Consider the following 144179-nt stretch of genomic DNA (forward strand, 5'->3'; position numbering starts at 1 on the left):
ATAAGGTTATCTAAAATATTCTTGAGGTTTTAATATTCTTCTTGGCATTACGTACTCACTGGGACAGAGCCTGCTTCTCAGCTTAGTGTTCTTACGAGCACTTCCACAGTTATTAACTGAGAACTTTTTTTGTCAAAGTTTTTTTTTCTGTCTTTATTAACGAGATTTTTAGCCCTGGGCTAGTTCATCTCGCTGTCAAAGTTGCCATATTCGCAAACGTATATCGCGTGGCAAGTACGATGATACTTTATGCCCAGGGAAGTCAAGGAAATTTCCATTACGAAAACATCCTGGACCGATCGGGATTCGATTTGAACCCAGACACCTTCAGCATGGCTTTGCTTTGTAGCCACGGTCTCTAACCATTTGTCATTTTGTCATTCATTTACATTTATCTAGTTAACATCTTAGCAGATAACACTGAATCAACAATTTCCACAATACTCGGTGCGTGGCTGCATCTCTCCATCCTCGGTTGTGCACCACGCTCGCCAAATCGATACGCACTTGATCCACCCACATAGCTCACTGCGCTTCACGCCTTCTTGTACCAACCGGATCCGAAGCGAACACCATCTTTGCAGGGCCGCTGTCCGGCATTCTTGCAACATGCCCTGCCCATCCAGCTTTGGCCACCTACTGCCCAGTAAACACACCATCGTATATGATGGTATATAAGAGTACAAAGGTGGAGGCGATATACGTACAACTTGCATGCAGCCTTATGGCGCATGTACGTATATCGCCTCCACTTCTGTACTCTTATGCACTATCATATACGAGTTTGTGTTCACTGGGTGGGTTCGCCGTAGAGTTTGGCGAGTTTGTGCTTCGCCGCCACACACCGTTTTCCTGCACACCGCCAAAGATCGTCCTAAGTACCCGACGTTCTAAGACCCCAAGTGCTTGCAAGTCATCCTCGAGTATCGTCCACGTTTTATGCCCGTAGAAGACAGAGCGTTTTGTACATGGTACATTTGGTGCGGGTGTGAATCTTTTTTGACCGCAGCTTCTTGTGGAGGCCATAGTAGACCGGACTTCCACTGATGATGCGCCTCTGTATTTCACGGCTAACGTTATTGTCAGCCGTCAGCAAGGGTCCAAGGTAGACGAACTCGTCGACTACCTCGAATGTATTCCTGTCTATCGTTACACCAGGTGCGTCCCACTCGGGCTCAGATTGGGTACCACTTCTAGTACTGCATTTGGTCCCTCGGTAGTGCAAAAGGTACCCAAGTTTGACAGATCGCAGTACACTTTGAACGGCATTCTAGATTACCTTATGAGCCATTAAATTTTGGGCAACTGCAAGGGACATGGGGGTCTTTAATTTGTCTTTGGTTACACTGCTACCTAGACGAGCACTGTCGCGCTCGGCCCCACCAGCTAGCATGTACTTTGTCTTGGTCGCATTCACTACCAGTCCAACTTTCGTTGTCGCACGTTTCAGGCGGGTGTACAGATCTGCCACCTTTTCAAATGTTCGACCGACAATGTCCATATCATCCGCGAAGCAAACAAATTGACTGGATCCCGTAATGTTCGCCTGAAACCTTGCACACCTTCCATCGTCGCTCTTATCAGTCTAGTGAGCTCTCCGGGAAAGCTGTTCTCGTCCATGATTTTCCACAGATCTACGCGGTCGATACTATTGTATGCCGCCTTGAAATCGATGAAAAGGTGATGCGTTGGGACCTGGTATTCACGACATTTTTGAAGGATTTGCCGTAAAGTAAAGATCTGGTCCGTTGTCGATCGGCTGTCAACGAAGCCGGCTCGATAACATCCCACGAACTCGTATACCACAGGTGACATATGACGGAAGATAATCTTGGATAATACTTTGTTGATCACATTTATAATGGTGATCGCTCAAAAGTTCTCACAATCTAACTTGTCACCTTTCTTGTAGATGGGGCACATTACCCTTTCCTTCCACTCCTTTGGCAGCTGTTCTGTTTCCCAGATTGTGCCTATCAGACGTTGCAGACAAATGGCCCGGGCCCATCTTTATGAGTTCAGCTCCGATACCATTCTTTCCAGCAGCTTTATTGTTCTTGAGCTGGTGAATGGCATCCTTAACCTCCCTCAAAGTGGGAGCTGGTTGGATTCCATCGCCCGCAGTACTGACGAACATACCCTACGTTGTCCTGTATTTCATTGCCTATGCTCTCAGCGACTTTCAGGTGTTCGTCGATGTACTGCTTCCACCTTCCGATCACCTCACGCTCGTCCGTCAAAATCAGGCTATCGACATGATGGAGACACCATCTTCTATGGTGACAGAGGGCTCGATTGGCTTGTCAGATAGATCGGGCCCGAGACATCCTGTCTACTGCAAATCGCTGCAGTTGATATAGGGCATGTCCATTGCCTGGTCAAAATGCTTCTATCCTTATCTCTGTACAACGGTTTCGTTCCGCAAGCTGAGAGGCGGGATGCGTTGAGCTTCTGATAGAACTTTCGTGTTTCTAGAGACCGGCACAGCTGTTCCATCTCCTCGCACTCCGTCTCCTCCTCCTCTTGCATTGTTGATGGTTGCTTTCACTGTTCTCCAGCAGTCCTGAAGAGGGGCTTCATTCAGCTCATCTCCTTCCGGTAATGCAGCCTAGAGGTGCTGCGCGTATGCCGCTGCGACATCCGGTTGCTTGAGCCGCTCTAGGTCATACCGGGGCGGCCGTCGGTACCGTACGTTGTTAACGACGGAGAGTTTTGGGCGCAGTACCATACCATACCATATCACACCGTTTTAAAATTTCAATTGTTTTCTCATTTTTGCACCTTCTAAAATACTTTTAAATTTATTTTTGTTCTTGTCTATAATTTCTCCCATAATCTGGTAAACAAAAAAAAACTGAAAACGTACAAAGCATTTTATTAATTTGAATTGTGTCTCATCTGCCATGGTTTAAAATTAACCATGTTATTTCAAACTACAGTGCCACAATTTAAGTGGATTGAACATTCTTACTGTTTATGATTCGAGGCTTTGAATAGTGAGTTAAAATCATGTGTCATATTGTAATATCATATATCTTTACGAGATGTTGTTTGAATTTCTTCCGTACTTGCCATTTCGCGTACATTTCCTTTGACTTGTAAATCGCCCCAGGAGGCAAATCCACCCACTTTGGGAACCGCTGATTTGGAGCATAAATTACAGGGTAATTGAAGTAAAAAGTTCAACGTAAACCAAGATTTTAGGAAACCATGTTTAAAAATTAAAGTGATGTTATTTTGAGCTAGGAGGTCTTGAGGCATATTAATGAGGTGAATAACGTAATAATATGATGTCAAATCAGATACCTTAAGATTGTGTTTTGAATGGGTTACAATTATTTATAGATATATTTTCATATATGCAATGCAGTGCCCGTTCGATTTTAGCAACATGATAAAAATGTTTATGTTGCCTTAATCATTGTTTCCCATACTTGGCTTTCGCGACCCCCCAGATCTGTTAGCGCCTCGCTTTGTATGCACTACAAAAAACGACGTAACGAGACGCTAGGGCAAGTTTGCCCCCTAGGGGGGCGATTTTCAGGTCCAAGGGGGCAAAAATTTGTACAAACTGAATTTGAGGGGCGAAAAAATTCGAAAAGGGGCGAATTGAAAAAAAAAAAAAAAAAACGCTAAGAGGAGATACTCATGATTTAATGAATGTTTATACCTGTTTTAATACATCTCAAGCATTTTGATATATTCGAGTTATTATCTCTTTTATTTAGACTTTTAACCAGTGGCTGGTTCGTCTCAAAATTATACGATTATTCGATTGTAAACCATGTCACCTCTATGTGTGTGTTAATACCTCTAAAGATGCTCGTTTTAAGTTGTGATAGACAAAATTTCATAATTCAACATTGATTTTTCATAAGGGCCTATCGGCATTCATAGTTTTCTCTTCATTGTTGCTCTCTTTGCATTATTGCAGAAAACCGATTCGCGAATTATTATCGGAAGAGATGATCGATGAAGAGAAATCGTTTATTTTATTTATTTATTTTTATTTATTTATACTTCATTCATGTAACGCAAGATTTACAATCTTTTTAAATGTTACAATTTGTAGATATTGAGTAGGAAGTGCTATTTCTTATTCATGTAATAGTTCTATTGATTTTACTATTAATTAATTGCTGTGTGCTCGTTTAGTGCGCTCAATTCAACTCCAAGAGTAGGTTCCGTTTAAAGCTCGAAAAATTAACGGATAATTTTAGATTCAATGGTAGGTAATTCCAATTAATTATACCTCTTACAAACAGCGAGTGACTATAATAACTGGTATGATGTAAAGGAACAAGAAGACTTCTTGTTCTGGTGTTTCTACATGGATTCAACTTTGATGATAAATAACCAGGATTACCAGATGTGAGTATTTTGTTAATATGACAGCACGATCTATATTTGAGAAACTGACCAAAAGGACAGCTAATTAAAGATGTTTGAAGATGGGTGACACTACCAAATCTTGGTATGTTAAAAACAAATCGAATGCAGGAATTGAGTGCAACACGAAGCTTATTTAAGCTGTTCGTGACAATAAAGCCCTCATGAAGAAACAGTGTCGAATTGTCAAAAACAAAATGTTTATGTTATGCATTCCGTCAATTCGTGTGAACCTTAAAATATAGAATTGATTTTTGGGTTTTTTTTTGAATTATTTGCAGCCATAGATAGCATTGAAAGTATTTTAGAAGTTTAAAATGTATGAAAACTTAAGGTTATTTTTTAAATTTATGTCAACATCGAAAATAAAGTGTTATGCCTTTTTGTAGACGCTTCTTATAAATCATTTGCAAATATCTCTTTTGATAGCATCCATTTTTTAAAGGATCTGTTTTACACTACCTAATCATTGTGCTGTTTTGGTTACACGAATTTCAATCAGTTTTTAAAGTACAACTAATTTAAAAAAAAAGAAATAGGAACATTCGACAGACAAAAATTAGGTTCTTGCGATAAAACTACTAAATTTCAAAGGCATAAATAACCCCTTTTAAAAAAGACCTGCAATTATGACTAAGCGACATCGAATGGGAAGCATCTGATGTGAGAATAATTGACTTGTAATGAGTACGAGAACAAACAGTAATTTTAATATAATGTTGCAGTGTTTTGAATATTGTTTCTTCAAAATTATGGATTTAGTAGAATTCTTTTTTAATTTACAAATTGCATAGGACCATTTTCAGAATAGTCAAACATGTATTACCCATTATTAAAACACAAACAAACATTAAAGCACACTTATTATCGACTTACCGATCGTATTCAAAAGTCTGGATTATATCATATTTCCTGTTCAATCTATCGGTGTTTAAACAGTAGGCTGACCATACGTACCGCATTTTACGAGGTTTTTACCACCTTCACGAGCTGTCCCGTCGTTTCATTGAAAATACTCAAATTGTCCCTTATTTTCGGAACTGAGGATATTCCCCACAAAAAAGCATTGTATAACAGCAGTAAAGTAAAAAAAATCAAATTATTTTCACAAGTTTTTATCATATTCGTCTATTATTCTAGTGGTTAACAGATGCTGATTCAGAGTCAAACTTGATTTGTAATCAACAAATGACTTGACTAAAAAATGAAATATTTTAATGAAAATTGTAAATATTCTGAAATCTAACCTAAATTTCAGGCTAATTTCTTAAATTTGAAAAAAAAAAAAACATTTTTTTAGATAAGTCCAGCAATCCAATCTATTCTCAATCTCCAACCAAATTTTCCTCTTCCTACGAACATGACGATTTTTTGGATTTAGTTCTCAGCAGGCTTGATAATCCTCCTCAACATCATCAGAGTTCGGTGACATACTCTAGAGCAGCGTGCTGCCTTTGCCTCTTTGCGAGGGAGCGAAAAAATGCTAAGCAGAGAGGCAACGAAAAATGAGCGAGGAAGATGAAGCACAAAACACAACAGAGTGAAATTCCATCAAAAAAGGGTGCTCTCCCAACTCCCCGAGGACTGTTTGTTCGGGCAGCAGCCTCAAGAGTTCTTTTGAAGTGTGAGTTAAGGTGAGCGTCGCAACAAGAAAGAGAGAGAGTTCCTAAAAAAATCCTCGCGTTTTCTTGCACTCTCACTCGAATCGCTTGAGGATTTGTGTTGAATATTTTGAGTTCAGTTTTTTCTCCTCAGAAAAACGGCAAAATCGCCTCCTCTTTGCCTCGCAGAGGAGTTTCTATCAAGCCTGGTTCTCAGTTTGGATTACTAAGATCTCGGTGATATTACGGTCCAATCTTGGGACTCTCAAAATTTATGAAGATTTATGACACCCTATTGGATATGGGAGCATCCATTATTACGCAACGTTAAAATTGAAATTTGTGACCCCATCCCAAACTTTTGTATGAGCCGTAACGCTTGATGGTTAGTATCCACTTCGTAAGTACTGTGCAAAAGGATAGGACAAGTAATGGCCAAGAAATACTTCAGCTGTCCAAATTACTTGAGCTGTATCCAGTTGACAAGTAGAGCTGATTTCGTAACATTGGTAACGCCTGCCGTACAAATCAAATGGAGCTGTCACCATTCCGTACGGAAAAATGTGCCGCTCAATTATTCCGCAAGTAAAAGTGACACTTCGCTCATTCTGGATCAGCTGTCAAAATTACTTTGGTAATTAGCAACAAATTGTACTTGACCGCTCTACTTAGGATGTGGATACCAAGCTTGAGCTGACTCCCTCCTCCCCCAAGAGCGTTACGTAATTTGTGCCTATCTATATAAATAAAAATGAAAGGGTGTTTGTATGTCACGAGTTGGCTCGAGAACTGGTCATTGGATTTGCGCGATACTTTTACTGTTGAGTTTATCCAGGACTCCAACGTGATTGTGCGTAGAAAAATATTATGAAAATCTACGAAAAGGTCGTAAAAACGGGAGAAAACTTATCTATCATTTTGTATGGAAGATCGAATATCATTTTTTATATTCGGGATTCTACATATCAAGGTTGTATTCTTGGTATTTTGGTAGCATTTATGAAATTCTGATAATATCTCTGGATTTTTTCCAAGATTAATCATTATGAAGCGGTGGTTGAAATCTCGAAAAATTTAAAGATAGATTGTGGAATTTCGATAGAAATTTCAAGATTTCAGTTAGATTCCTGGATTTCTTGAAAGAAAAGAAGCTTGAATTTTTAGGATTTCAAATCCCAGGACTCCTATAGATGACTTTGCGATTACTCTTACAAATTTCGAAGACTCCTACAGATATTCGAAAGGTTCATGCAAAAATTGCAAAGGTTTCGTTTCGATTTTCAAACGTTTCACCAGAATTCAAAGATTTAGGAAGACTGTCATCGAAATTTGTGTGCATAATTTGTTACGAATTGCGAAGGTTAAAAACGAAGTTGTCTGAACCAGCCTGGATGATCTTTTCATTTTAATTTGAAGTTCAAAAATGAATTGTAATCCACATTTTGAAATCTAATTTAAAATTTTCAAAATAGTTCCAAAGCTCAATAATCTCAACACCCTCAAAACATCTACTTTAACTCATGATTGATCATCATAACGAAAACATTAGACTGACACCAAATAAACAAGTTTTCGTAAGTTCCAAAAAGCTTAAAATTGTTACAAATTTTCTTAAAACTTTCAAAAGAACGCTATTTATAAGTTTTAAAAATTGTCCCGATTTTGTTATATTTTTTGTCCCGTTTTTATCCTTTTACCTTATGGTCAGCCTATCAAACAGACTAAACTAAGTGCTTTTTCATGGTTTCAAAAAAATGTACGCCAGGTATTCGAAATACAGTGGGATTCCGTTTTTGGCATGCTCCATTTTTGGCACCCCCCGATTTTGACAACAAAGTGGATCCGTTTTTGGCAACATTTTTAAAAACCATTAGAGTTTTGAAATTTTTGTAAATGTTATTGTGTCTGTTGCTTTGATCATTTGAATTGCGAGTCAACTGTAAACCTACTGCATTGCAGAACTCCATTCTCGTCGATTTTCCCCCAAATCCTTGCCCAAATCCCACTAACTACTAACAGCTCTCGTACGCGCCTATTAACATCGGGATGATCATGAGTTTCATGAGGCAATTAATCTCCACCAGCATCTCAATTAGAAAACAACCTCTTTTCTTAAGCATTCATGCTGAGTGACCAGCCCACTTAAGTCTGCCAGTGGGGAAACACTGAATGAAACCACTTTCCTTTAGATTTGTTTGTTAAAACACCGCAGTAAAAGAAACAAATGAAGCAAAATATTTTTTCGGGAATTTCATAAAGTAAATTGTATTATTTTAGTGTCAAAATATAATCCATGAAAAGTGTGCATATTTTACTATATCGTATTTTATATTTTAAGAATTCTACTGTCCCGTTTGATACCGCCACCATGAAAAAAAAATGCGGACGCAGTACAAACTACACTTTTTTTTTCTCAAAAATATAATTGAAGCGTGCAATAAATACGATAGAGAGTGTACAAATTTCTAGACTGTGGTATAAGTGTGTATAATATATTTTCTACGTTCCATATTCATTGGAGATTCTGTAAGACGCTAGGTTTGTCGATTAAAGACGATTGAGCATTCTTAAAAAAAAAATCAAGGATACGGGTCTGATAAAATAATTATTAGGTTTAAGGAGCTTTCAATTTTCAACGGATTCTTGAGAATGTCTGCATATTATTGTGAGAATGTATAATTAGTTATTGAGGTTTATGTACAAAATATAGTGATTCCACAGACAAACAGACGTAACAGCTAGAACAATTAACAATTTAAAACATAGTCACGTCAACATTTACGCCCAATGCTAAAAATACTTTATTTGGCCAACCGTGAACTAGGTGGCAGTAGTGAGCAAATGTCAAACTCTAACAAAAGTGATGTGAGCGCCACGAGTGGCCCATCGGCCAGCTACCATATATTAGAATTGGGCGATATTCTGCTGTACGTTGAAAATAATTAGGGTGTTGCGTCTGTTTGTCTGTGGTGATTCTTAATAAACTCTTAGGATCTCTAGGGCATCATGTGAATTCATAGCGGGTAATGTGAGTTTCTAGTGGTATTTTGAGTATTTGTGAAGAGATATTGGGGATATTGAAAAGGTTCACAGAGGAATTTGGGAAGCGCTGGCAGATTTTCATTGGAGATCTAGGAATTTTTCAGCAATATCGCCGCAAAATCCTAAGATTTCAATACCTAGCGAAATCCTAAGCGAGATACTAAGAATTGAAATAGCAAAATGCTTCCAGAGCCCTTGCGTGTTCCTACAGATTCTTTATCAGGCTTTTGAAGTTATAGCAGAATCCTGTAAATTTTCGTTAATTTCATAAGGTATGTTATCAATCTCAAGTAAAACTCTTTTCAAACAAAACTAATAAGATGCTTGTTTGTGTATTCTACAAAATTATGAGCCGCATTTATGGATTATGAGATGTAGTTGTTTATGTTTGCCCTTTTGACTGCAGTCAATAATTCGTAATGAGATGTTTTGCTTCAGAAACAAAAATTGAAGGATCACTGCTTAACTTACCAAATTTTGTCAAATTTTACGCTAGAGCCTTAAAGTCAAACTAATTTTTAATGTGCTTCAAATTAAAGAACTCATGCAGTTTTATAACACCCAGCGCCTTTGTTTTGTAAATACGTCTTTATTATTTGAGATTTCTTACGTGCCATACAATTTATTTTTAATTTTCATACAAAAAATCTTACCATGGGGGGAGGGGGGGTTGAAAAACCCCGAAAATTGTCTTACGTAATTAATGGACCGCCCCTAGGCGATATACGCAAGATTTCGACATCTTCGTTCCAAAAACTACCGTGGTACAAAATAGCATCAATATCCTGGAAGTTTGATTCTCAAAACTCGTTTTTAACTGTATTTTGCTTTCTAATGTTTTTGGAGGATAACCTGCTCGAGATGTCCGGCGATGATGATTTTTCTTATGAGAATTCGCTTAAATAATCCGTTATGGCAGAAATTTTTGTCGAAATATCAGGCTCAACTTCCAAGGTATTTCAGCATTTTCTAGTTGTCTTCAGATGAATGGTAGAACTTAAACCTGGTGTGAAACAATGTAACAAAATCAATCAGAGTGTTTATTCCAGCAATAAATTCTCTCTTTGATGTTCATTCAATTTTTTTTACAGATTTGTAGCAACATTTTTCAAAAAAAAAAAAAACTTTTCGATATACTTTATAGAATTTTAGTATAATCAAATTCCTCAAGTAACATTAAAGGTTGGCTTCAAACTTTTGCAAATCTCTTGGAAATCAGTCAATTAAAATTGTGGGACTTGTTCATACTTTCAAAGCGAATTCCTCCTGGAAGACGTTCATTCCTTCTTTGTCTACTTTTTATTAGCAAATTGGTTCCGGACAATGTTCCCGGATTTACCTAAAAAAAGTTACTTAATCTTTCAAAAGTTCAGTTTTTCCTCGCCATTCCTCCAAAAATCATTGATTCTATCAAATCTAATACAAAGACATTTCGCTAAAAGTTCTATTAGACATTTCTTTGAATAGTTTTTCAAAAGAAAAAATATTACATTTTTTTCCGCGAAGTTCATTACAAGTCCTTAAAAAGTATTTCCAAAAAACATCTAAAATTGCATAAAAAACCTTTTTTTTTTCAAGGAATTTCGCTTTAAATCCCCGGTTTGTTTAAAAATTGGAAAGAAAATTGTTTTTGAAACGCCTCTTGCCATAGAATCATCGGAGGGAATTTGCTGAAAACCTCCAGGAGAAATTTCGCTTCCAAAATTAGCATAGGGGTAAAGTAATCTGTAGAAAAAAATGTAGCAAAATAACTGGGAGGAAGGAAAAGATTTATTAGGATATTCATTGATACATATATTGGTCTTCTTTAAAAAACTTCTTAGAAACAATGTTATCAATTATTAGCAGAATCCATATTCTTGGTTTGAATTTTGTGCAATACGAGGGCGGAATTTTTAGAGGCTTTCTGGCAGAATTCTAGAAAATCATAAGTCAAAGAAAGATAAATTTTAAGGATATTTTCCAAAGAAGATTCTGATGGGCCTTCTTAAGAAATTTTTAAGAAAATCTGAATATTTCAGCATTAGGTTTGAAATATATTTATCTAATATTTTTAAAACAAATATCTCAGCTATCGATTGCAGTTAAAAGATTGCATGACGATTCATGTTGAATCGATCAATAATTTTGCATATAATTCAAAGTCTATTTTCGGTTTTGTGGTAACTTTTTGATAATGGGTGTGTACACAAGAAAATCGCCAACCAAACTGCTGTTCAGCATCATTTCAGTTAGAATTTGATTGGAGAATGTTAATGGAGAACGTGGGTTCCAATTTGTTTATAAAATAACAGAATTTGTAAAAAAATCACCTGCAAAAGTGTTTCAAGTTCAAATATGCATAACAAACACTTATAGGTTTGTATAAATGGGTATAAACTAATATTTCTAAAAATATATGAAATGATTCACGTTTCGACATTGAATTCAACATAAATCAAAAATTTTTGAAATATAAATATTTCGAACAAAACCGAGTGAGGCTGTCGCATACCTTCAGGCGTATAACATTATATGGGAATTTCTGACTTTGATTACAAAAATGGCCCCAATTTGTGAAAATGATGTTCGATATGAGATTTGAGACCGGATTCATGATCTACTTTAACTGGACTGTCAGGGATATGCAACGAATTATTTAAAATCTTCTCAAAATGTTTGTAAGGATTTCAAAAATGCAAAAATCTCATCGATTTTTAAGGCTAAGTAGCCCGTCATTCGTTTCGGCAAAAATGATGACTTTTCAGCTTGCATACTGCCCATACTCGCATAACAGTCCCATATTATATGGGATTTCATATATAAATGGGACTGTTATGCGAGTATGGGCAGCATATTAAAGTGATAAAACTCAGTCTTGATAGTTTATATTGACTTGAAAAAGTAACACTGTTCGCGCTAACATGCATAGTGTATGCTGATACTTTTTCAGGTGTGTCAGTGCAAAATCAACAGATTTTCTTTGATTCGAACTCGTGAGATGAATTAGCAACAATCATCAACGACGTGTACAAATTTCAATGACGGCCTACTTCGCCTTAATATTAGAATATAAAAACTCAAATGCTATCGCTGAATAGTTCTGACATGAAGTATCATAGTTCTGAAAATAGTTCTGACATGAAGTATCATACTAATACTCTTAACTTTCGCATATTTAACTGAATAACATAAATTATGTTATTTCGATTAGTATGTTGTGGGTCCCTCGCTATCAATGTTACCCGCATTATAAAAGATACACCGTTTAGGGTATTTGGAAATTTATTGAAGAGGTTTTAATTATCCGACTTCAACATTTCGTTGTTTTACCTTCCTTCGCATGGAACATTTTCCATACTCCAAACAGTACTACAGTACTACAAAATAATCGAAACTAAACTTTTCAAAAAAGTTTGTTTGGAATTTCTAAAGGTAGGAAAAATGGGACCTACATCAATATGTTCATCATAGTATCATGAAACTTCGGAGTTCATACAATATATTATCTAAGATTTTAATTACAAATATTTTCAGTAAAAATTCCATCCGTTTTAACACCAATAATATTCTAATAATAAAAGACGAAGGAAAAGAACAAGATTTTTTTGTAGTAAATCCTACAAGTACCACTTAAGCTTTCCTGTGAGAAACATTGTCAACAAGTTTCAGAAATTCTATGGATTATTTCTTGAATAATTAGACAGGAAATAAGTATTTTTTCCGAATTCTTGTGAAGAATTATTCAAAAAAAAAAAAAATACAAACAAACTTCTTCCAACGCGTTCTATGTGTTCTAGAAATCTGATATGCAGCGATTGGTATAGGAATTTGTAAAGCAATCACTAAAAATATTGAAATATTCCTGAAGTAGTTAATAAGATGAAAAATTTTCCTGAAAGAATCCTGAGATTACCATTCGTAAAAAAAATGAAGTTATTTTTTGAACCTGAAAGTTATTTTTAGAACTAGTAAGAATATTTCTTGGAACTTATGAAGAATTTTTTTGAGAAGTTTAATAATGAATTGCAAAATCTTAGTTATTCTGGTGAAAGAAATATTGAAAAAAAGTCCCAAAAGAATCGTGAGTGCGGTTTGAAGAAAAAAATATATCTGGAGAATACTTAGATTATACTCTGGTTAATTTTTTGGAAGAATCTAATGGAAACAGTGATATAATGAAATCCCTGAACAAATTACTCGAGAAATCTTTGAGTAATTTCGCGGAAGAGTTTTGAAAAAAAACGGTTGAACGCTAGGAACTTTATAGGAATTTAAGATTTCTTCAAACATTTCATAGTTAGGCATTTTTAAACAAATAAAAAATATTTTTGAAAGCGTTTTGAAGTAATACGAGATGTTGTTCCGTTATTTTGAAGGAATTTTAAAATAATATTTTGTGAAAAAACACAGATAGATCTGCGGAGAGCTTCTATGAGAAATCATGATTAGTATTTTTACAATTGAATTATTTTTAATTTCTTGTGAGATATTACGATGAAACCTGGAAGAGTCATTTAGTTTTTTTGCAAGAAGTTTGGGTAATTTTTGCTAAGATTTATTCAAACAATCTTGTAGAGGAACTTTAGGACGAACTTCAAAAGCAAAGCTGAAAAAACTGATTGCAAACTTTCTTAGGAATCCGTGGAATTAATCCTTGCTTGATGATCTTAAAGACATTTATGGTGAAACTCCTAGAGCTTTTTATGGTGAAATCCTCAATAATTCCAAAAAATCATAATCAAATTATTAATTAACAACCAGAGGATACTTTAAACGAAATATTGGAATTTATATGTAATAAGTACGTAGAGAACCTTCCAGGAGGAATAATTAAAATAATATGTAATGCATTATCTGGCAGAGTTCTTCAATATATTTTTTAAACAATTCGATAGAGATTGTTCGAGACATTTTCTGGTAAGATCAGAAAGTCGTGGGAATCCCAGGACAAAATCAGTGAAAACTGGTAAAGGAGTTCTTGGAGAAAACACTGAAAATTACAAAAAATAATTCCTGAAGAAAATCCCGTAGGAATTTTCAGAGGAATCTCTTCAAAACACATGTTTGAATTTAAAAATTTCGTGTAAGAATAACAAAGAACATTTCTTGTGATTTTTTGTTAAAATTATTTAAGAAATTTTGACTGGATTACAAAATAAATGAATCTTTTTCGTAGCGAAAATTGAAATTTACAAACATCACTAATGTGCCGTGAAATGAGACAGAATAACAAATAATTAAAATCAATACAAATCTGTTAAAAATATGAAATTTTGCTATGGATGCTATAAATCCGTGGTCACCAAAGTGCGGTCCGCGGGTCGGACGTGATGTCTGTATCTCTTAAATCTGAAAAGTTCCGCAAAATTTTTCTTCGGGAAACTGCTCTACTCCCAAAGTTATGAAGAACATCAAAAAAAACTATTACAAAAACAATCCTCCATCAGGAATAAAAATGGTTGAAAAAAAAAAACAGGGCTGAGGATCACTGCTATAAAACTATGAAACTAAAAAAAACATGAAACTATGAAATTTTCTAGGCCCCCTCCAGAAAAATTTCCTAGCTACGCCAATGTGGATTGATGGAAGAACTTAAGATGTAATGCTTAGAAAAACATACAAAAGAAATCTTTTGCGAAATTTTAGTTATTTGAGTATATCTGCCAACCAATCAGAGAAAGTCCATAGAAATTCTTGGGATATTGTCTAAGAACTAATTTTGATGCATGCATAGATTGATTGTTGGAAGAATTCAAGAAGGCATGAAGCAAAAAAATATCTAAAACAATTTTTTTGGGGAATCCCGAAAGCAGCAATTGCTTAGGAAGATCTGAAAGATTTAATTTTTAGAAAGATTTAACCTAATAGAATTTTAAGATCCAATTTTAAGAAATTTCTGGGTGCGCTCATAGAACAGTATGGGGAAAAGGCTCTGTCTTGTTTGAGACGCAACGCAAAAAAGAAGAAAATGGGACAGAAACTCAGCCTAAAATTATATTATCAAACTATGCCAACACTTTCAAAATAACACTGTTGGGATAACCTTGATATTACCCCATTTCACGTCACAGTACCGGCAAAGCCATAAAATCGAAATTTTATAGTGCCATGAACAGAAGAAATATATCGCACATTGTGCCTTTGCCTGAGTGTCTCAGACGCTATGACTCCGAAAGCTCCTCGTGAATTACCTGAGTGCCCTTCAGTATTTGCATCCATAATCGGATAAGCAGAGCCTACTGCCGTTTTCTAAGTATGCTAATCGTTGTCGCACCTGTCCCGCGTCTCTCGCGCTGCTACACGTGTACCGACCAGAGCCTACTGCACAGCAATTACAACAGCAAACGCTTTGGCTGCCACCGGCCTTGGGTTTCGATTGGGAAATTAGAGTACACGTCGCTACCTTTTAAATCCCGGTAGAAAATCAACAGCCCAGTGCTAACTTCGATGCAACCAACGAAGATCGCCTAAGTAACCGACGAAAAGTTTTGTGTTAGAGGAAATCGGTTTAAATTAATCGCGCAAACAAATGTCGCTAAAAGTGTGAATGAATGCTGAATAGCGCCGGTCGAGTCGTCGAACATCCCACAACAAATCTTCGATCGACGACTCCCCGTCCACTGACTGACTGATGGGTGGTGAGTTTTGATTGCCGTCGCGACGCCGGTCACATCCACTATCCAGACAGGGCCCTAATCATCATTACGCCGCATCGAGCCGACTTTGCGATGATGACGACTTCGACGACGACGCCAACGACGGGTCACAGTTATCGCTCCGCTCCGGCCAGAGTCAAGTCAGTTTGGGTTTAGTCAGTCGTAAGAGAACCGTCGCGCTGCGCACATCGAACGGCACCTGGTCTCCTCAGCAACTGATTAGATATCAATTCTCAATACTGTTTCGTTTTAGTTGTTAATCGTTCGTTCCAAGCTTAGACTTGGAGTGTGTTCGACCCAAAAGGGTTCGGTGAATTCCTGGAGATCTGTGAAGGGTGCTCGGCGTTAGATTTCAAAGTTTTCGCGAGTGGTTTGTCGTGGTGTTTAAGGTGAAACCGCACTCGACATCGCCTGATCGACTACAATTATTTCTGGCAACACCAGATTTATGGCATACTTCGTTCGCGATTCGGTTGTTGTACTGTCATTCTGGCCTTGTTTGTTTTGAACCATCTCCGTCCGCCCAGACATCCTCATCTAGTAGCCATAGCCAAACTGTATGGATGTGTAAATGCTTGGCTGAGGGCATCGAGACGGACAAACCATTGAGGGAGAGCGAGCGCGTGTGAGAGAAAGTAGCGAATAGCATTATTGGAGTAAATCGGAGCGAATTTGACACTCGCTAGGAAACTGGCAGGGGAGAACGCCATACGCACCGAAAGGAATAACGCAAGGATATTTTGTAACCCAAAGGAAAGCAGAAAAAGAGCATAAACGAGTTTCGCTGTGCAGAAACGGAGCTCAAGTGTTATTTAGTGTTTATATAGGTTTAATTCGATTAATCCTAGTGAGACAATAGTTTTCGTTGGATCCGGGAGTAGTTCCAACGATATCCAAGATGAATAAGCTAGACTACGATGTTGATTGCTTAGAAATAAGGTAATTAAACCTCCCAGCATAAGATTATTGATTATAGCAGACTAGCCCCATAATTTTCCTCGGAGTAGTATTTATTTTTTCTCGCCTCCTACGATTGATACCCACCCCGTATTTTTTGCATTCTCATACCACGCGTAAATAGCACTGATTGCTGTGTGTTTCGTGAAACTCATCATCAATCGACGTATCTGCTCTACCCTATAGTGATTGAAGCATTTTCCCAAGTGCAAATTCCCATCCCCATACTACGATTCGCTGGTAGTACACTCGAATGACTCTAGCAGTCGTGTACTTTTTCTTCACTCAAGTGCCATAAAAGCCTTTCCTTTTGCAAAAGATCGTTCGAAAAAAAAATCTACGATTGACGTTTCTGAAAATCTTCTCGCGGGGCACTCTGTCAAACAGAAGAAAGGCAGACTTCGTGGGAGAATCTGCGGAAAATTCTCATCCTTGTCTCGACGAAAAAGAATTCGGAATCATCTTTACTGATCGAGTATTCTTTTTTCTCGCCCATCTTCCACAGTGACGACCTGATAAGCATGGCCGAGGACAATACACTAGGTAAGTTGAATAAAAAGCCCGAACCTAGAGCAATGATCAAAGTGGAAAATTTCCTTCCGACGAAGAAAATTTCCACCCAAAACCACCCACCGCCTGCTTTGACAAAGTTTTCTCCCTTCTTTCTCCCCTCTTTCGCAGGTGACTTCTCACATATCGACGACGAGCTGCAGTTTGTGAAAAATGACGGTAATACATTTTCGTACCTTTTGCTTTTCGTGAAATTTCTTTGTTTCACGTTTTCGTGAGTTTGTGCAACAGTAGTCGGAATACGTGCAGTGAGGATGATAATACAAAAAAAAAACGAAAATAAGAAACAACAAACAACCAGCATGAAAGCGAGAGTACATTGAGATTCGACAGTGACAAACCGTAATAGAGAGCCGGACGAAAATAGTGAGGAACCGTAAGAAGAACGAAAGGAGATAAAGCGCATTATCAGAGCTCGGTACGGGACACACATTCTTCTTGGAAAGTGCAAGTGAAGAAAGCGGAATGTGTCAACCGAACGGAACTAAAAGCAGTAGGCCGCGGAAAAAAAAAGTTGCTGATGAATGGAGTTCTAGTGTGCTTCCCAGAATGCAAACGCCTGCTATGTGACTTTGTGAAGAATGACCAGCAGGGAACCCCTCTCGCCGTGCGTTCTTGAGGGGGTGGTTTTGAACGCGCGCGCGTGTGTAGTTGCCGACTCTGTCGTGTCGTGTATATCTCTATTCGTGTGTTGTTTGCACAAAGTGAAGTAAAAGTGCATGTTCATAAACAGTACACTCTTATTCTCGTATAGTGGCTGCTCTTTTTCTTACAAAAATAGATTGCATTCTCGTTCGTGTGATTACTGTTGCAATTCTCGCTTGTGATGTTATCTGTTGACCGTTGCTGTTGCTGTTGCTGTTGATGCTATTGATAGCGTGACACTACGATTCGGTGTAAACAACCATTTTTGACAGTTGATCTTGAAAAGTAAAGGATAGGAACAATCGTTTTGAACGGTCAGATATTGGCCACCGTGAATCAACCGAAACCGTGAGTAAGAAACCTAAGGATTAGTGACTAGTTGAAGGCCGCACAGAAAAGTAGCGTGTCGTAATTTCGATTGTTGATCACGTTTTGAGAATTGTCTGTTTACGATGCTACTCGTTTGGATAATGAGATGAATAATACTGTAATAAGTATTACACAGTGAGCTCAAGTGTTTACAATCTTAATTCTTGACTAATATAACCGATGATCGAATTATGGAATACAATGTGAATGGAAGTAATAACATATGTTTAAGTAAGCTCCATTCACTTCTAAAAATCAAAATAATGTGTTCAGATGAAACCGTTTGTATTTTATCATATCGATTTTTATCATCTTTTGATAAATGAAAATATATTAGGCAAACATTGTAGAAGTGTTAATGAATAAGTAATGGACATCTAGAGCTACACTACCCGCCATAAGTATGGAATCGCATCATCTAGTATTGCAACACCTCAATTGAATATTGCAGCACCCCCCAAAAAGTTTAGCATCACCCGTAAGCTATTACACTAATGACGCAATATCTTGGAAACCTTACTTTCTAGAAAGCTGCGGTCTTCAGCAAAGTTGTTCAGAAGCCTTACGGCGTTCATCAGCTGACATTTTTAATGCGCCATTTTGCCGCTACGTGGCGCTAGTGTGCATGTAAATTGGTCATATTTTAGACGGCTCTAGCTCATGAACCTGACCACTTAGAATGTTCGTGTCTTCAGCAAAGTTGTTCAGAAGCTTAAAAGCAATCTGAGGCAGCACTGATTGGTTAGCAATTTTGCCGCTACGTGGCGCTAGTGTGCATGTAAATTGGTCATATTTTAGACGGCTCTAGCTCATGAACCTGACAACTTAGAATGTTCGTGTCTTCAGCAAAGTTGTTCAGAAGCTTAAAAGCAATCTGAGGCAGCACTGATTGGTTAGCAATTTTGCCGCTACGTGGCGCTAGTGTGTATGTCATTTGATCATATTCTAGCAGGCTCTAGCTCATGAACCTGACCACTTAGATTGTTCGTGTCTTCAGCAAAGTTGTTCAGAAGCTTAAAAGCAATGTGAGGCAGCACTAACTGGTTAGCAATTTTGCCGCTATGTGGTGCTAGCGTACAGCTGAGAGAGGAGACAGCTCACTGACAGTTGCCATGTTATCTTGCCTTCTTAGACTTCTTTCTTTAATTCTTGGGTTGTGCACAACGGTCTAATGATCTTATCATTCACTCATTGTTGTTCAATGTGAAAAAGGTATGAATAAAAAAATCAATAGCAGTTTGCCAACACTCGACTATATTTAAGTATTCAACTTTTTAAAATGTGCAGTGCACTCTTTTTGCATGAAACATAAAACTATACAAGATACCCACCGTATTTTTTTCATAGTAAGCTAAGTAAAATCCTAAACGCGTCTTATTTCAATGTTGAGTGACGGGTCTATTTAAAGTCTTGCAGATTTACCTATTGGAAAAATTCCAAAGATTCGATTCGTTGTGGTTCCTTTGATCGGCAATTTTGCTTTGTCCAGTAAAACAAATGGAATCAACCTGAGTTCCTAGTTATACATGATCGATGAATTTTCTAAAAATTTCTCACAGAACACAGAAATTCCTAAAGAGGTTCATATTAAAATTCCTCTTGATTTAGAAACTCCTTCGAAATACATAGCATAAATAATTGCCTCAAAGCTCTTCTTGGAATTCATTTTAGTATAATTCAAAGAATGTTTCATACGGAGTTTTCACATATTTTTTCCTAAACATTGTTTTAAAACTCAATGTTTGGAAATGGAATGTGTGTAAAAATATTTCTTACTGTTTGAAAACCAAGAAATTTTCTTTAGTTTAGCGCAGAAGTATTCATAAATTACATCACATGAAGTAGTGAATAAATCTCATAAATTATTCCTATACCTAAGGGATGATTTAATGCTTCAAAATGATTTTGGTGAAATTCCTAGTCAAGTTCCTGAAAATCTCGTGAGCAAATTTTGAAGTTTATCTCGAGACATACTGAAGATAAAAATGGAATGAATTCAACAAGGACTAAAAGAAGATAATTATTGAAGTAATTACTTGAAAAATAAAAATATTCTATTAGAATTTTGAGTGAAGTTTGTGGTCGAGTTCAAGTTCAAGCAAAAATCAATTTTAATTTAGACGCAAAACCCTTTCGGTGTACCCAGTATATTTCTGGAACAATTTATGAAATTTTTGAAAGAAAAGTTTCAACAGGAATCCATAGATTAATTTTTGAAATAGTATTGAGAGAAATTCTCGGAGTAATTCATGAATGAACCTTCACACATGTCTTTTTTTTGTCATAAACTCGGCTGTATGAATCCCGTTTTTTTAATTTTAAGAATGATTTAACTAGCAAGTTGCTAAGAAACGAAACACAGTTTTATGATACTTGAGATCGCTGTGTATAACTCGTTTAATATTTGGCATATTAAATTGAGTTTTTATGGAAGAATTTTCAGAATCACCTCTAGAAAACACCTTTAAATTTTGTTGAGGAATCTCTGGAGAAATTCGAGGTACAGCCAGGAACGATTTATAGAATAATTTCAGGAATAATTGGAGAAACACGTTGGAGAAATATCTGGAGGATTATGAATGATATCTCGAGTGGAATTCCTGTGGGAAATACGAGGAGTCCGATTACTCTAATGATAATATTCTGCTGACAATAAATTTTGTAGAACCTTTTTGAGTTTCCCAACAGATTTGATATACCCTTCGAAAAATTTATGGCAAGAAGTTTTTCAAAAAGCTGATTGTTTGGAATACTCCATAAGTTTTCCAATCTATCATCATGCAACAATTATATAAATATGAGTGCTGGAGACAATCTTTTCAAAATACAAACACATGATAAATTCCCGTAATATTGTTTTTAGCATCGTCCAAAGGGGAGGAGGCATTCCCATTGCCCCCTCTTTTTTTTTTTTTTTTTCTTCTAAGCAATGGGGGGATAATCTGCTCAACAGACGCCGTGTGGGGTTAGGGACCATTTACTACATGCAAGCAGTAAACAGGACTACACCCCCGACCCATTAAACCATTTCCATTGCCGCCAAACCCTTCGTCTCTCCGGGACCACCAAGAAGGCATTGCTTCGAAGAGGGGCTATTGCACATCGCATCCTCCAGGTTAGCTGCGTAGCCATGCAGCAACGAACATCGATGACACGCTTAGGGGGGTCCACCAAGGTACCATGCTGGCGCTTTGCCAGCTTCCCAAGTGGTCCTCACCTCCCGTTGTCCGCTGAAAGCGGGCAGGGTCGACCACTACGCCCGCGCCCAGCTGCACCGCAGGTATCAAGAACTGATACTGCGAGCTTCGCAATTTGACCTACTGAAGGCTCAGGCCCTATCAGCTAGCACCAGCTGGGATTGCTGACGAAGGGGCCTCCACCTGCCCCGAACAACCAGAGGCTCGTATCCACCCAGTAGGCCGGCGCCACGACAGCAGCGCTACCAGGATGTTCTCCCCGCGGCCACTTAATCGCTGTAAGGGTCGATTTCGACCGTAGGGCACCGGTATGACCTACGTGGCCGACTGCGAACCCTTGGACCACCTGTTGTTTAGCGTCTGCACTAGCCACTCCTCGAGTCCACTCGCCACCTCCTTTGCAGTTCCGAGACGATGTGGGTGATAGCCGATGAAACGGCATTCCAGCCAAACTCGTCTTCACACATCCTCTGGACCAAATTGTCCGGAGTCGTGTCCCGACCGCATGTGGCTAACATGCGGTCACGCATTGTGCGGAAACGCGGGCACACGAACAAAACGTGTTCCGCCGTTTCCTCTAAACCTGCACAAACTGGACATTCGGGAGAACCCGCATGACCGAAACGGTGTAGATACTGTCTAAAGCAACCATGGCCCGAAAGGACCTGTGTCAGGTGGAATGTTAGTTCCCCATGGCGCCTATTGACCCAGATATCTAACCTCGGAATCAACCTGTGAGTCCACACTCCCTTGGTGGAACTGTCCCACGCACGCTGCCATTTGACCATGGAGGCCAGTCTGGCAGTCCTGCGTATGCCTCTTGTGCCGCGCATTTCGAAGCACTCTATGTCTTCCATGATAAGGATACCAATAGGCACCATACCGGTGATGACACAAAGTGCATCGTGTGACACGGTACGGTACGCGCTCGCAACCCTCAGGCACATTAGCCTATAAGTACTCTCTAGCTTGCTACGGTAGCTCTTGGTACTTAAGGCCGTGCCCCAAGCCGGGCCACCATACCTCAGTATGGACGAGGCGACACTGGCCAGAAGCTTTCGCTTGCTGGCGTACACCGCAGAGCTATTGGACATCATCCGGGACAGTGCCACAATAGCTGTGGAGGCTCTCTTGCAGGCATAATCGACGTGGCTACCGAAGGTAAGCTTATCGTCGATCATCACCCCCAAGTGTTTGACGGAGCGCTTCGAAGTGATCGTGCAGTCGCCTACACTGATCACCGCTTGCTGCACCGACTTTCGGTTGTTGACAACAACCGCCTCAGTTTTGTGGTGAGCCAATTCCAGTTTCCTGGAGCTCATCCACTCCTCCACAATTGCGATCGAGTGGGCTGCAGTCAATTCCACTTCTTCGATCGATTCACCGTAGACCTCCAGCGTAATATCGTCGGCAGAGCCAACGATGACCACACCCGCCGGGAATTTTAATCTCAACACCTCGTCGTACATGACATTCCATAACACCGGGCCCAGGATGGAACCTTGCGGGACTCCTGAGGTTATGTGAAAGCACTTCCGACCCACCTCTGTGTCATAGACTAATACCCGATTCTGGAAGTAACTTGCGAGAATCTTGTACAGGTACTCGGGTATCCCCAGACGCAGGAGCGCATCGGCAATAGCCGCCCAACTGGCACTATTAAATGCGTTCCTTACATCCAGAGTCACTACTGCGCAGTAGCGAATCCCCCTCCTCTTACGCTGGAGTGCTATCTCAGCGGTTTTCTTAACCGTCAGAATAGCGTCTACGGTGGACTTCCCTTTCCGGAAGCCGAACTGGTTGCTTGAGAGACCATTTACACTCTCAGTGTACCTCAACAGTCTGTTGAGGATGATCTTCTCGAGCACCTTCCCCGCCGTGTCAATCAAGCATATTGGTCTATACGCCGACGGGTCACCAGGTGGTTTCCCCGCCTTTGGCAATAGTACCAGGCTCTGCCTCTTCCACGCATCTGGAAATACTCCCTCGTCCAGGCATATCTGCATAGCAGATCTGAACATACCGGGAGCCTCCAAGATTGCGACTTTGAGGGCCAGGTTTGGAACTCCGTCCGGACCTGGTGCCTTCCCCATGCTTAGGGATTTTGCAATCCCTACAAGTTCCTCATCGGTTACTCTATCCTCATCGCCAGCCCCAATCCCCGGCTGTCCTACAAAAGGAGGCCATGGGCTAGGGTTGTGGCGCGGAAAGAGCCCCTCGATGATCCCCTCCAGCATCTGTGGAGATTGCTCCGTAGGAGCAATTGCACCTCTTGTCTTCGCCATAACGATCCTGTAGGCATCACCCCACGGGTTCACGTTGGCACTCTGACAGAGTCTCTCAAAGCAGGCCTTTTTGCTTGCCCTTATCTCGGACTTCAGCGCGACTTTGGCAGCGGTGAACACCGCCCGTCGTTCTTCACGCTCCTGCTCGGTACGTGCTCGCTGCATCCGCCTCCTGGCCCGTAGGCAGGCACGGCGCAGGTTCGCAATTGCTTGAGTCCACCAGTACGTCGGTGGTCTCCCATTTCTAGGGTGGACTTTCCTAGGCATGGTCGCATCGCACGCACGCGAAAGCACCGCTACCAGTTCGTCCCCGCTTAGGCCGAGTAGGTTACGCTCACGACGGAGCGCCTCCCTAAGTACTTCGTCATTGAAGTACGATGTCTTCCACCTACGAGGGCTTGGCCGTGACCTAGCCGCTTCCTCTACGCGCTGCCTGCTGTTGTTGTAGTCGATACTGTAGCGAACCGCCAGGTGGTCGCTGTGAGTGTAGGCATTGTCTACCCTCCAGTTCGAACTACTCGTTAGGCCAGGACTACAAAAAGTAACGTCGATAATCGACTCCGCTCCGTTTCGGCTGAAGGTACTTTTGGTACCAACATTAGCCAGATCGACATCTAGCACGGCCAGTGCCTCTAGCAGGATTTGACCTCGCTGGTTCGTGATGCATTGCCCCCTCTGGCTATGCCCATGCGTGCATGACATTAAACATCATCATCATTTTTAATGAAAATATGGTAGAACATGGCGAAAACAATTTTTTGATAAATTCAAAACAAGCCGACAAAATCGGGTCAAAAAACTGACAAAATCGGGGTAGACATCGGGGGCAGACAAAATCGGGGGCTGACAATATCGGGTCAGTACTGTATCATTGTTTACTATGTGTTAAAAAAATACAAAATTTGACATTTTTTGTTAAAATAGGCTATATTTAATGCCTTAAGGAATCGTACACAGTTTTAATTTAAAGTTATTTCCAACATTCAGTTCAAGTTTCGGATCCATCATTTCGCTAAAAGCAGAGCCACCCTCATCAATATTGCTAACCAATCAGTGCTGTCTCCGATTGCTTTTAAGCTTCTGACCAATTTTGCTGAAGACACGAACATTCTAAGTGGTCAGGTTCATGAGCCAGAGCCGTCTAAAATATGACCAATTTACATGCACACTAGCGCCACGTAGCGGCAAAATTGCTAACCAATCAGTGCTGTCTCCGATTGCTTTTAAGCTTCTGACCAACTTTGCTGAAGACACGAACATTCTAAGTGGTCAGGTTCATGAGCCAGAGCCGTCTAAAATATGACCAATTTACATGCACACTAGCACCACGTAGCGGCAAAACTGCTAACCAATCAGTGCTGCCTCAGATTGCTCTTAAGCTTCTGAACAACTTTGCTGAAGACACGAACATTCTAAGTGGTCAGGTTCATGAGCCAGAGCCGTCTAAAATATGACCAATTTACATGCACACTAGCGCCACGTAGCGGCAAAATTGCTAACCAATCAGTGCTGCCTCAAATTGCTTTTAAGCTTCTGAACAACTTTGCTGAAAACACGAATATTCTAAGTGGTCAGGTTCATGAGCTAGAGCCGTCTAAAATATGACCAATTTACATGCACACTAGCGCCACGTAGCGGCAAAATTGCTAACCAATCAGTGCTGCCTCAGATTGCTTTTAAGCTTCTGAACAACTTTGCTGAAGACACGAACATTCTAAGTGGTCAGGTTCATGAGCCAGAGCCGTCTAAAATATGACCAATTTACATGCACACTAGCACCACGTAGCGGCAAAACTGCTAACCAATCAGTGCTGCCTCAGATTGCTCTTAAGCTTCTGAACAACTTTGCTGAAGACACGAACATTCTAAGTGGTCAGGTTCATGAGCCAGAGCCGTCTAAAATATGACCAATTTACATGCACACTAGCGCCACGTAGCGGCAAAATTGCTAATAAATCAGTGCTGCCTCAAATTGCTTTTAAGCTTCTGAACAACTTTGCTGAAGACACGAACATTCTAAGTGGTCAGGTTCATGAGCTAGAGCCGTCTAAAATATGACCAATTTACATGCACACTAGCGCCACGTAGCGGCAAAATTGCTAACCAATCAGTGCTGCCTCAGATTGCTTTTAAGCTTCTGAACAACTTTGCTGAAGACACGAACATTCTAATTGGTCAGGTTCATGAGCTAGAGCCGTCTAAAATATGACCAATTTACATGCACACTAGCGCCACGTAGCGGCAAAATGGCGCATTAAAAATGTCAGCTGATGAACGCCGTAAGGCTTCTGAACAACTTTGCTGAAGACCGCAGCTTTCTAGAAAGTAAGGTTTCCAAGATATTGCGTCATTAGTGTAATAGCTTACGGGTGATGCTAAACTTTTTGGGGTGCTGCAATATTCAATTGAGGTGTTGCAATACTAGATGATGCGATTCCATACTTATGGCGGGTAGTGTATGTCGTGTGTTTTAACTTTTTTTTCTCCTTCTTCTTCTTCTTGGCATTAACGTCCTCACTGGGACAGAGATTGCTTCTCAGTTTAGTGTTCTTATGAACACTTCCACAGTAAAGAGCTTTCCTCGCCAAAGTTGCCATTTTTGCATTCGTATATCGTGTGGCATGTTCGATCATACCAAATCATACTCTATGCCCAGGGAAGTCAAGGAAATTTCCATTACGATAAGATCCTGGACCGACCGGGAATCGAACCCAGACACCTTCAGCATGGCTTTGCTTTGTAACATCGATATTTTTTTTCATTATTATTTTGAATTTCATCACATTCGGCTAGTGCTTAGCTCATGAGCCGTGGAGTTTTTTTTTCACTAATGTTTTTGTTTGAATAAGCTTCAAACACTTTGATCGTTTTGCTCATAAACTTTGTTGTTGCACGGGTTCCCAGCAGCCATTGGCATTGTTTATTACCCAACAACCCAATATGGTCAATCATTGTTAAAATAAACGAATTCATGATTTTTTTTCGAACAAATTTTGAACAGCTTTCTTTTTTATTGTCATTCCTACTAATAAAATTATCTCGATATTTAAGGAATTATGTTGATATTCATTGGCTTTGTTACTATGTTAGGAGCCCTATAGATGCTATGCAAGAATCATAGTTCAATATCAGGACCAACTCTTCAAATCATCATGAGGAATATTCCTGACGATTTTTTAATGACTATTATTGGGAAATTCAGCCCGATGCTTACTGGTTCTTCTAGAAGAAATCAATTTAATATGCTAGGATAGCTAGAAGGGCTTAAGGGCATTTGGTCGAAAGACGTTTGGTCGAATGATATTTGGTCAAACGTATATTTACCTAGTCGAAAGGACATTTTTTTCTTTCTTGATGCTACAACTAGATAATTCGAAAATCCAAATTTCGTACTATTCAACATTGACAGATTTAATGTTGGCAGATTTAATTAAGATTTGTGTTTCGACAAATTGAACTATAAAAATCGAAAGTTCGAGTTATCTAGGTGTAACATTAGGGGAACATTTTTTTAATTGACTTTTGTTCGGTTTGTAACGGTTGATCAAAAAATCGATTTTTTATACAGATATATAACTAAAATAGATTTTTTGCACAAGATCTTAAGTATATTTTAGGCAAACATACTTTTATTTTATTCTTCAGCAATCTTAGGGTCATTTGATACTCTGGATGATCATCTAGATTTTCAAAATTTTGTCCGTCACATACTGAAGGCAAATAGTTTGTTCGAGAAATACCAGTACACCAATGCAGATTTATTGCACTCAATCATGTTGTTCTAGAAGATGAAACTTCTAGTAATACACGATTTCTTTTTTTTCAACGACGCAATGTGTATCAACGTCATAATGTCTCTTCGTAAATAAAAAATCGGAAAAATCTCTATTCGACTGAATATATATCAATTAAATTCTTCTCGTCCATTCGATGAAATGTCCATTCGACCAAATGTACTTTCAACTAAATGTCATTCGACCAAATATCATAGATTCGCTTATAAAAGATCTGATGGACAAGGTATTCCTTATCACTACTACTCGATCCAACTGAAACTTTTCAAACAAAAAACAATCATATTCTTATCGTTCTGATTTTATTTTGCTCGGTTTAATTTGTGATGCGTCACAAGGTTATGATCTACCCCTGAACCCTAGTGAAAATAGGAAAATTAAGATATTTGGTTAAATAAAATAACGAGGACTAGTCGTTATTTTAATTTTACGCCTTGTAGTGGCTAGTCTCGGTTTGTTCTGTTGTCCAGAATAAACTTGAATCAATTAAAAACACATTTACTGTTCATGGACAATATCTATACATTTGTCTTGATTTATTGTCGATATGAATAATATTAATAATATTAATATTTTCTCTCTAACAAATCTTGATATTCTTCTGCTATATTTTTTTTGTAATCCACTGGTAGGGTATCCACCATTTTGGTAGGCATATAGCCTTTCCGTGGATTATATACAAGTGAAATTACGAATATAGAAATATGTATAACAAAAGTTATACCAACCAAAAAACGTGCTGTTCAAATACCGCATGGTTGCTCCATAGTGGTAGAACAGACTGCATTTGAACATTGAAGAGATGTTGATTATTATGTTTTTTTTTTAAGAGCGAATGACTAATATGTTTAACCCTTTGGGGCCTGATTTTTTCCAAGAACTATTATACAGTTTTTTGAACGCCTTTCAATAGTTTTAGTGCTCAAAATGCTAAACATAACAAGAAATGATGACAAACATTTTTTTGGGAGGTGCTAGATCTTCCAAACTGCTCTTGAGTTCATAACTTGAAGTCTATGCTTGTAATAACAACCTTGTTCATCATACAAGGTGATGAACTGTAATCTACCGTATATTCTGAACCTTCTGAGTGTTCAGCAAATATTATCAGATCATTTCGAATGTTCTAGATTATCTAACATTTCGGGATGTTCAGTACATAAGATCTACAACGCGATGAGAGTCAGGATTTAGTGGTAATAAATTAATAACCACGAAACGAAGTATTCGACAAAGTTTCCAGTCATATTTAGCGACATCTATTGGGAAGCATCCATAAATTATGTCACGTAAAAATATACTATTTTCAACCCCCCTGCTTTTCACCTTTTGTTTGAGAACAATTTGTGAAAACGTCAGTAGAATCTAAATGCGTAAACGAGTAGAAACACGTTTGTCGACGAATCTTCTTCTTTTTTCTTGGCATATCGTTCCCACTGGGAGGAAGCTGGCTTCTCAGCTTAGTGTTACTTTAGCACTTCCACATTTATTACCTGAGATCTTTCTCAGCTAATGACCTTTTTGCATGGATATATCGTGTGGCAGGCATGCGCCCATACTCTGTGCCCAAGGAAGTCAAGACTCTTTCTTTTACGAAAAGATCCGGTAATCGTCATACAAATCTCGAGCTCTACTTTTTTTTTTGCAATCGTGCAACACGACTATCCGTGTAGAGGCGTCACTACTGTACTGTCACAGACAAACAGACGTAACACTCTTGAGAAGCTCATGGTACATGCGTTTAACGATGAATTTGAATTTCATTTGACCGACGCGATCGTTCCTCAGAGGCACTAGTGTTCGACCGCTTTGACTTTTGATGGTGTACACGTTGCTAAATGATGCGAACAAAACTTACAGGCAATTCGTGTAGTAGTGTGCGTGTTAGGCAAACGTCAACTTAAAATCCATGATGGCAGACAGTGCTGATGAACTGAAGAAAGTATGGGTTTACATGCAAAAAACGGTTGATTCACAGGTTGTACAGAATCTCATGGCCGCGGTTGAGGCCAATGTGCGTGCATTTACGTATGGACTGTAAATAAAATACGAGTAAAATGGTAAAATGAAGTTTAATAGTTATTTCTCAATCCCAGAAGTTTTGATGGCAATCGTATGAAAACTCGAATTTTGCGAATCAATTTTGTGTGTGGCAATTTCATCGTGGCCACCCTATACTCTATGCCCAAGGCAGTCAAGAATATTTTCATTACGAAAAGATCCTGGACCGACCGGGAATCGAACCCGGAACCCTCAGCATGGTCATGATGAATACCCGCGTCTTTACAGCTTCGGCTATGGGGGCCCTATATAACCTGGTAGATTATATAACTGAACTCTATTTAGCGAAAAAAAAAACACTGCCACAAGGGCAGATTTGAAGTTCTGAGCTCCAGGATAGTTTGGAAAAGCTTTTGGGATTCTCAGAGGTCAATAGATTCCATTTGAGTTGAAAATATCATTATTTGCAGCGTTGCCAGATATACAAAAATTTCCGTAGATCTACGGAATTGAGCACTTTCTACGGATCCGTAAGATAATTCTACGGAAAATGTATATTTTCTACAGAAAGCTACGGAAATTCTCATTATTCTATGGTAATTTACGGGTTTTTCCAACGGAAATCTACGGAATTGCAATGCCGGGGATCTCTACCCCCCCCCCCTCTCCCCCCGCTTATCACTTTTCGTCTACGGAATGATTTCCAAAGAAATCTGGCATCGCTGATTATTTCTAGCGCAAGCAACTACTGCTGTAAATTTCGAGAATTGAGCTTCGGGATAGTCTGAACGTCGTAGAACATCCCAGGACATGAAAAGGCATGTAAAGCAGCGTTTTTCTTGACATAATAGGTATGTATTACCAAGTACGAACATCATTTGTATTTACAAAAGGCATTTTAAGCTACTTTTATACTAATTATTCTATTTGTCAGACTTCTGCATGTTCAGCATGTTCTAGGTTGCCAAGTAGGACATTATGGCATACACCTAAAATTTTTCCCTGACAGGGAAGTATATTTGCAAGGACTTTTCCGAAGACAGTAAATTTTATTCATTGGTTCTTTTTTATACAGCCATTTTCCGACTGCGTTCATAAATGACCGTGCCGGCCTCAAAGGGAAAACTTTGATCATTTTTGCGAGAAAAGTTACTGGAACAAAGGTAGACCTGAAGTTCTAAACTCCAGGGTAAATTGGAGGGCCTGGAATATCACCAACGTTCCTTGAAATAGCCAATTGGTCTGTGAGAAGGTTCAGTGAACATGGTAGATTATATAACTTCACTCAGTTTAGAAGTAAATATTACTGGAAAAGTAGTAGACCTGAAGTTCTGAAGTCCTGGGGAAATTTCGAAGGATCTGCAATACCTCAATCGTTCCTTGAAACAGCATATTGATCCATGAAAAGGTTCAGTCAACATAGTAGATTATATAACATCACTCAGTTCAGAAAGAAAAAATACTGGAACAAGGGAAGACCTGTAGTTCTGAACTCCAGGGTAATTTGGAGGGCCTGGAATACTCCAAACGTTCCTTGAAATATGTTTTTGATTCGTGAGAAAGCTCAGTGAACATTAAATAACTTCATCGTTTAGTAAGAAAAATTACTAGAACAATTGTAGATCTGAATTTCTGAACTCCGGGGTAATCTGGGTGGCTCGGAATACCCCAAACGTTCCTTGAAACAGCTAATTGATCCGTGAGAAAATTCAGTGTACATGTTAGATTTTATAACTTCACTCAGTTTAGCGAGATAAATTACTTGAACAAGTGCAGACCTGAAGTTCTGAGCTCCAGGGTAATTTGGAGGGCCTGGAATATCCCAAACGTTCCTTGAAAGAGCTTATTGATCCATGAGATGGTTTTATGAGCATGTTAGATTATATAACTTCACTCAGTTTAGTGAGATAAATTACTGAAACAAATGTAAACCTGAAGTTACGAATACTAGGGTAATTTGGAGGGCCTAGAATACCCCAAACGTTCCTTGAATTAGCCTATTGATCCGTGACAAGGTTCAGTAAACTTGGTAAGTTATATATCTTTACTCAGTTTAGCAAGAAAAAATACTGGAATAAGTATAGACCTGAAGTTCTGAACTCCAGGGTAATTTGGAGCTCCTATAATATCCCAAACGTTCCTTGAAACAGCCGATTGATGCATGAGAAGGTTTAGTGAACAGGAAAGATTTTATAAATTCACTCAGTTTAGCGAGATAAATTTCTGGAATAAGTGTAGCCCTGAAGTTCTGAACTCCAGGGTAATTTGGAGGGCCCGGAATACTTCAAACGTTCTTTATAACATCCTATTGATACGTGTGAAAGTTCAGTGAACATGGTAGATTATATAACTTCACCCAGTTTAGCAAGAAATACTACTGGAATAAATGTAGACATGAAATTCAGATTTCCAGGGTAATTTGGAGGGCCTGGAATACCTCAAACGTTTCTTGTAGTAGCCTTTTGATCCGTGACAAGGTTCAGTAAACATTGTAGATTATATAACTTCACTCAGTTTAGCGAGAATAACTACTATAACAAGTGTAGACCTGAAGTTCTGAACTCCAGGGTAATTTGGAGCACCTATAATATCCCAAACGTTCCTTGAAATAGCTCTTGAGATTCTCAGAGGTTGGTAGATTCTATTTGAATTTGTAATGTTATTGTATTTAACCCAAATAATTGCTGTTACGGTTGTAGATTTCAAAGAGTGTGCTTCAGGACAGTTTGGACGTCCTAGAACATCCCAGGACATAGCAAAGCAAGTGAAATAGTGTTTTCGTTAAAAGAGTAATTCTGTATTATCTAGCCTGAACATCATTTATGTTCACAAACAGCATTTCACGCTTCGTATGTACTTATAGTTCAATTTTCCAAACTTCAGGATGTTCAGGATGTTCTAGGTTGTCAATTAGGTCATAAAGGCATATACTTCATATTTTTCTCTGATAAAAGAGTATGTTTGGGACAACTTTGCCGAAGACAGTATATACATTTGTTCATTGGTTCTTTTTTTACAGCTGTTTTGTACTGCGGTCATATATGACCGCGCCGGCCCCAAAGGGTTAAGGTGAACGTGAATCGAAGCAATATTTTAAAACAGAGAGCAAGTCTCAGAGAGCGTTTTGAGCTAAAAATTTAATCGATTGATAATCATCAGCGAGTAACGAGTGGATCAGCTAACCAGTGGAAATGTTCAGCTCGAACAGTCAACTGGTTCACCAGATTGGCGCTCTTCTAGATTTGATGTGTGGTCTTAGATTCATATTCACTTTAGTCGATCGGCATACACAGAATTTGTATTACGCAAAGGCAAAGGATCCAACGACTGTCTTGTGTTGCCCTCAACAGAATCCCTACTATCTTGTACTTAAGGAGGGACTAACGCAATAAGTATTTTTGGACATAAATGGAACTTTTGATGCCCTTCCAGACAAACTTCATTGTTTTGGGTTTAAATAGTTTAACAAATTTTAACACACGATGTTGTCTGAGTTGTCGGAAAATTCAAGTTGATTTAACTCATGCAAGAGTTTTCAATCACGCAACTAAGCAATCAAAAAAAAACACAATCACATTGCACAAAACAATGATTTCTTGTTAATCTTGAAAAATTATAATAATCATTTGAGACGTTATCAACAATGTTAAGTTTTCACGCCTTCTTGACGGGTTCTACGACTGAATCATTTTTGTTGGCTTGATTGATTGAAAATCTCAAGCATGAGATATTACAGCATGAGATATTACATAATTAGTTATTCAGATAGCACGTGTTATCTATCAAAATATGATATAATTTTGAAATTTGTTTGTTACATTCGACATATTTGACTATTGACATTCCACGGTATTAGTGGAGATTCATCAAGTAATAAATACTGTCGATCAACTTACTGAAATATGTGAAATTGTTCTAAAAAACCGAAGAAATACCAATTTGTTTTATCCCATTGTAATTATAATCACATAACAATCACATTGAGATTATACATGAGCCTAGTAATGTAGTAGCAATGAAATTTATATCGGAATTATTTTCTGACTATTCCTCAATATGCAATTTTAGCTGTATAAAATTTCTGCCTTAAATAAGCACTTTTGGGTTCTTGGTAATTTATAGAAATTTTAGTTTCATCCCATACTGCCATGAAATGCACTCTTGGTATTCCATTTGCTCAATGTCTACCTTTGTCCAATGTTACAAGTATGCAGTTATGGACAGTTTGGCTGGTAACATAAATAATAACAAAATTTCTTCTACATTACCCAAAATTTGAACAAAATATGTTATAATATAAACATATATAAAAGGGACACCTCTTTTGATGCTTTCAATAAGCTGAACTTGGAACTCGTCGAAAATCGACAACATTTTCAGAATTGTGCAGAAAAAATTCGTATTGAACTAAGACTTGTCCCAGCTTGCATTATATACATAGCACGAGCAAAGTGAGCTAATTATCAAATTATTCAACTTGGAGTAAAGTGCCATGATGCTAATAGCTAACAATTTGGAAATTTGGTAGCATGAACTAAGAAAAACAAACTTTATTTTCATGACACCAAAACTTGCGAACTTGTTTAAAATCAGTTCATGAGTTGCACAAAACCGTCTACAAGGGCTACAAGCACAGTTTGGTGATCACTATGTCGAGGATCACCGATTCCCCCTCCAAAATTGAATGGTATAAAAAACTGGAGCTTTGGTGTCGTTATCTAAAGTTGTAGGATGCATAATTTCGAAGTAATTTTGCTGAAGATCACTGTCACTAAAACTATCAGTTTTACAAAGATGATGTTTAAGAAAAAGTATTTAATTTAAAGATTATTATCAGGTGTGAAAAGCATACTGTGGTAATATTTAACCACATAAAAAATTCAAAATGTTATCACTTGAGTATAACTCAATATTTTTAATTGAAATTTTGGGGATTAGCTTCATACCTTCATGAAAAATGGGAAAGTATAGATTCGGAGTTTTGTGGATAAGGTTAAAAATCACATAAACTTCCCTCTAGAACTCATTTATCATTTGGTTAACGAAATGTTTTCATACAAAAAGTGAGCAGACCCGTTATTAGCAATAAGTTACGATGCACCAGGGGATTTTAAAATGTATATTTAACCTAGAATAATGATAAGGCCTCCTGGACATTCTAAAATTTTGGCCGTGATCTGTTCAGGTTCAAACATTTTTTTAAGCGACTGATGTCTACGTTTGCTTAGCTGAATCAACGCAGTGCTTGAAATTGATTTAATGATAAATTCAATATTGAAATGAGTTAATTTCAATTAGAAACAACAATTATTACGTGAAGCTATCAGTAGACGCTTTGCCAAATGTGCAAATATTTGGCTAGTGATAAACGAATGAATTCCGATGGTTTGCAAAATTGGTTGTTTAAATTAGTGCAAGTGAACGGTACCCATGAATATCCGTATGACATTTCTTAAGCTTTGAAGATGTCTCTAGAAGCTCGATTATAATGGATGTTGAAAACAAGTGAAAACAGCACCAGGATCAGAGTAATTAATAATAAGCACAAAAACCATTTCTTTGGCCTATAACGGAGAATCGTGATCAAGTATGAATTTATTAAAAACATCTTGCTTGAATCATTTGTCAATTTGTATCCCGAAATTGATGTTCCCAACTTAAGAGTGTTCAGAAAACCTTAAGATCATCAATATTCATAGCAATACACTTTCCGAGCTATATGAAGCGTTAAGAGTAGGAACGATAATGTTTCACGAGCATTTGATGAGTATTGACTGTAGTAGATTTGGTAGATCATAAGGATTTGAATTCCATGACGATTTAAATGACTTCCAATATCAAATTTCTTGTCAAAATTTGTGGACGTTTCGGCTTAGTGAGTGCTGTAATAGCGAAGCATTCCTTAAAAATGCTCAAACAGCAATTTAAGCAGCAATTTAGATTTAAATTTTGTATGTCAGCCCAGTAGCCTACGGGTTGCTTGAAATTTGAAATTCTACAACTTTAGATACTACTTTCCTATTAATAAAAAAATACATTGGAGACAAAAAAAAAAGCTTAACACTAGTAAAAGCTGCCAGTAAACGGTGTCAATTTTTTGGATGAGATCTCACACTATCAAATTACAAAAAAGTTAAAAATCTTATATCTCATATCTTCCTTACGAAAAAAGTGTTGTGTGAAATTCTCAACATTTTCTATTGTGATTTAAAGGTGACCGTAAGAAGATTTTTATGAACATAAGCTCAAAAGGGAACTGTTTCTCCATCCAGTTTGTTCATTGAAGGTTGAGCAATAAGGTGTTTATACTTGCATCGAAATTGATGATGATAGTGTGGAGTTCCGATTATCAACGGGAAAGGAATTACCCTCCACGCGATGCACACACAACTTAACCTGACAAGTATCGGTTCGGAAGTGAGGCAGAGTACGAATGCATCTAGTGTGCAAGTGACAGCAGCGTGCCAACATTGACACTATGACAGTCTAAAACCGATTGCTGTGATCAAACCTTCTACAACTTCCCAACCCAGTGGATTCTATATCTCACATTCTCCCTCTGCTCCGAAGAAATTGAATTTCTTCAAACTTAATGAAGTCAAATTTTCAAAAACGATAAAAATCAATTACCTTCTATAAAAAAAATCTTTTTACATTTAAATTTTGATCTGTTTATTAATTTAAAGGCCTTTTTTAATTTTCTGCATATAAGTTGATCATTGTGTATTGTGAATCATACAGTTATTTTGAAGATTGTGTAATGTCATTCAAAATCATCCATATTCCATGTTCTTTCGCAATAATCATCTCTTGTTTTAGGATACTTGACACGAGCACATGATTGGAAACTTTCCACCAGTAGGCGCTGTTCATCGAATAGCCTAATTAATTACTCAAGTTTCAAACAAAATAATCTATTGATACGTGCTTTTTTGTCAGTAGACTTTTTTTACGCTTCCAAAGAACAAAATTGAGGAATGAAAACTTTTTTTTCAGTCTTGTATCTCATGGCAAAAAACACACTCAAAGTTTTGGCATTTTTCACAAAAACACAAAAACAATTTTCGAACTTTCCCTTCTTCGCTAAAGGATATTGTGAGCCACACAAAAACAATGCTGACGTGTGGAGTTTTGACAATCACCGGAAAAGGAATCACCCTCCACGCGATGCTCACACAACTTACCAGGACAAGTGTCAGTTCTCAAGTGAGGCAGAGCATGCATGCATCTAGTATGCAAGTGACAGGAGCGTGTTACTAAGGGAGACCAATTTCGCCAACATGACAGTGTACATTGCATTTGAACATATAAAACCGCTTGCTGTGATCAATCCTATTATCACTTCCCAACGCAGTGGATTCTATATCCCACATTCTCCCTCTGCTCCAAAAAAAAAATCCAATTTCTTGAAATAAATAGAAGTTAAATATATAAAATTCTTACAATTTTTTTAAACATATTGTACAGTTCAAGCTTTGATAAATTCATCTACTGAAAGCTCATTTACTTACATGAATTATTGTGTATAGCATGAATCATCCAGCTATCTTGATGATTTTCGAATGCCATTTAAAATTGTCCATATTCCATGTTCTATCGCAACACTTGTCTCATTGGTTTACTTTGAACATAAAATTTGGGATGGTTATATTCGCTGTATATTACAAAATGTCTTCATTCGAACCAAATTCCCGTTTTTTGCGCTATATTTTTATAGCAATATTACAGCCTGACGTGATTTGTTTTATCATACCTTCAACCACGATTTTAGGGACATCTATACATTCATAGTTTGATTAATCGTGTAATGTCAAATGCAAAGGTTACATAGCATTTTGATAACAAGTACCATCCGATTAAGGTATGACTGACCATTTAACCTGTATAGCAATAAAAACCATTCATCATTCTTTATTGGGACTAGCCATTCACACCGCATACTTTTTTTTTTAGTGTAATATTGTGATGTTATAATTTTGCAAAAATTATGTACACGAGACAAATTTCAGAATTACTGTCAATGCACCAGTAGCAGCGCCATCCAACAGTCTGAATACATTATTCAAATTTAAAACAAAATTCTCGAAACATGTTGTCCCGTCATTAGACTTAACATGTTTTTTTTTTAACAAATGTGTTTTTTTAACGCTTGTCAAAAGCTAAATTGAAGGATAAAATTCTTCTGTAAGCTAGTCTCCTTTTGAGGCAACCAACTATCTCAATTTTTGTTCTTTGGGATTTCTCACAAAAACACAAACATATTTCTCGTATTTCCCTTTTCTCTACAAAGTATATTGTTGGGTCATTTACCAAACAACAAACTAGACGTTGTAAACACATGCTCTGACGTTTGCATATAGCAAAACAATATAATCGTTATAGACAGCAAATATTGCCAGTTTTCTTTCCAATAAAAAACGCTTCAATGTTCTGGAATTACATTTGCCCATGAACAATAAAATCTCGCTTCTTTGTAACGTTGGCGCACGCAGGCAAGCGCTACAAGTATCCTATGTGAATACTTGAACAAATCGAAAAAAAAAAATGATAATTCTCGTAATTAGTTTGCGGACATTGCCGAGGCTCCTCTTTCCTCACGGCAAACAACACGCTGTGATCTTCCGATTTGACATTTGCACACAGCAAAACAACAACTCTTGCTATTCGTCAGCGGACATTGCCGGGAGTCCTCTTCCCCAATAGCAAACAAAACGCTCTATCTTTCTGACCTGACATTTGCACATAGCAAAACAACAAGATCCGCGAATTCTAGCTTTTCAGCAGCGGACATTGCCTGGGCTCCTTTTCTCCCACAGCAAACAACACGCTGTAAGCTTCTGATCTGACATTTGCAAATAGCAAAACAACAAGATCGAATAAATATCGCTTTTCGGCAGCGGACATTGTCGAGGCTCTTCTTCCTCCACGACAAACAACTCGCTGTAAGCGTCCGATCTGACATTTACACCAAGCAAAACAACAAGATCGACAGAATTTCGCTTTTCGGCAGCGGACATTGCCGGAGTCTTTTCCTCCCCCACGGCAAACAACACGCTGTAAGCGTCCACACATCAATGCTCTTTCTCGGGTTTTCTCTTCAGTGTAGAATCTTTTTTTTTTGCACGGGCGGGAAACAAATCTGATACGGAGCCAGAAATTTTCACTTAACAAACACCACGCTGCGGGCTGCACTTCTGATTCTCACTTTTTCACTTAAACAACACGGCAGGGTGATTCCTTCCATTGAAAAATGTAAAATAAAAGCCAGGTATCTTTCTACAAATTAGTAGAAAACTGGTAGGATCGCCAATGTGGAGTTTTGACAATCACCGGAAAAGGAATCACCCTCCACGCGATGCTCACACAACTTACCAGGACAAGTGTCAGTTCTCAAGTGAGGCAGAGCATGCATGCATCTAGTATGCAAGTGACAGGAGCGTGTTACTAAGGGAGACCAATTTCGCCAACATGACAGTGTACATTGCATTTGAACATATAAAACCGCTTGCTGTGATCAATCCTATTATCACTTCCCAACGCAGTGGATTCTATATCCCACATGACGCATTTCCGGATCAGTCAATAAACCGCAAGCTTCCATCCAGACATTTACATAGATCAAAAACAGTACAAAAGCAAAAGCTCGCTTTGTGTAATTTTGCAAGTACATCTGCCCGTTACAAAACAACAGAATCCTAATTCTCGCATTGTCGTGTTTCTTTTCCCACGAAAACTATACTCTTGAAGAATTTGATCTGACACTTACACAAAGCCAACAATAAGATCAACTAATTCTTGAATTTCTAGCATCAGACTTTGTCGAGGCTCATATTTCTCACGACAAAAAACACAAAATAAGCTTTCGATATCAGATTTGCACATAACAAACAACGATATTGACGAGTTCTCGCTTTCATCAGTGCGTATTACTGGAACCACTCTTTTATCATGGCAAACAACACGCTTTAATCTGCTGATCTGACATTTGCACTTAGCCCAGTAGCTAAGATCAATGAATTCTAGCTTTTTAGTAGCGGACATTACCGGGACTTCTCTTCTCCCACGGCAAACAACATGTTAGGCTTCTGATCTGACATTTGCGCATAGCAAAACAACAAGATCAACAAAAACTATCTTTTGGCAGCTGACATTGCTGGGGCTCTTCCACCCCACAGCAAACAACACTTACAGCGTTATTCTTCTGATCTGACATTTGCACATTGCAAAACAACAAGATCAATTAGCTCTAGCTTTGCGGCAGCGGACATTGCCGGGGATACTCTTCCCCCACGGTAAACAACACGCTGCAAGGTTCCGATCTGACGTTTGCTCATAGCAAAACAACAAGATCACTCAATCTGCTGCTTTCCTGTTCATTTTTTAACACGCCACCAAAGCCTTTCGGTTTGTCTTTTCTGCAGAACACTTTTATATCAACACTTTTTTCGTACTAGAAAAACAAATCTTTGACGGGGAACTGGAATTCTCTCACTCTGCACTTTTTTACTTTTTCTATTTCAATTGAGCAACGCTGTAGGGTGATTCCTCCCATTAAATATGATAATAAATGTCAGGTGTATTTCCACAGGAAACTGGCAGGCAAGTGACAGAAGCGTGCCAACATTGACGCTATGACAGTCTAAAACCGATTGCTGTGATCAAACCTTGTACAACTTCCCAACCCAGTGGATTCTATATCTCACAGATAGTTCTATCGGTGTTAGAAATATAATTTTAGTGTTTCTACAGAAAATACTATAGAACCCTTCAACGACCTTGTACCACCTCAAATTCTTTATCCAAACAGTTGAGATTTTGATAGAGCTCCACATTTATCATGGCGATTGTATGAACGATATGCAAGATGGAAGATTCGAGCGTTTTTACAATACGCACAACCTCACCACCCCCCACCCCCCTAATCTGAGAGTAATGCAACTATTTGTTTGAAACCACCGAAATTGCTCTAGTATCAAACAAAAGTACGTCCTTAAGTCTAAAGACAATCCAGTCTTTTGGCCCCTATTAGAGATTATTAAAAAAAAATGTACAATTGTGCGTTGTATTGCCGTTAATAAGGTTGTTAAAAAAAACGTTAGGGAACACTCCCATAAAAAGTTACAGCTTGGTTTTCTCCCTCTTAATTTTTTTTGAGGCTTTTCTAAACTTTTTGAAACGCTGGACAAATTTTCAGAATCTGTTAATTTTAGATAAATTTAATGTTTTACGAGCACAATTCAATGTAAAATACATGCAAGCTATAAGATTAACCAGTTAATCATTAGACGAATTCCATCCAGAATGAGTCGAAAAAAATAAAAATCGTGCTCGATAGTCTTCGATTTGGATTAAATTTTGCACATGTTTTTGGTATGGTAAAATAAGTGTTCCATAGAAAAATTGATCATTTTGATTCAAGCATAACTTTTGAAAATGGCCTATAAATTTTTGCATGCAACTTATTTGAAAAATTCTAACTCGGAAACTGTTAATTTAAGAGAAAAATGTTGTATGAAGAAGTTGTAGTGAACCGTTTGAACTATTAGAAAAAAAATATACACTGAGAAAATATTTTATTAATTTTCATGAAAATATCAAAAATAAAACTTAAATTTAAAATTACACAAAATCCCATTTTTAATATTTTTTAAATTTTCACCATAGAATCTTGATAGTAAACAGATGTTTGGGACAAAGTTTCATGATGGAGAAATTTTTAATAAAAAAGTTTTTCTAACAAGGGAAGGTCACGATGGTGTTACACGGGGTTTTCAACCGGACTATTTTTGTTAGATTCTACATGTCGAAATATGAAAAACCCCAAAGCCTTTCGGGTGATGGAACAGTGGTGTAGCCAGGAGGGGCTCTGAAAGGGGCAATTTTGTACGTATATTATATTATTAGGCTAATTGGAAATTTGACAAAAATATTTTTTCAATATCTATTGTGATGGTGGAGAACAGAATTGACATTAATTTATGTTTAAAATGTATTTTCCATGCCATAGGCGCAATCGGGATGGGTTTAGTATTGGTATACTATTCTAATAAAACCAAATTTGTTTTGGTGTCCATATTCCATGATGGTTACGCCAATGGCTTGGAAAATACATTTTAAACATACTTTAATGTCAATTCTGTTCTCTACCATCACAATAGATACTAAAAAAATATTTTTGTCAAATTTCCAATTAGCTCAATAGTATAATATTCGTACAAAATTGCCCCTTTCAGAGCCCTTCCTGGCTACACCACTGGTCCATCACCCGAAAGGCTTTTGGGTTTTTCATATTTCGACATGTAGAATCTAACAAAAATAGTCCGGTTGAAAACCCCGTGTAACACCATCGTGACCTTCCCTTGTAAGAACAACTTTTGGTCGATTTGAAAAATTTTGATTTTTTGCCAAAGTAATACGTTCTGATTATATAGTAAGCATCTTTAAATAATTCTAAGCCATGATGATTATATGAATAATTTATCTAGAAGTAGCCATTTTCGAAATATTTCGAGTTTAATCCAAAAAAATATTATTTAAATATTAAAATAGGCCATTTTCATTAGTTATTTGCGATTCTCCATCAAGGAAAATAAATAAGCGGAAAGTAATATGGTCTTTGCTCTCGAAAACGTTTTATTATTAATGGAGAATTGTGAATAACTTTTGAAAATGACCTATTTTATATTTAAACAATATTTTTTGCATTAAACTTGATATAATTCGAAAATGACTACTTGTAAAGAAATTATTCATTTAATCATTATGGCTTAGAATCATTCAAATATGCTCACTGTATCATCAGAACGTATTTATTGCAATTTCAGAGAAAATTTTCCGTTTTACGGTACAACGGAAAGCTACCGCAGCTGTCACATCACTGATTTGCACTGGTAAATCATCAGTAGGCTTCAATGATACCTTGGATACCGTCTTGATGATTGTTGTTTGTTGGTGTTTTTCATAGCGCTTACTCTTTCAAGCATACTATGATTGAATTGTTTGCTTCAATGATAGAATGATTTCGAAGCCTGCGGTAGAACTCGGCGGCTACCGCAAAACGGAAAATTTTCTTAACAACCGTAATATTTTGACAAAAATTCAAAATTTTGAAAGTCGACCAAAAGTTGCTCTTAAAAATTTTTTTTTCATTAAAAATTTCTCCATTATGAAACTTTGTCCCTAACATCTGTTTACTATCAAGTTTCTATGGTGCAAATTTAAGAAATATTAAAAATGGGGTTTTTGTGTAATTTTAAATTTAAGTTTTATTTTTGATTTTTTTATGAAAATTTATAAAATATTTTTTCAGCCTATACATTTTTCTCATAGTCCCAATGGTTCACTACAACTTCTTCATAGAACATTTTTCTCTAAAATCAACAGTTTCCGAGTTAGAATTTTTCAATTAAGTTGCATGCAAAAATTTATAGGCCATTTTCAAAAGTTACACTTGAGTCAAAATGATCAATTTTTCTATGGAAAACACTTATTTTACCATACCAAAAACATGTGCAAAATTTAATCCAAATCGAAGATGGTCGAGTTCTGTGACTGACCGATTTGACATGGAATTCGTCATTAGTTTTATTACTATTGCATGAAATCAACTGTTCATATTTTTTCATTCAATTTCTTCAAAAGAATATTCTTTTTTCACTGATTATAAGCGTTCAATGTTTTGAAAATGTTGCAATTATACGAAATAAGAGTTATGAAAAGTTGACTGTCATAATTTCTGAGTTTTACCACGCTATTCAAAAATTTTAGACGGCCTTATTCAAGGTATTTAAATAATATCTTTCATCAAGTTTCTAGCTAGCTGTGTTAAATAACTTAATATAACATACATTTCCTTCCTTAGCCGAGTGGTTGGCGTCCGCGGCTACAAAGCAAAGCCATGCTGAAGGTGTCTGCGTTCGATTGTTGGTCGGTCCAGGATCTTTTCGTAATGGAAATCGCCTTGACTTGGCATAGAGTATCATCTTACCTGCCAGACTATTTCTTATTCTTATTCTGGCGGATTTCACGCCAACTCGACAAAGGGATTGGCAGCACCCCTTCAGAATTCAATGAAACTTTCTGGGTGTGAAGACTATGTGAAACTAAGATACTTTACAAACTTTGTTTTTTCAAAATCGATCTAGACTAACATTTAGAAAGGGTCAAAGTTTTATTTACTTTTTTTATAAACCCGTTTAACTCAAAAACGGTAAGACCTACAAAAAAGTGTTGTATGGGGGACTGTCGTGAAATTTCCTGACGTTTTAGAAAAAAAAAATTGAAAAAATAAAAAACATGTTCTACACTGAAAAAAAAAATGATTCAAAACTTTAAAGTCGATTTAAATAAAAACGGCCACTTCAGATTTTGATCATCCTTAAACAAAAAGTTTCGTAATTAAATTTACTAAAAGTTGTCCATACATTGCAAATTGGGCATATTTTAGAGAAAAAAGTTTTTCTAACATTGATTTTTTTGTTTTATTTTTATTTCGCTTTAAATAGTCTAGTATGATCATATTTTCAAGTGATAAATGAGTTTCAATCACAAAATAGATCATATTTGTTTTATTGGGAGTAGTTAAAAGAAATAAAACGGAATTATACAGTTTTTTTTAATTAAATGCAAATTATCTTGCACCAAACCGCTTATGAGAAAATCAACTCCGTCTAACAATTCGATGGGTTTCTTATGGTTGGACAGATATCACAATAATATTTAATTTCTTATTTGGTCAAAACCAATCTTAACAGGGGTCGGGAAAGGGTCAATATTATGCTTATGAAAAAAGTCGTGGTTTGTTTTTATTTTTATTATTGCTATATATCCTAAAACATAGTATCTGCACATGAATATTTACATTATTTTTGGGCTTTACTGAATAAATTGAATATTTTTGGTTCATCCTCTGAATTGGTATACCGTTTGGCTGCAATTTGTGTATCACTAATAGGCATAAAACAATGATATTTTTGGGTACCAGGGACAGTTTTAACCTTATCAAACAATTTCACCAATTCCTCTGACATTTTAACATATTGTTCATTAGATTTATAACAGAAATCTAATGTAATGATACATGTATCAGTTTGTTTCACTGCCCAGTCGAATAGTTCTCGCGGAGTTGCGATTGTGTTTCCAAAGTATTTTGCAAGACTTACTCTTTTTGCCATTCGCTTGAGAATGCCACCAATAGCGTCACAGGGGCCTTTGCCGTGGGATGTGGCAAAAAAGTGCCACTCTGCTTCCAATCCATGTATTTTCTTGAAATTACAAAAGCTGATTTTTTTTTATAATGAGCTGCAGCTCCATCTGACTTAAAAATAACTTTTTGTTTAACAAAATTTATCAATTTTGAAATTAATAGCTGAACTGCTACTGTGTCATGGGTCTGATATTATAATAAAACTAACATTTTCCAATTTATTATCTTTTTTATGGTAAATCTAGAATTGGTGTATCGTTGCTTGGGAATTATTCCAGTGATATCCTTGAGCAGCGTTATAATTTTCAGAAAAGTCGCTAATTACCAGTATTTAACCTTGTTTTAAGGAGTCTTTTTTGTTTCGTAGAAAAGCAGACTGTTATTTGCAAATAAAATCATGAGTTATGAGCTTATCAACTTTTTTTAGGTAGATAACAATGCAAACATATTCATTATTTCTTATTCATCTGGCGTTTAACGCAGGTACGTTTAGTAAGTTTTTTTTTGCACAAAACTTTTTCTAGAAGAGAATTTAATGGGGTATGGATAAGGTTGTTACTTTTCAATGTTTGCAATACGTCGGATTGTTAGACGGAGTTGATTTTCTCATAGGCAGAGGCGAAGTCCATTGATTTCCTGCATTTAAAAAAAAACATAATCACTGTATAATTCCATTTTTTAACTATTCTCAATAAAAAATACAATCTATTTTCTGATTCAAACTCATTTATCACTTAAAAACACAATCATATTAGACGGTTTAAAACAAAATCTTTGAAAAAATAAATTTCAGTTTGGGACTTAAAAAATTTGAAGTTAGAAAAACTTTTTTCCCTAAAATATGCCCAATTTGCAATGTATGGACGACTTTTAGTAAATTTAATTACGAAACTTTTTGCTTAAGGATGATCGAAATCTGAAGTGGCCGTCATTTTTAAATCGACTTTAAAGTTTTGAATATATTTTTTTTTTCAGTGTAGAAAATGTGTTTTTATTTTTTCAATATTTTTTTCTAAAACTTCAGGAAATTTCACGACAGTCCCCCATACAACACTTTTTTATAGGTCTATCCGTTTTCAAGTTATACGGGCTTATAAAAAAAGTAAAAAAAAACTGTCAACCTTTCCAAATGTTAGTCTAGATCGATTTTGAAAAAACAAAGTATGTAAAGTACCTTAGTTTCACATAGTCTTCACTCCCAGAAAGTTTCATTGAATTCTGAAGGGGTACTGCCAATCCCTTTGTCGAGTTGGCGTGAAATCCTTCTTCTATATACACTACCCACCAAAAGTATGGAATCGTTGCAATACCGAGTATTGCCGCACTTTTATGTTTAGCATTACCCAAAATCCTGTGATAATCCTGTTTTTATTTTTAACAAAAACAAAAATTGCTGGGGCTTAAAGACGTATTTTTGATGAGATGACCTCAAAAGTACATTGATCTAGCATCTCAGAACCACCAGATAGTATTCATTATAGTTGATGCTAAACTGCAGTTTTAGATGATGCTGAGAAGCAGGCTCTTTCCCAGTGAGGACGAAATGTCAAGAAGAAGAACATACATTTTTATTATTTTGTTAAGCATTTCAGACTTTTATCGTAGTTTAAGTAAGTATGCTCAAGAAAAGTAAAAACATTTCTTGTCTGAATGGGTCAAAGAAATTTTCTACAGAGAGCCCTATTTTAATCTCTATTTACCAATGCATCGAGATAGGCGATTGTTTTTCTGTTTAACAGTGAACCAACTTTTAAGGTTTAACAGCTTGGAATTCAACTTAAATATTGACCTGAGATTTTAAATGCTCAAATATCACGAAAGATGCTGTCATTTCTATTTTAGCTTTTTGCACTGGTAGAATACTTAAAGGAAGATAATTAGGATCGATGGATTACTATTCGTTCAGGTTTTTTTTTAATGAGGGAAAGCCTGTAGGAGTGAAAAAAATCTCTTCTCCTATAGGCATGAAACCATCAAACCTATCTTTATTCATGCCCTTACCACTAAGTATTAGGGGCCAACTCAATAACGTTATAAACAATGTTTATATTGATTTTCTTTAGCTTCTACATCTTGTCATACTTTCACGACAAGTTAGAAGTTCTAAACTCGGGGCTTGGGATGCATCGAAGGACGGTTCTCTTGTCACTCCATCTTCTCAATGGACTTGTGAAATTGCTCAGATGAGATGGTGATGATCAGCTCAGTGGTATTATTGGAGGCGTCGTGCAGTTCAAAATGGTGGCTTGAGGAAAATTTGAGGAAACGGAATCGCTTTGATATGTGGCTCAAGACATCCGTCAATCACTCAAGTCGCAGGTAATAGTAGTTCACTGTTGAAGACAAAAGTGACATATTTAACTAGATAGGGAAGTTTAGTTTAGTTTAGTTCAGGTTAGTGATTTTGAAATCGTGAATAGGGACACAAGTTGGTCTTTGTGAATCTTTGGACGTACAGATGTTTCATATTAAGCTAATCATATCTTATCACAATTGCCAATATCACAATTATATTTAAGATCTGTGAACCAGATGACTCAATTCAGTTTAAAAAATATATACCTAGAGTAACTAGTCCAACAACCTTCTGCCTACATTTTGATTAGCATGCATCACCACAGCAACAGCAACAGGTGTCCTGTCGTATCGCACCGTATCCGGCACACAACAATGTTTGATTTCATTTTTTTTGTTCTTTTTTTCTCTCTTTCTCTCTTTCTTCTATGCAACTGCAACCGATTTGATTGCAAATCAAACCAAACATCTACCCAACAACAATCTCACCAAATCGACACCTAAAGGAATGCTAGCACTAAGATTAATTCAAGTGGCAGATAGTTTAGACTCACCCAACTTTATCACCGGATCACCAGCAAATTCCTACCCAACGCTAACCAACTCCAGCAGCGATCCTAATCAATGTAATGTCTTTTTTTTATTTTACTCTTTTTATTGTAACAATCTGTGATATGAATGTTGCAATGTGGCTTATGGAAAAGTGACACAACGGCGACTCACCCTAGGGGACTCACTAATTTATTATTAAGACTTTACTCAGCCATGTGAAGCATATTTGTTCCATTAGATTAGCAACCATGAGATTACGTTTAAAGTTGTATCACTTTTCCCGGTCCATCGCAGCACGGATTTTTCTGTATAATTCTAACGCAACTTTTACGAAATCCCCCCCCTAAAAATAGGCTCATTCTTTGTGATCAAAAAGAATAACGACAACGTGAAACAGAGTAGGCCTGCCGTGAATATCAGCCGGACGGGCCCAAGGCCGATTGACTGCCCCTCTGACACGAACCTGAACCGAAAGGTAAGTTTTTATCCCAGTTTGTTAAGATATAATCAAATTTTTGAATGATAGTAGGTATTTTTTTTAATGACATCTTGGTATTCTGTGTTAGGAAACACTAATTTCGTAAAGCTGAATGAAATTTTTTTGTTAATAACACACAGGATATTTTAAATATAACAGGGACATGATCAGAATGCAAATCAGCGTGAGTAATCAGTTGGCTACAAAGGTGATTAGAGCTGATTAAGACCGAATCAATCGTAGAATGGTTTGGAAAGTATATTTACCAAGCTGAGTTTAATCAGAAACGCCCAATGCTTCAAAAAGTTTGGTTTCAAACAACAAAAACAGTTGATGTATACGCCTATTAATGATGTTAGCAACTCCACCACATGGTCCATCCAGTCGATTGCTTCGAATAACAGAAAAGTTTTGATCTCTTCTGAGTTTGTTATTAATTATATTCTTTTTGGAATGACAGGTTTTACTATATTTAAAAAATGTGAAACAGAGCATCATAATCTCTCTTCTCGGCAAAACGAATCTCTCAAATCAAAGCCCACTAGATCCGTTCTGCATGCAAAAAACCAGGGAAGCTGTGACGCATCCAATCGAAAACCAAATTGATAGCCAATTTCAACTTTGATCGCGTCAATTTTGGTCTTGGCCAAACGCACCCCCTGCCAGAACCCGAGATTGCATTCAAATTAATCTAAGTCTCTTAATTAATAGCAGTCCGTTTAACTGGCACTTGGTCTCGCTTCCTCCAATTTTCTGCCCCTACTCTGTGTCTGTTGCTGTTCTCGTCCAGCCAATACGGCGGCGTGAGACTCTTCGTTCGTTCAGTCGAACCAACAACCGTCAACAATCTCGATCAATAAGTTCCGATCTCCGAGTGGAGCGGAGACCCACTGCTCAAGTAGCCGCAAATGAAGAAGGCAAAAACTGAACTCAACCTCAGCATTCGAATGGACGGTACATAAACGGATTGTGCCGAAAGGCAGAGATAGAGATCGCGAGAGAGTCGTGCTGAAATGAAATAAATTCGTCAAGTTCATACAACCTGTTTGCAGCTAGCCACCCTCCCGTGCAAGTGCAACCTGCTGCACACGCGACGCTGAAAGAGGAGAAGGGGAGGGTACATTCTACTGTGGCACTCTTGACCGACTCTCTGACTCAGTTCCATTCAAGCTGGACAGACATGGTCACAAGCCACAATCCTCCGCTGATTGTCCTCAGTGTGTTGAGCCGGCTTTATGCAGCAGCAGCCAGCAGAGAGGAGAGTCAGACTGTCTGATCAGCGTCTATACGCGAGTGATCCCCCCTTGCACCTCTAATCTTTCCACTCACCTGCAACTATGCCATGCACTTTCAAAGTTCAGTGCGCGCCTATTTGCCGATACCGCCGACGACGACGACGACGGCGGCGGCCAACCCAAAAAAAACACTGCACACTTGCGGGGTTCCAACATAAGGCTGAAACACAAAAGGCTGAATATTCATAAGTGGAGATCGCGGGCGTGTGGTTAGTGTCGTCAAGTATTTAAGAAGCCATAGCAATAGCATCGTGTCATGGCGTGTTGGTTCGATTCTGAGCGGACAAGCAAAACAAACGTGTACCATGACATGGTATTCAAATTAAATACCACACTGAGCCCGAATTACTTAAAAGTTACATACACCAAGACTTATTATAACAACTACCGAAAACTTCCACTTGGCTGGTTGGCCGTAAACCACGATTCATAATTATTATTATTATTGTACTTTATCACATTTGCCACATATCTGGAGTTCTGTTTGATCCTTCGACCTTGACACTTGCTTTTGCCGGGGCAAGCGACGAGGGCAGGATCAAACATGTCGCGCGTCGGTCTCGTAAGTGAAAAAGTGGCGTGATCGGTGAGTTCGGTTGAAGAAAGTGAAAAAGTGCCGCGATCAGTTAGTTCTGTTTGATCCTTCGACCTTGACGCTTGCTCCTGGGCAGTGCGTCAAGAAAGCCCAAACAGTTTTTTTTTTTCTTTTTGGGTCGCGCGCTTATTTTTTTTTCCTGAGTGCTTTTTTATAGCCGAGCAAACGAGTGAAGCCGAAAGTGGATTGTGGCTGCTCAGTCAAGGATAACGGATCAATTGGTGAGCTCGTTTCATGCTACTATTTCTAATCTATAAAATATATATGACTGCACATTCAATCGTTACAATGGTGGGATGTAAATATGATTTTTCAACAAACTATGGATGGTTCGTCACTGTGAGTGTCGACACAAACTCTGATTCATGATCTATTTATGTTTAACATTTTTTTTTTCAGAACACCTCTTATATACCTTTATTTTTGTAATTAAAAAAACTTTGAATGGTTCGACACTACAAGTGTAGACTTGCGAAAGGTTCACTTTATTCAACAAACTTTGGATGGTTCGCCACTGTAAGTGTCGGCATAAGAATAAGAGTGTTCTATGATGTCCCAACCAATCGAGTTTTTTGTTTCTTTTCAAATGAGTAAAATATAATAACACATGCTTTCGTCCTGACAGCTGTAGGAATGTTACATTTAGGTATTTGTTCAACAAACTTTGAATGGTTCGTCACCTCAAGTGTCGGCATAATTTTCCTCTACATAGAAATTGTTCATATCAAATGAAAATATTATATTTACGTATAAGCATGTATATATCTCACAAATCATTGTTTATCATGGTCTAATCGCTTATCAAAGTGAATCCTATGACCCAACGATCCTCCCCATTAACAAACATCCCTCCCAGTAACCTTTGTGGAGATGCAGAGGCAAACACGGTCTCCAAAAAGCAAAGGTTACACACTAACATTCCTTCCCCCAATCCCACCTGACTGCAAGGACGTGGCCGGCGCCGTTATTGACCTTGTATAAATAGAGGCACTGAATTATGCACACTGAAGAAGATTATGGCTCATCCCAGCCGAACTTCTAGTTGATTCTTTGTGCATTTTCACTGACTTCGGTCAATCACGGAATAGCAACCATTGATATGTGTAGTCAGTCTAAGCTAAGCTAAGCTAAGCTTTATCACATTTGCCACATATCTGAGTGGCATTCGTGTCTGCAGTAAAATTATGGTTTCATTGAACACTTAACCATCTCGAAATTAAGATCATAAGTTTCATAAGTGAGAACTACGAATTATGAATTATGATTTATAGTAAATTCATAGCAAACATTAAAACGAACTTAAGTCGCTGAATTTGTGATTTTTGTCATGCCAATTATTGTACTTGCATGGAATTATAGGCACACATTTACAATTAAAATGTGTTTTCATTACGTGATTTTTATGGTATTTATTTGAGAAATCCAAACTTTTTTTTTCTAAAGTATTAAGTATTTTTTTCATAGTCCAGCATCGTAATATGCTCTTCAGAAGGGGATGAGATAATAGGCTTAAAAACGGCATACCAATGATTGTCATACAGACGTCTGCCATAACTAAACTATGTAAGGCATAACAGACAGTTTGGCATGATGGACGATAGCCATAATGTACAGGGGATAGGCAAATGATTGAGATAGGCAAAATTTTGCTCAAATTCAGATGCTTATAACTTTAAAAAAAAAAATTATGAAATTTGATACATCTAGAAGCATTCGATGGTAAATTTGGTCTAGTTTCAGGCCATGCATATTGGCCACCGGAGATGTTCCGGATTTTCCAAGGTCATGTCCAAATCACATTTTTTTTGTCGCTTGTAATTTTGTGCGGTGTGTCGTTCTATATATTTTCAGATTTTTCCAGGAAACTAGATCCAATTGAAAATTGAATGCAGGTGGATGCAATAAGATTTTTCGGAAATCCTCCGAGATATTGCCATTTCCGTAAAACTTGTTCCGGAAAATATGATCAGTCACTTTTGTATTTCCAATCATGTTTATGTCAAACTGAACTGTATCCAAGTGGGCATCAAATGTTAAGATGATGGTTCCGGAAAAATATTCAGAACCATTAGATGCTCTGACCACTCTATAGTAGGTTCCTAGTACCCCGGGGGATGTGGCCAATACAAAACATGTGTGCATGGCCATGTGAATTCCTAAAACTAGACCAAATTTGCCATCGAATGCTTCTAAATGCATCCAATTTCATCAATTTTTTCAAAAAGTTACTTACTTACTTATCTGGCTTTACATCAATTATCTTGATAAAGCCTCGCCAACAATATTTCGCCAATTCCATCGGTTCATGGCCGCTTCTCTCCATCCTCGACTGTGACCCACGCTCTCCAGGTCCTGGTGTACCTGGTCCATCCACCAAGCTCGCTGCGCCCCACGCCTTCTTGTTCCGACCGGATTCGTGGCGAACACCATCTTTACAGGGTTGTTGTCCGGCATTCTTGCAACATGCCCTGCCCAGCGTATCCTTCCAGCTTTAGCTACCTTCACGATACTGGGTTCGCCGTAGAGTTGAGCGAGCTCGTGGTTCATCCTTCGCCGCCACACGCCGTTCTCCTGCACGCCGCCGAAGATCGTCCTTAGCACTCGGCGTTCGAAAACCCCAAGAGCTTGCAAGTCCTCCTCGAGCATAGTCCACGCCTCATGCCCATAGAGGACTACCGGTCTTATGAGCGTTTTGTACATCGTGCATTTGGTGCGGGGGTGAATCTTTCTTGACCGCAGTTTCTTCTGGAGCCCATAGTAGGCACGACTTCCGCTGATGATGCCTTCGTATTTCCCGACTAACATTGTTGTCAGCCGTCAACAAGGATCCGAGGTAGACGAACTCGTCCACCACCTCGAAGGTATCCCCGTCTATCGTAACACTGCTTCCTAGGCGGGCCCTGTCGCGCTCAGTTCCGCCAATCAGCATGTACTTTGTTTTCGACGCATTCACCATTAGCCCGACTCTTGTTGCTTCGCGTTTCAGGCGGGTGAACAAATCTGCCACCGTTTCAAATTTTCTCCCAATAATATCCATGTCGTCCGCGAAGCAAACAAATTGTCCGGATCTCGTGAAAATCGTGCCTCGACTGTTAAGTCCGGCTCTCCGCATGACACCTTCAAGCGCAATATTGAACAACAGGCACGAAAGTCCGTCGCCCTGTCGTAGTCCCCGCCGAGACTCGAACGAACTGGAGTGTTCGCCCGAGATCTTCACGCAGTTTTGCACACCGTCCATCGTTGCTCTGATCAATCTTGTGAGCTTCCCGGGAAGACTGTTCTCGTCCATGATTTTTCATAGCTCTACGCGGTCGATACTATCGTATGCCGCCTTGAAATCGATGAACAAATGGTGCGTAGGGACCTGGTACTCACGGCATTTCTGGAGGATTTGCCGCACGGAAAAGATCTGGTCCGTTGTCGAGCGGCCGTCGATGAAACCTGCTTGATAACTTCCCACGAACTCGTTTGCTATAGGTGATATACGACGGAAGAGAATCTGGGATAGCACTTTATAGGCGGCGTTTAGGATGGTGATTGCACGATAATTTTCACACTCCAGTTTGTCGCCCTTTTTGTAGATAGGGCATATAACGCCTTGCTTCCACTCCTCCGGTAGCTGTTCCGTTTCCCAGATTCTGACTATCAGCCGATGCAGACAAGCGGCCAACCTGTCCCGGCCCATCTTGATGAGTTTGGCTCCGATACCATCCTTGCCAGCGGCTTTGTTGTTCTTGAGCTGTTGAATGGCATCCTTAACATCCCCCATCGTGGGAGCTGGTTGATTTCCGCTGTCCGCTGTGCTGACGTAGCCATCGCCTTCGCTGTCCTGACCTTCTGTGCCTGTGTTCTCTGCGCCATTCAGGTGTTCATCGTAGTGCTGCTTCCACCTTTCGATCACCTCGCGTCCGTCCGTCAAGATGCTCCCATCCTTATCCCGGCACATCTCAGCTCGCGGCACGAAGCCTTTGCGGGATGTGTTGAGCTTCTGATAGAACTTCCGCGTTTCTTGAGAACGGTACAGCAACTCCATCTCTTGGCATTCCACCTCTTCCAGGCGGCGCTTTTTGTCCCGGAATAGGCGGGTTTGCTGTTTCCGCTTCAGTCTGTATCGTTCCACGTTTTGCCGCGTACCATGCTGCAGCATTGCAGCCCGCGCTGCATTCTTCTCCTCTAAAACCTCCTGGCACTCCTCGTCGAACCAATCGTTTCTTGAGCTCCGTTCCACATATCCGACAACGCTTTCGGCAGCGTCGTTAATGGCTGCTTTGACTGTCCTCCAGCAGTCCTCAAGAGGGGCCCTATCGAGCTCGCCCTCATCCGGCAACGCTGCCTCAAGATGCTGCGCGTACGCATTGGCGACATCCGGTTGTTTCAGCCGCTCGAGATTGTACCGGGGCGAGCGTCGGTACCGTACATTGTTGATGACGGATAGTTTTGGGCGCAGTTTCACCATCACCAGGTAGTGGTCGGAGTCAATGTTGGCGCCACGATAGGTTCTGACGTCGGTTATGTCGGAGAAGTGCCGTCCATCGATCAAAACGTGGTCGATTTGCGATTCTGTCTGCTGAGGTGATCTCCAGGTGTACCGATACGGGAGGCTGTGCTGGAAATAGGTGCTACGAATGGCCATGTTCTTGGAGGCGGCAAAATCTATCAGTCGTAGGCCGTTCTCGTTCGTCAGCCGGTGGGCGCTGAACTTTCCAATCGTCGGTCTGAACTCCTCCTCCTGGCCAACCTGAGCGTTCAAATCTCCTATGATGATCTTGACGTCGTGGCTTGGGCAGCGGTCGTACTCGCGTTCGAGCTGCGCGTAAAATGCGTCCTTGTCATCATCAGTGCTTCCGGAGTGTGGGCTATGCACGTTGATTATGCTAAAGTTAAAGAATCGGCCTCTGATTCTTAACTTGCACATTCGTTCATTGATCGGCCACCACCCGATCACGCGCCTCTGCATATCACCCATCACTATAAAAGCTGTTCCCAGCTCGCATGTGTTGCCGCAGCTCTGGTAGATGGTATGATTACCTCTAAACGTTCGCACCAATGCTCCTGTCCAGCACACCTCCTGCAGCGCTACGATGTCGAAACCGCGGGTCTTCAGTACATCGGAGAGTATGCAAGTACTTCCAATGAAGTTGAGAGATTTGCAGTTCCACGTACCGAGTTTCCAATCGCTAGTCCATTTTCGTCGCTGTGGTCTTTGCCGATTGTTCCGGTCCGTATTCTCTCGTTGACGTTCCTGTGCTGATGTGTTTTTACGGTTGGCTTGCAAGGCCTGACACCAACCCCCTAGATTTCCGGAGGACCATTCCCCCTAAATGTTCGGAGGGCCATAGTGCGCAGTTTAGCTTAGAGTCCTTCTCTGGCACTCGGACGATGTTCAGCCGCCCCTGACATGGGGAACAGACGCTGTTGTGAGCCGCTCCTAACCATCCTTGTTTCGTTTTTAGTTTAGTTCCAGAAAAATACTAGAAAAATGGGCTTCGTACTAGCAGCCTAACTCAATTAGGCTAGAAAATTTATTTAGTAATCAGCATTCACGTGAGCCCTTGAGTTACCAGCACTAAACAGTCCTTGTTGAGTTAATACTAATGATTGTTGTCATAGCGCCAACCGTTGTCTCGGGACTGACAAACTCCGAGTCTTTAATCATCTGCTAGGTAAAATAGATTTGAGTTCAGAAACTGTTGCCAGTAACAAGGACTTTGTACCGCGAATCCATGAATTACCAGAACATATTACCCAAGCCAGACTATCAAGATAAGACTAGTGTTTAAATAGGTAGATCTTACCTCGTAAAGCACCACGAAAAGATGATCTACCTTGCGTTACAGGTAAACATTGAGCTAACTTGTAATAGTATTATTTACACTCACTATGTTCCTTGATTTTCACGTTCTCCATTTTTCTTCATTAGAATATTTACTCATATTTCAGGGTGAATTGTTTAATTAAATGTGGGCCCCTAGGTGCGCAGTTTTGTGTCTTATAATTCTATTTTCAACTTGTTCATTCTTTTATCCGGTCGGTGTTCAAACAGACTGAACCAAGTGCTTTTTTATGCTTTTAGAAAAACGTATGCCAGTCATTTCAAATACAGTGATCCCTCCATGAGTCGATGTTCCATGACTCGATATCGACTCATGGAACCATACTGGAAACAAAATTTCATGGTTACTATGATGGTCTCTTCAAACAGCTTTCCAAAGGATTGCTGTTCCATGACTCGATATTTCCATGAGTCGATGGTCCCTTCAATATCGACTCATGGAGGTTTCACTGTATCTAAATTTTTGCATTATTTGCTGTAATAATGGAACTTATCTATTTTATCATGTATCAAAAAAGCATCGGAAAAATCAGAATTGATGGAGTCCTTAACGTATCTTCAGAACACCAAAATATCATCTAATTCGGTCTGCCTGAACACCGACCATATTAACTATCATTTCTAATTTCATAGCAAAAAATACTGGAGATTTTTAGACTTTTCAAACATTTAACCTATTTTTCTTTAACACTTCATTGATGCATACTTCACCAGATTATTTTTTAATTTTAGAAATTGACGTAACTAAGCATTGAAAAGCTTTTTAAACATCAGTTTTTAGTCATGGATAATAAAGGATTAAAATGTAGAGATAATCTTTCGCTTGCTTATTTTTTACGGGAGCAGAGTCAAAAATGATTTGTTTCATATTTTTCTTTCATTCCTACCATTAGAGATGACAAGAACAAATAGGAAACCATTCATATTCACATAAAACCAAAACTTTAAGGAAAAATAATTGAACAAACCACTCCAAAGCATATTTCCATATTTTAACAGAATGAATGTTATTCAGCTACTACAGTGACTAGTAGCGTGGAACCCGCAGCTAATCAGCAAGACCAGATCGAGAAATCTTATGGGGTTAGGACTTCCTAGAATATAGAGTATCTCACTTGCTACACAATGATAAAACCATCATTGACAAAGAAAGCATGGGAAAGAGCTCATAACAACTATAAGCTGAGAAACAGGATCTGTACCAGTTCGGACGTAGCATTATTAAGAAGAGGAAGAATCTACAAATGTTTTTTGAAAATTGCTTTGAGTAAAATATCTGTAGATTATGGCAAACTTTCATATTAATTCAATCAATATATCTGTTCAGTTTCATTACGGAATCTGGAAGATGTCCATTATGGCTGACGGCGTCGTTTGAAATTTATTTAATGGCAATTGTTCTTTATGGCAATCGTCGGTGTGGCAAACGTCAGTCTGGCTAACGTGTTTATGCTTAATGGGGTGTCATCCTTCAGAAGGTGCTTATAAGAGGCAAAATACCAAAAAAAAAAAAAAAAAAAAACAATACATACCGTAATCCGGGGGTAAATTTATCACTATTTTATAACTTTTTGTTGTGTTATTCTCCGTTACTCAAATATTGTAGAAAAAATCGGCGAAATCAGTACTCCATTGATCTTTATTAGTTTATGTAATCGAATTTTCATGAAATAATATTTAACGTATCATAAAATAGTTTTAATATCAAAAAAATAAAATGACACATTGCACTATTGTCCAGGAATCAGTTTTATGCGGAAAGATGCATTTTGAGCTTTAGAATGAAATATTAGACAAAAACGGTCTTCTACAAAGTTGTTTGTTTAACCCTCTAATACCCAACCCCGCCTTTACACGGGGTACACTTTGGAAATTTGTGTATTTTTTGTAGCTCGGAAATCAAAATGATTTTATTTTTGGCTTATACCTTGACTCATAACACGCATATAAGAAAAGTTTTATGACCTTTGAAACCTTGTTGTATTTTTAGAAATTGTTTGAAAAATTGCATTCTTATATAACCTACAAAAGCCTGGGGTTCATTTAACGTGTAATATAAAAAATCGTACTTTTTATATTTTTCTACGATCAACCTGTCACAAAAGAAGAGCCTGGTGGTATTAATATAACTTCAAACCTGTTTTTCCGTTAGTTACACGGAAAATAAAATACGCTCCGTAAATAAATAAGAAGTGCCGTTAAAATTTAAATTTTTGTTATTGCCAAAAATCAACAACTAGAAAAGGCTTCAAGAAAAAATGAAAAAAGCTAGGGATGTTCAAAAATAAAAATTATAAAAATCAAAAACCGAAATTTAAAAATTTGCGAATAAAAATAAATAAATGCCCAAAACGTGTTTAGAACGATTTTAAATAACGAAAAATAATACTTAAAAAGAAAATAAACATTTGGGTATTAGAGGGTTAAGTAAGGTCCTTTGTTTGGTGTTATTGAAAATTAGAGTGGACCACATTTTCATAGAAATTGTGTAACTAACTTTCTTATTTGTAGAAATAATATTATACATTCTTCAACAAAGTTGTAGATCATTCAATTTCAAGCAACTTTGCCAAAAACAAAGTTAAATATATAATAATTTAATCGAGCACTATTTCTAATAATTTCGATTCATTCTAGATGGAATTCGTCACCATTTAATAATGCATTCCAGGTAGCAAGTGCAATTTCATGTGCCTCATCTTAATTTGGAGTTACTGAATCTGATGCCGCTCTCAGTAATGCTCCAGCACATCACAGCAACTACAGGTCACCAATGTCGTATAAAATACTGTTTTATAAATGATCACTTGTAGTTTATACTATGATTTATCAAACTTTTTAGTAGTTTAATTCACCAAGCATGCAGAATAGAACTTGTATGTACATATTCTGATTTAAAAAAGACGATTGAATATTGATTAACTTGAAGTGTCCACACAAATTTCTACGTTTATTTTATATCGCAAGATACCACTATAAAACTAAAACAGTTTGAGGATTTGTTACTTTTGAGTATTATAAACATTTATGATATGTACGTTTTTACACATAATGTTCGAATTGTACGGTTAATTAAGCAAATAAATCGCCATACAAGCAAACTTGCATGCAAGTAGACTGACATAGTTGAATAGTACATGATGATTTTGAAAACGGTAATGGATTGAGCAACTTTAAATTAAGTAAATAACGCTATTTTGGTGCTTTTGAGATGAAAAAAAGTTCCCGAAGTATTCTAGTTGAGGTCCTAGAATACTTCGGGACAGAGATATATACGAAAAAATATGTTGAATGAATGCTTATTCTTCAACTGGGATAATTTTAGTGCTGGTAGCAATTCTTTTTAGAGACTAGCTCACTATTTTGATGCAAGTCTCCAAAAAGGCTACTTTTCGTTCATTCTGCTTGCAAAATTTCTTAAGAGGCTTCATAAAAACTTCAGACACAAGTATGTGACTTTTCCACTAGTTTAACAGGAATTGTTTCCTAGATTTCTTGGGTGAATGCTTCAGGATTTGATTCAGTTGTTTTTCTTCTGGGATTCTTTGAGAATATCTTCCAGGGATCCCTCCAACAGTTTCTCTGGGGATTAAATTCTTCCCGAATTTTACCCAGTGATTTTCAAGGGATGGTTAGATGATTTTCTCCGAAATTTGCTCTGGAGAATCTTTAGGCATTCCGTCGCTACTTCCTCCTGTAATTTCCACAGAGATTTCTATGAAATGTTTCCCAGTTGTTACTCTTAGACACCTTTTACTGATTCCTACATGAATTTTTCAAAAATGTCCACAATGGTTTGTATTAGAGTTTTTAAGGAATTTATTTAAGCTTTTTCCTCTACAAGGACTTGTACACCGTTTTTTCCAGTTATTCTTATAAACATTAGCAAAGGGTTTTTTTCATCAATTTATCCACGTTTACTCGCAGGAATTGCTAAAACAGATTCATCCAGAACTTGTTACGAAGTCTTCCTGGAATTTCGCATTAATTGCGGCATGGGAATCCTCATGAAGTTCCTTTAGAAATTTTCCCAGGAATTTCTCCAAAATTTCATGCAAGTAGTACTTCTCAAGTTCTCACAAATATTTCTAGAGTAATTTCTCAAGATAATCTCTATGAATTCTTCAAACATCGATTTAAGGGCTTACACCATAGATTTTTTACAATTTATGGTGGAATGCTAGGAGAAATATTTGAATTTATTTATGAAGGTATCCTTGGAGATAGTCTTGGTTGATATCTTTATATCAAACAATAATTTTGTAGGTAATCCTTGGGGGAAAAATTGATATTTGCTTTCCTTATGTTGTTAAAAAATGAAACTGTATAAGTTCCTGTACTGCCGTTCCATGCATATTTGTCCTGTGGTCCATAAGGTTTATATTGAACATAGGACAAGTAAGCGGTGAAGGCTAATGTAGGTTTTGGAAATCTTTTGAAAATATTTTACAAGAATGTTTTGCGGAGCTCCTAGTAAAATATCTGAGGTAATTTCTATGGTTGTCCTTTGAAAAATTTAAAGTTGATTCCTTAAAAGTATCTAAAACGAGACGAACAATTTTACACCTTTATGGTCAAATTTCTCTTGATAACATGTGACGCTCCAGAAAGAACTCTTCATGTAGTGTTGATGTAACTCATTAGCTGTGGGGAATTGTAGATGGAGAAAAAGAATACTTGAATGCAGCCCAGAATCAATCGTTTAAAAAAAAAACATTTCCACCACAATTGTGGTGCTTCTTCCCGAAAGGGTTTATGAGCTCTTTAGAGTAATATCGAAAAAAACCTTGAAAGAAAATCTGAATTATTTTCTGATGAAATTACTGGAGACGAATTCCATGTCAAATCGGTCAGTCACAGAACTCGACCATCTTCGATTTGCAGTAAATTTTGCACATGTTTTCGTTATGATAGAATAAGTGTTTTCCATAGAAAAATCGATCATTTTGACTCAAGAATAACTTTTGAAAATGGCGTATAATTTTTGCATGCAATTTATTTGAAAAAATCTTCGGAGTTACTGTTGATTTTATTTATAAAAAAAGTATACACTGAACACATTTTTTGTCATGAAAAATTCAAGAATAAAACTAAACAAATCCCCATTTTTAATATTGTTTATTTCTTTACTTTAGAATCTTGATAGGAAACAGATGTTTGGCAGATGAAAGTTTTTCTAAACGCTAAATTTAAAATAGCAGCACACCATTCAAATTCTGGTTAAAAATTATATAAGGGCTAAAACGCTTACATATTTATATAATTTTGTTCTATTAAATATCAGTTGTTCTTAAAAGATATATATGTAGTGATCATTTCCAAAACAAGACCTAATATAAAAACTGTATAATATCGTTGCTTACACAGAAAATGTTAGATTTTTAATACAAATACTGATACTACACGTTGAGCGTGAGTTATTTTGCATCAAAATCTCATGCGTGAGTTTTTCGAAACAGATCTCAAATGAGCTGTTGCTCTCGAAGAACAACTCAATGATTGAGATTAAAATGTGTATCTCCCAACACAGGTATTCAGCCTTTTGCGTTTCAGCCTTCCGCAAGAAATCCACCCTGGCTGCGTTCCGACCCGCTCTGAGTAGACCTAGGCGCGCGATCGATGATCACTGGCAGCAATTGCAGTCTCATTCTGAACCAGCACCTCGGAATAAGTGCATTTCAACGTAATTAATTACCTACTTGACGATCGCTTGGCACAGTGAGTCTGAAGTGAGATAAGCATGAGCGGCTGCTGATCGAGAGGAACGCACGCACTCACGATCGGCGCAAAGAGGGAACAAGGCTGGCACACCACACATGAAGCTTGCGTGCTTCTGCTGCGGGTGAACAGCGGCGGCGCGGAGATACAACAAAGTGATCTTGTAACTCACAGTAACCACCATCCGCCCCCATTGCGTTGCGTTGAACGATCGATCGATCGATAGACCGGTGGCAGAGGCACAAGCGCTGTTGAAGCATGTCATTTGCTCATTTGCGGTGCCGATAAACCGCTTCGTACCGGTCAAAGTAAACAGAATATTGCAAGTGTGAAAGGTCATGCCTGCTGGCTTCGAAGTTACGGGGGTGAATTGGGGACATGTCATGGTGGAATGGAATGGCAGGTGATCGTAGCATTGATTCTCAATGATACGATCAAAAGCCTTTATGTGTGTAATTATTGTCGCACAAGGTTTGCCGTACGTATCCCGTGCGTGGCTCGCGGTGATTTATAGCCGTCTTGGATCTGAAAAGCTTTGACCTAATAAGATTGATGATCTTCAGTCGACCATTGCGCTTCGGTTAGCAATTTGTCAACAAAAAATATAACCCGTTCGTTTCAATGTCAGCAAGTTGAACTAATTTCTTCGGCTCACGTCGTTGACGAATGCGCCACTCCGAAATTCGATGCAAAGTTTGCTCTGATTTCACTTTTCGCTCGATTTGCAACATGCATCGGAACGGAGCAAGCCGTGGAACAAAGCAGGCAGACGATTTTACGCCCACCCGTTAAACCAGCGAAACGTGTTTGCTGCGATCGGTATGGAATTGAGCGGCTTGACAAATTTTGCTCCCCGGCTAATTCTTCGCATAGAAAACGCTTTAATCGATGTCAAGGATCTTCGAGTATTTAGAACAGAAAACATAGGGTAAGTAATTAGGCATCCAGATACATATTTATTGATTTTATTAATATCATTCCAAACATTACATTTTATACCATTTTTCTCACGCATATTCCGCTGTCACTGATTGACTATGCGACTCAAGAACCAAGATCAGAGCAACAATTATACTGATTCTTCACAAATCAGAACGCTACCCAATGCGCTGATAGAGAATTGACAGCACATTAGCATGTAATCGGAAAATGGACAAATCGGACGGCGAAACTGTCAAATTCATTTACCAAGTAGACTGAATATTAAATTTTGTCATTCTCCTTTTGTTCGTTACTGAAGCAGCTCAGGGTTCCAACAATTAAAATAAATAAATTAAAACTCCAGCCATCCAAGCATGCCATCAGTTTAGAACAAGCTCGTTCCAAGCCTTTCCCATGTTAAGAGTAGGTAACCCTCACCTTCCAATCACAATGCACTTGCGTTTAGGTATTCCCGGCGCCACTAAAAGTAACTTTCCAACTCTGCGTGCAAATTCGAACCCACGAACGCTCATCAAAAGTAAAACTCGGCACGTAAAACATCACCCCTCATCCACCCATTACAGCTGCAGCAGCAGCATCACACATCTCCATGCTTGTTGTAGCTCTAGAGATTCTTGAGCCAGTTGTACGGCCCCAATCCCCAGCATAGGGGATTGGCAATAATAAACCGCAGCTCCACGCGTTGCGCACAAGAGTTCAAAGTTTTCCGATAGATGTGCTCTGCGGCGTTCTGTGTTTGCGTGTTCATTAATGCCGCGTTGTTTGGATTGTGGTTCATTTCATCGGCGCGCTCCCAATTGTACTGCATGGGAACAAATAATCACCTAACTCGGCAGTATTTGCCAAACTGTGCGCCGCAGCGCATGCCGAGACACTTGTCAATGCGTCCCATTGAAATTGATTTGGAATATGTTCATGTGGAAGAACTTCAATTCCACTTCCATGTTTTTATTTTCCTTTAACTGAAAGAAAAAAATATTTCATAGAAGATTGGCTTATTTTTTGGTTCCCATACAATTACTTAAAAAAAAAACTTCAAACTCGTTTTTTTGCAGAAGCTGATTTTTGTTTTAATTTCATGGCTTCAAGATACTGTAATGTTGTACCTTTAAAAACGAAGTATACAAAGTTACAACATACCTCATGATTAAACAAGGGCGCCGCGTCACTGTTTAGAACCCCAATCTTCGAAAGTTTGGGAACCTATGACTTATCGAGTTGTAGCAAGCGTCTTCTAGCTGGAGGAGATCTCTCTTGGGAAGACAATCATCATCATCATCGTCGTCGTTGTCGTCGTCATCGTCGAAGCTAGGCGACTGCATCCACCAGCTTGCTACGATGGAGGAGGCGTCGATCGTGTCGTGTTGTGATGTCAGAACAGAGGAACGCAGTCAAGGCTTGCTGAGCTGCTGCTGCTGTGAAAAGGTCGCGCTTTCCCGCACTTCTGTTCTTCCAGCAGCCGGGCGACCGTATTGTTTCGCTCTCTTATCGCTATACAAGGAAGCCATAGGAAATTAGTGGTAATTTTCTCCCGATGACTAATTGTCTCGCGCGTACGTTGTCTTGGTAGCTGATAATTTCTTTCAAACTAATGCGATGCATTCTACGAACTGGACTTTTTGCATTTCTGCGTCATAACTTCAACTCCACTGCGGTTTACATCTTCTTCTTATTGGCATTAACGTCCTCGCTGAGACAGGGTGTTCAATGAGCACCACCACAGTTATTAACTTAGAGCTTGCCATTTATTGCGTTCGTATATCGTGTGGCAGGTACGATGATACTCTATGCCCAGGGAAGTCAAGGAAATTTTCATTACGAAAAGATCCTGGGCCGACCGGGAATCAAACCCAGACACATTCAGCATGGCTTTGCTTTGTAGCCGCGGACTCTACTCGCACTCGGCTTAAAAAGGTCCCTTTCTGATTACATAATGATAATGAAGATCACACGTAAAGTACACCCCACTTCAAGTAATGTAAACATGAAGTCATATAAATTTTAATAAAAATTGTGTAATTCTGTTTTATATGTAACATAATCTGGCATATAACTGAAGTTTCAATAGTGATTTGCACAGGATTTCTACAGGAGTCTCCGTGGTTATTTTCGTTGCCTTACACATGTCTATAAACAAGTCTCTATACAGGTCTCCACAGGTTTCCATAGAGGTTTACAATGGAATCTCCCCAGGAATCTCCTCTATAAGGCCCTGCAGAGGTTTTTTCACCACAAGCATAGGAAGTGTTCAAAAAAGTCTTCATGTGATTTTTCATAGAATTCTTCACTAAATTGTTTACAGAAGTCATCATAAATTCTCCACAGAGATCTCCACAAAAGTCTTCATAAAAATCTCAACCGAAATTTCAACCAAAGTCTTCAGAAAAAAACACTAAAATCTCCACAATGCTCTCCAAATCAATAGAAGTCTTTACAGAATTCTCTTAAAAAGATTTCATAGGGGTGTTCCGTAAATGACGTTGCATTTTTTCACTAATTTTTTACACCCCCCCCCCCCCCCCCCTCGTAGAATTTAGTCACAAATACGTAGCATATCAAGAACCCCCCCCCCCCTACATTTTTAAATAAACAATTGCAAAGAAAGTGCTTTAATGTTTATATGTGTAGTAGAGTATACAGAAAACACTAATGTTGCAATGAAAATAGGTGTTGGTTCGACTATCAATATGGGACAGTTATGCTTTTATGGGCAGTATATGTCTTCTTTGTTTCAAAAAACAATAAAAATTTCATGTCGCAATTCAGAATAATTTCAAAAATCATTGCCATGCGAGCAGCTGGTTACCGTTATAGTATTCCAAAGTGGCTTGTTTCCACATCCCCAGAAAATACTAGACGGCAGCCAATATCACCGGAAATCAATGAAACTTCTTCTATTGATCTTATTAGCAGAACAATGATGTTTGTTGCCTCAAAGGCCTAAACTGAAAAAAAAAAACAGTGAACAAGCGTTCCTACTATTTTTTGCTTTGTGATAGAGGGTTCTGCACTGTTTGAGTTTTGTTTAGCATTTCAATGTTTACTGGCATTAATGTTTATAATTTATGTAAGAGTAAAAGAAGATTTTTGTGCACAAAGCCAACATAAAAAGTGCACTGTTATTGGATGCTTCCTACTTAAAATTTTGGCATTTCGGTACAAAATTAGATGGTGGATTTTACGCTGTCCCACCTTAATTCAAGCTGATGCATTTTTTCTGCTTTCGCGTGTTGTTTGAAAAGTGTGATGATACTTGATGCCCAAGGAAGTCAAAAAAACTTCCATTACAAAAAATATTACCCACATAAAAAACACATGATATTTAGAATATCTAAATTCATAGATTTAGTCACAAGTAGACCGCCAAATTCAGTAACACTCAAAAGTGGATCTCAACCTGAAAAGATATTGTTGTCTGAAAAAGTTAATGCTTCGTTCTCAGCCATATATATCTATAGGCTGAATCGTTTTGAAGCGTTGTTACAGAGTGACCACCATCTTTAGTGTGAGTTTCAGAAACTAAATCTCCAAAACTTAGTCCGCAAACAATCCGAGTGCAGACCAACCATTCAAAATTGAACCAAATAAAGTTGCTACAAAAGCAAACCAAATGACTCAGCCATTCGCAGTAAATGATGCGTATCCAAACGAATTAAATTGACACTTTTGGGAAAGTCGCACTTGCACGGTGTCGGAGAGTTGATCTCGCTTGTCACCATGGCAGCCTTTTTAACTGCAACGACCAATCCAGGTGCCATTATTCGACGGTGCTCGATAATGGATGCTAATTTTGTGTTGCGCCCGGGACACGTACCCGTCGTCCATTCCGCCCGGTGGAAAAGGGGAAACGGCCGGGCATTTGGAACGTGTTCCCTCAGGGTTGATCGATTTCCTCTGAGCGTCGCGGTCTTCGCCGAGAGGAAGGTGACTGCGCGCAAATTTCACACTTCGACATAGAACGCGCAATTGAGGCGGTTTTTTCCATCTGCAGTACTGGCAGGTTATCAGAGGAGACGCTTAGTTAATCTCTTCTCGCCTTGATGAAGCCAGGCGCCGAACAGCAATTATTATATTACCCACCATGCCGCCTCGTAGATCGCAAAAGCATAAGCCGCGCAATCGCAGAGGCATGGCCTACTCGATTCGAGTCCCAACAGAAGGTAATATATTTCGTGCATCATTAAGTAGGCTTTAATTAACCCTTACGTTGTAGACATGGGTTCAGAAGTTCTATCGGAGTGAAAACAGTTACTTCGTGTTCGCTCCTGTGCTCGTGGATCATATGTAAAACATGTGTCGATACTTTTTGAAATATGAACCCTTCAGTGCTGACAATTATTCTAATGCATGTAAAGTGAGCCATATTTCGTCAGAGACTATGACTAAAGCGATACGCGGTGACAGCAACGAGTGACGAAGCGCGCGTGAACAATAAATTATGTAATTGGTTTAATAAAATTATGATAACCTTGCAGTAATTTGTGTTGCTAATTAGTGTGAAATAAAGCGTCGCCGTGGTTGTCCTACTCATCGGGCTGGCAGACTGTCAGTTTCGTCTTACGACACACGTTCATCATATTACTGGCGGTGGTCCTCGTGTTGTCCAAAGTCACTGACTCAATCAAATCGCAACCCGTTGGCCGGAGGGTATGACCGCGCTGGCCGATGGGAACCGCTTTTCAACATTAGTAGACGCCTGCACGAACAGCGATGGAAGAATTCATTAATTGCTAATCGATTCTGTTCTGCATTGATTAGAAAATTGATCAGCGTGCAGTTTTGAAATGGTTTGCACCTGGCAACTTTGCAGGGTAATATCTCGCGATGTGGTACAGTCATCGGTGGTGCAATGGACAACAATAAGGCATGCCCACCATAATGCGATTAACGCGATTCTCGCCGAGCGATATCTAAACCAAATAAATCTACACTTGACACCGTCATCCACGGTTCGGAACAGACTGCCAGGACAAGGTTAGTAGCATTTGACTGTCAAGAGGTGTTTTCCTTTGCAGCGCAATGAGTGTCAATACCGCAATCAAGTGACCTGGATTACACACTTTGCACGAGCAGGAGACAGTGAAAGCATGTGGGGCAATAAACCTTAAAGTCTTGGGTAAAACCGATGCCAAAGACTGTGAATGACTAAGTCTGAATGGTGGAGACACGGGATGGAACTAATGAAGGGGTTAGAAATCCATGCCTGTTACGCTGTGGGTCAGGTATCAAATCCCTTTCACGAAGTCCTCGAAGCGGCGTTCCTAATATTAAAATGGCATTCATGTTCACTTATGGTACAATACGGAAGTATTTGTTGAATACTGAACCGTTCCAATTCTCGAAAATCGGAGCGCCTAAAAAATCTGATAAATCTTGTACGGGGCGCATAAAAGCAAGCTGAACGCTACAACTTTCAATGTCGAATTCCAGTCAGTAGAGAAAAGCTCCTTGAAGCTCAAAATTCAATACCTACCTTGATGGCTACAGCCTGACTCTATCTCTAAATGCAACCATGTTCTTCATTTTGGTAGAATTAATTGTCAGGCCTATCCTCGCTGTCTCCCTCTTCAGAGGCACGAAGGCCTCTTCCACTGACCTGCAATCGATTCCAATTAGGTCTATATCGTCCACAAAGCCAAGGAGCATGTGCGACCTTGTGATAATAGCGTCATTTCTCTGCACGCCAGATCTCCTAATAGTACCCTCGAGTGCAATGTTGAACAGTAAATTCGAAAGTGCGTCTCCCTGATTCAACCCGTCTAACGTCACGAACGAGGTTGACACCTCATCTGCGATCCGAACATTTGATTTCGAACTATTCAGCATAGGATGTATCAGCCTAATTAGATTCGCCGGAATACCATGTTCAGACATTATCTGCCTCTGCTCATTTCATTTCACTGAGTCATACGCCGCCTGGAATCAATAAACAGATGGTGAGTCTGCAAGTAATAATCCCGGAATTTATCTAGAGTCATTCGCAAGCAAAACATCTGGTCCGTTGTCGAACGGTCCTCACGAAAACCAGCTTGGTATTCGCCGACGAAGGTGTCCTCGAGCGGTCTCTCAACACACAGATTCGGTCGCTTACCGGTTTCCACCGAATAATTCGCTTTATCTGCTTCCCAATCACTATGAAGCCAACTCCACGTTCTGCTCTGTCGCCACCGCTAAAGTAAATGTCACGTTCATGCTGACATTCCGCAGTTCACGAGCCAGGAGTCCAACACGCGCGGGTTCATTCAAAGTTCTCACGTTCCAAGATCCAACTTTCCAATCGTTGTCCTTTATTCGTTGTCGGGTCTGTTGCCGTAAAATCATTCCGTTTGCTCTACTTTTGCCTTTCTTGGATGAAGAGTTTTCGATAGGCCACCTAACCAGGGTTGCGCTACCTACATCGTGCTAGGGGAGCTGCCTCCTCGGCTGATGACCACGGTCATAGCCATCACAACCACCTTTATCAGGGCTTTGGATCTGTAGCTCTGGCTCTCAATAGTTTCAAGTTCTTTCGGACATGCTACTATGATGAGCCGTCATGCGCTAGCGGTGTTCAACATTCAATACAAATACAATAGTAAAGGAAGATTGAATTCATTATAAAAGTTGTAGATAAATTCCTGGACGTTTTTGTGGAATTCTCTGCCAAATCGAGAATTCACAAATAGAAGAGGAATAAATCCCAGTAAGAGTTTACTTTAACCTCAAACCTACTTCCGAAAGGTAGCCTCGAAGCTTTATCTATTTTCGATGAATTCGAGAAAACTCAAACAGATGATTATTGTTCCATGGTAATTAGATAATGATTTTATACTTATTACAATAATCTAAATATTACTCAGCACTTGTAGTATCCAAAACAGTCGTATCATTAAAGATTGACAATACAAAAATTAGCCCGTCAATGTGTGTTTGAGAAATCTTTATAAAAGTGTATATTTGGAACAGAAATAGTCGATCGAAAACGTAGAGATAAAAGAGTTTAGGCTTAATCCACGGTTGAATGGCTGACGCATTTGTTGAACAACAAGTTTCTGACAAATTTTTAGACTTCATTCTGGAAAGAGTTTTTTGTGCTTGCTTTAAAAGGTCTGCTTAGCAGGTCTATTAGAAATTATGTCGTCATTTAAATTTGCAAACTTTACCAGTACTATTATCACAAAACCCAACAAATCAATTTCAGATATTCTGTCAGAAATGTCTGCGCAACTGAATTCTTGCAAAAGGTAGCGGAGCCCCTGCCTTTCTAGACACATTAATATACTGATCGAAAAAATACATGAGAACAATGAAAATCTTTAAAACATTATTGTACTGCTATTTAAGTTCAGAAGCTGATCGTGATCATCGTTGATTCTTCATCAAATCACGGAAATAGTGACTTTAATCACCATTTTTATAAAAAAAATACTTTAGTAATTTTTTGTTGCAAATAGTGACTTTTTAGTGACCAGGTCGAAAAAAGTAATTAAATCACTAACAAGTGACGCAGGTTCACACTGATGCGATTTCCTTAAAATTCTTTGATATAGAAGCCACATTATAGCTGATTCCGGAAACTGTCTGTGACTTGAAATTTTGGCTACCTTACCTACCTTCACTCGACTTGATCCCCAGTGATTCACCGGAATGACTCCGTCCACTGAAACATTCCAGAGTGTGTACGAGAAACCAGATATGTGCACGAGTATGCTGACGAAAAGTACTGAAATCCGTTAGGTATTTGTAGAGTTTTAGTTGGTTTCTTCAACTCAGACTTGTACGGGTTAAGCATGCTAACAATTACGAAGCAACGTGTACACCATTACATAGTAAAAACTTCTATTAAGGTATTCCTGCAATAATAAGAGCAAGATATTTTGTAGTTCCATTGGTACAGTACGTCTAAGTTAGAGTTTTCAGGAAAAAATAAGAATTCAATGCAAACCAGTCTACACATGAACAGAACCTATGTTTAACTTTGGTTGGAACCTTGCAACTTGTGTTGAACCGCAAACGCGCTGCATCTCTGTACCAGTGTACCATACCAAACCCGGTACATGTGTACTTCGGCCCAAACTTAGGTTCAGGTAATGGCACAATGTGTGCTTTGATAGAGAACGATTGAAATCCACGCGGATAAATTTCTACGATCATATATAGAACTTCTTGGCACAAATCGCAAGACCCCTTGAGGCTTGAATAAATGTTTTATTTAAGTAGATCAATTAAGATCAACATTTTAGTTAATATTTAGCGATAACCTTATGACAAAAACAAGCATTTTACTATATCATACAACAAGACACGATAAGTAGAAATTGATAAGCGTGGATTTCACCGTTTTCTGTCTGTCCGTTTTGCAGCACAGACTGATGCAAACACAAGGTAGACTTTTAATGAAGCACACTGCATAATCGTAATATTTTATATAGATCGTTATACACCTCTCGAAAGCTCAATAAAATAACAATCATTGAAAAATAAAATGTAATAAATTTCGTATTTCAGTTCGGGTGAATGTGGGGACCACACTGAAAAAAATGTATTTCAATTTTGTCTGAATAGTTGAAACTTTAAGCTTTCATTCCATACAAAAAGATTAGAAATCGGTTAAGCTGTTCAAAAGTTATAATTTTTTTTAAACATTACAAATCTAACAAACAAACCTACAGTATATGTCGTTAAAAAATGACTGATTTTTTATTTTCAAAAATATATATCTCAAAAACTAAAAAATATACATCGCTGAAAATTTGACAGTATACGTAAAATTTTCTGAACTTGCAAGAAAAAATGAGAACAGCGATAGCCCCTTTGGTTCCGAGGCCTTCAAAACACGAAAAAAACGGAAACTATTGAGTTTTTTCATGTAAAAAACACAATTTTTGTGAAATTTTATATTTTTTCTGAAAATTCAAAATCTTTAGCCTTCATTTCGGCCAAAAAGATTGAAAATCGGTCGAACGGTTCAAAAGTTATAATTTTTTTTAAATAAAAATTTTGCAAAATCGCGATTTTTCTGGTCACCCTATTTCGGAAATGATCACCCTAATCAAAAAATCCAAAAATACGTGTATCCTTATTTCGGATAAGGAACAAAATAGCAAATTTTCACGGAATTCGGAGACCCACTAGATCGGTTTTTCATGGAATGGCTGCATAACTATGTGAGTTCTAAAATTTATAATGGTTTTCGCATAAATGCACTATGGTCCAGGAATCAGTTTTACGCGGAAAGATGCATTTTGAGCTTTAGAATGAAACATTAGACAAAAACGGTCTTCTACAAAGTTGTTTGTATTAGTTGAGCCCTTTGTTTGGTTTTATTGAAAATTAGGGTGGACCACATTTTTATAGAAATTGTGTAACTAACTTTCTTATTTGGAGAAATTATATAATACATGCTTCAGCAAAGTTGTAGACCATTCAATTTCAAGCAACTTTGCCAAAAAAAGTTTTTTTGTATCTCTTAAATTGACCGATTTAGAGCTTTTTTTCCTACGGTGACATAGGGTGGTCCGAACAAAACTGGTTTTCTGGCTCTAGAGTTTTCAATTCAAATTTCTCATCAAAGTAGTCTATGAAACACTTTTGGAGCTTTGAAAAATGCGTAATTTGGTGAGTGAAGAATCTCGCTATCTCCTTCCGTTCAGGAGTTATTGTTGATTGATTGATTGATTTGACTTTATTAACGAGATTTTTAGCCCTGGGCTAGTTCATCTCGGGACCAACGGCTTTACTTCCCTTCCGAAGGAAGTCGTCACTATAACTTTTTACGTCATAAGTGACTATGTTGGGGATGGGATTCGATCCCAGGTCCTCGGCGTGAGAGGCGAGTGTTCTAACCACTACACTAGGTCCGTCCCCCAGGAGTTATTGTTGTTTTTCTCTCAAAAACATGCCTACTTTGATTGTGAATATCTCTGATTGGGGCAAACATAAAAAATATCTTTTGACGGCGTTCAAAAAACAAAATAAAATTGTATATTATATCAAAAAATTACAGATGTGTTATTTTTGTAACTCTAATAAAATGCCTGGAAAAACAATGGATTTTAAGCAGAAAAACTTTAATAACTTTTGAACTGAAATAGATATCAACAATCTTTTTGCATGAAAATTTGCGTTTTGTTAAGTTCTAAAAGTCGTTCATAGACGACTTTGACGAGAAAAAAATGTTAAATAAAACTAGAGTTGAAAAACTTATTTTTGTTGGACCACCCTGCGATGATTAGGAAAAAATGCTCTAAATTGGTCAAATTTTGAGCTACAGAAAAACTTTTTTTGGCAAAGTTGATCAAAATTTCAAGTTCTACCGCTTTGCCAAAGAGCATATACCAATATTTTTGCTAATAAAAAAGTTGATTATATGATATATGAGATATTGTGGACCACCCTAGTTTCAAATGACACAGTATGTAAGCTTACATTTTTAGAAACAATTTTGTAGAAGATCATTTTTGTCTAAAATTTCATTTTCATGTTTAAAATGCAAAATAATAAAGAAATACATACTATGAAAATCTTCAAAATAGTTTTAGAGCCCTATCTTTGTTATTTCAGATTTCTCGTCAAAACGGTCTATGAACGACTTTAAGAACTTAACAAAACGCAAATTTTCATGCAAAAATATTGATGATATCTATTTCAGTTCAAAAGTTATTAAAGTTTTTCTGCTTCCAGTTATCGAACAGAAGTCAATCAGTACAGACGTTCATTTTTTTCTTTCGCATACAAGACTAGTAAACTAAATAATTTCAAAGGGGTCTAAAAGCTTTATCCTCTGCGAGAGAGCTCCCCTGGCTCACCATGGACTCTTTAAGGTTACATACCTTCTTCCTGGACATCCGAGGAATCCGGAACATCAAGCAAGCAATTGTGTATGACTTCATTGCGGATCAACTACATCTGACGCCAAGCGAAGTAGCAGCAATCCAGTTCGATCTTACAGAAGGCAAGGTCTTCGTGGAGCTCCACAATCAGGAAAAAGTCCTGGAGGTGGTCAGGAACTACGACGGAAAGCTGGGCTTGACCAGTGACAACAAGGTGAACAAAATTCGTCTGGCGGTTGAGGATGGGGGAACGGACGTAAAGCTCCATCATCTACCACCGAGAATGCCATCTGAGTGGATTACGGAATTCATGGAACGTTACGGAGCGGTCATCAGCATCATGGACCAGAAATGCAAATCTTCCAGGTTTCCTGAGGCATCCAGTGGAGTAAGAATCGTCCGTCTTCAGTTAAAAAAAGCCATTCCATCCTACATCAGCATTCGAGGTTATAGCACATACGTCACTCACGTCAATCAAGAACCCACGTGTAAGCACTGTGGAAATATCATGCATCGGGGCAGAACCTGTACCGACAATCGGCTCATGTTGGCAGAAGAGCAACGTAAAATTGTATCGTATGCCGATATAGCATCTGGAGCATCTGTATCAAATCAACACTCGTGTCACGGAACATCTGCGTCCAGCAATAGTCATCCTCCTTTATCATCTACGTCCACACAACAACAAATAAAACGACCCGCATCATATTACGCCGACAACGACTCCGGAAAAAAGGGAAAAAGCTCGACCGAACATCGAAATATATCTTCTGATCGCAGAGAAAAAGTTCCAACTGGCGGCAGTATACTAGTTGAATCCCATAACAAGACGGAACGAATCACCACAGGACAAAACGCAGACATCGGATCGAGCATTATTGATGACGATCAACACATGTACAACCACCAGAGCAGGCAGGGAGCGAAGACTCGCTCATCTTCCAGAGAGGCAAGTAAAACACGACTTTCGCAAACAGTACAAAAATGACCAATACAATTGATCAATCGTATACAATCGCTACTATCAACGTAAACGCTATTCAAAATCCTACTAAGCTTCACTCTCTCTCTCAGCGTTCATTCGAATGCTAGACCTTGACATTGTTTGCATGCAAGAATTTGCATGTGTGCATTATGAGTTACCTGGCTACGAAGTAATTCTCAATATCGATGAACGGAACCGCGGTACGGCGATTTTGATACGCACTGGGATGAACATTTCAGACGTTCGAAAAAGCTTGGACTCCAGAATTTTGGCCGTTACCTTGCAAAATGCAGTAACTGTTGTTAATGTATATGCACCTTCTGGCTCTAACAACCGAACTTCTCGAGAGACCTTCTTCAACACTGCTCTTCCTACGCACATGCTTCAGCATGCACCCTTCCTCATTATAGCCGGGGATTTCAACTCAGTAGTAAATGCATGTGACTCAACGGGAAATTCGAATGTAAGCCCAAAATTGAAACGACTGGTCCAAACCAAAGATCTCACTGATTGTTGGAGACTTTTCAATGCTCAAATAGACTATACGTTCGTCCGGGGTCAATCCATGTCAAGAATTGATACCATATATGTCAACCGTCCGATAATGGACAAATTACGCTATTGCCGAATACAAGCGAACTGCTTTAGCGATCACAAAGCAGTCGTTATGCGTTTAGTGTTACCTGTGGACTCTCAGCGGGTCCCTCGGCCTTCGTGGAAATTAAATAATACCCTGTTGACACCTGAAATACTCCAAGAAGTCTCCGGGAAGTGGGCTTACTGGAAGCGATCTCGGTCAAATTTCCGATCTGCGGTTGACTGGTGGGTGGATTTTGCAAAAAGCAAATTAGTATCGTTTTTCAAGTGGAAGAAAAATCAAAAATATCAAATATATAACGATACCATGGGGTTCTACTACTCATGTCTCCAAAGAGCCTACGTGAATCATCAAGAAAACGACTGTACTGCTGAAATAAACCGAATAAAAGCGATAATGTTGAGAAAAGAAACATTATTCAGAGGAAGTTTTAGATCATGCCAACAGCAACACATAGGGAATGAACGAACGTCAATTTACCAACTCGACGAGCAACGCAAACGAAGAGCTTCATCTAGGATAACTAAAATAGAAATCAACGGAGATGAGATCATAAACCAGCAAGCGATCGAATCCCATGTCTATGATCATTATCGATCGTTATTTTCAGCAGAAAATGTCAACGCACAAGCAACTTTTCAACCTGTAAGGACGGTCCCAAGAGAAATGGAATGTAACCACCAACTCATGGATGTGATCACGGAAGAAGAAGCATACACCGCAATAAAATCGGCTGCAGCGAATAAATCACCAGGAAAGGACGGGTTCACCAGGGAATTCTTTCTGCGAGCATGGAGCATATTCAAAGCTGAATTCGTCGAGATTCTCAACGAGATGAAAAACGGTGCCATCAGAGAAGAACAGTTGGAAGGAATAATCGTTTTGGTTAAAAAGAAAGCAACCGACAACAGTTTAAACTCTTACAGACCCATTTCTTTGTTGAATGCAGATTACAAAATCCTTAGTCGCATTCTCAAAGATCGTTTATCCAAGTTAACGCCAAATCTCCTATCTGCACACCAAAAATGCAGCAATGGTAGTCGAAACATTTTTGAAGCCACCTGTTCAATTAGAGATGAGATTGCAGAGACACGCCGTGCCGGTGAAAACAGCTTGATAATAGCTTGTGACTTAAGTAATGCTTTCGACAGAGTAAGTTATGACTTTCTTCTCAGTACTCTGAGAAAAATGGGAATCAACGAAGATTTTATTACGTTCCTAGCGCTAACTATGAGACTTTCGAAGTCTCGATTACTCATCAATGGGAAGCAGTCTGAGTCAATCAACATTACCAGATCAGTGAGACAAGGAGATCCTTTGAGCATGGTTCTCTTTGTACTGTACTTGCAACCTCTCATTGACTATTTGTCAGCCATCAGCAACGGTAATGGAGAAACAGTAACGGCATATGCAGATGATGTTACAATCATACTGAAGAATCCAACGAAAGTTCAGAGAATCATCAACGCATTTAGAGAGTACGGAATGGAATCTGGTGCTAAACTGAACATCAGAAAAACTGTTGCGCTACGGATAGGGGACAATTTCGTTACACCTGAAGAACTGCAAGTCTGTGATCAGATTAAAGTCTTGGGAGTGATATATAAAGACTCACTTCAAGAAAGTATTCAGCTTAACTGGGAAAAACTGTGGAGAGTCATCAACGCCCTCTTGTGGATCAATCGAGCGAGGACAATAGACATTAAACAACGTGTCTGGCTTTTGAACACATTTATCTGTTCAAAGTTGTGGTACCTATCATCAATCTTTCCTCTTCCCGAATCCTTGGGAAAACGAATTAAACAACAAATGAGTACCTTCATTTGGTATGGCGTTCAACATCGAGTGCGGTATGAGCAGATAATCAAGCAAAAATCTCAAGGAGGACTAGGTTTGCACTGTCCTTTGAAGAAAAGTAAAGCTTTATTATTGAATCGGTTTTTGAAAACGAAAGATATACTTCCGTACCAGCAAGATTACATACGTAATATCCATAGAAGAGATATTGTTCGAATTCCCACCGCTTAAAATCACCTGAAGGTGATAATGAAATTATATTACAAAACGCCATTAAGAATTCTTACAAACGCGACTGCCAGTGAAGTATATGCAAATTATCTGGAGGACCTGCCTGAAAACAGAATAGAGCTCATCGTTGATCGCAACTGGACAAGGGTCTGGAAGAATATAACGCACAAAGACTTATCATCAGAGGAGAAATCGGTATACTTCTTGCTCTGCAATGGCAAAGTGGGACACAATGCTCTGCTGTTCAGGGAAAATCGTCGTCCAAATCCAAACTGTGAAGCTTGTGGAGATGAAGAAACGATTGTTCATAAGTTTTCAGAATGCGCGGAAATATCCCAACTATGGCAGCTTATCCAACCGGAGTTAGCGATCTTGAGAGGTCGGAGAAACATTAGTTTTTCTATGCTACAGCACCCTGAATTACAAGGAATTCGTAGAGCAAATCTCGGAAAAATTTTGAAATACTTCTGTTGCGACGCAAGTGTTCATCGATACACCCCCCGACGTCGTTGACGTTCCGCGGGTCATTGTGTGAGACAAGAAGTCAAATTTGAACTCTCTGTCAAATAAGGATGATTACTTATTATTGGCAAATCATTGTTTTGGATGGAGCAAGCTTTATCAAGTGAATTAACTTCTTATAATATTTGTACTTAAGCTAATTGTTAAATTGAATTACAGGCAACTGTGCAACTAAAAAACATTAAATAATTATTGTATACCCAGGAAAATTGTTATCTTAACTGAGTAAGGAACCGATTGTGAGTATTGCCTATTATCTTATAATTGAATTGAAGCCTAACCAATAAACTATTAACAGCTTTGAGCTTATCACATCGGGAACAAAGGTGGATTTGCTTCAAGGAACTCCGAAAAGTTTCACCCCGTAACATTCTCAAAGAATCGTTACCAAGATGCAGCGATCATTCGTTCGACAGACTCGGTCCAAAACCCGAGCAACTCAAGAAGCAGCTAGAGCCAACTCCCCGTCCTGCAGTCATGCGGATAGTGCTGTTCCAGATAGAGTAGAACGAGTCAGCTTCGAGCCTTCGGTAATTGACCTCGAGCACGGGAATGACACGGATTGCGCGGAATGTAGGCGACCAAACAACGTCGAGCCTTATATGGTCCAATGTGGAAACTGCAAATGTTGGTATCATTTATCGTGCGCGAATATGGACGTAGCTACAGTGCAATCGAGAGAATTCGTTTGTGCAAGATGTTTGCCGAAAGTGCCTGCACCTCCTGCTCCATCTACGGCTGGACGATCCAGCATTTCGAGCTCGCGGAGAGCCCAGATCGCCCGAGAACTCCAACAACTCGAGGACGAACGGTGCTTGCGAGAAAAAGTGGAGGAAGAAAGGCTGCTGAAGGAAAAGTTGCTAGTGGAGAAGGCAATGAATGAGAAACTTGAACGTGAGAAGGAATACTTGGCCCGGAAACACGAATTGCTTCGCCAGCAGGATGAAGATGCGGCGAGCGTAAGAAGCGGTCGAAGTCAGGCAAGCAGTCGGCAAAAGGTGGAAGCGTGGTTCAAGCAACAACTAATGTCGGAAGACTCACCATCGGATGGACCGAATAAACGGAGCAAATTTCCGGACCAAACTACAGGACCTGTCGGTTCGTCCACTCCTGTGGAAATCAGTAAAACCGTCGATGTGGATCTCTCGCGAGCCCCGCGTTGCGCTAAGGAAAATGTTGATTCAATTCCTAGAACTACTGATAGTATTTCTATCGGGGATAGTTCGAAAATCGATGATGACGGTAATCAGCGAAATGTGCAACAGCAGTTGAACCCTGGGAAGCATTCCGATGTATCGAATCTAGCGCTGGTAGATATACGACGTTACGACAGAATTTTAGAAGAGGCCAATCCTACGAATCCTGATATCGCCCAGATTTCGAAACCATCGGACGCAGGCATGCTACCGAGGATAGTTCCTAAGCTGATTAGGAATCCTCTACCGTACACAATTTGGCAGCGTGAAACAAAAGAGATACGGGAGCAGCATGCCCGTGAACAGCAATATTCGGATAAGCGTGAAGACTTGCAGCAAAGGGAGCAACGTGAGAGAGAATTGTTTCAGCTTCTGAGACAATCAGAGGAACAACGTGAGCAGGACAGACAGCGGCTCCAGGAAATTGAAGCCATTCTGAAGCGGCAGCATGACATCGATTTGCAGCATCAGAAAGAAAATGATATACGGAGGAAACGCGAATTGGACCTGATCAACCGACTGAAGCTTTTCGAGCAGCAGTATGCCCAGGAGAAAGCGATGCGTGACGAGGAGAAGCAAAAATATCTTGCAACGGAACAGCAGCTAACTGAGCAGTTGGAGTTCATGCGACTCGGTTATGGGCAGATATCAACGTCGGGACAGCATACGAATTCCCCAGTGAGCGAACACCAAGACTTGGCCGTGAGTAACAACCCTTTGACGGCGACGGTAAGTGAGTCACAATTCGATCGAATGAAACCAAATCAGATGTACCAAGAAAATCCGAACAGAGCAACATCTAGATCGGGTATCGATAGCCATTATAAGAGAGTAGGGACACCCACTACACCTATTGTAACTCCAAAGATAGGGCCTCCCTTTGATTCCTTAGAGCAATCACATTTCGTAAATAATGCTCCGGCGAATATGAATCTCTTTGAACCTATCCACCCCCTACCGTTGGCCCAGGGTCCTACACCTCATCAGTTAGCGGCAAGACAAGTTATTTCAAGGGAGCTTCCAGTGTTTGCTGGAGATCCCATAGAATGGCCGCTTTTCATCAGTAGCTATAATCACTCTACTGAGGCATGTGGCTACTCTAATTCGGAAAATTTGTTACGTCTTCAACGGTCTTTGAAAGGTGCCGCCAAGGAAGCCGTTAGCAGTTTTCTCCTGCATCCATCCACCGTACCGGACGTCCTGTCTACACTTCAGACATTGTATGGTAGACCAGAGCAGATCGTTCATAATCTGATCGCTAAAGTGCGTAGCACATCGGCGCCCAAGGCGGAAAAACTGGAGACGCTAATTCAGTTTGGTTTGGCAGTACAAAATTTGTGTGGGCATCTGAAGGCTGTAGGAATGGAGAACCATCTTTCCAACCCCATTCTGCTACAGGAGCTTGTAGATAAGCTACCAGCTAACATCAAATTCAGCTGGGCGCTACACCAAGAAAATCTCGAGATTGTCGATTTGAACACATTTAGCGAATATATGAAGAAAGTTACCACAGCTACCAGCGGCGTAACTAACTTTTGCGTTCTTACTTCTGCGACAAAACCTGCGAAGGAGGAGAGAAGCAGAGCAAAGGATAAAGCGTTCATAAATGCGCATGCTACACATGAGCAGAATAACACTAAGCAACTGAACATTCCATCTGGTGTTTCACGAGAACAGTACAAGCATGCCAAAGGTAAAGGAGAAGAAGCAATTAAAAAATGCCCTGTTTGCAACAGTCACGACCACACGGCTGCAAACTGTGCGGGTTTTAAAAGACTTTCGATCGACGGTCGATGGAACTACGTCAAGGAGAACAAGCTGTGTCGTCGATGTCTCATTTGCCACACGCGTTGGCCATGCGAAGGCGAGGTTTGCGGGATTAATGACTGCCAGAAACGTCATCATCGTCTACTGCACTATGAGCCCACTAAGAAACAGACCGTGAATACCACCAATGCCACTGTCACTATCCATCGTCAACCAGTATCGTCGACATTATTCAAGATCTTGCCGGTGACGCTTCACGGGAAGAATGGTGTAGTGAACACTTACGCCTTCCTAGACGATGGTTCTTCTGCGACACTGGTTGAACAGACGATCGCGAATGAGCTGGGAGTAACCGGGAGAGCGCACTCTTTGTGTATTCACTGGACAAGTGGTATAAATAAGAAAATCGCCACTACAGAACTGCAGACACTGAGCATCTCGGAGCCCGGTAGTCAAAAACGCTTCAACCTATCGGAAGTGTACACCGTAGAAAACCTTGGCCTTCCAGAGCAAACTTTAAATTACGAATCGCTGTCAGAAGAACATGGACATCTACGCCATTTGCCCATCAAGAGTTTCCAGAAGGCTGTTCCTGGGCTGCTAATCGGGTTGAGCAATTCGCATCTTCTAACCACGACGAAGCTTCGAGAAGGGAAAGATCAGGAACCAATCGCTGCGAAAACTCGTATCGGGTGGGTGATATGTGGCCGTGTACGAGGGGGAGAAGCGAATTTCCAACATCGACAAATGCATTTATGCACGGATACGTCTGATCGCGATCTCCAAGATTACGTGCGTGAGTTTTTCTCAGTAGAAAGTCTAGGCGTGTCCGTTGCTCCCCATTTGGAGGGCAAAGAAGAACAACGAGCTCGTCAGATCCTCGAGGAGACAACAGTTCGAACGGCAAGTGGAAGGTTTGAGACCGGTCTACTCTGGAAACAAGACTCTTTTGAATTTCCAGACAGTAGACCAATGGCTGAGCGACGCTTCAGATGTCTTGAGAAAAGATTAGAGAGTAATCCGGAACTTTACGACAGTATGCGGCAACAGGTAGCCGACTATGAATCCAAAGGCTACATCCACGAAGTCACGAAAGAGGAGATGTCGGAGTTTGATCCACGACGAACTTGGTATCTTCCATTAGGAATCGTGCTGAACCCAAACAAACCTGGGAAGGTACGAGTTATTTGGGATGCGGCAGCAAAAGTAGGTGGAGTGTCGTTAAACACGATGCTCCTTAAAGGTCCCGATCTGCTGACTCCACAGCTATCCGTTGTATTCAAGTTTCGTGAACGGGAGGTTGCATTTTCTGGTGATATTCAGGAAATGTTCCTGCAAGTCAGAATTAGAAAGCAAGATAGAAGTGCACTGTTATTCGTTTACCGGAATTCATCAAGAAAGCCGATGGTGACAATGGCGTCTGACGTCGCCATATTTGGAGCAACTTGTTCACCCGCGCAGTCTCAGTACGTAAAAAACCTAAATGCTGCTGAGAATGAACAACATTATCCAAGAGCAGCCGAAGCGATCCAGAAAAAACATTATGTCGACGACTATCTCGATAGCGTCGACACGGAAGAAGAAGCCGTCAATTTGGCATTGGAGGTAGCGGCGATACATCAGAAAGCCGGTTTCCGCATACGGAACTGGGTATCGAATAGATCGTCAGTCCTAGAAGCAATCGGCGAAGTTAGTCCAGCTACAGTGAAGGACTTCGCTATGAACAGCCAGAGCGGGTTCGAACGAGTACTTGGGATATCATGGATACCAAGTGAGGATTTTTTCTACTTCACCCTCAGACTACACGGTGACCTTGAAACACTAGTAGACAGCGAGATCGTGCCGACAAAACGGAAGATGCTTAGCTTCATAATGAAAATCTATGATCCTTTGGGCCTAGTCGGTTCTCTAGTAATCCAAGGAAAAATCTTGCTGCAAGATGTTTGGAGAGCCAATGTAGATTGGGATGAGTCGATAACCGAAGAACTGTTCGTGCGATGGAAATTGTGGCTGCAGATTTTGAAAGAGATGGACAACATCAAAATTCCACGAGGATACTTTCCAGGATACGATCCAGCGTGCTATGAAGACCTTGAGCTCCACATTTTCGTGGATGCGAGTGCGCAGGCATACTGCTCAGTAGCATACTTTCGAGTTCGAGATCGAGGACAAGTACGATGTGCTTTAGTAGCTTCCAAAACGAAGGTAGCTCCACTGCAACTAGTATCGGTCCCTCGGATAGAATTGCAGGCAGCAGTAATTGGAGCACGACTACGCAGGACAATTGAAGAAGGCCATTCCATCGAGATCAAACGTACGTACCTTTGGAGCGACTCTAGTACTGTTATTTCGTGGATAAAGTCAGATGCGCGTCGATATCGGCAGTATGTTGCCTTCAGAGTCAACGAGATACTGAGCCTATCAAGTACCGAGGAGTGGCGTTGGTTGGGAACAAAAATCAATGTTGCTGATGAAGCTACAAAGTGGGGAAAAGGTCCCAACTGCAAGCCTGACAGCCGCTGGATGCGAGGACCTGCCTTTCTGTACGAGGAAGAGAGCGAATGGCCAAGAGATAAGTTCGCTGTGGCTGATGAACCTTTGGAAGAGCTGCGACCAGCATACGTTTGTAGCCACTTTCTGTCGGTTCCAATGATCGATGTGCTACGATTCTCCAAATACGAGCGACTGTTGCGGAGTATGGCATATGTCTACCGGTTCAGCGAGAAGCTTTTGCACCAAACTAGAAGCGAACACTACGATGATAGCGGAAACATTAGCTGCGAAGATTTGCGGAATGCAGAAATGGGTCTATGGCGGATCGCGCAGTCAGATAGTTATCCAGATGAAGTAGCAACGCTAAAACGCAATGTGCAATTGGCACCAGACGATCGACAACCATTAAGCCGGAGCAGTCCGCTAGCGAATCTACCTCCTGTATTAGACGAGCATGGAGTGATGCGAGTAGATGCACGACTTGCAGCCGTGGATTATGTGAATCATGATACTAAATTCCCAATAATTCTGCCTAAGGGACATCCGATCACAAATCTGTTACTTGATTGGTATCACCGTAAATTTCGTCACGGCAACAATGAGACTATCGTAAACGAAATTCGCCAACGATTCTACGTTCCGAAACTTAGGCTACAGATCCGAACTGTAGCTAAACGTTGCCAGTGGTGTCGAGTGTATAAGGCAACGCCTGCAGATCCAAAGATGAGTGAACTACCTCGGTTCCGTACAACACCTTTTCTTCGGCCCTTTACATTTGTGGGTATCGACTACTTTGGGCCCTACCTTGTAAAAGTTGGACGTAGTGTAGTCAAGCGTTGGGTAGCCATATTCACGTGCCTAACGGTACGCGCTATACACATGGAGGTAGTTCACACTCTATCTACTGATTCATGCAAAAAAGCAATTCGAAGGTTCATTGCGCGGAGAGGGGCTCCACAAGAAGTATATACGGACAATGGCACCAACTTTATTGGTGCTAGCCGGGAGCTCGAGAATGAGTTGCGGGAGATCAATCTTGCAATCAGCAGTACATTTACTGACGCGAACACCAAATGGCGATTCAATCCACCATCTGCTCCTCATATGGGCGGATGTTGGGAGCGGATGGTCCGTTCCGTGAAGACCGCCCTAGGTACCCTACCTGTTTCACGAAAATTGGACGATGAGTCGTTCATGACGTTGCTGACCGAAGCGGAACATATGATTAACTCTAGGCCGTTAACTTTCCTGCCGCTAGACAGTCAGGAGCAGGAATCGCTAACCCCGAATCATTTCCTGTTGCTCAGCTCTAGTGGAGTTCAGCAACAAGTGAAAGAACCAATTGACGATCGAAAGGCTTTGAAGAGCAGTTGGGCGTTTATTCAAAATAGACTAGATTCATTCTGGAGTCGTTGGATCGTCGAGTACTTACCAGTAATATCTCGACGGTCAAAATGGTTCTACGATGTATCTCCGATCAAAGAGGGAGCGCTGGTTTTGGTGGTTGACGGAAAAGTGCGTAACCTATGGATCCGTGGTCGAGTGACCCAAACCTATCCCGGTAAAGATGGCATCATACGTCAAGCCGATGTGGAGACGTCAACTGGGATCTTAAGAAGGAGACCTGTTTGCAAACTTGCCATTCTGGATGTCTTCGATTGTGAACATCGGAAAGCTTTCGACTATGGCCAGGATGATAACGTTGAAAATCACGGAGCATGCAGTAAGAGAGGTGGTGCCAACGAACAAGTGTTCAAACGGCACGAGGGGGAGGATGTTGCGACGCAAGTGTTCATCGATACACCCCCCGACGTCGTTGACGTTCCGCGGGTCATTGTGTGAGACAAGAAGTCAAATTTGAACTCTCTGTCAAATAAGGATGATTACTTATTATTGGCAAATCATTGTTTTGGATGGAGCAAGCTTTATCAAGTGAATTAACTTCTTATAATATTTGTACTTAAGCTAATTGTTAAATTGAATTACAGGCAACTGTGCAACTAAAAAACATTAAATAATTATTGTATACCCAGGAAAATTGTTATCTTAACTGAGTAAGGAACCGATTGTGAGTATTGCCTATTATCTTATAATTGAATTGAAGCCTAACCAATAAACTATTAACAGCTTTGAGCTTATCACATCGGGAACAAAGGTGGATTTGCTTCAAGGAACTCCGAAAAGTTTCACCCCGTAACAACTTCATTAGATTTGTCATTTTTGTAACAGAAAGTAATCCAGAAAATCTTAATGTGATAAATTTAAGAACCTATTTGAGATTGTATACTTAACTATAAGATAAAGTTTAACTTCAACTGACATTAAAACAATGAGGAAAAAAAAAAAAGTTTTTCTGCTTAAAATCCTTTGTGTTTCAAAGAATTTTATTAGAGTTACAAAAATAACACATCTGTAATTTTTTGATATAATATACAATTTCATTTTGTCTTTAAAATGCTGTCAAAAGATATTTTTTATGTTTGCCCCAATCAGAGATATTCACAATCAAAGTAGGCATGTTTTTGAGAGAAAAACCACAATAACTCCTAAACGGAAGGAGATAGCGAGATTCTTCACTCACCAAATTACGCATTTTTTAAAGCTCTAAAAGTGTTTCATAGACTACTTTGATGAGAAATTTGAATTGAAAACTCTAGAGCCAGAAAACCAGTTTTGATCGGACCACCCTATGTCACCGTAGGAAAAAAGCTCTAAATCGGTCAATTTAAGAAATACAAAAAAACTTTTTTTGGCAAAGTTTCTTGAAATTGAATGGTCTACAACTTTGCTGAAGCATGTTTTATATAATTTCTCTTTGTAGAAGACCGTTTTTGTCTAATGTTGCATTCTAAAGCTCAAAATGCATCTTTCCGCGTAAAACTGATTCCTGGACCACTGTGAAATGGACTATATACATCTTTAATAACAAAACTCTTTATTTCATCATAGGCCTCTTTTGAAAGTTTTGTGCTTGTTCTGCGCGGCGTGTGAGGTGACACGAGTCGAATGAGGTGACAATTGTCGACTCGCTCCCATGAGTCACTCGTGGTGAGAGCGGGTCGTCCCGACTCACACGCCGCGCAGAATAAGCACGTTTGTCTCGAAATCTTGTTATTTGTAAGAGATTGAAAGACGATGTTCTCTTGCCAATGGTTTATTTCTTAATGGTTGTCGTTTTGTCATTTAGTCATGTCAAAGCCTACTTAATTTAGAAACATTCACCACAGCCTACTACAACTCGACCATCCTGACATTCTCGATGTCCTCATGGAGACAATCTACATTTGAGCCAAAGACAAATTAAAGACCTCCATGTCCCTTGCAGTTGCCCAAAATTTTATGGCTCATAAGGTAATCTAGAATGCCGTGAAAAGTGTACTGCGATCTGTCAAACTTGGGTACCTTTTGCACTACCGAGGGACCGAATGCAGTACTAGAAGTGGTACCCAATATGAGCCCGAGTGTGACGGACCTGTTTGAGCTATCATCATCAATCCATTTCCTCAAATTTTGTGGTGAACATACCGCGTTAAAAGGAACACTTGAAAAATGAAACCCTTCAATATCAACTACAACATATCGATCGTTTGGCAAAATTTTGAAAATTCTAAATGGACCTTTAAATTTTGGGGATTATTTTTGAGAATCAATAGTTTTTAATATAACAAAATCTCCTTGTTTATAACTTGTTGTATTTGTTCTCTTTCTATCTGTTTGCATTCTGGCTTGGTTTCGGAGCATTTGATCTTCAATTCCTTTTACCAAGTATTAAACTAGTTATTTCCTCGGTAAATTGAGCTTCCGTTCAACTGTACGCTTTGACTGGTAATATTCTTCAAACGTTTCTCTTCCTGACCAGGTTCACCTAGCAAGTTGGTTTCGCAGTTCGTATACGTTGGTGTTGATCGTGAACATAGCTTGTAAATTTGCAGTTAGTTCTTCATAGCTTCTTAAAAAAGACAATTTACACCGTCTTCAGCCAAAGGCTGCACAGACTGAACAATCACGAACATTAGGCAATGGACAACACAGAACACCCAGTAGTCCAGTGATGAATTTTTCGTTTGACGAAAAGTTTCCACCGACTGGAGTGGGAATCGAACCCACGCTTCGTGGCACAATACGCCTAAACGGCTGACGCCGCTAACCGCATGGCCACGAAGCCATGAAATCCGAGTTTGAATGAATAACATTTTCAAGAAATGATTCACATCTTCATGATATTGACCCGAAAACGTCGGTAACATCGAAGAAATTTCTTCAAGGCGTAGAATATTGCTTGAAATACTTGACACTGGTAACGAGGCTGCAACCGAGACTGGATTTTCAGATAAATTCTTCCGGATGTAAATTGTTGTCCGTTTGAAATAACCACACGAGTAGTTTCTTGGCGTTTAGCGAAGTGTCCATCTCCTAGAATAAATTCCGTTGGTCTTGATCCGTTAGTTTTTCCACATTGAACGAGACTTCCATCCCCAAGAATGGATTTCGCAGGTATGTTCCCCGAAGTTCGAGCAGCATTAATGTCTTCCAGAACGATTTCTGCTGGTTTGGATCCGGAAGATTGCATTTCTTCAGTAGTCTTCTGGCTACGTAAAAACATCTTGCCGGTAATCTCACTTCTGATATTGTAAGAGATTGAAAGACGATGTTCTCTTGCCAAAGGTTTATTTCTTAATGGTTGTCGTTTTGTCATTTAGTCATGTCAAAGCCTACTTATTTTAAAAACATTCACCACAGCCTACTACATTATTTGAAAACAAAACATTAAATATACTTCATGAAACTCATACATGACATGAGATAACAAAAGTATTTTTGGCCGTCAGTCTTGATGGAAACCGCCCATAGTGAATGCTTATGTTTGTAATCTATCAACCAATTTAAATAAAAATGGAATGGTGTTTGTAAGTCACGAAATGGCGTCGAGAACGATTCAACGGAATTTTACAGTTCTTCACAGAGCTCCGACGTGTTCGTAGATATTGAAAATTTAAGAATTTCGCCGGAAAAGCCAGAGAAACTGGAGAGAACTGAAACGAAAAGCCTCTATGAGCAATGAGCAATCTACTGCTTGGTAACACAATGTTTGCCGGGACAACTAGTTGCTAAACACAAAGGGCGACGAGCCCCAACAGGTGCAGATTTAATAGAGTCACCCTTGCTGCAACGTATTCTACTGTCTGTGAAGATGATGCAATCTAACAATGCAGCGAGCTTTCCACCACTTGGCAGAAAGCTATCGATGAGCATTGACTTATAACTTCATTAGTCCTGTCGAAGGCTCACTGGCGTCATGGAACACTGCGGAAATTGAAATCACGGGGATACATGGTCGGTTGATCCACATGTTACTCACAAGCTTCCTCTCGGAGCGAAAATTTCAAGTGTCTAGTGGTGAACTATCTATTAGAAGACGGAATGCTGGAATATAAACCTTCAGGTCGAGGTGAAAGCAATCGACAAGTGGTCTTACTTACTTACTTATTTGGCTTTACATCAATTATCTTGATAAAGCCTCGCCAACAATAATTCGCCAATTCACTCGGTTCATGGCCGCTTCTCTCCATCCTCGACTGTGACCCACGCTCTCCAGGTCCTGGTGCACCTGGTCAATCCACCTAGCTCGCTGCGCCCCACGCCTTCTTGTTCCGACCGGATTCGTAGCGAACACCATCTTTACAGGGTTGTTGTTCGGCATTCTTGCAACATGCCCTGCCCAGCGTATCCTTCCAGCTTTAGCTACCTTCACGATACTGGGTTCGCCGTAGAGTTGAGCGAGCTCGTAATTCATCCTTCGCCGCCACACGCCGTTCTCCTGTACGCCGCCGAAGATCGTCCTTAGCACTCGGCGTTCGAAAACCCCAAGAGCTTGCAAGTCCTCCTCGAGCATAGTCCACGCCTCATGCCCGTAGAGGACTACCGGTCTTATGAGCGTTTTGTACATCGTTCATTTGGTGCGGGGGTGAATCTTTCTTGACCGCAGTTTCTTCTGGAGCACATAGTAGGCACGACTTCCGCTGATGATGGGCCTTCGTATTTCCCGATTAACATTGTTGTCAGCCGTCAACAAGGATCCGAGGTAGACGAACTCGTCCACCACCTCGAAGGTATCTCCGTCTATCGTAACACTGCTTCCTAGGTGGGTCCTGTCGCGCTCAGTTCCGCCAACCAGCATGTACTTTGTTTTCGACGCATTCACCATTAGCCCGACTCTTGTTGCTTCGCGTTTTAGGCGGGTGAACAAATCTGCCACCGTTTCAAATTTTCTCCCAATAATATCCATGTCGTCCGCGAAGCAAACAAATTGTCCGGATCTCGTGAAAATTGTGCCTCGACTGTTAAGTCCGGCTCTCCGCATAACACCTTCAAGCGCAATATTGAACAACAGGCACGAAAGTCCATCGCCCTGTCGTAGTCCCCGCCGAGACTCGAACGAACTGGAGTGTTCGCCCGAGATCTTCACGCAGTTTTGCACACCGTCCATCGTTGCTCTGATCAATCTTGTGAGCTTCCCGGGAAAGTGGTCAAAGAGCGTGAATATCGGCATACGATTCTCGGTTTCGGATTCTGCTGATGTTCAGCGCCAAGCTTCCTCGCAGGAGATTGCTTCATCACTTGTCACATTACAGCAAAAGTGTAGTGGGCCAAGAAGGACACAACTCTGTAGATCCTCGCCCTGATATATAATCTTCTTCTTCTTTCTTTGCATAAGTTGCCATTTTTGCATTCGTATATCATGTGGCAAGTACGATGATACTTTATGCTCAGGGAAGTCAAGGAAATTTCCTTTACGAAAAGATCCTGGACCGACCGGGAATCGAACCCAGACACCTTCAGCATGGCTTTGCTTTGTAGCCGCGGACTCTAACCCCTTGGCTAAGGAAGATGTATAATAAGATAGTCAGGTTTGTTTCCGGAGCGTTTGTGACTAGCCCGATTAGTTACCTTACTTTTCGACCTTTCTGCATCACGCGGAAAACCACCCGTATTCTAGTAGAAAATATGTGGAAACAACAATCTTCTACTGGTTCGGTGAACACAGGATCGTCTGGCCGAGCTCACGGGACCAGCACTTCCCATTGTTGGTCAACTTGTAAGACAGAGCGGTAAATTATTGGGATGCAAGCAAATGAGCCGGTAACACTGCGGAACACGTTTTTGTCTCAAGCACCAAAATACCGCTATTCACTCAATTAAGGGTTGCTGAATCCATTGCCGTTTTCAAAAGTATCATAGCACGTCTAGTTTTTGAGATATTGGCTGTTGAAAATGAAAAATTGGCTATTTCAGCCAACTTGCATGCAAGTTTGCCAGCTTGCAAGGCGATTTATTTGCCTAATTTGCCACAAAATTCAAATTTTATGTGTATAACAATACTTATCGGCAAAGTTATAATACTTTCGATGCGGAAAAATTATTTTTTGATGGTTTGAAAAAGTATTGTATTTTCCCATACAAGAGAAACGAAGAATTTTGTATGGAGACAGCAAACATGTCGAAAAACCCGGTTCATTCCAAATTTAATCGCGCAATTTTAACCAAATTTAATCCAAAATTGAAGCACAGAACAGATAGCCATCCTAGAACAATTAGTGATTTTCGACTAGAGTACGAGAAAATGTGAAGAAGAGTAGGCGAATAAAACATTGTTTGTCCCATTGCAATTCACAGTGCAAGATATTGACGTTGATCTCGTCTAAAATGATCTCATTCGCTCGTATAATTTGTTTGACGTTATGTCACACCGTTGATCCGGCAGCACAGTAAGCCTTGCAGCCTTGCAGTGCACCTATATCAAAACATTTGTCAACAAAAGCCCGACACGTTTTGAATTTCAAAATGAACGATTTTCCGCTGATATTGCCTTTTTGCATCCTTTTGTGTTAAAATTATCTTTGGGGATGTGTAAGATAGTTGGTGTGGTAATACCCATGATGTGCAACTGAAGCTTTCAACCTGAAACAACAACTACCAACCTCCCCCGGTCCCTTGGAGCACAGTGTATGAATTTGTCATTGAATAATTATATTGAAGAAGAAAACGCTGATTTCAATCGTGCACACCTTTTTCTTTCATCGTTAAAAGTAATAAATATCCAGATGTCGAACAAAAAGTTTTACTACTTGTTGCGGCACACAGTTTTTGCTTGACGAGTGTGATTTTTTTTCCCAAAAAATAACAAGCACGCCACGGCTCTTCCATACGATCGCGCTTACTCTCTCGTGAAGGATGTAGTTGAAATAGTTCGATGTTTAATTCCACTGTATGAGCCTATGCATGGTATAACACGTTTGACTTTTACTGTGTGCCCTGTTTTCAAGTTGTCCGTGAGAGAGAGCGAGACAGCACCAATACACGGCGCACAGTAAAAGTCAAAAGAACAAAGGAATGTATGGCACGTACAGAGGCTCATTGCATTTTGTTTATAGTTTTCCTTCAAAGGATTGCTATGATGTAAATGGAGCAGAAAAAAACAGCTGTCCATCTGAAATTTGCACAATTTTTAGACGAGTTCAAGGTTGATAAATTTGTAACGGTGTTATCTTATCTAATTCAGTTGAATTAAATGAATATAATTCTAATTTGCTTCGGCACCACTAAATAGTTTGGAATGCATAAAAAATGTTGGTCACCAAATCCTCAGGCTTAGCGCCCGACATGGCACGTTGTATAGCGCAATCCAGCCTGAGTACAATGGCTGACGTATGTTGTAGAGCCAGAAAGGGCAAACCGATGACCGAATTCCGATATTCAACCAGAATCGCGTTTTACAAAATCAGATGAAAAATTTAGTGAGTTTTTTTGTTGCTGCACGGATAAAAATCTGATTCCCCAATCATGATTTATGAGTCATGAAATTCATAAATTGGCTTTCATATGATATCAGGAAGACAAATCATGATTCTTCATAAGCGTAACATCCAGAGTGACAACACTAACCGTTGCGCTTTGCTTCAAGTCATTCGTATCGATCGCCCTATATTCAACACGACAAGTTGGTAGTGTGATAAAGTGCGGGTCTGCCAATCAGAAGGTTCTTGGTTCGAACCTCGCTCTGACAAGATTTGTTTTATTTTGTTTTCCGTTTATCGGGTTGACTGACAGAACTATAAATAGATCATAAATGGATGCGCGAGTCATGATTTTCGAGCAATCAGCTACGAAAACAACGCTTGTGTTGCGTTACGGCAATCTGACTCATGATATCATGAGTCCGAATCATGGTGTATTTTCATAAGATGAAAACACTCTGTAATCATGATATCAGGGTGAATAGTCATGATTTTGGGATCTTATTTCTACCCGTGTGGTTTTGTTTGGTTATTTAATGGAATTTATTTATTCCCAAGATTTTTTTAATAGTGTGGGTTGGCGAATAAAAGTACGAAAATGGCGAGTAAAAGTACGAAGTTTTAACAAGTGCGGGAACTCTAATAAAAAAGCGCGATTGCATCAAATTGAGTCGATGTCTTCAGCGGGGTTATTCATCGCAGTCCGAAGAGTTAGTGCTCTGAAGACACCAACATGATTCGATGCAATCCCGCACTTTTATTCGCGCTTATGAAGCCGTACTTCGCAGTCCAGTAGTGAAAGAAATACACAATATGTCAGATCGATTAGGTGTCTTAACTGCACTTGTTCAGTATGGCACCGAACTGATTCGACCTAATCCCATATTTCTAAATGTAATATATTTAGAAAATACTGCAATTATTGTTCAACATGATTTAAATTTCTTATGAGTTGAAAAACACTAACTTCAATTATGATTTTTTTCCTTCACAAAAAAATATTTGTATTTATTTCACTGTTTTTTAGCAGTTATTAGAACAAAAAGTTTCTTCCGCTTATAATTGAAACTTCTACACGCAAAAAAAATGTGCGGTAAAAACTACCATTTTAGGGGGTTAACTTATGCGCTCGCACCGGAAATTTTAAACAGACAAGAAATGCGCTGGATTTTATCATGTCTATAGTCGAAATTAGATTGGTGCAAATGATTTCTGTCGAATGTACCGGTAATATGGTGGAGTGTACCGTAATCATGGTAAAATGGCATGATATTCCATGGTAGTTTTAAGAATGGGCATAGTCAGCTAAAATAGTAATTTTTACCACAGATTTTTTTTTCCCGTGTACCGACATGTTATTCTTAATTTTATGCCTTTTCTGGCTGTTTGCACACTTTCAAATTTTCTTTTTAAAAATGACATAAATGTAACAAATGACTAAATTGACGGTTTTAATGAAATATAATCAGTAGTTGTATCATAATGGACGCAAATTATCAAATCATCTCTTCTTGATCCAGTATCATCCAGTATTCTAATCTAATCTAATCTAATCTAAGCGCTTGCACAGCCAATATTGAAGAGCATCCTGGAAATACTGGAATTTCTCCTAGTATTTTCTTGTCAGCATTAATATTTGCAGCAAATCGGTGATATGACACAAATATTAAAATGACCAGGCCCACTGTGCAGACTTGTTTTTGAAGATAACTCAAAGATTCACGGCGATCGGATTATCCACTTATGGATAATATGATAGACGTAAATGTTTGAATTGTTTTTAGGAAGAAACGGGGACAACCGTACCAACCGTCTCATTTCAGGGAAAGTTTAAATCGTTGGGAGTGGCGTTGCTAAGAAAGTTAATGCACACTCCATTGTTGTAGATGCTTCCAGGGATGGAACACAGGTATTTCTTCCTTATGTCCTGGCTCGGAAGCCTAGGATAAAGCGCCTTTACTCGCTCTCTGAAACGAGAAGAAAATATTATGGTTGACTCCCCCACCCCCTTTTTCTTTTGCTAAACGTATCAGAGCACATGAATCATATATACAATTGAGATTAGTTCTTTTAAATCAGGCCTGCCCAACCTTTTTGGCTCTTTTTCGACATAAATGGTTAATGCGTTTGTAAGAATCAATCGATATGAACAAAATTAGTCTCAAATGAAAGCTTTGTAGTATATCTGTCTAATCCATGCTGAAAATTTTAAATTTATATCAAGCTCTTCGCTAGCGATGCAAGCATATAGAAAAATCAGTTTTTTTTTTGGACATAATTGCATCGGTAGCATAGAGTTTGATGTGAATTTAACATTTTCAGCATGGATTAGACAGATATACTACAAAGCCTTCATTTGAGACCAATTTTGTTCATATCGGTTGATTCTCGCGAACGCACCAACCATTTATATCGAAAAAGAGCCAAAAAGGTTGGGCAGGCCTGTTTTAAATTAACTAGGTAGTTCAATCTGATTGAACACCGATCAGCACATCTGACCTCACGCTTATCCAGAAAACACCCAACTCATATAAGAAAAAGCGTACTATTTAGTCAGTGTGCAAGCCTTAGAGTTCAAATATGAAAGATCTCACCGAATCCAAAGCAAGAGAATGGCTGCATTCCATCTAGCATAACAAACATCAGGCATTCGGGGGACCAATCGATTTGAAGGTTTTTCAATAATTACTTCCAGGTTTACATTTGTTTTGCATCTTGATAATTTCGCATTGCGAAAAGCGTTGCACTGAGGGACCGGAACGTTGTTCGAAAAATAAAAACGTCGATGATTTGAATCACGGGCGATACATAAGTTACTATTCGGCATTTTATTTTTTCTTCGATGTCGATGGCTCAACACGTATTTCACCACACAATATACAATTACAGGTTCATAAATTTCAATTAGTTTCAATGATCTCACGTACAACGTAAAAAAAAAAACAAACAAACTGCAAACTCAGAACGTTCCTGAGCACTGTATTTCACTCTGCACATTCAATACACTCGCGACACACAAAAATAAGGCTAATTTAGTAAAATTATACTTCTACATCAGCCATTTCGCGATTCCGCCGAAAATGAAAATCTACGAGGAGCGAAAAAAATGCAGCAGAAAACTTTAAACACGTCAACTTTCACGCGCGGCTTGCTGCGATCCTCCTGATCCAGTATCATCCAGTATTGATTTAAAACTTCACCGCAGCTTATAAATAACGTAAAATTTGATCAGTTGAAATCTATCAGCATTTCATGAATAAACTTTTGAGTTATCACAAAACTCAAATTTAAACGGAACTGTAATGAAATTTCCGAACAGTTGATTTCGAAAAAAATGCCAACACAATTCGTGGGTTCACTCCTACTCTTTATCACCTTTCTTTATAAAGTTCCAGAGGAAAAAAATCTTTAAAAAAACGGAAATTTAACAAACATTTATTTCATTCATATTAAAATTCATAAGAATGAACAATTGTAGGATTTGATTACTAAAACATAGAGGTTATGCAAAATCATTTTTCATTACCCTTTAATTTAATGTAAACGTACCGCTTCTTCTATAGATTACCTTGTTTTTTATCAACCTTAGATTAAAAATTATAAAAAAAATATTTAGGCGAGTTCACTCGCCTAATTCTGTACATTTTTAGAATAATTTACAGTGTAAAAAGCTTGCCCGCCGCCACCAGGTGCGCTAGTGTTCGCGTTTATTTTGGCAGCTGTTTTCGTTGTCATCTTTCCTATCTGTTCTGTGATTAAAGGTTAAGTGCAATATAGCATGCTTAGTGGATTTGATCACAAAAAAGTTTGATAAATTATACTTTAAATTTTATGTAAACATCAATAAAATCAGTGTTTTATACAAATTTGGCGACCTGTAGCTTAAAATTGTGACGTGCTGGAACATTTCTGAAAATGGCATCAGATTCAGCAACTCCAAATCTACTAGAGACACATAATTTGATCCTTGAGACACGCAAAAATGTTATTTTTGTTGCGCTGTGTAATCAATTAAAAAGAGCACCCAATTGTTCAACAATTATTATCGTTTCTACCCGCTACCATCAATCAACCATCGTGTATTCCGGTTCCAACTTACCACTCTGAGGCAGGCTAATCTGTTGGATCCATGGATTTGGAAATCGAAAGAGTAGAAAAAGCTGGGCGATTCTGCTGAAACCATGGATACAACGAAGCCGTTCGACTGACTAGCAATTAATGCTAGAAAGCAACTAGCTATCCAACTAGGAAGTATCTGAATTGGCATAGTGTTTGGTGTACAAAATCAGACTTTAAAGTGTACCTTTATTTCGTAGGTTCACTCAGAATTTGACTAAGAGCTAAACGAATTATTTGAAGTATATAGATATATGAACCAAAACAATAGTTTTTTGGATGTGCCAAATAGAAGAAGAGTATGTTGAAGGATGCCCATAAGCTAACATGAAAACACAAGTTGAAATAGTTGAACCTTTGTGCAAATGTAAGAATGAGCTTTAAAATGGTGAGCCCTTTCTATGCTACTTTATTGATTGCTGGTTTGCTGATTTACTTTTTTTTTTTCATTTTCAACCTGTTATTTTTTGCATGTGTTTGTCAAATAGATCCTCGTCCTGATATTTAAATCAACATTTACTTACCCTACTTGTTGCCTTAACGGATATCAGCAACTCTGCAATTGCAACCGTTTGAAAGTTTCATACTCTGACCCAGAAAGAGAAGAATTCCGGCCTCTGTCGTCGAGTCCGTTCCAAACGCTGATGCAACATCGATAAGATAACGCCTTTCTGGGTCTCCTAATACTGGGCCTTTACATCGGGCATTAGCCGTCGATAAGTCCATCGAACAGTTTTGCGACTTCGATACGCAACGCCTCGGTATTTTTCCCAACCTGACTTTGAGCAAACAAAACCGGCTCCGGCTTAAGGAACTCTTCCTATTTATGCCAGATTTCAACAAATTCGTAAGCATCGATGCCCGATAACGGAGGCAAATCCCTTCCGGCGAAGCGCCTTTCGTCATTGGGTGGTCGCGCGCGCCTTGTGTCGTAGCCATTGCCGATAAAAGCGGGAATGTTGAATTATCACCACATTTGGCATGGCGACGATTTGAATGGCACGCTTCGTCAATCAGCGCACACGCCTGGGCTTGCTCCCTCGATCTGGGATTGGGCGGTGCGAATCTGAGGCGCATACTTCGGATTGTTATCGATGTGCTAGGTCGATTAATTTGCAGGTTGCCAGGCTGTCACGCCAGCAATTTCCAGCACAATGATGCTAAATTGTGTTTGCCGAGGGTCGTAATTACGACGTCCGTCGACCGGTTCCAGTTTGGGACATTTTGGTCGGGTTTTGTGACGAATCGACCCGTTGATTCATACTGTTTCAATGTTGTTCTTGGAATTGGGGTTCTTAATTAGTGACAGTACCTGGAACTCGTCCACATTAGAAATCATGGGTAGGACAAACTTGACTTTGATTATCTTACCCAGGAGTTTTTGTGCGTAGTACATGTCCTAGAGTCCTATCCACTTCCCGCGCCACTGGATCCACTAGTAAGATCTTCTTGTGTCTTTCTTTCCCATTTCCAGCAGCAACGAGATGACAGGCGGCGGGCGAACCACAACGAAATTGAGCGAAGGCGAAGGGACAAGATCAACAACTGGATCCACGAGTTGAACAAGATCATCCCGGCGGAGCATATGAACAGCCCCTCGTCGGACCCGCAGCAGAACAAACAGAACGGTGGCCAGGGCGACAACCTCTCGAAGGGTGGCATCCTGGCGAAAGCCTGCGAATACATCACCCGGCTGAAGGACACCAGCGACAAACTAACCGAGTGCCTTGCCGAAAAAGATCAGATCCTGCTGGAGAACCTGCAGCTCAAGGAAAGCATCAACCAGCTTCTGGCGGAGAACAAGCGACTACAGTCGGAACTGCAGTTTGCCCTGGCCACCAACGTTAAAATAGAGTCGTAGCCATCGTCGAAAAGTCATTATCATGTTATCATAGTCTAAGCGAAACCTCTAGGTATTTAAAAGCCCGTTGAACGAGCGCGAACGAGACACGAGAGTGCAAGAAGCGAGAAAGAGAGAGAATATTACCTATACACACATATACATATGTGGGTGTGCGAGTGGCGTGGTGTGTCAGGAGGTCCAAACGCTGTGCGATCAGACTCCCGAAATCTGCACACACTCTCAAGCAAACGCACACATACACACACATACATGTGAGAGTTGAATCGGAGAGAATCAGTAATTGTAAGTATTCGTCATAATTAATTAATCAATCGATTTACCATATTACATAGTGTTATTTGTTATATTACTATTATTGCATTGAAGAAAACAAGTCAAAAATAACGAAAAAAATAAGACAAACTGAGAGAAACGAGACAAAGTGAGAAACACAAAACACAAGAACGGAGCTATCGAAATAGAGCGAAACTATTCAAGAAACGAACAAAAAATCCACACATATTGTTGAACCCGTATAATTCAGAGAAACTAGCAAACACGTAAACCTACCCACAGAACATTCAATAATCTAATCGTCGTTGTCGTCATCGTCAATATACCACCAAACCAACCAACCACCAATCAACCAAACCAACTAACCACGATTATTAATGATTCAGCTTACTGCATATCGGTACCCCTGCCCCCTCATAGTCTCGACTGAGTTCTTGTGTGTTCGGTGCGCTGTGTGACTTTGTTTCGTCGCAAAATTCCTGCCTAAGTTTAATATAGGTGCACACCGGTCTTATTTTCTGCATATCTAGAAAGATTCGCGAATCAGGCGAAACTGACAAAATGTACACAATTGAAGAAAATATAGCGTTGAAATTGTAGCTCGATTGTCTATTCACTGCACTTGAACTTTTCCCCTATTGATAATTTAACTATTCAAAAAACGCAAATTTGTAGAAGACGAAACTTCACCTCATGCCAAACCACACACTTTATTGATTACGCCTGTGTTTTTGTTTATCAAAGTGATGGGCGCATCTGAAATCTAAATCAAAACACGGCGAGAGTAAACGGCGACACTGCAAACAAAAAATAAACAAGGCGTACATGGCGGGCTTAATTGAAACAAGAATTTAAACACGGCGCAAAAGTAATAGGCGACACTGAAAATAATATCGATTACAGGCTCATAACATTGGGCGATACTGGCATCCTTGAGTGCGTTTAAGGCGAAACCTTATAATATATTTTTTAGTACGAAATAGCTAGGGAAATTGTAGGAGATGTGTGTGGTATTGATGAGGATTTTAAAACTAGGTTTATGAAATGTGTATTAAAGTGGAAAGGTTAAAGTTTGACTATATTTTCTCCAATTGGGATTAAAAATTGCACATGAGAATTTCATTGGTTATTTTCTCATTGTTATTGATTTGTCAGATAGGCCCTTATCGCGAATCCCTCTCGATATGCATATGCATACACTCATAGAGATGTGTGCAAATATTTGTCGTCCGCATATCGATTCGATCTTGTGTTGATTTATTCATCGGAGTTGTCTGGAGTTTCGTGGCCACCATACGGCCAAAGGCGGGATCTTTCGCGCAAAGCGGGCTACGGCTTTCGGGAGGATGAGTTTGCTCGATAGTTTGGAGTAGTTTTCAAGGTTGCTGTTACTTGGGTATGGGGAGATTACTGCAGTCGTTTGATTAATTGAATGGTTTATTTTTGTTAAAGTGAAACTCATATGAAACGATTTTGCGAAGAGGGTGAAAGAGTTTAATACATACACCTAATTTACATATGTTCAGTCTGAATACGTGATTCCAGATACATCCATTGTTTCGTTCAGTCGAACGCGTATAAAATTGTACAGCGATCCATACACTTAAATCAAGACCTAAAATTTAAATTGTGTAGAGTAAGGTGGGGCAAAAGTTCGACCTTAATGGTATAATCAAAGTTTCCAAGAACACAATAGCAGTTGAAACAAAACAAATACCATACAGTGAACCTTCAACATAGTGGCTATAATTTTGCTGAACAAACTTGTGTCAAAATATTAACCCATTTTTAGTTATAACAGTTTCAAAATTGATTGTCTTATTCGAACTTTTGCCCCACCGGTGGGGCAAGAGTTCGAATCTAGTGTGGGGCAAAAGTTCGCTGGCTAAAACACAAAATATCGATCCTTTTATGACAGACGTACTTTACACCAGCCGTAAACTTAAGTTTGACGAAAAATACACACTAAATTTTCATCAAAAAATTGCCCAAAACCAGCTTAATTGTAGTATACTCAAAAATAGCAGTTTTTCGCAAAACTAAGTAGAAATGTAAATTTTTTTTGGCAGTTTTCACACGATCAGACAAATTTAACTAAATTTGAAGATAATATGTGTATTTTAGGCAATTTGAATTTTTTTCCGTGATTTTCTACAAGAGTCGAACTTTTGCCCCGCTGATTCGAACTTTTGCCCCACTATGGGCCAAAAATTGTTTTCAAGCATTTATGCAAAAACTAATACACCTCAAAGCAACTTTATGATAGGCCCAGAAACGCCCTTAGATAAAATATTGAAAAAGATTTTATCTTCAATTGGTTCCATGCAACGAAAGTTTGACCAAAAATTACAATATTCACGTCGAAAAACTACAAATAGCCATAACTTTTCCAAATCTCAATCGATTTTTATGATATTTGAGTCTCTTACTTGAATAGCATTCGAACCACCATGACATTTATAAGATTTGTTTTGAATTGAGCTAGAAATCTTAAAAAGAAACTCTTACCCCACACGAACTTTTGCCCCACTCTACTCTAATATCGTTGCATATACAGAAAATGAAAGATATCAATACAAAGATGTACTGTATTGAGAGGGGCCTTCCTTAGCCGAGCGGATAGCATCCTCGGCTACAAAGCAAAGCCATGCTGAAGGTGTCTGGGTTCGATTCCAGGATCTTTTCGTAAGGGAAATTTCCTTGACTTCCCTGGACATAAAGTATCATCGTACCTGCCACACGATATACGAATGCAAAAATGGCAATTTAGGTATAGAAAGCTCTCAGCTAATAATTGTGGAAGTGCTCTTAGAACACTACGCTGAGTAGCCGGCTCTGTCCCAGTGGGGACGTTAATGCCAAGAAGAAGAAGAAGATGTACTGTATTGAAATTTTGCTTTTTCTAAATATGCAACGAAATTATATAATTTTTGTGAGGTTTTCATGCAGAATTGTTTTGTAATCTCGCTGAACTTCATTGAAAGACCTATGTAACAATGAGAGATTCTCTCCTCTTTCGTTCTCTTTCGATTATAACAGTGCAATACTAAAGCTTTTGGTCAGTTTTTTACTATAGATCGACAGACTATGAGTTTGGCAAGCGTTTCATACAAAAAAAAAAAAACACAAAAGAAGAGGTTAATGAGGCTCAGTTATTGGTTAAAGAGAAAGTAAAAAAAATAGAGCCTTTCAATATTAGATATGTCCTTTTGAAAAGTTAGTGCAATACTAAAGCTTCGAAGAAATTTATCATCATATATCGAAAAAAATGTCCTTGGCAGGCGTTTAATACAAAAACAAAACGCAACAGAGGAAGTTAATGCGACGAAAAAAAAACAAAGAGAGCCTCTCAAGGGTTGATAGGTTCTTTTGGAAAACTACACGAGTATTGTTTTTTTAATTTTATGATCAGCAAAAGCCAGAGTATTTCGTTATGACATGATCTAACGCCACATCCTCGAGGGAAAAGTGATGTTTTGAAAAAAGTTCAAAAAACACTTAAGTGACAGTGTGATTAACTAGAAAGAATTGGAAGAAAGTGAGAGAGACCTACAATGATTCGTCGTAAGTACATCTAAAACGATTAGCAAAACGATATATTTGAAGTTCATAGTATTACACTGGTAAATTGATATAAGTTCGAAAGCCGAACTTCGAATTGGGATCATTCAAAAAAGAATCAACGAGAAACCAATTTAGAAACAGAAGTTAACAATGTGGTCAAAACTGGTCCTAATACCCTTAATTGGCTGAGCAATTTGTTCTAAGAATGAGTTTTATTTTAGGTTCTATGATTGTTCTTTCGTCATTCATCATTTTCAGTATGGTAAAAAACAAGTTTTGTATCCAATTTGTGACAATTGTATAACCGAGTAGGTTAAAAAGTGAAGTTCGATCGACAGTAGACCTATTCATATTGTGGAAAATGTCTGGAAACTCCCCAGTCAACAAATACTTTAATTTTACATGTAGAAATGTACTTCTGGTCAAAATTTCCGTCAATTTGGAGTGAATTTAGGTGTGCTTCGATTCAATTATGTGTTTTTGGGCTATTTTCAAGCTTTAAAAAATCATAACTACCGAAAGGAACACCAAAACTAATCGGAAATACCTCTACACAGTAGTTTATCCAGTTCTACGAACTTTTGTCGAACACGGTTTTATGATTGGAGCAAGTTCAAACATAGTTTGGTTGAGGTTTGTGTCTCGAGGTTCTTGAAAATCTCTATTTTCGGGGAGTGTTTTCTCTAGAAAGCATACTTGTATGAAAATTTCAGATTTTTAATTTCCAGACATGATGACTATGCACATCCAAAAGTCAATCCCGTTCAAAGTTATCATTTATCTTACAAAAATAAATTATAAAAAATAGGTAATGATGAAGCACATTTGTAAATCCGCTGTGAGTGAGCCAAAAGCACCACCGTGAGCTTCAAAGATCATAAAAAATGAACACGTTAGCACTGCCTTTTCTCAGTCGATGATGATGATTGTTTTCAAATCGTTCTAAATGGTCAGTGAAATGCGATCAAAACAATCATCAATTGGAAAGAAAAAGCAATGCTAACTTGTTCAATTCATTCATTCGTCGGTACATGTGTCACGCACGATTTAACTTTCATCAGGTTGCGATGCTATGTTCGATCTTTGGCCATTTTTTGTAATTTATTGCCTCAAGCAACATGTAAGCAGTTGATGATCAATTAATTCATAGTTTTATTATGTTTGATTCCCGTTGACTAGGGCTTGAAGAAATAATGTTAATGTGTGTTTTCTATACCATATATATTGAGAAAACTGGGATTTTTGGGTACTGTGGCGAACAAATCTGGATCAAACCATGTTAAAACTCAATTTAATCTTATTAGCGTCTTCGACAAACTTTAACAAAATAAAATTAACTTTCAAATAGTGGTAATAGCAAGTGGTTTTGATTTCCCACATGCCAGTTATGATTTTTCAAACCTTGAAATAAGCCCAAAAACACATTTTTAACTTGAAGCGTGCCGTAATCTTTATCAAATGAGCTGAAAATTTGACCAGACGTTGTTCTTAGCATGAGAATTCAGAATACTGCTTGACCGGAAGATTTACAGCGATTTTTTCAAATATGAACAGGTCTAATCGACAGTAATGATCCATTCTGTTGAGCCACGGTTTCCCAACCGGTAGTCTGCGGATCCCTAGGGCGCGTGAAGGCTACCACATGAAAAGACATTGTAAATAAATGTAATTTTTATATTGATGAGTCAATTAGAGGAATCTCTTGCAAGTGATCATCATTAGCGGGGTTCAAGTTGTTGATAATTAAAATAAAAATAATATTTTTTTTTCGATTTCAAGGTGTTTTTTGGCAAGATACTACAGGTCCAACTTCATCTTACGTGCTTTTCACGCATATTTTTTCCAGTGCGAACTTGTTTCATTTTCAAGTTCAAGTCTTAAGTAACCTCGAAAAATTTCAGCCTGATCATTGGTAGATTTTGATAGATTGTGGGCGAGATTTTCGAAAATTTTCTTAGAAATTCCTTTGATAACTTTTGACGGGATTTGATGAATTCGAAATTTTTCTAGCCAAAATTTCACGGATTCTGGTGAAATCTTTAGGGATACCCGAAGAAATCATTTTAATCTTGTAAAAATCATTTGCGATGGCTCCTGAGTAAATCTTCATCGTACTTCTGGGAATATGTTCCACAAATTCAGGCTTGAGTTTTTTTTTGTTGGAATCATTATGCATACTGTGCTTAATTACAGACGTGTCATTTGGATGTGCCTGAAATCTGTAGATCCTAATCAATTACCTATAATTATGAGATCTTTGGAACCATCACTTAAACTTTGATATCGTTGTCATCCATTTTCAGGGGCCGCGGGATGCTTGGAGAAGTATAAAGGAGGTAGCAGCCAGGGTTGGGAAAAAATCTGTATTTCATTCTACAGTAGCCAAACAAAGCCAATCGCAGTCAGCGAAGCCAGTGAAACTCACGCCTATCGCTGCTGTAGGCGAAGAACCATGAAAATTGCAGAACACCCGTTGCTAAGGTCAACCAAAAAATACTTTAGAACAATGTTCTATTTCCCGCTGCATTTCCCGCATTTAGAGCCTTCAATGACACTAACGATTTAGAAAATTCATGCACCCAACATAGGCTACTTGATGAGCTTCACGTTTTTGAACTACTGTACTGGGAAAACCACGTGATTTTCGCGAAATTCAAGCCTACTACTATTACCATTCCCAGCACTGGTAGCAGCCTGAGACGAGACTCTCGAAGACGGTCTTCTTTTTCTGTGATTGCTGAGTTTTTTTTATTCCACTTTGTGTTTATACCAATCATGCGCAAGCCGTTCAAACCTTCACATGAACCTCTCAGCAAAAAATGATTGCGTTTTCATCACACCGAATCATAAATAGCCTTTTCAGTGAAATATAATGGCAGCAAACGTAACAGACATTAGAAATAATTAATCTTGCGTTGAGATTTATCAGCAACTTTGGAAAAAAGAGGTCCGCTGACTGAGGTTTTCAATCACAGTATATTATGAATACAATACTTTTCACAATTGCAATCATAAAATCAGCGGGCTGTATTTGACGTTTCGTGACAGTGAAATCTGGGCTGCACATGACGTTGATATTTTTCCTCTTCGCGAGTCACTCTCAGGTAGCAGCTTCTAAAAGTTTGAAAACCATTGTAGTTAAGCAAAAAGCTTTAATGAACGACACTAAAGCTGTTTCTCATCGTAGTAGGCTGTTTTCAATCATACAAATCACACTCATTATTACGATGCAGAACCAGTGAATCATTTGTGGTCAAACGAATATGAGCGCATTGTTGTTTGTTTAGCGTTTGTTTCGATGACAATTTGCAGACAATTGCATTCACTGAACGCCTCAACTCAATCAACTCAAAAGCTGAGAGATTGAAGACAGCTCGCTGCGAATTGGTATGTTTTCCTGTCTTCCTTAGTTTTTTTTCTGTTTTTTTTTTTGGTCTGTGCACAACGGTTAAATAAATATAATCTGAGTCAAAATTATTTAAACATCTCATTCACTATGAAAAAGGACATGAATATACAAGATTTGAATGTCAATTTTGTTACACTCAACTACATTAAGGTAATCCAGTGTTTGACGTGTGATATCATTATAATATACCTACCTAGAAATTTTAATCAAGTGTATCTAGGATTTTACGCACCCACGGGGCAAAACGACTACTTGGGGTTTTCATGAACATTTTTCGTGGATTTTTTCTTGTCGAATCGTTTGTGGGGAATCCTATCAAGCAATCCTTGGTGAAAATTAGTTTCCAATTAGCTCGCAAGTAGCCGAGAAGAGTACCGTGGGTTGTTTTGCCTCAGATTCCCTTAAATTTATTTGAATTTTGGCAGAATTTTTCTGTCATTCCAGTTCATGGTTTTCAATGACAGTTGCAGAAAGGTTCGTCTTGACGTTTGGGAGCTCGCTTGCCAGTTTCTCTTTTTCAGCTCAAAAGGAGTTTATTGAAATGTTAACTTTGTGATCTGAAAAGCAAGAAGACTTAAGTGGCCATCTTTTCATTAATGTAAAAAAAACTGGCGATTTTCAAGCAGTGATACAAACCTATTTGATATCCCAAGGGCGAAAGTTGATAGGTTCAATGCCTAGTTTGCAATGGTAGAAATCTGTGCGTAAAGCCCTGTATGCTACTGGAAATTAATTTCTTTTCCTATCCTGATACGAGGTAAACTCCGGCAAGAAATCGTTCAAGAAATTGCTTTTTGTTTTCTGATCGCAGTAGTAGTTAAGGTGATTCAGTTGTGAATCAACTTCTAAGATTGCACTAAAACTTCAATGGTACAAATCTAGCGAAAAAAGCATCCATCAACCGTGCACTTTTTATTTCGGCTTTGTGCACTAGCAGAAAGCTTAACATAAGAAGATCAGAAACGTTTTCCAGTTCTCTCCAGTTTTGTGCCTTTGAAAACGTGAGTAGGGGAACAAGTCGGCAATTGTGCCGGCCATCTTTGGATTTCGAGATGTTGCAGTAGTTGCAGAATGACGATTTTTACAGCACGAATTTTACGTTTACCCAACGAGGCTAACTCGGCTAGCCTTGTTGAAGAAATGGTGTACGTTTGTACAGGTAATTACGATGAGTGCTGTAAAAATCGAGATCTGCAACGAGTTGCGTAAACGTTTTTTTTTTTGTAATTTCTCATCGTAACAGGCTGTTTTTAGGTTATTTATTTAACCGTTGTGCACAGACCAAAAAAAAAACAGAAAAAAAACTAAGGAAGACAGGAAAACATACCAATTCGCAGCGAGCTGTCTTCAATCTCTCAGCTTTTGAGTTGATAATTGGAATAAGATTTAAATTATTGAAGACTGTTGGGTGATATGGGTGGTTTAGTTAAATTTTATTAGAGTCTCGAAAAAAAATACTACATAGCCATTGAAGAAATTTATTCTCTTTTGACTATTTTCTTTCTGTTTCTTTTTTCCGCTGTGGATTTTTAAGTTAACTGTCAAATTTACTGGGTTCATACATAGTTTTCAAACCAGCAGAATAGACAATAGGACGTAATTAAGACCTCCAAGTCCCATATTATTCAATAATTGAATCTTAAATGTTAGGGAAAGTCTACTGCAATGGTTTCACAATGGAGACGCTGTAAGGTTTTATTTTCTGTTGAGTCCAACTCAACAAGGTATGTTATAAAGTGAATGTCATTTTTATTTTTTTGTTGGGAAGGTTAAGCCTCTGCGTCTAGGAATATCATATTCCCAAAGACGTGTCTTGAAGCCTGCCCGCTAGATTTACTACATTGGTTATGTAGATGAGAAACGTGTCTGAAGGATTTTGTCGTAAAAAAATAGGCTGGGTTATAAAAGTTGGCATATTGAATTGGTTTTAGGTTTTCGTAATCGAAAGACACGTCAGGTAATGATGTATTTTAATTATGGTACCAAAATATTTGTATTATCCAGTTGGGACGGCTGTTCAGAGATGTAAAGACGATGGATATGAATTATATGACATTAGGCGTGTGATAAGATTCCGCGTTTCACGAGAACAAAAGCTTAACTCTAATGAAGTATACTAAAGTTTCTGATGGTATTTTTCTAAATTTTTAATGGAGTTTTTATGACCGTGGTCAAATATTTGAATAGGTATGAATACCTACACAACATAGCAATTTTTGTTTGCAAAATATAAAATGTTAGCGATTTTCGCAAGATTTCCGATTGTTTTAAGCACTTAACCAAGGAACGTGAATGGATTGAGTAACATGCAAACGGCTATGACTAGTCTGACAGTGGACCTAGCCTATTTCGTTTTGCTTATTGGTTGATGTCAACACAGAGTGGAATAAGAAAAAATAACTCAGCAATCACAGAAAAAGAAGACCGTCTTCGCAAGTCTCGTCCCAGTCACGGTAAAAAGAAGCAAGGTATTATACTCCGAAAAATTCCTTTTGGCAGTGACGTCATTCCTATCGCAAATTCGAACGAGTGCAAAAGAAAGCAAGGCTTGCTCTCTTTTACTATCCTGTAAGCCTCATGCTTGACGATAGGAATGACGACACCATTTTGATTGGAAACCGTTGTTTACACGTGGGAATAGCCTACCTTGTTGTGTCTACCGTGGTCTCCAGCAATGAACCTAGCCTACTTCGAAAGAAAATTTCCCCTAAAACTTGCCGAAATCAGTTATGCGATTCCGAAAAAAGGATTACTCTCGGTTCACAAGTACCGTAAAACGGGGTAACTTTGATAATGCGGGTAACTTTGATAGTGCGTAACCCACCACATACTAAACGAAATATCATAATTTCTGTTAATCAGTTAAGCAAAACGAATGCAAAACTAAAAAATATTAGTATGCCACTTCATGTAAGAGCGGTTTTCATTTGAATCAAGAACATTTTAGGCTTTTTATACGAATTTAAAAAAATACACAATTTTAGCATTTTCGAAACGTTTACAAACAATCTGTTCTACGATCACTTTTTGATGTAGTTTTGAATAGTTGGCCACTTATCTTTGACAGCCTAGTTATCATAGAACTTGAATACGGTCTCAAATCTCTTAGCGAAAAGCATTTTCACAAACTGGGACCATTTTTGTAATCTAAGTCAGAAATTTCCATATAACGTTAAACGCCTAGAGGTATGCAATGCACTACAAATGTTCGTTATTCATTCAATTTTGTTCGAATCATACTCCATTATCAAAGTTACCCCAAAACAGAAAACCAACTTTCGATTATATGAAAAATTATATATCCATTCAAAATAAATCTTTTGTTAATTTATCGACTGTTATCGATAGCTAGGATGCCAGTACTTGTTTTAAAAATATAAATTGTAAATCTTTGAAACAGCATGCAAAAATATTCAAGTTTTCTTCGAAAAAACTATCAAAGTTACCCCGTTTTACGGTACCCAACATTCTACAGTCATCTCTCCCTTACTCGATATTGAAGGGACCATCGAGTTACAGAACACAAAAGCAGTGCAACTGCGTTCCAAGGGACCATCGAGTTAGCCATGAAAACCAACTTTTACTATGGTTCTCTAACTCGATATCGAGATACGGAATATCGAGTAAGGGGGAGTTAACTTTATTACCAGTTAGTCGCTATTTAGTCAGACTGGACCAATTATTTTTGAGTACCTTCTGGAAAAAGTACTCCACCAGTCCCGAAATAACAAAATATGTGCAATAATGATCGTAATATTCGAAATTATTTGAAAAACCTTCTGTATGAAAATAGCATCAATATTTCAGAATTGAATGAGTCATTGACTGATCTTTACAAGGCCAAAATATCTTCTAGCCCGATGTGTCAGTAGAAGTATTAACCTAAGAATGCTAATCTCCCTACTGTTCGTGTTACCAACATCAAGTTTGCCACGAACTGACAGCGTGAGTACCGGAACTCAAAGTGTCAAATCTATTTTGAAACCCAAAACGAATCATTCTCTAAAACATGGCACTGATCAAACAATGAAAAACCATAATTAAAGATAATAATAATTAAAATCAGTTTTGCAACAACAGCGCCACTAGCGTTCCACTACTATTATTACTATTGGTATGTATGAACACCGATCAATATTGTACGTTACTTTCGTTCTACTCGGCCTAGTTGCAAACGATGGATCTAGCCTACTCAGATTGTGACACGATTATATCTGGTCTTCTCGTCATTTTTTCTGCAACGATGATATACTGTGCGTAACCGCTTGTTTAAATTCGTATGATAGAAATACACATGAATTCATGTATGAATTTCATAAATTTTAATACCTTTTTTCTTAACTTTTGTGTTAACTTTACAAAAGCTGTCCTTCAGTTCAATGAGCATGTGTGCTACAAGTTAATCTCTGAGCTTGTACTAAGATGTTTAAGCTAAGTGAATATTGATTTTTAGGCACCATTTGTGATGTTAATTGGATGCCAGATTACGACCAGAAAGAGATATGGTTTAAAGTTTCGGTTCGCAGAGGAATCCGTTTTTCCCGCAGATGTCCTAAGAAAGGAAGAGTATAAAATCTTGTGAAAATTATTGCTTATTCAGCTAGAATCTAGTGACCAGACGTCCCGCGTTTCGTTGGACAGCGCAATTTTCAAATTTATATTACAGCGTCAAATCTATGTGTTAAACTGAAAAAAAGCCTTTATATCATGTTTAAGTCCTAAAATGATTGAAGAATACATATCCAATATGGAAAATGTTTGATTGGGAACGAGATCTGACAAGGCGTCCCGCATTTCGCGACACATATGGTCGCTTTAAGCTAGATGGTTTGTGTGCAGTTGATGTGGGCAATACTCAATGCTGGACCATGCGTTCGGTGTGATCTTTCCTATGACCATAATATTTATATCATACTTCCATTTATTTTACAGTATGCATTGATTCGCTATTTGTTTTATCTCCTTCATCTATGGAAGCTGTTTCGGTTCCGAACGCTTCTGTAAGTAGATGTAAGTACTACTACAAAATTAAATTCCTTATAAAAACGTAACCAGGCGTGTAAAGAGGAGTTAGTTTGCGGCATTGCAGATTTTGCAACTCCACCTACGGTTTGTGCAAGTGTTTATGCTAAACTATGCTCTGTGTGTTACACATTGAACATAAGAACGTAATCAGATTATATTTTTTAGTATGTGAGCAATGCGCCTCCTTTGTTTCTGATCAAGCGCATGGGGGCGCATGGCTGTTTAATTTTGTTCTCCATAAAGAAATGTAAACGTTGAAGTAGTGTTATATGTTATCAAAATCAAAATTATCATGTCATTCAGCGGTAGAAACGCATGCCCAACGTTTAGTCCTTTGATACTTCTACTCCCAATCGAAATTGTTGTTTCGGTCATGGTTTTATAACTGGCTTATCCAAAACATGTGTTTAAAACCGCAATAAAACTAAAACTGTTTTGAGCAGACATCTTTAAATACAGTGAATAGAAGCTCCTCAAATCGGATCACATTCTTCGTTTGCTGATGGCTCGATACCCCCCAGCCACCCTAATAGCTAATTTCGACCGTTGTCACGCGTGTCGTGTCGTTGTCAGAGTCGTCGCCAATGTCGCCTCCGTCAGCATCTCCAAATAAACGTTTTGTTGAAAAATTAATCCAGTTCTCCTTCGGATGTCCGCGCTGTCATCCGTGAGCAGGGGCATATCGGAGCAGGGCCTTCCCCTCCCCTCCTTGTCAGTTCAGTAGTGGCACATTCAGCTTCAATTATCATGATGATAACACAAAGCGCGCCTGGTTTAGGAGGAGTTTAATCTTGACGAGCTCTCGGGCCCGGAGGTTGACTGGGGCAATATAAAAAAGTGACATGTGTACAATATCACTTAGGACTAGGGAGGACGGCGAGGCCCGCGTTTGGCCGACGTGGCCCCGGATGATGATATTCGGCTAGATCTTCCTTTCTTATGCTGCCGTTTCTACCGACCCACCCCCCTTTTGTAGGGAAGGGGAGGTGCTAATGCGATCGCTATTATTTTGTACTGCGAAACTTCACCGTTGTCCGGAGAGCTACCCGAACAGAATCTACTTTCAAAATCTTATCAAATATGTAATTTACTTGTCAATTACCTATCGATAATCATTTTCTAAATCTGGATCAGAATTAAGAATTTGATATCATTTTGCAGCATTGCAGAATTCGCTCTTATTAGATTTCGATGCATGATCAAAGCAAACGAAGAACAACAGAAGATAGTAAATAGGTTCTCATGGTGTGCAGTGGATCATGATGGTTACAGAGAGTGATGAGTGAGAGATTCTCTCAATTTTTTTCAGAAATTTTTTCAATATCAAGTTATTGAAATTTGACAACATTTTCATCTCATATTTTGTCATGATTGTTGTAATCATACTGAGTTATCACATGCGATGATATCACAATGTCAAAATTGATTTTCCATTAGTTCTCATTCCCTGCTCGGGTAGGTCGTGATCGATTTCTCCTCCAGCTCGGTGTTTGTGGGCAAATAACTTTAAAAAACTAGCATTGGAGATGGGGCTTTGCTCGGAGCTTGGTCGCGTTGGAGCCGTTTGCGATTATTTTGAAACGGTGATAATTGATTTATCCTCAAGGTATGTCGAGCGGGTGATAGTAACACGTCGTCTATGTCGATGTCGTTGGAGCAGTCGTCGTAAGTGTTACAGTGCCGATCGGATCGCATGGAAACACTCAAATAGTTGGACGCTGAAAGGTTATAAGTAGCATTGGTAACGATCCGGATCAATTGTCCGGGCATCATCGGATCAATATTTGAACAGGTCTTCTTTTCCGCACATTAGAGCATGTGGATAGGTCTAAAAACGATGATGCTTGCTTAGGTTTTGTGCGGAGAGTGACCTCAGTCGTCAAGGCGTGATACGCGTCAGGTCTAATTTACAATCATAGTCAGCCGTGTGATTGTTATTTATCTTGCTGCGTGAGTATGTGTTTACCTGGAGCTATTGGTTTCCATTTGTTCAGAAGCTATATCTTTAACGACGAATTTTTCGTAACGTGGTAAAGGTGAATAGTGCCGAGGGATGCTGATAAGAAACCGTTCACGAATCTATGGGACAGCCGGCTGCTGTAATAGCAATACAGCCAACTCTTCCTTACTTGATATTTCGTATCTCAATTTCGTATGGGAGAACCGTAGTAAATGTTGGTTGTTCACAGCTACCTTGATGGTCGCTTGGATCGCAGTTGCACTGGTTTTGTGTTCTGTAACTCCATACCTTTTTAACTCGATGGTCGCTTGAACATCGAGTTTTGGTTGGTAGTTGGTTTCAAGCTTATGCATTATTACGCAATCAAAGTATGCCATGATAAGTTTAACTTTTTCTTCGATTTCTAAACTACAGGGCCAGGAATTGAATCCTGAGAAAATTGAGAGCATTTCTCATTTATCGCTCTCTGTAACAATCATGACCAGCAACACATCGTGAGAATCGGGACCAAGCCTAGGTATGGGCATTATTGCTATTGGATATTCGGAGTTTATTTATCATGCTAGTATAATGCCTTGTCCAGACTACGGATTTGTATCATGATACAAGCGACATGAAACAGATGTATCAGGAAAGCTGTTCACACTGGATATTATAATGCTATTGTTTGACAGCTGACAATAGAGTAAAGTGGGGCAAAAGTTCGAGTGGGGTAAGAGTTTCTTTTTAAGATTTCTAGCTCAATTCAAAACAAATCTTATAAATGTCATGGTGGTTCGAATGCTATTCAAGTAAGAGACTTTCAATCCAAATATCATAAAAATCGATTGAGATTTGGAAAAGTTATGGCTATTTGTTGTTTTTCGACGTGAATATTATAATATTTGGTCAAACTTTCGTTGCATGGAACCAAATGAAGATAAAATCTTTTTCAATATTTTATGTAAGGGCGTTTCTAGGCCTATCAAAAGGTTGCTTTGAGGTGTATTAGTTTTTGCATAAATACTTGAAAACAATTTTTGGCCCATAGTGGGGCAAAAGTTCGAATCAGCGGGGCAAAAGTTCGACCCAAGTATAAAATCACGGAAAAATTTGCAAATTGCCTAAAATCCACATATTATCTTCAAATTTAGTTTAATTTGTCTGATCGTGTGAAAACTGTCACCAAAATTTTACATTTTCACTTTGTTTTGCGAAAAACTGCTATTTTTGAGTATATTACAATCAACTCGGTTTTGGGAAATTTTTTGATGAAAATTTAGTGTGTATTTTTCGTCAAACTTAAGTTTACGGCTAGTGTAAAGTGTGCCTGTCATAAAAGGATCGATATTTTGTGTTTTATCCAGTGAACTTTTGCCCCACACTAGATTCGAACTCTTGCCCCACCGAATAAGACAATCAATTTTGAAACTGTTATAGCTAAAAATGGGTAAATATTTTGACACAAGTTTGTTCAGCAAAATTGTAGAAAATATGTTGAAGGTTCACTGTATGGTATTTGTTATGTTTTAACTGCTATTGTTTTCCTGGAAACTTTGATTATACCACTAAGGTCGAACTTTTGCCCCACCTTACTCTATGTTGTTACATCTTACCGAATACTGTGATGCCAAAATTGTAAAACTGTATGATGAAGTTCCTGTAGAAGTTCATCCGAAAGTTCCTGTAGGAGTTCCTCTGGAAGTTTCCGAAGGAGTTCCATCGGAAGTTCCAGAAGATTCTCCTGTGTTCCTCCATAAGTTCTACCAGAAATTCAAGAAGTTACTGCAGAAATTCCTATAGTAGTTTCTCCGAAAGTTTCTTCATGAATTCATCCGGAAGTTCCTGTATGAGTTCCTCCAGAAGTTCCTGTTGGATTTCCTCCGGAAGTTCCCATAGGAGTTCCCGTGGGACTTCTTCCGGAAATTCCTGTAGGAGTTCCTTCGAGAGTTTCTGTAATAGTTCCTTCAAAGGTTCCAGTGAGTGTTAATTTTGAATTTCCCTGTAGTAGTTCCTCCGGAAGTTCCCGTAGGAGTTCTTCAGGAAAATCCTGTAGAAGTTCCTTCGAGAGTTTCTGTAGTAGTTCCTTCAAAGGTTCCAGTGAGTGTTCCTCTGGATGTTCTTGTATGAGTTTCTCCGAAAGCACCTGAGGGAGTTTCACTGATATTTCCTTCGGAAGTTCCTGAGAAAATCTTTCGAAACTTCCAGTAAGAATTCCTCCGAAAGTTACTATGGAAGTTTCCCTGGGAATTCCAATAGAAATTCATCTAAAAAGTCATCTAGTCATCATTCTCTTGAAAGATCTTCTAGAATTTTTCTGGAAGATTCACTAGGAGTTTTTTCGCAGAGTTCTACTGGAAATTGCGGTAGAGATTATCCCAAAAGGTTATATATGGGATCTTCCGGAAGTTTTTCCGGAAAGTTTTCTTAAAGTTCTTTCGGAAGTTCTTATTATATTTAGTATCTCTAGGAATTCCTTCACAAGCTCTTCGGAAACTCCTTTAGGAGTTAATTTGGATACTTCTTTAGGAATTTTTCCAGAAGTTTCCCCAGAATGGAAATTTTGCTAGGGAAGTCCCTTCCTCTCTTTGAGTTCCGCAACGAATTCATCTGGAAGTTTCCCTAAAAGTTGCCTTAGAAGTTCGCCTAGGAGTTCCTGCAAAAGTGTTCCCAATGCTGGAATTCCTCTAAAAGTGCTTCTGAAAGTTTTCTTCAGAATTCCTCTGCATTTTTCTCCAGGATTTATTCCAGAAGCTCTTTTAAGAGTTCCTCCAGACGTTACCCCAAAAGATCTTCCTGAGCTTTTGCTAGGAATTCGGAAGCTTGCAAAGGAGTTCCTCCAGATGTTTCCCAGAATCTGGAGATCGTTCAGAAATTTCTTTAGGGTTTCTTGTGAAAGTTATTCAAAAAGTTCATTCGGATGCTCTCCTAAGAGTTCCTTTGCAAGTTCAAAAGTTCACTAGGAGATCTCCCGCAGAGTCTTCTGGAAGCTGCGGTAGAGTTTATCCGGGATCTCCCGGAAGTTCTTTTTGAAGTTCTTCCGGAAAGTTTTCTTAAAGTTCTTTCGGAAGTTCCTGATATATTTATTGTGGAAGTTCCTCTAGAAATTCCTTCACAAGCTTCTCAGGAAACTTCTTAAGGAATTAATTTGGATACTCTTTTAGGAATTTCTCCAGAATTTTCCCCAGGATTTTCTATGGAAGTTCCGCTTGGACATTCTCATGAAGTTCTTGTAGAAGTCCCTTAGGAAACCTCTTTGAGTTCCACAAAGAATTCATCTGAAAGGGGAACTTTAGAAGTTCACCTAGGAGTTTCTGAAGAAGTAATCCCAATGCTGGAATTCTCCCGGGAGTTTCTGAAAGTTTCTCTAAAAGTTCTTCTAAAAGTTTTCTTTACAGTGCCGTCGTATTTTTCAAAGGATTCATTTCAGAAGAGCCTTACGACGTTACCCTAAAAGATCTTCCTGGGCTGTTGCTAAGAATTCAGAAGCTTGGCATGGAGTTCCTTCAGATGTTTCCCAAAATCTGGAGTTCTTTCAGATTTTTTTAGGTTTTCTTCTTGAAGTTACTCCAAAAGTTCATCCGGAAGCTCCCCTGAGAGTTCCTTTGCAAGTTATCTTTAGAGCTCCTCTTGAAACTCTTCTGAGATCCGTTCGAATACAACCAGAAGTTAATTTTGGAGTTGGTCTAGATGATAAAAAAATCTACGAGCTGTGAATAAGTGAAAACACAAATTTAGTACTATACCATTGAATATTTAGTACTAGATGTTTTACAAGGATTTGCTTCGGAGGTTCCACTAGAAGTTCCTTCGCAAGATTGCCCATGAGTTCCTTTTAAAGTTTACCCTTTAGTTTCTTTGGCAATCTCAGGAGAGTTAGGAGCTGCTCCAGATGTTCATCAGGAAGTTTCGCTAGGAGTTCCTCCGCAAGATTTCCCAGGATTTCCTCCGGAAGTTGACCCATGAGTTTCTTCGGCGGTTTTGCTAAGAGCTCCTCCGTTCCTGTGGAAGTATCTTAAGGTGTTCCTTCGAAAGTACTGATATTGCAGCTGTCAAAAATGTATGGAAATATCACGTACCAGAAACATGATATTACAACTCCGTAGTCTGAACATATCATAAAGTAAAACACCTCAATGGTAAATAAGCGAGAGAAATAGGTTTTATCATAACTCTCTTTGGGGCTCTCCTTCTCTGCCGACGTTTATCAAGCTTGTTACAACTTGCGAAACATGGGCCGATACAGATGCTACGTTTTTCTTCGCTTGCTTTGATCGTGCTACGACAGAATTCGTGCCTGCTCTAAATTAGTGATATGCAAATGTACGTAGTATACAGTGTTGATCACACATTGACCACACATTTCTGCTCTATTTGGCCATCAGAAAACAGCTATTCAAATTACCTTCCTGATACTAATCCCGTTTTGCATCAACCGACAAAAATAACCTTCCGCACAAGTTTTTCCCACTCACGTGCAGTAAGCCTACATCACACAGCGATTATTCAAAACGTATTCCCCTTGTCTGCTGAGAACTCACAGGCAATCGAACTGCGGGTATCCCCGCTACCAAGCAACACCATCGGAAAAGGCACTTGAGGCCACAGCCAACTGCGATGGTACCTATCTACATGACCAACAACCAGCAGCAGTCCGCTTACATGGGCCCTCCCCCTAGTCAATTACCAATAAACTTCAATCGACTGGATTAGGTCTCTATATAATCAATTGTTACAATTTACAAGCAATTAACGGTTATGCCGGCGACTTGTCGGTTGGTCGATAAACTTGTATCACTCGTGGACGGTTCGTAATTCCCAGGAATCCGCATCGCTCTCTTTTTCGAAGTATCCGAATTACTGGGAATAGGTGCCAGAAAAACGTGACTCCTTGACCACCATCATCACCCTACTCTGTAGGCACCTTCTGTCAATGGAGCGATTAAGATGCGCACTGCGAAAAATTTACAATTCAACTTTTAATTGTCGGTAGGGTATCATCGTGCACGGTACTTCACTCTCCACCAGCGATGTCGATTGTAGGGTATTTGTTGGTAAACACACTTCAGCTGCCAACGACTCGTCTCCGCCTCTTATGCTTGCTGCTGTAGTCGCTGGTCCTGTCCTCCGCCAAGGCATCGCCGCAGCCAGCTGTGGTGGGATGAAAATATTTGCACAGTGCGACATTTAAGCTGTTGAAGCGTAGTAGGCGACGCTACGGTGAAATACTTTATGAATCAAGGAGCACATGCCTGGAGACTCAGCGAAATCTTCATGGGATGTTATATTTACAGCATTCGTCATAATTATCCAACTCGGCGAGATTCGTTGAATAAATGTGGCGAAGATTTCCATTCCATACCTTGCGAGACGCGTCATGTTCCGAAAATACTAAAGTGGCCCGCGTAGTCATTTAGGCTGAGGACCACTGTGTTACTTGTGGATTAGCCGATTAATCGCATGTAACGCCTTTTCGTCGGGTGCCGAATTGTCACATTGTACATCCGGCGCAATCGGCTGTGGTCTTGTTGCTGACCCATCGCGCAACTAATTCCCCCCAGATAGGAAGACTTCAAAATCTCGTGGTTCTTCGTTAATGTTTGTTTTCATTCGGCTTCCAGCCCCCCCGGCCCCACAAGTGCCCCGCCTGCTTTGATAAGATAAAGACGCATTCTTCCAAAAATACGCTTCCCGGTGCCTACTGTGATTACACACATTGGCGGGCCTGTTGGGGTGTTCTGACTCTGAGGTTTCCAGTTTAGTGTCGAAGATTTACACCGCTGTAAAAATTTGCGTCACCGAGTTGAAACAATAGCCACTACCGAAATGCAGAAAAAAAAAACACCTGACAAGTGTCATATCTCACCCGCTCATTGTCAAGTGCCCCGTTCGGTTAGTCATCGTGGAAACAGCGTGCAACCTAGAGGTATTGCCTGGGCCGATTCGATAGCTGCCTCACACGTCACGCCGGTCATATGAATGAGACGTAATTCGAGCGGATGGCTGATAACCGTCCATCGGTCCCCGCATGGACTGCCCGGCCATTATTGTAGCCTTGGTGGACTTGGTCGTGGTCGTGGTCGGGTTCAAATCGAACTGCGACTGTAAATAAATCACGCGCTCCGTACAGAAGGGGAAGCCTACCGCGAGCACGACATCTCTATCAAGGCCGTTATCTGCCTCCTCGTCGTCGCTTGTATCCGGGAACATGTGGAGGAAGCGCCGCACCGACCGCCAAGACTGACTGATCAAATTTGTCTTCCACAATTAATTGAATTACCTACGCTCGGACTGGCGGGCTTGGACAAGAGAGAATCTTCTGAGCGGTTCGCGCAATGAATTGCGATCAAGAAGAGCGATATGTGAAGCGTTTGGAGATGGTCGGCAAGTGTCTTCTTCAATGCTAAGAGTTTCTGAATATCACTCGAGCATACACATGTATGAATCAAACGTAACAAAGTAGGCGCCTTAACAATTTTGCGTTACAACTAGCTTTAGAGGATTTCTAATCTTTTTATATTGAATTGCTCTGCCATTTTACTGGAAAGTTATCTGGGATTGGAAATAGGGTACGTGTACCAATTATGGATGCAATAAGTCAACAGTATGGATAAAAATCATATTTTAACCACGTTTCTAAAACGTAAGCATGACTTGTTGATGTTAATTACAAAAGGTTCCCCTAAAATTGCTTCACTTCGTTTGTTTCACTGACCAAACGTTGTAGCGAAACCGTCTCCAAAGTATCGCCATGATTGGGTTCTCATGCACACATTGTACCAGTAATCGCCATAGTGGATCTGACACGGTTGCTCACAAGCTGTTATTTTTTTCTCACAGGGCGGTTGAAGTAGTTTTACCGGATGGAAACATAAATTTCGAAACGGGTGTTCTTTAGCAAACTAGTGACATATTTGTGAGGCAGGATTTCCAAATGTTATTTTTTCTAAGTGTCTAGTTATCATCAAAAACAAATAATTTTGTCATTCCGTTATATTCTAGTGGAACAATAAGAAAAATCACTTCTTGTTCCCATTGGCGTAGCTAGGATTTTTTCCTGGAGGTGGCCTAGGGGGGGCCTAGTAAATACTTGTTTTACAGAAGTAATGTCGGTCGCAATAGTCACGATTTTTACAAATTTCGTTGTATTAACAGATTTGTATTGATTCAATTTATTTGTTATTTTGTTTCATTTCGCGGCACAGTGATATTTATAAATTTCAAGTTTCGCAACTAAAAAGATTCATTTTTTTGCAATCCAGTCAAGGAATGTCCTTTGTGTTTCTTCCTTGTTCTTTTCAGGTGTTCAACTATGCGCTTTGAAGAAATTCCTCTGAGAATTCCTACGGGAATTTGTCCATGAATTATGTTCGTAATTTTCAGTGCTTTCACTAAGAACTTTTTTGCCAGTTTTCACTGAGTTCGTCCTAGGATTCCCACGGAAAATCATTCCAATTGTCAAAGTATCCTCATGTGTTCATTAACAATTTGTTTAGGACAAAAAATTTTAAGAATTTCTCCAAAAAAATAGTACAAAATAATGTAAGAGTGTCACCAAAAATATCCTCAAAATCACTAAACAAGGATTCATTTCACGAATTCTTCAGAAAATTCGCCAACAGTCTTTCCAACTTTGCTTTTGAAGTTCTTTCTAAAGTTTGTCTACAGGATTGTTTTAAAGAAACGCAGAAAAAACTGGATAACTTTCTCAAAACATTTAATGACTCTTCCAGGTATTACTTTAAAGATTCCTCGTAATATTCCACCAGAATTTCATGACCAATTGGTCGGTGAACCAAGTGTATTTTAATTGTTTCAGGAAAACGTACCCCAGCCCCAGGCACTCGAAATATTAACCTATTTGCATTATCTGCTGTAATAATGCAACTTATCTATTCGAGGATACATCTGTATCAAAACAGTATCGAAAAATTCTGAATTGTCAGAGTTCTTAACGAATGTTTAGCTCGACACAATATCATCTAGTCCGGTCTGTCTGAACACCTACCAATTAAAATGAATTAAATTGGGCAAATGTTATTCATGAATTTTTCTACAAATCTATGTGTATTTTTCACAGATAATTGTTTCTTAGATTTATCTTAAATCAATCAGCAACATCTCGCATTCCTTCAAAACTATCTCGATTACAACTTATTTTTATTTTTTTAAAATGCCTTACTAAGAAATTTTTAAAGAATTCTAACATTCCTATAAATTTCCTAGTGGAATACGTTCAACTGTTTTTTTAAAAACCCTTCCGCAAAAATACTCAAAGAATTTCTTAGTAATTTTGTCAGGGCTTTCTCAGGGGTATATTAATGTTTCCCAAAGATTCTTCCGAAAATTTTACCAATGATTCATCTGAGCATTTCCCAGAGATTTTTTTTTTAAACCGCAACCGCACTAACGATTCTTTTGGGAAGAAACCTTTCATCAAATTTACGAAGATTATGCAGTTCATTCTTGAACCTCTCAAAAAAATCTCCAGGGATTCCATTATGTATTATTTCAGGTTTTAGAAAAAACTTTTTTTTTTTGCGTATTTGGTAATCTTAGGATTTTTTTACTCCAGGCATATCTCAATATTTTTTAGGGATTGCTTTAAAAATTCTTCCACGAATCACTAAAGAAGAGTTTGAAAGAACTTCATTGGCAATTTTTTGAATAATTGCAGCCTAAATATGATTCGAAAAAAATAACTTAACTCCTGTCGTAAAATTCAAGAATTAAACCCCTGAAATTCTGAAACTTGTTGACAATGTACCTCACAGAAAAGCTTAAGTGGTCCTTGAAGGAGGTTTTTTTTTTAAATTATTGTTCTTTTTCTACTTCTTTTATAATAGAAAATGAATGGAATTTTTACTGAAAGTATTTGTAACTAAAATCCGATGTTTCATGATACTATGCTGCACATATTGATGTAGAACCCATTTTTTCCTACCTTTAGAAATTCCAAACAAACTTTTTTGAAGGCTCTATTATCGATTAAGTTGTAGTACTGTAGAAGTTTAACGCAAAATTTTAAGATTTAAATAAATTTAAATCCTAATGAAAACTTTTGCATTACTCTCAAAATTTGTTGAGAAATTTCTGCTGGATTTTCAGGAATCAGACACTATACATATAAGAAATCTGCATTTTTTCTCGAAATTCTTATAATTTACATTTCTTAAGATTTTTTAAAATGTTGCTAACAAAAATCTAAAGAAAGGTATATTAAAAGAGTTTTGAAAAAATTGCAGAGTTCTTATATGGAGTATGGAATGATTGTTGTACGAGTATGTAAAGATTTTTGTGCGAAGGAAAGAGAAACAACAAAATGTTGAAGCTGGTAGAACAAAAGCTGAACAATGGTACAATAAAAGATAATTTATAATCTATTCTTCAGAGGTAAATTACAGAACAGTTAGAACCTCTCTAATTAGTTAACAAATAAAACAAATTTCTTCTGAAGATCCATCAGAATCTTCTTAAGAAATTATCCTTGAAATCTATCCTTCCTTGACTTCCTTGGTTCTCTACAATTCTGAATGTCGCTCTCGTAACGCTAAAAAATTCAAACTAAGAATATGGTTAAATTATTTCTGAAAAAGTGTTTTAAGGAAGATCAATACAAATTCCTTCATTAAAATCTTAATAAATCTTTTCCCCACCTCAGTTATTTTGCTACATGTTTCTCTAGAGATTCCTTTACGGTTATGCTAATTTCGGAATCAAAACTTTTCCTAGAAGTTTTTCAACAAATTTCCTCTGAAAATTTGAAGACATTTCAAAAACAATTTTCTTTCCAATTCTTGAATAATCCGGGCATTTGAAGCAAATTTTCTAAAAAGAACAGAAGAGTTACGCGATTTCTGAAGTATTTGGAAAAATTTCTTAAGGACTTTTGCTGAACCTCGAGGAAGAATTTGTAATAACATTTTTGGGAAAACTATTTGAAGAAATTCACAGAAGAATTTCTAATTGAACTTCCAGCGATAATCTTAAAATTAGATTTGACAGAGTCAATGATTATTGTAGGGATTGCGAAGGAAACTGATCTTTTGAAAGATTAAGTAACATTTTTCAGGTAAATCCGGGAATATTTTCTCTCGGAATCAATTTGCTAATAAAAAGTAGACATAGAAGGAATGAATGTCCACCAGGAGGAATTCGCTTTGAAAGTGTGAACAAATCCCACAATATTAGCTCTGAAGCCGCCCTTAAATATTCCTCGATTTTGTTACATTTTTCATACCAGGTTATATCTCTGTTACTCATCTGAAAAAAAACTTTGCTATGCCGAAGTTCCTTGAATGTTTTTATTTGAAAGATTTAATTTTCGACAAAAATTCCCGCTTCGTATTGTCTGAGAAATTCCTTTGGTAATTTTGTCTATTTTTCAAATATTTTTCTCGGACATTATACAAAAGTCAATGTATGGATTTCTTTAGTGAATTCTCATAATGGAAATCATCAGCATCACCACACATTTCGAGAAGGGTATCCTCCAAAAACATTAGAAATCAGAATGCTGCTTTATGCTAAAACAGCATCATTAGGATTATTTAAAAAAAAAAAAAACAATTTTTTTGGAATCAAACTTCCCCTTTTTGTACCACGGTATTTTTCGCAACGGAATGTCGAAAAATTTCGCTTATCGTATACAACAAGAAACTAGTTCTAACAGTAATCAATGAATCGACAGCCGGACGGTTAAGCCTTCGGTTGTCGCGCGATTCACTGAACCCAGAACCGCCACGCTAATGCTGTATGAAACAAGCGAGGTTTTCTCACTATGGTGTTGTAAAACATAAAATAACGTGACTACTGAAGAATTGTTCGTCTATAACAAGAGTCATGTACATTGATTCAGTAAATTTTGCTTCATATTAAATTGTTTTTTTTTTTATTATCATCAAAAATTCTGGGGGGGGGGGGGGGCCTGGATGATTCTGGAGGGGGCCAGGCCCCCTGGCCCCCCCTGTTCCTACGCCAATGCTTGTTCCCACTATTGCCATAATTGGTACTCCTACCATAGTCCTTCATAATCATCTGAACGATTTTATCGAAAAGTTTGAACAGAGAGTGTTTTTATGCAAACCCTCTAAGATTTTTTCATACAGTTTATTAAATCATCATAATTTTATGATGCACTTTTTGGAAAATGCGCGATAGAATTGCAAAAGTAAGCAAAAACAAGAATAAGTTTTTGGTTATCTTCAGCAATTGTATTAGAAAATATACAATATGCTTAATGGTGAAAAATTCATGAAAACACTTCAATAAATTTCTCAAAGGGGAAGAAACTTGTATAGTTGTAGTTCAAGATTATTTCATTGAAGAGAGTAAAAGTATCAATTCTAGGAGGTTTTGCAGATAGTATTGCTGGAGGAAATCCAGAAGAATCCAAAAAAATCGTATGAGAATGTCCAGAAATGTCACAAGAAATTTTGGCTCAGGCTGTCATCGTAGGGTTTCTCCTGGAGTTTTGTTTTTAGGAATTTCCTATGCATATGTCCTAACGATTTATTCAGAAAACCATTCTACAGGTCCTTACGTTTTCATATTCAAATGCCCAGCTCTAGAATTCTACCCAGAAAACAGCTTAATGTGCTTTGAAAAATTCCGTGAGAAATTAAGTTTGCTTATGAAGTTCTTCCTGTTCTCAAGCAATTTCGCAAAGAATTATGCCAAAATGTTTTTGTATGGACAAATAATCACGAGGGTAGAGGGGGTTGAGTTCTGGAATCCCAAAAAAAAAAATGACCACGTGATTAGTGGACAGCCCCTATTGAACTCTTGTTGGAGATCGATTATCAATGACGTAGAGGGAAGGGAAGTCTATGAATTTGTGGCGAACCATGTATTAGATACAGGAAAATAGGGCTCTGGTGTCAAAAATTGTCTAAAAATGCTACGTAATTTATGGACGCTCCCCTAGGGTTCATTCACATATTTCATAACGCCAAAAATGGCCATTTTAGACACTCATCCACCCCCTCGTAACGCTTTTTGTATGAATATTCTTCCAATTTTGTATGAGCTGTAACAACACAGGGACACCCACCCACCCCCTACAGCGTTATGAAATTTGTGAATAAGCCCCTAGATACGCTGTGCCATTAATTCGTGGTAGCACAAAAATATAACGCCTAGATAATTTTCAGATGAAAGAATTTCGAGACAATATCCTTTGAAATGCTTTTGTTGAATTATTCTGGAAATTTCTTCAGTGGGTATTCCTGGTAGTTAACTTATACAAATTATTCGAATAGTTTCGATGAAACAAACTCTATGTTGGTTGAGACTAAAAACCATCATAGATTTTTATCAGTAATTTAACATAAAAATTAAAAATGGAAGAAGCTGCGCTCAATTTTTTCAAGAAAATCTCTTCAAAATACCTTCAAAATTCTGCCAAAATTTTCGCAACTACTTTCTGAAGGATTATGTGGAAAAAATCGTCTATAGGACATTCCACAAAACTTTACCAGCCTTTTTTGAAATTCCTTCAAACATTTGTCTTCATGCTCTCTGTCGAAAATGGCATTTGGTTGGCCTGCAAAAAAGAAAAACATGTGGGTTTACATGAATTCCATTCAATTTATTCCACAATTGGTTGGTGTTAAGGCAGACCGGACTACATGATATTGTGGCGTCTCACTAGCACAAATTTTGCTTCAATCCAAGTTCCGAAGACGACTGAACAATTTCAAATTTTTTTTTGTTGACAATATAACTTGCAATTAAATTAATGTTATATAGAAATTCAATAACTGAAAATTATTTAAATTTATACGATGATGGCAAATTTATCTACTTGAATAACAAACTAGTAACTCGGGTGTTATTGCTAGCAAAGTAACTACAGTAGTGTAGTTGTACAAGGGGTGCGGTCTTTCATTATAAACCAAGCCGATCTCCAAGATTTTAAAATAAATGTTCGTGCTCCAAAGCTTATTGCGTGTCTATTTCATAGATTTACAAATTCATCATGGAAGAGCTTCAAGAATTCTAGAGCTTTCTTCAGGAATACATACAAAAGTTTGTCCAGAAACCCCTGATTCTTTCAGGAATTCAGTTTGAAAATCTTTAAATCAATAATTTGTTAAGCAACGTCAAAAGATTTTTTTGAGATTACTCCGCTAATTCTTCCAGAATTTCTTACATGATTTTTTTTAAATATGTCTTTCAGTTTTATCGATTTTTTCGATTATTACCAGAAATATCTAGAGAATCATTCCTACAGTAATAGTTCCGAGAAATTATACATTGGTTATTCTAGGGTTAAAAAATAATGTTTTTTTTTTCAGTATTACTTTCTGCTATTTCAGAACCACTCCTTCATGAATTACCCCACAGATTATCTCATCAATTGATCCAAAAATTCCACCAAGGAATTCTTCCAGAAATTTTGAGATCTTTCAAACATTTCTAAGATAATTTTTGAAGTTAATTGTCAATAGATTCTTCAATTTATTTTGAGTTTAACATAACAAAATGCTACAGCAATGCTTTTTGTGATTTCTTCAAAGTTTTTACTTGATATTTTCCAGGGATTTTAGCCAATCATGCAGTAAGTTATGGGTTTCGTTGGGTAAATTTTTCATTAATGCTCAGTTCTCCGGGACACTTATCCAAGACTTTCTCAAGACTCCGGAGATCTATGAAAACTTCTGTCCTGTAGGAATTTGTCATCTATTTTACCAGAATCAGTGATATTTTTTGGATTGAGTTTAGAAATATAAGCATTCAAGCATTCCATCTAAATATTTCTGAATAATTTTCTTAGCAATACCTTGGAGACGTTCTTAGGGAAATCCTGGATGAATACTTTGAGAACTTGTTTGGAAAATTTTTGAAAGAACCTGTTGAAAAATTTCTGAAGGAAACTGGGGGAAAATTTCTCAAGGTTATATTTAGATTAATTTCTTATTGCAATAATAAAGTATCTCTGGATGAAAAAAAGAGGAAGTTCAAAAATTTGCCCGAAAGTATCTCTAGGGTAACTTCTGAATTCTATCGAAGAATTGCTTGATGAGTGCCGAGAAAGATCACTTCCTTGCGAAACAAATCTTTCAAGAATTACGGAGGAAATATTTGTGAAATTTGTATAGGAATTTGAATTATTGATTGAAGGGAAATTTAAGCAAACACCTGAATTTAACTCTCAGGAAACCATTAAATGTATATAGTAATATATAGCGTACATCACTAAAATTTTTCGAAAGAACCTCTGAGAGATTGGTTGATTTCTCTGAGGAATCTTTATTAAAACGCGGTTTTTTATCAGTCTGATTACGTATTTCGGGCATGAGGGCTCTAAGATCATATTTTAAGATACCTAGCCGCTACCAGCCCTGTTGACTAGATACAAGTCAATTGTATGTTAGCCCCTATTTTAAAGGACCTCGAATTCGACTCTGCACCGGGCCCCGAAAGACTTAGCTACGCCACTTACTTACGTTTTGTTTTTCAGATCCCGTGGAATTTCGTTAGATCGCTTTTGGAATCCCACAAGAAACCTCCACGATATATTTCCGAGATTGTTCTACTAATTCCTCAAGCGATCTGTCCAGACATTCCTACAGAAGCTAGTTCGGTTTTTGCGTCGCCGTGTGTATATCAAGTATGCTGATGAAGTAGCTTATGGCTGCTTAGTCAGGAATGAAGGATCAATTTGGTGAGCTCGTTTCATGCTTCCATTTTTAATGTATATTTTATTGTGAAACACTTTTCAATCATGACAACGATAGAAAAGTCACTTTTATGTATTTTTTTTAACAAGAGATGAATGGTTTTTCACAATAATTGTCGGCAAAGACTCTTGTGATTGTTTAAAAAGTATTCAACTACACATACCTTATCTCTTATCCAACATTTTTCATTACAGAAATCGTTTTGAATGGTTCGACACTGAAAGTGCAGACTTACTTTAGGAACCCGTTGTCTGTAGTGACTAATAGGTTACTGTTTGAACTAAGGCTGCATGGATCGCATCACTTCACCAAGTTGAATCCTGATTATGTAGCTTTTGAACCCTCCCCACTAACAAATTCCTCCCTGTGACAACCATGGAGATGCAGAGGTGATCTCGGTCTCTAGTAACAATGGATGTCACACTCATAATCCCACCTTTCCCCGATGACCGTAAGGACGTGGCCGGCGCCGTTATTGGGTTTATAATGTTTGGAGTTCTCGAAAGCGTATATTGAAGATGGAAAGCTATTCCCAAGCTAACATCTGTTGGTTCCTTGTGCAACTTCGATTATTCTTATCAATCACGGAGTAGCAACTACGAATTGTACGGTCATCAATGCTTATGCTATGCTGATCTGTCCAGACATCCCTACATATACTTCAACATAAATCCTACATAAATTTCAAAAACCTCCTTATATTAAATTTCATTGTATTCTTTTAGATATTTTACCACGAGTAGGAGCAGTGGTTATAAAATGAGCAACACTCTTAAAAATAATGAAAATTACTCTGGCCGTAATTCTGGTTATGACTGAATGACACATGATGTAATTGATGAAACGACACAAAAACGCGTCTATGAAGATGAATTGAACAAAAAATGTAATTTTACATGTTAAAGGACACGAAAACGATGGAACTGTGATCGTCATTTCCCGAATCAAACACTAACGTATTTGATATTCGACACAAATTTACGTCATTCGGCTTGCTTCTTTTATGTGCATCCCAAAAGACGTAAATCACATTATTTTTTGGTACTGTGAACTTAAGGATTTTTATCACGTTCATAATGCCAAAAAAGGTTATTGTGTATGATTTTATAGCACAATATCAAAGTTAGAGATGTTTTCTAGAGCAGAGACATGAATACAGACGAATATAAATAAATTTTTCATATACTTTTATCGTCAACAAAAACTGTAAAAAGAAAATCCAAGAGTGGATTGAATCTTAAAGTAGATTATCTTTATTGTGGTTCTGCTCAGAACGCTTCGAATACGTTAAAAAAGAGTAAATAAAATAACAAAAACTGATTAAAATGTTCATTTTACTTGTACCATGCTAGTAAAATGAACAGTTGATGGAGGCGAAATGAACATTTAACAATACATGTGTTTAAAACAAAGATTTTTGAAAACTTCAAAAGCATGGCTGAAAATATATCTATGGATGATAGTAATCAAGTGAGGAAATCTAGTCAAAAACTATAAAAAAGTTTCACAAAACTTTAGAAAATGTTTCACAATACAATTCTTAAAAGTTGTAGCATAAACCAGCATAGTAGCATGGTTCCTACAAATTATTCCAACGATTCTTTCGATGACACACTAAGTTGACAATTTGCTTTTAAATGCTACTCCTTTTCAGAATTCAATTCGAATGTCATAAATTCTCCCGAAATTGTTGTCTGTTTTCAATAATTTAGAAAAATAATTTCTCATCACATTCATTCGTCTTATAACTCGACTTTTTTTTTTCGAAGTATTTTGTCCGATTAATTTTGTATTTTTCTCTGAATGTTAAAGTAATTTCCCAATGAAATGTTTATAAACATTTTTCCAGAAGATTTGTGATATTTCATTTTTGTTTTTATGTTTTTGGGACTTTTATCGTTAGTTTCGTCGATTTTTTTTCTAGCAATTATTATTAGGTTGGAAAAATAATTTCGCATTTGGAATTATTGTTAAGTTGTTTTATTGGCTCTTTTCATTGCCGGTAAATAGTGAAGACCAAAGTAAATAATATAAAAGTAGTTCGGTGCTGAAAACCAAAATTAACATTTACAACAAAAATAATTGAGCGAAATATATTTACTGCCTATCTGTTTTTAACATACTATCGATCTTTCACCTGCACTAACTAGATAACACGATTTGTTTGGTAAATTTGGGAAAAACCATCCAGCCGAATTGTTCCATAAATAAAAGTAATCGCATATCAGTCCCCCTACAGATTTTCGCACCGTGTTCGGAACTTGTATATCGTAATTTTTATATCTTTCCCTTCACGGTATTGAAGTGAAAAACAAATTATGAAAATGTTGCTCCTGTTTGGCGAGCGACGGATTCAGGATCAATCGTGCCGGTTTGCGTTGTGCGAGTGCGAAAACTATTCTTGTTCGGCCGAGGATGGATTACTGACTGGTGAGCTCGTTCCATGCTTATGATAACATAATTTTTATCACGGCCACATTGCGTTTATGAAATTTTAAAACAAACTATGGATGGTTCGTCACGACAAGTGTCAGCATTCATGTTTTATATAATTGAAGGGGTTAGAAACAAAGAGGTGAAAGTGACAAAAAATTTGCTTTTGAGAAAAACGGGTTGGACATTATTTAAACAAGAGACTACACAAATTGTATGTAAATTATAAAAACAAACCAATCTTCAACGTATTATATTTTTTCTTGTTGGACGGAAAAATCACGCAAAAGTACCATGAAAACTGCAAAATTTTCAGCATATGTAACACAACACCCCGTCAGACCCATTCCACCGCGAGACAAACTAGTCTGAGGTATGAGTCGTATTTTCCTCCTTATCCATGGACCACATCACTGACCAAAGGTTATTTCCAAATCTTTTTCCTCTTCGTGGTGATTTTGGAGATGCAGAGGTATTCTCGGTCTGTAGAAGCAACGATCATTGCACACTTACAATCCTTTCTCATCCCAACTTACTGTGAGGACTTGGCCGGCACCGTTATCGATCAATAATACGAGTGCTGCTGAAATGTGCACTTCAAGAGTAAGCGGAAAGTCCCATGCCTTAGAAGGCGAACACGAAATTATTGCGACACCGAAAATTTAATGCCAATTTTCTTATAATGTTTAGAATCAATCCAAAATTTTAGGGTAGTTTTATACATATATTTACTTCAAAAATCAAAAGAAAAGTTAATCGATGGGGCCTTGAGTGTAAAATTGAAGGCATTTTCGTTTGATGCCCTCCATCAAAGTCTTCACACTGTCATCCGATACCAGTTTCTAAGTTCTTTTTTCCATTTTCTTAACATGTCCTTCTCGTCTTTGACTGTCTTCTTGCTCTTCCGAAGTTCCCACTTCATTATTGCCCAGTACTGCTCCACCGGGCGCAGCTCCAAACAGTTTGGCGGATTCATGTCCTTTGGAACAAAATGGTCAGAATCGGCCTCATACCACTCCAGGACACTTTTAGAATAGTGGCATGATACCAAATCTGGCCAAAATAGCGGAGCTTCATCGTGCTGCTGCAAGAACGACAAAAGGCGCTTCTCGAGGCACTCAGATTTGTAGATCTCGCCATTTACTGTGCCCTTCGTCACGAAAGGCTCACTCCTCAGTCCGCAAGAGCAGATGGTCTGCCAAATGAGATATTTGGAGGCGAACTTCGACATTTTCTTCTTCTTAAATTTGTCGTCCACATCGAACTTGCTCTTGCCAATGAAAAACTCCAACCCTGGAATTTGCTTAAAATCGGCGTTTATGTACGTTTTGTCGTCCATCACACAGCAGCCATATTTTGTCGGCATCTTATCGTAGAGAATCCGTGCCCGAGTTTCAGCCGTCGATTGTTGCCGCTCATCGCGGTTTGGGAAGTTGTGTTCCTTGTATGTATGTAGTCTAGCTCTTTTTTTTTGCATTCTGGACGTAGCTCTGCGATATGCCGATCTTTTAGGATTTGCTTTAATCATCCGTTTCACCTTTTCCTCCGTCTTTTTGTTCTCCGGTCCCGGTTTTCTTCCAGCTCCTGTGCCGTGGTCCAACGTCAACCGCTCCTGGAACCGCTTCAACACTCTGGAGACGGTTGAATGATGAATGTTCAACATTTTTCCCAACTGCTGGTGGACAGGTCAGGAAATTCAAGGTGTTTGGAAAGAATTTGTTCTTTCGGCTCGCGTTGGTTCACCTCCATTTTCGTTGAATCGAAAAACACGACTTCGAGTTTGACAGCATGTAAACAATACACATCGATGAGAAAGTGTGCAAAATTTGGTTGATTTTTACCCAATGGTAGAAAAAGTTATGCCCTGTTGAATGTGTCGCAATAATTTCGTATTCGCCCTTTAGTCATTTGGGTTGAAGTGAAATTTTTAGCAATTCCGATCAATCACGGAGTAGCAACCATTAACATGTACAGTCAGTTTATGCTATTCTATGCTTCTCAGTTCATTTTCTCAAAGCCTACTTTTTGCAAATAGAACTGAATTGCGTTATTATAAGTTATAGAACCATAATACTAAAAACTGAGTGAATTACACCAATGCAATAGGTTGGAAAACACGAGCTTTTGTTTTTCCTTGTAATTTGTCATGAGTAAGGGTTTATTGAAGCTTTGAAATCTAGACAGCTCGAAGATTTATTATCATTTAAAAATGGGTTCAATATACTGGCAGATATCACTTTTATCATTTTTCTCATAAAACTTTCTTGTTGGTGGAATGATTCAACATATTGGCACTGATTAACCTCAGCCAGTGCACAGCCCATTATCAATGATGTAATGAAGCAATTTGGGCGGTTCTTATGTGACTCATCAGCTTTTCACCGTTCAGGAAGCAAAACCCTGAGCTGAACGCATTCTCTAGAGGCCACCACACACATAATAATCCACTCGCCCCACAGTCATCAATGAATGGCGATAAAACCGGCCACCGGGTGTAATTTCGAACACACACAGAACTCGTCGTTCCGTTATTGCACCCCGGCGCAAAAATTCAGATTGCCATTCAATTACACACATTAAATGTAGATTACTCACTGATAGCAATTTTCCGTTTTCGTTGCCATGATAATGACATCGCGTCTCGTACATGCTTTGATGACACTAGACAAAGTCGTACGCGCAAAGCCTACTGCGATGGCAATCGGTGTCATTGGGGTACACAGGTACACAGTTCGAGTAACGAAAAATTGCGATATTGAACTGAGTAGGCTATTCTCTAATTTTTCCTCGTCACGAGGCACGGACAATTCAGCTGCTGATAGTTAGAATGTCTTCTAAACGGCTTGTTGGCTGTCCGCAGCACGAGATTCACGTGCGCACATGAAAATCGCGTTTTTGCCATTAGGGCAGCGCGCTGCTGGAGCGACTGGGGAGATGATTGATTTATTGAGGGAAAATGGCAGAGGGCTGCTACACCACCGGACATGGATATTCATTAGCGACTGGCGAACATATAGAAATTGCACAATAGATCGCGGCAGTTGCCTCAACAGCACGATAGTTATGTTTCATTATCGATGAGGAATGAGCGACATGCGAGTCATGATGCGCTTGCAGTAGGCGGTGGCGGAATTGTCGGCGGCAGGTGGTGAGGTTTGACAGGTGGAGGATAGAGCGATTCTGGGAAGTTATTTACCTGAAGGTTTCTGCTCGGAGAAGCGCTTTGTTGACATTTGATCGGACTTTAATTGAGGGAGACAGTTCGGGGAGCTCGAGTCGGGTGATGGGAAGAATGACAGCGCCGCCTACTTTGTGGGAAACATAACGCAAACTCTACAAGGTCTGATCACTCACAAATGAAAACTACTCCAAAACTTTTCATTGAACAAAGGCAAACTCATCCATCTACAGTAACGTAACGCAATTGGATTTGAACGGAAAATAATTGAAATGACATATCTGCCGACTCATTTTTGAGAAACCTACGGGTGTTGTGCGGTAAGGACCTTAAAACTACTCGTTGAGAAACGAAGATATTACACTGAACGATACGGCCTGCTCTGTAAATTAGGGCCAAAAAAGTTAATCTTATCAAATAAGTACAGAGAGCAAAAGATTGCAAACGAATCATGTGAATAACCAAGTTGCAACGATTTTGAGAGTAAATCCTAAAAATGAAGCTTCGTTATATTGTTCCAAAAACCACTTTCTGTTAAATTTGAACATCGAATTTTATTTCATTTCAGTGTCGTTGATTTTATACTATAAATGTGAGATGGAATGTCCTCGGAAATCATTCATGCTCAAACTATTGTTGTTTTATTGTTTGCGTTCAGCTCATAAGACTACACGTTATTTGGTTGTACAGTTAAGTGAAGTCCCGTTTTATTTGTGCTACGCATCTTGTTGTTGAATATATTATGATATAAAATAGACTTAGACTATATGAAGGTAATTGATGAAAACCAGAAAAGATTTTAGCAAAGACTAAAGAGAAAAAATACCTAACTATATATATGCGGATAAATGCAATAATAGTGTTATTATTTTATTGAACTATTAACTACTAATCGTAAGTATTTTACTAATATATATGATTATATATAAAGTATTGGTCTATGTACAAAAGTTGTGAAGCATTACAGAAGGAGTGCGAGTTACTATTTGCAATAAACACAAATTAAGGATCGTTGCTACAACCATACAAATCAAAGAAGAGTGAAGTTTAACGAAAAATACACTTACTTAACGAAACAAGGAAAGCAAATAAACTAAAAGCAAATTCTAATGAAAAAAATGCATATTACTAATGAAATCTAAAGTAAAGGAATCAGATACAATAATTAACTTATAGTTATCAATTGAACTTTTCAAAAGGATTATTAAATTATTGCTATTACAAGAAATATACTTAAAAGAATGAAAGAACAAATGTATTAATATATAACGTACGATCAGAAACATAAACATATTGAAGCAGTCACTTTACAGAAAAGAACGACAAAAGACAAAAGCAAATATACACAAAAATCAAAACTCATGTTACGAATCGATGTTGTTTGAAATAAACTCCACATTTCCTTGGAATTGCCAATAAAGCTGCATGGTTAATACACGATCTTTAATTCCGTTACTTACCCAACGCAAAACGTTGTATTATAGGTGTGTTTCATCAGGAGGAAAATACCCTTATACCATATAAGTTTGAATAAGTCACACGTTCACAAGCCCCCATTTACATATTCATACCGTAATCGAAGCAAGAAAAGCAAATCCTTAGCAAACAGAATAAATTCAAATCCTAACCTAAAAGTTATGGTTAACGAGAGAAAAAAAAACTCAAAACAAAAAGTGAGAGTGAAAGACGGATAATAGAAGCGTTAAAAAGACATATACAAAGAGACACATAAACACACACAAAAAAGCATCAGTTAAAATCGACGCACTTGCACCTACACACGGAGAGAAAGATACAAATACACAAAAAAAACTCGTATAATTTGGTTGAACAAATAGACAATTTCAGACGCATAAGAATGTGAACAGAAACCCATGAAATATATAGGAACATATTGTGAAACACAAAAAAAACCAGAATAAAGAGAAAACAAGTTAAAACGATGAAAATGAAAATTGCACCCAAAGGTGTGCCGCCTCGTTATTCGATCCGAAACAGACCGTGATTCCCGCTAATGATATTCCACAACCTGGACAGAAAGGTTCGCTCGTACCTGGGCCGTCAATTGGTGACGGCAATCTCAGCTTGACAACACAACTCAATATCGAGTTTAATGCAAGCGATTATTGGATGTTTTCCCCGAAAGTTCGCACGTGATTCGAAGGTTTGCTCGGTTACCTACCGATGAAAATATTATTCCTTCGACGACAGATGCGACAAGTGCTTCGGCAAATAACAAACAGCTCGGAGTGGAGCAGATGGGCCACCAAGGAAGTCCATTTCGCATCCACACAACTGATTCGTAAGTACTGTTGATGTAATAGGTAAGTGCCTCCATTAATGCGAAGGAGATAATTGATGCGGAAAACAGGTCGTGAGATCATGCTAAAAATTATACCATTATTACAGCCAAATAGTTTTGAATTACTCAAAACTGCAGCCCTGTCGTCCTGCTTAGTCGTGCTTAGTCGACGACAAGAAGCTTTTCTCAGATTTTTTCTTACCGCCCTGTAGGCATTCAATTGAAAATTCAAGCTGTATCACCGACCGGAAGTAATTTGACTTTTCTTAATGTAGCTCAGATGCAACCTAACGCCCTGTAGGGCATTATTTAATAATTCCAAGCTGTATAAACGTCCTAAGGTAGTTTGTAGATCAGATGCATCTCAACATCCTGTATGAAATCAATAGTAAATTTCAAGCTTAATCAACGCCCTGGAATAACTTGACTTTATTTCATGTAGATCAGGTGCACCTCAACGCCCTGTAAACGTCAAATGCAAATTACAAGCTTTATCAACACCCTGAAGTATTTTGACCTTATTCCACGTAAATTAGATGCATCTTAACGCCCTGTATGACATTAATTTATTAAGATTTTTTAACGCCCTGGAGTAATTTGAGTTTATTCCACATAGATCTTTGCGAGACCTGGAGCATCGTTACGCTCTGGAGAGAATCTATCGAAATTTTCGAGCTGTATCAATGCCTAACACCCTGGCGTATGTAGATCAGATGCATCTTAATGCCCTGTATGACATCAACCGATCCAGCTGTATGAACGCCCTGGAGTAACTATATTTCGCATATATCTTTGCGATACTTGGGGCATCTCCGAGCTGTATCATCACCGTTGAGTAATTTGACTTTATCCTATGTAGGTCAAGTGTATCTTACGCCCTATAGGGTATCAATCAAAAATTACAAGCTTTTCAATGCCCTGAAGTAATTTGACATTATTCCATGTAGATCAGTTACATCTTAACGCCTTATATAACATAAATGGAGCTGTACCATCACCCTAAAGTAAATTGAGATTATTCCACACAGATCTTTGCTAGATCTGGAGAATCTCCACGCCCTGTAGAAAATCAATCACAATTTCCAAGCTGTTTAAACGCCCTGGAGTATTTTGACCTTATCTTATATAGATGAAGTCTATCTCAACGCCCTGGAGGACATCATTGAAAACTCGAAGCTTTATCAGCGCACTGTAGTATTTAGATTTTTCACGTAGATCAGATGCATCTTGAGGCCCAAAATGACATCGATCGATCAAGCTGTATCAATACCCTGGAGTAATTTTAGTTTATCTCACATAGATCTTTGCGAGATCTGGAGTAAACTTACGCCCTGTAGTATTTTGGCTTTCCCGTATGTAGATCAGGTGCATCTTAACACCCTGTAGGACATCAGTTGAAAATACCAAGCTTTATAAACGCCAGGGAGTAATTTGACATTATTCCACGTAGTTCAGGTCCATCCTAACGCCCTGTAAAACATCAATTGATCCAGCTGTATTAACGCATTTATTCCACATAGATCTTAGCGATCTGGATCATCTCCTAACTTTATAATCGCACTGAAGTAATTTGACTTATACTATGTAGATCAAGTGCATCTAAACGCCCTGCAACGCGAGCTGTTTCAACATCCTGGAGTAATTCGACCTTATTTTATGTAGATCGTATGAATTTTAACGCCCTATATGTCATCATTCGATCAAGCAATATCAATGCCCTGGAGAATTTAAACTTTATTCCACACAGATCTTTGCGAAATGTAAGTGTGTGTAATTTGACTTTATGCTTTGCATATCAGGTGCATCACAATGCTCTGTGTGCCATCAGTTCCAAATTCTAAACGTAGATAGCGTAGATACGCCCTGGAGTTATTTGACCGTATCATACGTAGATCAGCTGCATCTTAACGCCCTGTATGATATCAACCGAAATTGTCGAGCTGTATTCACTTCCTGGAGCAACTTGATCTTGTTTCATGTATTCATCATACATGCCTTGATGCCTTGTAAAACGCCCTTGACCTTAGTTCACATAGATCAGGTGCATCCCAACGTTCTGTTGGACATCAATCGACATTTTTGAGCAGTATAAACACCATGGAGCATCATAACGCCCTGTACCAATAAGTTCTGATATTCTGGTATCAATTACCTTTTCCACGTGGTAAGCAAAACTATGTTGAAATCGTTACGTTAACTCTAGCATGATTGAATCAATATCGATCGAATTATCTCAAGCAGCTCCTGAATTTTGATGAGATATATGAAAGTTTGAAGCTGAAAAATACATCAAAACATAAAATACATAGTGAACAGTTTACGGATTTTAAATTAAATATCTCAATATTAAGTTTTGACCATATGTTAGTTAATATCATTATTCATTAAGGGCCAATATTTTGCAGATAATAGTGACGAAAGCATCAAATGCATCAAAACCAGAATTTTTGTTTTTTATTTGATGAAATTAGTTTGAAAGACACCTGTAAAAGATTCTACCCCATTACCCCGAATGCCATCACCCCGAATTACATTACCCCGAAATTACAATAATCTTGACATGATGATATCGATGACATTTCTCCATGATATTGGAATTCGGGGTAATGTCATTCGGGGTGATGAGTCATTTGGGGTTTTGTAATTCTGGGTAATGGCGTTCGTATGGAATTCGGGGTAATAGGGTAGAATCTTAAATCCAAAGCGATGGTCAATTGTTTTGCACTTTGATATCTTTCAAGAACGACAATTTTTAAAGTCAATAAGCCATATATTTGGCTGAAGTTTGAAAACCACTCCCAAAAAACGTTCAAACTTTTTAGATGCCTTGCTTTAAGAAACCTCAAATTTTGTTTGTGAGCAAATGTTCCCGATTTTTATTTTAAATCATAATGTTCTTCAAAGTCTGCTTTATATATTACTTCACGTTCAAACACAATCAAACATTCTAAAAACCAAATCTCAAAAATCTCTAAAAATATATTTTAATATGTTCTTTATAACTTGTTATTGCACCCTATTTTGTAAAAAAAAGTTGCGTCTGTTATGGTTGAGAAACCCGGCTGCCATGAGCACATATCGTTAGAAATCCATTTTTTTAGTTCGCTAGAGTAGGCCAAAACTAGAGGAGATCCGTCATGGTTAATTCATATTGGTAGTATCGTCGTACGCTAGCTAGCTAAAAATTTTGCTGGGAAGCTTATTTTTCGTTTTTTACTTTAAAGTTATTTGCTCTAGAGGTCCCTTGATTTTCATGAAAAATATTTAGAGTTTTAAATTGAGTTGAAGGTATGATTGGCAAAATAAAAAACCGGGATAAAAGCGCGAATTTCAAAATGTATATTTGTTGGCCGGATGGGTGACAAAACGTCGAAAGACAGAAGGTCGAATGCCAAAACGTCGAATGCCAAAATGTCGAAAGGACAAAACGTCGAAGGGACAAAACGTCGAAAGGACAAAACGTCGAAAGACAAAATGTCGAATTCCAAAACGTCGAAAAAGAAAAGCGTTGAAGGGACAACACGTTGAAAACAATAAAATGTCGAATACAAAATGTTGAAAGGACAAAACGTCAAAGGAACAATACGTCAAAGAAAAAAATCGAGGGTGTTTGGCAAAACTTGCGCTGTAGTGACTTTAACCTATTCGATTAATAAGTAATGCGAAGAAAATCGATAACAATGTAACGTCAAATTCAAACACTCAACAATGTTTTAAACAGTTGAGGCATTGAAAAATATTTCGATTTTACTATTATCACCATGATATCGTAATTTATAGCTGGTCTTCGAAGTGATAATAAAAATAAAATGGTAAATAACTAAAATTTATCTGAATTTGAAAACATTTTTTTTTTTTGATGTTCTTATAACCTGAATAATTTTTGAAGTATCTCACCAAAGTGCTAGTTAGTAAAACATTGAAAATTAAGTTAATTATTTGATTGATTTGTACCTTTTCAATGCAAGAATGAGTACATTTTAGAAGAATAAAAATCCACTTATTATCAAGAATCCATTCGTAAATTTGATGAAAATGATGTCACTAGTTTGTTGAAAGAACGGATGTATCTTAAAAAATGAATAATACTCTATCTACCAACAGGAAGCTTAACCAGTAGCAAATTCAATTCACCTTCAAACAAGTTCTGTATTAAATTTTGAGAAGTTATTTAACTGTAACATAACCACAAAAAATGAACATGGTGAAAACAAATTTATCTAACGTAAAATGCTTACGCTCCAAATATACGAAACAGCTGGAATCATCACATTCTGAGGCATCTTGCTTTGGTGCAAATTAAAATTTTGTTCGCCCACTAGTCGTAGAAAAAAAATGTAAAGCACAAAGGGCTCAGTTGAAACGGCTGGGATAAAATAAAATGGTAGCGTGTCAATTAACACATGAAACAACCTCTTGTTCACATCTACTGATATCGTATTCAAAACTTTGCCTTCCAACTCGTCCCAGTGCACGTTACACTACTTTTTTTTCTCTTCATTTGCTGTTATAAGCATCCAGAGGTACGGCGAATTTGTTTTTCGAAGCGCTTCACTGCTTCTTGTCTGGACAGAAATTGACATTTTAGTGAAAATTTGTTCTATGCATACTGTGATGAAAATTGCGAATTTCGCTTTTTCCAATACCGTTCGCATCGCAACATTTTTCTCCTTAGCAACACTACTGCTTTAGACGTTTTGTCCCTTCGACGTTTTGTCCCTTTCGACGTTTTGGCATTCGACGTTTTGGGATTCGACGTTTTGTCTTTCGACATTTTGTCCCTAAACCTTGTTGGCCACCCTGTGCTAAGCAATAAGGTAATTAGGTTTTCGCAAAAAAAATAGTTCTCTTTCATCCCCATCGTGTTCCAGTAGTGGATCAACCAATAGAAGCAGTATTAAAAATAGATTTATAAAAATGAAGAAAAATCCTAGAGATGACTTTTATACTACGAGGGAAAATTACTGAAATTTGCGTACCAATTGTAACTCAAGTGATTTCATGTACAAAATAGTAGTTTACGTTTAACATAAACGATGTTTTTCAAATAGAACAATGCCCATGTATTTGGTCTCTTCGTTCCACATTTTAGTTGAAATTGAGCTTGAGCTCGAGCTTGATTGGCCGCCCGTGGATGCTACTCTAGTATCGCCAGATCAGCTGCACTTACACAAGGAACCAACCGAATGACTGTTTGGGACTAACAGACATCCTCAGTGTATAAGTGCTGGTGATCTTATATTTTTAGACAACAAAGGTGCCTGCCACGTCAGAATGCACACCAATGTGGGGAAGGGGGAGGAATTGATGTTACACTAATACTGGTCCACTGTAGACCGTGGAGTCCGACAGCATCTACGCCAGTTCATGCGGGAATGTATGGATTGGGGGAAAGGCATGGCAGAGAGGTTTGCTTTTGTGGTTAGCAGACTGCCTATGAATCAGGCGTAAGAAAAGGCATGCGCGTGGAAGAATGGAAGCGTTAGGGAAACGGTTTTTTCGTCCGGCTCTGGTTTTAGCGTTTGCTATGAACAAATAGTTTGAGTGTGATAGATTAGTGTGATAGAGTGGAAGATAGAAGCAAAGATACAAAGTACGAGGAAAGAAACGGGCCTGGGATTGAACCCATGACCTTCTGCTTATGGAGCAGAAGCGGTAGCCATTAGACCACCAACCCCGTCATTCCACATTTTAGTTGAATTTGAACACAAACTAAACACGTGCAAATGCATATTGGTTCTTGTGTGTTTGGAATAGATAATTAAGTATTTGTGATAATCTTTATTATGAGACACCCTCATTAACGCCTGAGGCTATAGCAACGCCCCCCTCAAATGTAACGACGACAGGGCTGTCAAAACCTAGACTTACCGTTTTGTCTTAAATTCCAAACAAACGTATATTCCAAACACTCGGTTTTTGTATGGTGAGTTGATTGAAATGTTTCTTTGAAATATGTCATCAAATAACTAGGAAATGGCAGTCAATTGAAATTCATGTTGAATGTCTTTATATATAGATGGAGTACCGTGTACCTTTTAATTCCGCTCCTAAATGCTTATCTTTGACAGATACGCGTATTTCGACTACCACTTGCAGTCTTCTTCAGTGTCAGTTACTCGTATCCACTGAAGAAATCGTCGCATCTCTCTACCATAAATACTAACACCAGATAAGTACCTACACAATCAAACTACCTAGGAAAAATTTCGACAGGAGTATACCTGTCATGTCTTGGTCGAAAAATGAAAAGGGGATAATAATAATTATACAAATTGTAGGCACGGCTCGTTACGTAGACCAAGAAACCACGGTTCTTATAGCAATTCATTTTATTTATGGAAAAGCTTTAAAGAATTCTGTGACTCCTAATCAACCTTTTCAACGTCCTTACAACCGTCCTGTGATATTTTATAGTCAATCTATAGTCCGTACTTGTTGCATGTAGTTTAGGTTTAAGTTCAATTAATTAAATAGAGTTTATCTGTGCATGGAATCTAACAACCTGATAACATCCTAATTTCAATGCACAAATTAAGAATTTCATTTGGAAGCTTTTTATAATTAAACTAATAAATTCAGCGATTTTAATGAACAATTCAACTGCATGCCTTTCAGATCACACGTATAGTTCATCAACAATCTTCTACTTTACTCATACTAGCAGAACTAAGAGTTGACAGACTAGACGTCAGATTTGCAGCTTCCCTGTGGGTATTTCTGCCACATCTCCAACGGGTGTAACGCCGCCCGGTACATCCCCCTCTCCGTAATTCTGCTCCGGTCCAGCAGGATTACCTACCGGAAGAACGTTGATCACGGCAAGTTTCGCTGCGGGACGACGTAGAACACCAGTTCCAGTCTGAACATCTGCCTGCCGTATTCGACCATCCTTTCCAGGAATTACCTTTATGACCTTACCTCGCGGCCATCGATTCCTCGTTGTCTCCCCCACGATGAACACAACATCTCCTTCTTGAATGGGTTTCACCTCGTCGTGCCATTTGGTTCTCCGAGTCAAGACGGGAAGATATTCTCGGATCCATCTCACCCAAAACTGATCCAGAATATATCGGCACAAGTTCCAGCCATTTCGTAGTCCTTCACCCTCCGTGGCTGGTAGTTTCTCCGGTTGTTTGACCCCACTGGAACTAAGCAAGATAAAATGATTCGGAGTCAAGGCCTCCTGATCCGACGTTTCCAGCGGCATATACGTCAACGGTCTGGAGTTGACCATTGACTCTGCGTCACACAGAATGGTTTGGAAAATTTCTTCTGTCGGCGTGCGAGAACAGTTAACTGCCTCCAAAGCTGCTTTCACAGATCTTACCATTCTTTCCCACGCACCTCCCATGTGCGGGGAGGATGGTGGGATGAAGAACCAACGAGTTTTGGCGTCGGTGAAGCTCTCCGACAATTCTCGATTCATTGTAGCAATTTGAGCAGCCAACTCTCTGCTAGCCCCTACAAAATTCGTTCCGTGATCGGAGTAAATTTGTGTTGGGGCACCTCGGCGCGCGATGAATCGGCGCAGAGCGAATTTACAGGATTCCGCTGAAAGAGATGCGACAACTTCCAAATGAACCGCTCTGACGACCAAGCATGTAAAGAGCGCTACCCAACGCTTCACTTGACTACGCCCGATCTTTATCAAATACGGGCCGAAATAATCGATTCCAACCAGCGAAAATGGTCGGACAAACGGGGTTACACGTGCTTCCGGTAGAGGCGCCATCCTAGGCACTTCAGGACGCGCCTTGTACACGATGCACCATTGACACCGTTTTGCTACTTGGCGCACCACCGTCCGAAGAGTTGAAATGTGATACCGTTGACGGATTTCGTTAACTACAGTCTCATTGCACTGATGCCCAAACCGTCTGTGATACCAGTCAACTAGAAGCTCGGTGACACGATGATCTTTCGGCAGGATTACTGGGAATTTCGCATCATATGCAGCCAACGGGGAAGCTTCTGTTCGACCTGCTATACGAAGAACGCCAAAGTCGTCTATGAATGGTGATAGTTGCCTGATTGGACTGCTTCTATCAAGTTTCAATGCCGGATTTCCTTCTGCACTTTTGATTTGCTGTAGAATGAAAATCTCCTCGGAGTATGAATCCGTCTGAGCAATTCGCCACAGAGCCCTCTCTGCGCGAACCAGATCCTCCTGCTTCAGCACTTGTTTATCCGCTCGTTTGCCGAAGATCAAATAGCGATCCATGAACGAAAAGGCGTATGCCGTACTTCTGAGCATTCGTTCCCACTTGGAGAACCGATGCGGCTCGACGCATGGGTCCCGAAACTTCACTCGATGCACGTGCACAGTTCGTATTTCTTCGATGGTGCTCACTGTAGGTTCCTGCTGCTGGGGCCACTCATTCTCTGACAACAAAAGGAAATTTGGTCCTGTGAACCACCGGTTGTCCGATTGGCAGGAGGGACCTTTTCCCCATTTCGTGGCCTCGTCCGCGACATTGAGTTTGGTGGGTATCCAGTGCCACTCCTCAGGCTGCGTATCTTCCAGAATCTCATCAATTCGTACTGCTACATACTGTTTGTACTTTCTAGCATCTGAGGCGATCCAGGAAAGGACAGTTTTAGAGTCGCTCCAAAAGAATCTGCGACTTACAGGAAGGGTGTGGTTCTCGGCGATGGATTTCGCTAATCGGCTCCCGATAACGGCCGCTTGTAGCTCTAATCTAGGGACTGACAGCGGCTTCAGTGGAGCCACTTTGGCCTTTGAGGCTATCAATGCACATCGTGGTTGACCACGATCAATTATTCGGAAATAGCCAACACAAGCGAATGCAAACTCACTTGCGTCTACAAATATGTGCAGTTGCAATGATCTGAAGCTGCCCTGATCATATCCGGGAAAATAACAACGTGGAATACGTATTTCACTCAGATTGGAAAGCTGCTTGATCCATCGTTCCCAGTTCTCGAAAATGTTCGCTGGAATCGTATCATCCCAACCCACTTGAGCCCTCCACAGGTCTTGTATGATCATCTTACCGTGCACCAGTAAATGCGCTATCAACCCGAGCGGGTCAAAAACGCTCATCACGAACCTCAGGACACTTCTCTTCGTTGCAGTGAACTTTGATGGTCCTGCATGTTCCTGATTGTCCGGTAACTTGACGGAGTACATGAAGAAGTCTTTCTCCGGTACCCAGGCCATGCCAAGAACACGCTCCACTTGAGTTGCTTTGTCAGCGTTGAACTCCTTCTTCGTTTCTGTTGCGCTTTCTCCGATGATCTGCAGCACCTTCAGCGAGTTTGAACGCCAGTTACGTAGCTCAAAGCCTGCATTCTGCTGAATCTTCCGTACATCAGACGCCAGTATTGCCAATTCTTCTTCCGTATCTCGACTGTCCAAATAGTCATCAACATAGTGATTTTCTATTACTGCTGCTGATGCTTCTGGTAGTTCTTCTTGCCACTCCATCGCGTTCGTATTTTTTACGAAATTTGCTGAACAAGGCGAACATGTGGATCCAAAGATGGCCACGTCCATCACAAATATATCCGGCTTTTTAGACGGGTCGTTCCTGTAGAGAAAACGTTGTACCTGACGATCTTCTTTCCTAATCTTCAGCTGATGGTACATTTCACGGATGTCTCCTGCGATCGCCACCTGCCGCTGTCGAAAGCGACACAATACTGCTGGCAACGATGTAAGAAGGTCTGGGCCCTTTAACAGCATGTCATTGAGCGAAACTCCGTTCGCCTTGGCAGCCGCGTCCCAGATGATGCGCACTTTTCCAGGTTTGCGCGGATTTGTTACGACGCC

General features: G+C 38.8%; 1 protein-coding gene across 3 annotated transcripts; it reads left to right on the forward strand.

Moving 5' to 3' along the window:
• The first annotated feature begins 15807 nt into the window (after positions 1 to 15807).
• LOC5567869 (upstream stimulatory factor 1) lies at positions 15808 to 98206 on the forward strand. Of its 3 annotated transcripts, none has more exons than XM_021849683.1 (6): positions 15808 to 16609; positions 17133 to 17170; positions 17309 to 17356; positions 47495 to 47614; positions 47894 to 48015; positions 97190 to 98206. In XM_021849683.1, exons 1-6 carry the CDS (start codon positions 16569 to 16571, stop codon positions 97571 to 97573), a joined length of 753 nt encoding a protein of 250 aa, XP_021705375.1. In that variant the 5' UTR covers positions 15808 to 16568; the 3' UTR covers positions 97574 to 98206. The 3 variants fall into 3 exon arrangements, with proteins under 3 accessions (XP_021705375.1, XP_001651889.2, XP_021705376.1); XM_001651839.2 differs by having other exon boundaries at positions 15809 to 16609; positions 97187 to 98206; XM_021849684.1 differs by lacking the exons at positions 15808 to 16609; positions 17133 to 17170; positions 17309 to 17356 and adding an exon at positions 17397 to 18190 and having other exon boundaries at positions 97187 to 98206.
• The last annotated feature ends 45973 nt before the right edge of the window (positions 98207 to 144179 follow it).

This window comes from Aedes aegypti, chromosome 3 (assembly GCF_002204515.2).
Source record: "Aedes aegypti strain LVP_AGWG chromosome 3, AaegL5.0 Primary Assembly, whole genome shotgun sequence".
Classification (NCBI taxonomy): domain Eukaryota; kingdom Metazoa; phylum Arthropoda; class Insecta; order Diptera; family Culicidae; genus Aedes; species Aedes aegypti.

Coding starts and splice junctions, on each gene's coding strand:
- LOC5567869 (XM_001651839.2), top strand. CDS start 16,569: ATGAATAAGCTAGACTACGATGTTGATTGCTTAGAAATAAG. Junction 17,171..17,308: donor GGCCGAGGACAATACACTAG/GTAAGTTGAATA, acceptor CCTCTTTCGCAG/GTGACTTCTCACATATCGAC. Junction 17,357..47,494: donor GCAGTTTGTGAAAAATGACG/GTAATACATTTT, acceptor CGACACCTAAAG/GAATGCTAGCACTAAGATTA.